The following is a 144,179-nucleotide window of genomic DNA, read 5'->3' on the forward strand; positions in this document are numbered from 1 at the left end:
TTCCTAGGAATGAGATTTGGAGACTTTGTGAGGTCCTGAGCATCGCTTGCAAGATGTGGAGCACTTGCAGCTCTTATTGAAGTATGGAGGAGTTGTGAATGCTTGGCCCCTCACTGGATCAGACCCTATGGATGAGCTCCCTGATTGAATCAAGAGGATTGAAAATGAATCTGAGGTCCTTGATATAAACCAAGGGGCTACTGTTAAAAGAGTATTTTTCCTTTGGATCCGGGTTTCCCAATTCCCCTTTGCAGGTACTATACACTGCAAAGTGTAGACACTTTTTTTACGAGTGCACTTGAATTTCTCACACAAGAATCTATAAAACATGTTTGGTGTGGAGATTTAATAGGTCAAGAGAAAGACTAACAGAATTATACCTACAATGTGCACACAGGTGGGATTAAAACAGCAGCAGACCTGGCCGGTTACCCCTCCTGTGCTCTCATACTTTGAAAATTGAAATCCAGCTCAGCAACACTATTGGATTTTTCTTATGTGCTAAGCCCGACTCGCCAAATTGTATTTGCTAATAATTTCAATAGTCAGCAGCTAATGATTTCCATCACAAATACTTTAGCAATCAGGCTGTGATGGAGTAGAGCTTGCATGGATCTTGTGTGTTACATCCTGATTTACCATTACTTACCCCTGACAAGGAGAAAGCCATGATGTTCCTGGAAGGGCTTAAGGGAAGTTAGAGGTTTGTTCAGGGCACGGTGATCCTGGGAGCACTGAGACAGCTTAGCTTTAGGGACAGATGGCTGTTGACTTCCGGCTTAAACAGGGGGATGTGAGGCACAGCTAACAGCATTGTTGTATGCAGAACATACCTGAGCTTATTCCAGGAGAAAAGAGATAAATGCTAGGTCTGGAAAGCAGCGTTGTCACCTTCTGGTTTGGCTTCTGTGTAGAGGTCACCTGTAATAACAGTCCGGGTAACAGCAATGTTTGCTCTGCAGCAAGAGAAAAATCATATAGGCGAGAAACCTTTTCCAACCACAGTGGAGATGAAAGAAAGCTCAGCTTCCCATAGAGTGTCATGTGCAATTGTTTTTCGAAACACTTCAATTTCCAAACCTTAACCATGGAGCCCAAGGAATCCCAGTTGGAGGGATTTATCTACAGAGGAACTGGTGAAGGCCACTATCCTTCTCTATAGTAGTCTTGAATATTTCTGCCGCAGCATGCTTCCCTTTAAATTTCACTCATGGTCTATAAATGACAGTGTGATTTTTAGGATCAAAAGACTCGAGTAACTTGGTTGCTAGTTATCAGATAAGTAGCTTTTTTGAGAATACATGGAAATTTATAGCACTGAAACAATCAGCTAAAATCTATTTGAGCCCCTGTCCAAGTTGAGACAAACTTCCAAATCACAGACCTCAATGTATCTTTAATTGGTCTGTCGGATTTATTGTATCAATATTTTAAGCAATGGCAAAATGAGAGGTCAGTTTTTAAAATGTGTTATTTGTGAACGTTTTAGAGCTCTCATTGGAGGGGAAAACCTACAGGTTTGCATATTCAAATATGTGGCAACAGATTTTGAGGTAGGCAAATGTTCTTTTAATGATCCAGACTGGAAATTTTAGAGGGAACTGAAGCTTATGACATGAAACCATTTTAAATAGAAGAGTCACTTAGCTATGGCCTCTGCTGGAGCAGACAGAACTATGTCCTGATATCAGTTTGAAACAAGCCCTGTACCATACATGACGGGAATCTTGATATTCCAAACCTTTCACAACATCAGCTATGAGACCAGCAAAACTACATAGTAGGGGAATCTATCAGGTTTGGAGACAACCAAAAGACTTGACCTCTTCCCTGATCTTCAACCTCTCCCTCCTGCTAACGTGTGGTCACAGGTACCTGCACCTTGTTCAATTTGTTTGATTCGGTGCTGTTTTTTAAACTCTGTCTCTGCTGAGCCTTGTTGAACAGATATCACTTAATGGCATATCATTAAAATGCGATCGTGTGAATTACTGAGTTACAGAAGGAAACATTGTTTCCTTCATACTCCTAAGAACTATATTAGTTCAATTATAATTGACACTTGGAATCTACTCTATAATACAAACTATGTGAATCAACTATTGTCTGAGGAGTGTCACGTAGAGCAAATGCGGATAATATCCCTTTGTGCCTGTGAAATAGCCTGTGAACTAATAACTAATTAACACTGTCTGAATTCCGCATTTCCTCACTCAAGCAAACCAAGAGTGTATTTCTGCCAATTTTCAGTTTACTTTGAGATAAACAGCAGCCCTTAGTATAGCAGCTCCATTAATAGGGCCCTGCCAAATTCATGGCTGTGAAAACTGTGACACGGACCATGAAATCTGGTCTTTTGTGTGCTTTTAGCCTACACTATACAGATTGCACAGGGAGACCAGCGTTTCTCAAATTGGGGGTCCAAACTCAAAAGGGAGTTGTGTGGGGTCACAGTATTGCCACCCTTACTTCTGTGCTTCCTTCAGAGCTTGGCGGCTGGAAAGTGGTGGCTATTGGCCAGATGCCTAGCCCTGAAGGTAGCGCCCTGCCAGCAGCAGCACAGAAGTAAGGGGGGCAATACCAGACCATGCCATCCTTACTTCTGTGCTTCTGCTGGCAGTGGTTCTGCCTTTAGAGCTGGGCTCCCTGCCAGCAGCCATCGCTCTCCAGCTACCCAGCTCTGAAGGCAGCGCCGCCACCTGCAGCAGTGCAGAAGTAAGGATAGAAGTACTGTGACCCTGCATAACTCCTTTTTGGGTCAGGATCCCTACAATTACAACACCATGAAATTTCAGGTTTAAATAACTGAACTCATGAAATTTACTATTTTTAACATCCTATGACTGTGATATTGACCAAAATGGACTGTGAATTTGGTAGGGCCCTATCCATTAACAAGTCTGAACTTCCAAATGCCTGTCCTAGTTTCAAAAACTATCAGTGTTGGTGTATCTTTTGGTTTAAACCTGCAATCCTTCCATCCCAAGCATTTCATCTGTACAGCCAAGGGGACCTCTGCAGAGCGTGCTGGGGAGTCATTGTGTCAATAGATGACCATAATGTCCCATTAGCCTAGCAAAAGGTAATCATATCCACCAGTTGTATAGTACTACTGGTAAGAAAATATCTGAAATGAAATTGGGAACAGACCAATCGGATGTGCCTGCTGCACCAGAAAAAGCTAGGGTGAAATTGTAACATTAAACTAAATGGGTTGATGGTCAACCCATGTCAAAGCTGCAGTCCTCAACTCCTTATCCCAATAACCAGTCCACAAACACAAGAGCCAAATACCGACCTAGGCCCCCAATCAATCATACAGTTCCTAAATCCAGCCCTGCTGCTAATGAGGATGGAAAGATTCTGGACCCTCCTTTGGCAAGTTCCTTCCTGACATTATGGACATGATGGTGATGCAGGGCCTTAAAGGAGGATAAAGAGGGGGAGGAAAGAACAACAGAAAAGTTTCCCAAAAGAATCCCATCTCCAAACAAGACAACACCCTATCCCCAGCCAACTATTAAATTTCCACCAGTACACACCACTATTTGTGGTGCTCCCACCCTTCCAACCACTGGCAGTTGATCCTCCCCAACACTGACATGGTTAAGCCTGACAGGAGACGTTGCAAGCCACCCTCATAGCTCCATGTGTCGCAGCTACCGGCAATTGATAACCACTAGGGGGAAATGTTTAGCCTGTCAACAGCTAGAGAGTGCAGTTACATGTACACCTAAGACCTTGTCTACATGAGCAGTGGCATATAGACTACGTGCAGCTACATGCTGCAGTGAAAAGCAGGCTGTGTCCACACTGGGGTGTATAGCTTCACATGGCAGTGAAAGGCTCTTGTGGGGAGGTGGTATTGGGGGGAAAGAGTCTGGCAGCGGGACACCACACTGCTAAAAATAGCAGAGTAGATGCAGGAAGCACTGTTTGGGCGCATAGGGTAGATAGCCTAAAGATTCTGGCATGTCTTTACTCTCCTAAGCAATGCCTCACCATCTCCACTGCTATTTATACCCAAGCTGCTGTAAGTTGAGACACAACCGAAGTCTGATCACAAATGAACATTCATTTGGGCATCGTGGTTGGCTGGGATCAGGTAAACAGCTAGGATGGCTCTAGTGCCTGGCACTGCAGCCATGGCCAGCACACAGAGGCCTTCCCACGCCACAGACTGAGATGACACACGAATCAATACAGGAAAGGAAGGTAAGGACAGTCCACCAACCATATCACATAAGGGTTGAAAACAAGCCATTTAATATAGTTGTGGCTTCTATTACTTTTACTAGAGCATCCTAGTGGTGCATCCCCACAGCAACAGGGCCTACATCTGCTTCTTTCAAACAACAGATTATTCTATCAGACTTTTAAAGAATAGCTGCACCTAATTTGATCAGTGCAGCTGTCAAACTTTACAGAGTGCAGTATTTCTTTGTCTGCACAAAAGAGGCAATGAAAAAACAACAACCCTGGCATTTGGGAAACAGACATTTCCAGCTTATTGGAGAACACATTCGTCTGATGTAAAATAAAAGGATTGGAATAATGAAAACACTGAGAAACAACTGGGAAAACAATTTCAATGTAATGTGATTTTCACGTGCCTGGGCTGCAATCAGCTTTTAAAAAGTGTCAGGTCACAGCAAACAGTTGTTAGCAAGGCTTCTTTCAAAATGTTTTATTAGCAAATGTACAGCGTACTCTTTGGCTTCAGCATTTAATCTTTTAAGACACAGATAATTTCAGCTGCTAACTCAAGCCCTTTAAGCAGTTTCTGAATTAATGCCACAAGTGATGCTACAATGTACGTTAAACTGAAAATGTGTAAATATAGACTTCTGTTCTCTGGGAGTGAAAGCCCATAGTGCAGAGATACCCACAGACTTATGACTAGGGCCCTACCAAATTCACAGTCCATTTTGGTCAATTTTACAGTCATAGGATTTAAAAAACCGTTAATGTCATGATTTCAGCTATTTAAATCTGAAGTTCAGGGTGGTGTAATTGTAGGGGTCCTGACCCAAGAAGGAGTTGTGGGGGGGGGGTCGCAAGGTTATTGTAGGGGGGCTTACTCCTCCGTTGCTGCTGGGGGCAGTGGTGCCTTCAGAGCTGGGCAGCTGGAGAGCAGCAGTAGTAAGGATGCAGAAGTAAGGATGGCATGGCATAGCATGGTATTGGCACCTTTACTTCTGCGCTGCTGCTGGCGGCAATTCTGCCTTCAAATCTGGGCTCCCGGCCAACAGCTGCCAGTCTCCAGCCACCCACCTCTGAAGGCAGCACAGAAGTAAGGGTGGCAATACTGCGACCCCCCTAAAATAACCTTGTGACCTCCCTGCAACTCCCTTTTGGGTCAGGACCCCTAATTTGAGAAACCCTGGTCTCCCCCGTGAAACCTGTATAGTATAGGGTAAAAGCACGCAAAAGACCAGATTTCACAGGGGTGGGGGTCCAGATTTCACGGTGTGTGACGCATTTTTCATAGCCATGAATTTGGTAGGGCCCTACTTATGATTGAGGACAGCCCATAATTTGTGGGGCAATCCTGAATTTAACATGGAATGAAGGTCTGCTGCTGGCTGAGAAACTGAGAATTTGTGGGAAGGAAATTTGAGGTTGAGGGAATTAGCAAAGTAACTATGGCTATGTCTACATTGGGCTGCATTGCAGACTAGGTGTGTGTGGACTGCAGTGTGCACCAAAGAATTGTCCTGTAACTGCCTCACGCGGATGCTGCTGGAGAGAACTAAAAGATACCTGTGTTTAGGTTACCTGTTTGAAGGAGACCCACGTTAATGTTAACTAGGTACCTTTTGGTTCACGCCCGCAGTGTCCACACGGGGCAGTTACAGCGCAGCATGCTAGAGCGCTCTGCAATTCCCAGCCCTGCAGTCTGAACTGCAGGGTGATGCAGACAAGCCCTATGGTACTAGTACTGCAAATACGAAGAAGCTTTTTTTAAATACCTCTGAGTCTTTAAAGATGATTTCCTATTTTAACAATAATCAACAGCGAAATCCCCACTGAGCAGTAACTCACTGAGGATATTAATTTCTTACAACTGGACTGGAAAACCTTCCAAGGACTGGAAAACACTTTACGAGAGACTAAAGAAGCTCAATCTACGTAGTTTAATCTAAGAGAAGGTTAAGAGATGCCTTGATCACAGTCCCTACATAGGGACAAGATTTCTGACAGGAGAGGGCTTTTCATTCTAGCAGAAAAAGGTATAACAAGAGCCAGTGGCTGGAAGCTGAAGCTAGATAAATTGAGAGATGAAACAAGGCACCCATTTCTAACAGAGGTTAATTAACCAATGGAATAATTTACCTAAGGATTTGAAACCTTTAAATCAAGATTATTGGGCAAATGATCATTCCTTATGACACAGGCTACCCCCTGCCCTGGCGCCCTTACAGAACATGAAAGGGGTTCAATCCATAGATCCCAGAGGATTAGCTGAGTCCAGTGCCATCTAGAAGGGATCCCTGTGCCTCCACTGCTGGTCTTTTGACTTCCATGGTTGCACAATTCCTGCAGGAGTTACACGCTAACAGGATCCGCCCATTGGCCTCTGCCTGGGTTCATCCCCATCTTCCTGGGCTCTGTGTGTGTGTGAAGAACTGCAGATTCTGACTGGGAGAACTGAATAGGACAGTGCAGTCTAGATCACAGATTGAAGGGGCAGAATGGTATCATGAAGCGCAACCAGTCTTGCCCTTTCCACACCTGCAGAGCTCAAGGTTGACAGGGGTTAGTGGAAGCATGCCACAGAGCCAATGCCTATGCTCCCATATCCAATGGTTTTAAGGTCTCCTTTAGAATCAGATGTGGTTGCAATTTAAGAGGACCAATCACCACACTCCAAAAGAAAACTGGGAGCTTATAATGGAAATTCTCACAGAGCCTTAACATTCCTGTCTCACTAACTCAACATCTTTCCATCACTGAGATACCTTAATGTTTGACATTTACAAGAAATGATATCCAATGGCTGGAAGACCATTGCTGAAAAGGCATGTGAAGTATAGACAGGGGAAAAAAAGCCACGCGCCTGGAAAACACTTCATTGCTTTTTTATTAGATGCACCCACAGTACAGAGCCTCTTGCATATGTGCAAAAGAGAAAGGATACACATTTATATCTGGGAGCACCATTGAGTTTGAGTTTGTTTCTTTAATACCATTTTTAAGAAAGTAAACGATGTCCAAAGAATGACATTTTGAATCCAAGTCTTTAAGACCTGCTTCACTTTACCCAGAGGTAAGAGGATTTACCAGAGGTGGAAGATTTTTCTTTTTATTATTACCTTGCTGTAGCATAGAAGACATTTTCATAGTCTGGTTAGACCAGTCTATATATTTCCATAAGCAACTTTTCATATATAAAAAATGTTTTATTTCCCCACCCACCCAATAGTTTAACTGCATCTAGATTTAAAAACAGTAATGGACCATGGCATTCTTGGGGGGGGGGGGGGGAAAGAGTGGGAAATGAACTTTTGCTGCCCTCTCCTGCTTAAACAATGAAATACTAAAATATCAAGAAATCTATTACTCTAATGCTAATTTTTAAACAAAAAGCATGAGCAGGTCATTCTTTATACTACAATCAAAAATAGGACAATGACAAGAAATGTATTGGTATTATTTATATTTGAAACCCCCTCATCAATACATGAGGTTATGATTATAACATATTTACAGTAAATGATCCCAAAAAAAATAAACCTGTATTCAGAGAGGTCATGATAGAATGTCTGTTTCTCTTAAACAAATGCTGCTGCTTCTGTGGATAGTAAGCAGCACTTGGATAAAACTTTCTTCTAAATCAAAGTTAGCTGAATTTTGCTTCAAGAATACACAATCCTTTTATACAGGCTCTGAAAGGAAAATATTGGGGAATATAAAAAACTCACTGCCAATACCTACTAGAAAAACTAGTTTGTGGCTCATTACACAGCTATTTTGGAAAGCCGATGAGCCAAGATACAAAAATAAAAATATTAATGTGCAAATAAAAACATTCTTTCATCATGCCTGTTTATCACCCTCATTTTGTCACAGGGCAACTCTCAGTATTGAAAAAAGGGCATCTCTGCCTCCTAAGCCAGTTGTGTGCTCCCAATTGAAAGGGAAATGAGGTGCACTGGGGGAGGAAAAATCTATCCAGTTCTCCAACTCTCCCACAAAACAATAAAAAAAGCTTTTAAAGCTCGTAATATATTTTCTTTTTCCATAGTGTAAGAGAGCCTGAGGCTATACTTACACATGTACAATATAAGTACAGCTGCTTCAATTCTAGTTCAAGCAGTTCTTGGCTCTGCATCCTGGATTGTTCCATATATAGAAGGAGATAGCATAAATAGAAGGATTTAATTTATTTTTAACAAAACCAAGATTAATTTACTGTAACCCTGCTTGCAAATACTCCAATGGCATTAGAGTACTTTTATTTAAAGCATTCAAAGGTTTGGAAGAGAGACAAAAAACACTCAATAGCAATGAAAAGAAAAAAATAAGGAAAGCTTGCAAGATGAAGAAAGCAATGCATGCTCAATTTAAAGTATGCAAGAAGAACTTTTACAGCTGTTACATCCCCATAACCTGATGCAAGGCTCTAGTTTTGAAAATGTAGTTCATTACTTTTACCTGACAACATTCAGTCCTTTCCCCTGTAACCAATATGGTACAAGACATGAGTGATCTCCCATCAACTGTAATGTTAGCAGTCTACAAAAAACTAACAAAAAAAAGTTTCTCAAAACCATGAAGCAAACAAAATCACAAATGAACAGATGCACTGATCACAATTGACTTAAGTCCATATGCTGCCTTTATCTCTGCATAAACCTCCCATGGACTCTAGTGGGACAGGAGCAGTATATTGCCTTTGGGTTGCAGCCAACAGTGGATTGCGTGGATTCTGTAGTACTATGGCAAGTGCTTCTTTAAGTACATCACAAAGTACAACCTCAGACTGACCTCACCTTTTTAGAGTTGCATGACTAACATCACATTACCTCATTCAATTTAAAGAAACATTCCATCTTGGAAGTGAAAATCACTTTAGATACTCCCCAGTATCCCCCATTAGAGGTAACAAAATATTGCAACCAGCTAGGTTCTCATCCGTTTTGTATAATCAATTCCAGTAGGTCATGCTGAAACCAAGAACATCCAAGAATGGTCAACACTCACCTAAATTTTTAAGTACAGGACAAGGTGTCTTTTTCTAATGTCACATTATTTCTTTTAATTCCACCAAGCAGAAAAAAAAAAAATGGAAACACCAAGATTTCTTCCCACCATAATAGTTCAATTGTTGACCATTTAACACAGTCTAGTCAGGCATGAGTTTAAATGCACCCTCTCATACAGCATATTAATTTCAGACATAGTCACACTACTAAATATAACCCCAACCTGTAGTAGAAACAAAAAGGCTGTCAAAAATCAAAGGGTTAAGGGATGATTTGTTATAAATTTATTTAATCTTCAGATCTGAGCTTGCACCTTTGTTCCAGCACTTTTAAAATAAAATGTTTCACTGACTGTATCTGCCAAGTTTACATTGAGTCCCAGTCAGTGTTCTTCTTATAAGAGGCTTATATTAATCCCATTAAACCATGTTGTGATGTTTTGTGTTGCATATGACTAGTTTACTTCTGTTCTTTTTTCAGAATTAACAGTGTCAAGTTTTTACAAAGTTGTTGCATTTCCAACATCCAATGTGCAGACCCATGTGTACAAACTGTGACCTGATAATCCTGAAACAGTCAGTAAGCTGGGATTGGATTCCTGCTCCCCTCCCGCCATTTTTTTTTTTTTTTGCACACCTGGAAACAAGAAAACCTCAAATTCTACTGTATATTTGAATAGTAGGAAGAAAAATATACAAGCTCGTACTTATACTGTATTTCTATCAATGGCAACAGGTCATAAGTTCATGTTTGCAACTAACACAAAGACTCATGAACACCAAGTCAGCTTTATACCATAAATACTGCTGGATTGATGGTTTAGGATTATCAACTCACTGTTGTCATATGTCTATAACAGTTCAAAAGCATCCTGGAGAAAAATCCTGAAACACATACCTTTCGATATAAAATAATGCAACTGCATTAGCTAACTATATACTGTACATAAGTCTTATCAGCATTTTACCGATCAAAGATGTAAGATTCCACTTTTAAATACAAAGCAGATAGCCAATAATGCATACTTATAATACAGCCCTCTTTTTTTTCTTTTAAACAATTTGGTCACAATGCACCTTTGATATAAAAGCATTTTAAACTTTATTATTAATACTCAGGACATTAGGATTTCCAGAATTTTTTTTCAGTAGCATTTGTAGAACCACTTTTGGTAACAAATACAGTAGTTAGGAATGAGCATCCACTTCAGAATGCAGAAGTATATTATCCAGAATCCTTTCCAGCTAAAACCATAGGGCTGGCGCTGTGATGAGTAATAGTACTACAGTCACAAAAACACTATAGTATGTTTTTTAGAGGCTACATCCTCTTTTGCTGGAATACTTTATAAATACATATTAAAAAGTAAGGCAACAACTCCAAACAGTCCAAACTGTTTGCTCAGCTCTGTTCCCAATTAGACCCATGACCACTGGAGATCAATTTCATACTTGTACTGTTTAGCGTTTGTCGTTATAATTTAAAAATGGTCCAATAAAACGTATATAGTAATCATTTAGCCATAAGTATTACCAAAACAGCTCTGGTATGTGTGTCCAATGACATGTAACTAATACTGGTTAGGTACTGAAGTTCATGGTGTTACTATTGCCCATTTTCAAAGGATTCAAGACAGTGTGGATTCACAATAAATTGATGCATTAATCTGAAATTTCCTTCCCTACTACGTTTATCATCTCTTTATTTTTACTCCTAATGTTTAAATTGAAGGAGTACCAGTGCTAGCCTGGTACCAGAAAGATACTCACACCAGTAAACAAAACCTTAGGGACCTATATTTTTCATGGCCCTGATCTGCATGGACATTCAAATTATGAAGATGTGCAAAAGGGAAAAAAATGTCAAATTACAGTAAAGTTATCCAGAGAAGGAGGATGTTACACAAACTCAAAAGGAAATGACAATCTTTTTTCTCTTTTACTATAAATACATTTAACAGTTTAGCAGAAAGGCAAGCTAAATTTAAGATTGTTCACATTTGAAAGTTGTATCATACTCTCTGCTAATGATAAATAAGGAACAGGTCCTGACAATGAAATTTTGACATAGCAATTTTCATCAACAGATCTTTGAAGACTGGTTTTAAAGAAGGGTCAAAACAATGATTATGTTGCAAAGTTCTGAGAAGTCCATCTGCTGTCCAAACTTTGGAGAAAAGTCCTTATTTTTTCCTTTACTTAGAGACAGTTATATACAGTGCTGTTGTAATAATGAAACAAATGTGAAATCTACTGTAAAGTTGCACAATACAGAAAACTGTTGCTCCATCTTCTACTACATAAATGTGTGACTCCACAGGTTAATAATGCTGCTTTGTTTCTTTTGTTAAGTTGGAATTATTCCATCACGTCTAAGACCTCTCTTTAACTCCAAATCCTCCAGTTTTTTCCACAGTTCTTCACGTTCCTTCTCTTTCTTCTTCTCACTAGCAGATAAAATAAAATGAAGTGTTAACAGCAAGGAAGCTTTAAAAGTACCTATCCAAAAATACTTATTTGATATAAGCTATAAGCAATAATTTTTCTAATGCACATGCATTTTTCCCTAATGTATATTTATTTTCAGTACACATTTTTTACTCCAAATTTTAGTTTATCTACATCAAAAACGCTGAACAAAACTAAAAGAAACAGAAGATGGGATATAATAAAAAAAAGTTTAAAAATCTTTACTTATGTTAATTTTACAATAGAGCAAAAATAGCTAGTTCACATTAGAATTATATTAAAATATTTTATGGAGCAAATATATTACATTTCAGATTAATATATACTTTTTGGCCAAGTTCTATTTCACAATTTCAAGTTTATTTATTTGTTTAAAGAAGGTTATTAGGATCTCTCTTGCTTTCATTAATGTTTGAGAGAATAGGCTAGGTTTAACAAGACCATATTAACTTCAGCAGTGCTCCATCCCAGTGTAGCTAGTGTGAATCCAGTTGCAGGATCTAACCCTCATTCAATGCATTTGTCTTTATTCCTACTGAATCCCTACAAAATAATCTGTGCAATGTTTGCTTTACCAACAGATTGTGCTGCCTAATTAGATAAAGGAATCAGAGTGACAAGATTGTAGTCCAACTGAGTTCTTGGGAAACTGAGTGGAAGAGGTTTCAGGGGAAACCCAATAAAAATTAAAAACTAAACTAGAACTTTCTTAATTTGTTTATTCTCTGAGTTCTCTCTCTTTGTCACTGGTTATTTGGAGTTAATATGGTCCTTATGCTATAATGTGGGGACAATGTTGTAATTGCCTTTAAATAAGTATAAAATTAAGTCAATGTGTTCTGATAACAACTACAACACATGGAGTACATATGGTCTTGATGCTACAAGTTGGAGAGAGCTTTCAATTGCAGGATCAGGTCCAATGGGAACATGAACATCATGGACATCTAGGGTACTGAAATCTAGATTCCCAATTTGTCACACTGCAGAGTTTCTCAAAATATTCCACTGATTTAGAAGCTTTATTCTGGTACAACTTGCTACCTGGGAAATTCACATCACTCAGGCTGCATACATTTAGTCAAAAAGCAGTCATTTGGCCATATCTATTAACACCATTCTTGGTTAGAAACAAACATCTGTTTTCATCCAGAGTTACTACTTTCATTACACATAGCTGCTGAAAAATATTCAAAATTAAATATAAGAAATGGTGAATACACTTACCAGAAATTTATCATTATATTATCTAATCACTATATCAGGTATCCTTTCTTTCTAAAATATTTCAGTAGGTTACCTCATTAGTTCATCTATGTTTGAACTATTATTATTAATTGACACTGAAAACTTTAGCCCTAACAAATTCTAAATAACTTGGCTATACATCACTCTTATTTTTGTAAACTTTGTTCTATTGGGGAACCCAACATAAGTCTATTATAACTTATTTCTATTCCTAGGCCCTGATCCTGTGATTAATCCCACTGAAGTCAACTGGACTGGACTACAATTCACCTTGCCCCTTTGAAATGTGTGTTCTTACACCTGAATTTCATTCTGAGGGTTCCCATTATCAAGTTCTTACTGAACTATTTACCACTTCTACCGACAACACTCCTTACAAATACTAATGAATTTTTCACCAGCACTTAGTAAATGAAAATCCAATCTCCTATGGAAAAATGTTCGAATACTTGCCCATGTTTGTCCACAGAACCCTAAGAAGTCTTTATCTCAGCAAACTGTGATTGTTTAATTGTTAGTATTAAACATGGTTTAATATTTGAAGTTATCCCATTTTTTACATTCTAGTATATATATTAAAATAATAATTGATGAATAAATATATTTAAAAGATCAGCACCAGCCCTAGATACAGTAGAGGTCATGTAAGCAAGTGCTAAGAAAGCTCTTCCACACAGTCATTACCTGCAACATACATGCTATGGCAGGGTCTGATCCTGTGAAACTCTGAATGCCTCATGAGATAAAAAGTCCCTCCAGCATCCATTGATTTCAGTAGCCGCTGAGGCTTCTCAGAACCTTCCTGGATCAGACACCTAGTCCTAGGATTCTGTGTCGCACACACTACAAATTGTACAGTGATGATGTCAGCTAATCTGACAGACTGAACCTTGTCTACCAGGGCCTTAACAAAAACCATCAAGTCACCTACAATTCAGCTCAGGTTTAAACCCAGGACTCCAGAAATAATGTTAGTGCAGTCATTAATCCAGTGTACCATCTAACTCATCAATTACAGATTTTTAAATGTATAAAACATTGCATTTTATTATATATAAAAGCAAAGCAAAGCAAATCAAAAGGAAGGTGAACTATGAACCTGGTCACATAATTCAACAGTATCATGGCCTCCAAAAGACTTCAGAGGCTATACTAACCTAACAAGGTTTGATGACATACAGTACCCTTCGCTTTGCTTGTGGGAACCCCGAGTCACACAAAAGGCACGACTTAAACGAAGTCGCAAACTGCCCGGAGTTCCCGAAGTTTCCTCATTTTTTTCACCTGCCGCTTTGGATAAGCTGAAATTTTAGACAAAAGATGATGCACTATAATTGGAGAATGAAGATTAAGGAAGATAGACAAAAAACATTTTACTAGGGTGCAACTAATGATTGTATGAATGGTGCATCTACTGGATCCTGCACTCTAAAGGACTCGGCTATATCAAGATCCGTGAAAAAGGAAAAAACTGAAAGGGCTGAAAGGTGCCACTTAGGCTTAAGACCACATGCAGGATAAGTAGGATGGGCCTTATGGTGAGTCATGTGTTGAGGAAATCCCTCATGTCCAACCTCCACCCTTTTTGAAGCCTTTAAGCAAAGTGATATCTTTAAACCCTTGTTCTTCTTTTATTACTGAAAATCTTGATACATTTAAGTCTTTTGGAATGTGGTGCCAAAAGGAGTTCTGTGAGGAATGCAGATCCACAAGCTATGCAACGGGTACTGTATTTCATAGGGGAGAAAACAACCACCTATTCATGATATTATCTGGCATCTTGCAAGGAGAAGGCTAATGAGCATGCAGAAAAAAAAATGAGGCATTGCAATCAATTATGTGTGAAATTATGCAATCACAGCAGAATGTGAGGAAAAAATTAAACAGCAGGCCTTATGCACAGCTGACAAAAAAGCTTTAAAAAGTTACCGCTGACGATCTGACTTGTAAGTGGCTGTCAGCTCGTCAAACATGGTGCTGTTCATTTCCATAAACGCCTTCAACACATTGTAGACTAAAGCCACAATAGCCCTGTGAAATACAAAAAAGATAAGGAATCTATTAGTTTCAGTTGAAATTGAATAAGAACAAAAAATAATTTACACACTTTCCTGAACTTTTCTTATTGGAATTGCTGAACCTGATTCTAATCTCCTACTACACCTCTACCCCGATATAACGCGACCCAATATAACACAAATTCGGATATAACGCGGTAAAGCAGTGCTCTGGGGGGCGGGGCTGCGCACACCGGTGGATCAAAGCAAGTTCAATATAACGCGGTTTCACCTATAACGCGGTAAGATTTTTTGGCTCCCGAGGACAGCGTTATATCGAGGTAGAGGTGTAGTTATAGTGATGTAACTTTTTTTACTTCGGTGAAGTTACTCCTAATTAACATATGTGAAGTGAGAATCAGGCTCTCATCACTTTTTATCATTTAAACGGAGAGAACAAATCCCCACCTATTACAGGTAACAACAGACAGTTAGCACATACAACTGCAGATACTTCACCAAGCAGTGCAGCAATTCTGAATGTAATCCAATGGTCCAAGTTGTTATTCTAGCAGACGTAATTAAAATCTAAACATCAAATGTGAATGATGCACAGGAAAAAGGTTCAATAGATGCCTTTGAATAGAGTATGAATATCTCAAAGTAAAGAACCCAAGTATGAGAAATGTGAAAGATTCCCTTGGATTTGTACGTTTCATGATCATTTCACTTTAGTACATGTAAAAAGAAAACAAGTCCACTGGAAAAAGAAAAAATCTTTGAGGAAGAGTTGATAATTCTAAGAAACAAAACTTTACTTTATCACAAAGTTTTTAAAGTACAGGCCTGAATAAGGAGTGCAGCGTGCATGCTAAAAATGATCCCAGCATTAAATTTTGTGATGTGATTACTAAATGCTATCCACCAATCCCCAGACATGTTCTGTGACCCAGGTAGTAAATGGATGACATCTAATTATAACTGTACATATAATTAAATGTTTCCCTAGACCAGTGGTTTTCAAATTCTTTTTCCAGCAACCCAGTTGAAGAAAACTGTTGATGCCCGATACCCAACAGAGCTGGGGATGAGGGGTTTCGGGTATGGGAGGGGGGCTCAGGGCTGGGGCATGGGATTGGGGTGTGGGAGGGGGTCAGGACTCTGGGCTGGGGGTGCGGGTTCTGGGTTGGGACTGGGATGAGGGGATTGGGGTGCAGGAGACTCCAGGTTTGGGGGGGGCTCAGGGCTGGGGCAGGGGATTGGGGCGTAGGCTTACGTCCAGCAGCTCCTGGTCAGCGGCGCAGCTGGGATGCAGAGGCAGGCTTCCAGCCTGTCCTGGCACCACCAACCACACTGTGCCCTGGAGGCGGCCAGCAGCAAGTCCGGCTCCTGGGTGGAGGCGCACAGGCAGCTCCACACAGCTCTTGCCTGCAAGCACCATCCCCCCAACTCCCATTGGCCGAACCTGCTGCTGGCCATTTCTGGGACACAGCCTGGTGTCAGAACAGGTAGGGTCTACTAGTTCTTACTGGCCAGCCACCAGGGTCCCTGGGTGCTGAGCAAGGCGACTCAGTGCCTTGCATTCTGCAACCCAGTACTGGGTCGTGACCTGAATTTTGAAAACCACTGCCCTAGACTACTGTAAAAAACAAACAAAAAACCCAACAACAACAACAACAAAAAACCCAGATAAATAGGACAGGTACATCATCCTGATCGTGTCAAGAAGAAAATGTCTTTTTTTAAGAGTGTACAGCAGCAGTAGAGTTTGAGAATGTAGGTTTTCTCTATTAGCAAATAACTTGGATCTCACTGTGAGCTAACTGTTGATTAATAACGACTTAATAGCTGCCATTGTCTTTGAATACATTTATAAAAATAATCTACTGAAATGTGTGTGCACCTGCTAATGTTTAGAAAAATGCTGCTGCCACTGATTATATGACATCACTCAAAATATTATTATGTATCTACAGAGATGTATTAAGATCAAGGGGTATGTCTGGGCCAATTTACAGTCAAACTTATCCTGTAAACCAGTTTATGGAAATGTACTGACAGAGCATTAGAAACGTTTGGTGCCTGGCATTTTTTCTTGGTAATTATACAAAAACAATAGAAATAAAATATTGTATTTATGATGAAAAAATAAATACAAAAGTTTAAAAAAATATTATATTAGCTGCCTTAACATATTTTGGAAATAAAACAATCTGCACTGCTGCTTTTAACCTACACAGTTCAGATTTTGCCAAATTCAGCTCTGGTTTAAATCCCATTGGCTTTCATAGAGTGGCAACTGTTTACATCAAGTCTGAATTTGGCGCTATTTCATGTTTTCTTTATCTGGAATTTCCAGGGTTGAATATATAGGTTTCAGCAAGTGGACAGATGAAAGATAATGCCAAAACTTACGGATTCCAGTGTTCTTTGGAAATCCTATAAAGACTGGAAAACATGATGGGAAGTATAACGTTGGAGTTCTCTTCTATCAAACTCATGATGTATTCATTATTCCAATAATACAGCGCCCTTTCTGCCACCTTTGATGGGGAGGGAGGAACAAAACCCATTAGGAGAAAATCAGTTATCTACAAATTTGTTATATTTTACAGAAAACATGCCACAAAACAAATAGCGTCAGAGTCAATCAATAGGTTATTAGTTTCTAAATGAAATTTTTATTTTATCCAGGGCATAACTTGCTTTAATGTAAGGTGGTCTTTTAAAGTAAATATAAAATAAATTTAAAACATGATTAATATTAAAATTAATGTGTAAGTATTCAGTGTCTGATTTCATTGTAATTTCTTATTTGGTGAAAGGTTACGTATGAACTAAAATCTATTTGGATCACTTTTATGGTCAGAGTCATACGCCCTGAACCCAGGGTAAGTGCAGAGTACCTGCTGCGGCTTGCTTCAAATCCTTGTCTTCCAGAGAAATCAAAGGGAGCCAAGAGTATGAAGTATCTCACAAGAGGTGCTTAACACTTGGCAGGATCAAAGCCCAGGGCAAGAGGGGGTTGGGCTAAGATGGCTTTACACTAGGATTGCATCCTCCTGATTCTAGGATACTCTAGGGGCTGGAGCAGTTGCTGGGATAATTCAGACTGCCCTGGGGGGCTGTCTGAGTTGCAGCAGCCTCCATGCCTACCCGGACAGGTAAGGAGAACTGCTCAGAATCACTGAAGCACTGCATCCTGTCTCCCTGCCTCTAACATGCCCTTTCCCCCAACCCACCTTAGCCCTCCTTTACTTGAGATGCAAGTTTTGTGGTGTTATGTGAATGGACTCTAAGATAGGGTTACCATATTCAAACATTTAAAAAAGAGGACACTCCACGGGGCCCCGGTCCCGCCCCCGGCCCTGCCCTCAGCCCCACCCCTTCTCCCCCCCATTCCAACCCCTTCCCCAAAGTCTCTGCCCCAACTCTGCCCCCTCCTCTGAGCACCCCGCATTCCCCCTCCTCCCTCCCACTCTTATCTTGGTTGGGGGTTGCTAAGTGCTTCCCTGCTCCCCACTCGCCCCGCAGCCCCTGCAGCCTCTATGCCCTTGCTTGCCTGCCCTGCTCCTCCTCGCCCTGCAGCCTCTGCACCCCCCCGCCCCTGCAGCCTCTGTGCCCCCTGCTCCCCACTCGCCCTGCAGCCTCTGCACCCCCCCGCTCCTGCAGCCTCTGTGCCCCCTGCTCCCCACTCGCCCTGCAGCCTCTGCACCCCCCCACACCTGCAGCCTCTGTGCCCCCTGCTCCCCACTCACCCTGCAGCCTCTACACCCTCCCCCCACTGCCGCCTGCCCTGCAGGCTCCATGTGGACTAAACACTTCCGGGCTGCTCTGTGGGGGAGGAAGGAGCGGGGGAGGGGGAGGGACTCTGGCTGCTAGAGGCCCTAGTGGCTGCGAGCGGCTTTCAGTCTGGCCAGGCGTCCAATCAGCCGCGCCGCACTCCGCAGGAGGGGAAATCCCGGACATTTCTACTTAATTAGAAATCCCCCCTGGACGGCCATTTAAGGCTGAAAAAGCTGGACATGTCCGGGGAAACCCAGACGGATGGTAACCCTACTCTAAGATCTCACCCTTGGAGTCTCATCTTTTTTCTATTTCAATCTTCCCTGAGTGTAGGTACTGCTACTGTAACAAACCCGTCCATGGATATACAAATAGTAAATATGTTCGAATCAGTACAATGCAAACTCAGCATTTAGGCATTCGTTTTGTATATTCACAAGATCTTAGAAACTATATTCCTGTTTTAAAAAAAAATGTACTTGTATTACTGACCTGAAAATGAGGACTAGAAACACACTTGGCAATTTGTTTAAATAAAGGTTCCTGAATTTTGACAAATTGTGAAGGTTCAATCACATCCAAGATCTCCTCCAGCTCCCCAAGGAACATGACCTAGACACAAGTAATTGTTAAATTCAGAACTCCTCAACTCTTGTATTTGCAATTTATCGGCTAAGTTTTCAAACAGGTCTCAACCCATCCTCTAATTCTACAGGCACAAACAACAGAATGTAGTCATCCTCTTTATTTACTGATGAAGTCAGATAGTTAAGGTATCTAAATTTCAGGATTTGCCCCCACAATTAACAGCAGGTGGGGATCAAGTTTTTAAAATGTTGCACTTTAAGACTAAACACAATTATTAGCTCAGTGGTTTGAACATTGGCCTGCTAAACCCAGGGTTGTGAGTTCAATCCTTGAGGAGGGAATTGGGGTTTAAAAAAAAAAATCTGTCTGGGGATTTGTCCTGCTTTGAGCAGGGGGTTGGACTAGATGATCTCCTGAGGTCCCCTCCAACCCTGATATTCTATGAAACAACGGGAACCAGTTTTTGTAGCTCCTTCGCAATGAACTTAGAGCTAACCATAGTTGTATTCATACAGAAATAGGTATGTTTCTGTAGGTTACAAGTGCTATAACCCCCCACAATTTAGGCCCTAATCCTGCACACACCTTTCATATCCATATGACATATTTGTTCCTCTGGGGACAGGGAGGTTCAAATGACTCTGAAGTGCTGAGGGATTTGTGAAACAGTAATGGGTGCAAAGTGGGAGAGTGAACATAAGTAAGAGGGAGAAGACAAGACTACATTCGAATCATGGTTAAAAAATCTTTGACCTGCAAGGTGTTGAACATCCTCAACTTCTATTAGCTTCCATTCTCAGCATCTCCTAGTATTAAATCCCAAACTGAGTGATTAATTCTATACTCAGTAGTTCCTGGATCTTGCCTCTGATCTATTATTATTTGCTGAACACCAACACATGCTTAGTGTTCTATTTACAGCTTATAATGCATGGTCTTTGCCCTAAGGAATTTACAGATGACACTGTGCACCTGGGGTGAATTCCTGGTCCCAGTGAACACAATGGCAAAACTCTCATTGACTTCAATGGGCCAGGATTTTACCCTGGTAATTAAAGGATCCATCTTTAATTGCTTGTCTTTGGGGACCAATTTTCAAACAAAGATGCTCTTGTTGTGCCCATAAATATCAGTGTGTAAACTCAGATTTGCAAAATCAGGTAATCATGCAACTAATTGCCAATCTATGTTAGAAGCTAAAAATACCTCTAGCCCACCTCTGAAAATGTAGGCTTGACACAAACTGCTGCAATTTCTAATATAATTTTCCACATAATTCCGCAACATTCACTTTTGCTCTCTTTACGTGAAGGGTCACTCCCTTGTGAAAGAACACTTATATTGGCATACTACAATATAATGCTTAACTTGCCAACAGAGATGATAACTATCATCAGCTTAACACCTCTCTTTATTGTCAAAATTATGTCCAACACAGGACAATCTGAACACAAAAATCCACAATAGCATTTAAGAGTTGTCTATAGTATTTACCTGAAACTCTCTGGATGTTCCTGGGAGAAAAGTATCTTTAACATTTATCTGTAGAACTATCAAACTCCTTTACTGAAGTCTTAACAGCAACATAGAACTTACCTCTTTCTGACTGCAGGTTTTTGGCCAGAATTTCATTAAACCTCTAATGACCTGAATTACAAATAAGAAAGCAAATTTTACATAAAATTTTACAATTTCACAGCTGGGAAATCTGGATGTTTAAGATATATTAAAAAAAAAACAAAAATATTTACTGGCTCTGTGAGTGAAGGATCTTTCTCCAGAAACTGTACTATACAATATGCCAGCTGTGAAGGGGAAAAAAATATATACACATGAAATTATGACATTTTTACTGAGAACTCAAAAGACATGTTCAGTATTAAAAAGAACAGAGAATCAGAACAGTTCATTATGCATCTTATTCTAAATTGTAAATCCTATTTTAAACCGTGAGTCAGGGGAATTTGCAACTGCATCCAAGCTGCAGTTAACAGCAAAGAACAAAGAAACAAACAAAAAGTGAAGAAAGAATACGTCCAAGTACATTTTGAAACCATTTGAACTTTATGGGTTCCAACTGTACTCATGTAAGCAACATTTTGAAAGGCTCATTGTTCTGCGAATGTATTTCTTTTACACTTTTGGCAGCATCAGCATCACGACGACTTACATGAGATGAGCCAACACGGCCAAAAATTGGCATAAAAGACTAAGAAAACGAGGCCAGAGTGCAGAAATTAGGATCGATTTAGAGCCAAAGTGCAGAGAGGGTGAGTGTGTAAAGAATTACCAAGATAAAAAGACTAGACAGATGAGTAAAGAATTACCAAGATAGAAAGACTAGACAGATGACAGTGCAAGAGACAAAAACAACTGAGACCTCTCTGGCTGCAGAATCAGGGCCTGGATGAGTGGGGAAGACAGCTCATTAGAGGGGAAGAAAGATTGGGAGCCTGAAGAAAGCCTACAGAGTTTCAGTGCTAGACAATATCTTACAGGTATATAAAGGTTATCTGAAACCCAGAGATCTATCTATATATATCTAAATCTAGCTATACATTCCACCAGATTTATTCTACAAAATGCATTAAGTCTACCAAATACTTATCGGTTTCATTTTTATTCCACATGACAAAAGTTTTCTGCGGTGGGTTTTTTTTTTTTTTTTTTTTTTTTTCCATTTAGAAGATTTTTTTGGCTAAGCAAAAGATTTCCAAAGCAATCAAGCATACTGTTTTGTTTTAACCAAGCAGAAAATGTTTTTTATAATTTCTACCTGTGCATGGAAGAGTGATAAACTCCTGACAGTATGTAAAGGAATCAGCACCTTCACCAGAAACTGTTTATGCTCTGCTTTAAGAGGTAAAGCAAAACCATTGATAATACTAGAAATAAGAAAAGAAACATTGATTAGCGACATCACAGAAAATTTACCTGTGGTCTGAACAAGTAGTTTTTATCAAAGTAAAGTAATTACACAAGACAGACTGACTGCAGGTATTATCCTAATATGTGCTGAACCTTTGCACTAGCCACTGTTCAAGGTACAGTTCATTCTAGTCATTGCTATATAGTAGTTACGCTCTGACATGAGAATAACTATGTGATCAGTCATATCGTTTTGTTGCCTAATATGAATGACCTTACCTATTTGGTTGGTAAATTAATGAGTTTAAGGTGCTCTTTGGTAACTGACAGTTGAACTAACTACAATTAGACTGATTAGCAACACACTGAAACCAACACACTAATAACTGTTTAGTGTGCTCAAACAAAATTTGCAATGTACAAGTCAGAATGAAGTGCACAAGGACCAATGTAAGAAAGGATTGTGCTTTGTAATGTGCACACAATAAAATCCTCTTTGCAAAGAGGTATGCTAAGACTTAATCTGTGCTTAAAGTTAAGCACGTGCACAAGTCTGTTTTCAGGATCAGAGCTTAGGGTTATATTTTTCATTGACCCCTGAAATTTTCAGCATAGCTGCCTGAGATGGCTTATTATATAAAGGTTCATTTACCTTCCTAATATTTCCAGCAGTTCAGCTACACCATTGAAGTGTTCAGTTTCATAAACAAACCTATCAAATAAAGTTAAAAATTTTTAATAAATAAATAAATATTTAGTTTCTCAAAACATTTATAACCCAACAACTGTTTCCCCCCCAAAACTTACCGTAGAAAAATATTGTTAATCTGTTTTCGGATAAATGCTCTAAGACCAAGAAATTTGCCGTAAATTCTGTGTAAGACCGTTTTTAGGTAGTCTCGTTCTCGAGGGTCTTCACTGTCAAACAGCTCCAAAAGCTATTGTAAAAGAAAACGTAATTTAAGAAACAGATGACTCATAAGAAATGTGAATTGGCTTTATTTTAAAAATCTTATACAGTTTACATACAATGAGCTAGATTGCATATGTGTGAGGGCACACAACTGTCACAAAAATTTGTTGCTTTCATTCTTAACAAAAATAAAATAAATACACAATAAAAACTCTGTATTAAAAGAATTAAAATCTAAATAAATTAAAATAAAACTTTTGACAAATACAGAAACTGAAAAGGAGCTAATTAAACTCAAAAGGAGTCAACATAAAGATGAGGTATTCAGTCAACTGTGTGAATACCAGCCAATGCACTCTGTAGAAAATGTATTGTGGAGTGTTTATAACTCAAGTTGCCACAGTCGAGCCTGTAAATATATGAAAGCATTTATCAATTATTCCAATGCTTTCTTGTTAAGCAGAGGACTTGGACTGGTGACATTCCAGAGATGGTAAAAAAAAAAAAAAAAAAAAAAGAGTTTAGTTGCAAAATATGAATACCAATTCATTAACACAGTCATGTCAATTTAATGCCCAAAATCTTTAAGGGCCTGAACTGAGACAGGCATACACTGTACATATATGTAATGCATGACTTTTGAGCCCACTTGTGTTTTATGAACACTACCAATTCTCTCAAGTTGTTTTTTCTATTTTTAATTAAATTTCAAACCTTTTAAAGAAACAGTTTGACTAGTGTCTGGTTGGGGCTTTAAATATTATCCTCTAAGGAAGAGCTTCCCTTTCCCTATTGCTTCCATCACCTCTCCTACATGCATCACTCCCACCACCCACAGCTGTTTACGGTTCTGTATGTATACTTTATCTTATGTTGATTTCACAGTGGTTGCACTTAAAAAGTTTCTTTGATTCTACAATCTATCGGTTTGAGAGATAATCTCAGTGCTTAATATGGGGAATACCAATAAAACTGGTGAGCTCTCACAAATCAGAGATTTTTTTTTTTTTTTCCAAGTGCACCTATGGTATGCTCCTTGTTGCTGTGACCTTGTTTTTCTTAATTGTGTCTAAAATGTCACACCACCACCTTTGATCTGAACAACAATAACTACAATAATAATAAATATGTGCAGATATAGCAGTGTTACAGACAATGTATAGTTAGTGGAGGGAAAAATCTAATAAAATGTAATATTTACATTATAGAAAATAGTAATCTAAAAATAGTTAAAGAAACTGTATAATTGGGCTCCTGACTTTAGTCAGCCACAAGAAATTGCAGACACTATCAAAAGTTCTCTAAAAAAGGAAAAGGCAAATCACAGTTTAAATAGATCCTTTTCAGCTGTTCAGTGAATATTAATTAACATATGGTTTTAGGGCAAGTTACTGTATATACTTAGAAGGAAAAAACAGCACAATCATATTATCATTGGCAAAAAAACATTAAACTCTGACCTCAGGAGTATAATATTCTTATTTTTAAGAAGACATATCTCAGCGGATAGTGGAAGCTAAAACACGACAACAGTGTGTTGTCAAAACAAAGTGGAGGGGGGGGACCTACCAAGGTAAGCTATAGAGTGAAAAGAAAAATAATTCAATATGACAATTCAAAACACACTTCAGAACATAGGAAAGGCTTCCAGAAGAAAGCAAGTGTTTAGAGCCTTGGCAATTGAAATCATCTGCTCTGACGGTACTAGACAGGGGATTTGGAGTGAAATAAAAAAAAAATAGATAAGGAAATCTAAAAGTGACAAAAATAAATAAAGCAGTGTATTGCTGACAACTAGGAGGAGTTGTCTGCCATTTGTACAAAATACAAAGACTGTTCTCCAAAGAGCTGTGTCTGTTAATCAAAAGCTACCAGTGGAAACAAAACATTAATTAGAATGGTAGAAAACAAATTCAAATTGCCTTAGATTTACTGAATAGTTACTTGTGTTTGAGAGTACTGTACTTATTAACTGTCCCTTCAATATAAAAACTTTAGTTACTTGGGCCCAGATTTTTAAAGGTATTTCAGAATTGCTTCACTCAGCACTGCAACGCCTAACTGATTTAGGAGCCTAAATCTCATTTTCTTAAATGAGTTAGGCACCTAGGAGTCCAAATCCCATCAACTATTAATGGAATTTTGGCTTTTAAGCGCCAAAATCACGTTTGAGAGTGATATTTAGGCTCCTAAATCAGTTTGGCTTTGCAACATGAGCTCAGGAATGCCTAAATACCTTTAAAAATCTGGACCCTGATCACATAATACTTGTAATTCAAGGCTCTAATCCTGTAAAGAGATGCATACGTGCAGGTCACTTTGCCTGGACAGAGACTAAACATTGATAGGGCTCTGCACAGGGATCACCCTGCAACTATCTTTGCAGGATTGGGGTCTTTTATGACAGATGCTTGTAATGAGATGACTCACCATTAATTTACATGTTCCTACGGAACTAAAATATTAAAGTCTGGTATACTCGATCATTATAAATAGCTGAATATAACCCCCATCCTACACACACACACAAAAATCACAACTTTAAACAATTTTTACAATCAAAGGTCAACAACAGATAAGCCAATCTTATCAGATTTCAATTAGGTGTCTTTTTAAGATAACATCTTGATTTTTAGTTTACATATTTGATATGGACTGCCTTTTATCCAGAACACCCTCCGCCCCCAAATTTGTAATTTGACACTTCTCTCATAGTGATGGAAGGTTCTAACAATTTTAAAATAATATTGCTCTCTTTTACAAGGCAAACACCGCATGTATCAAATCTCTTATCTGTAGAAATTAAGGTAATCTGAATCATCAATTCTAATGATCAGATTTCAGATGAGTGGAAACAAGTATGTCACAGGCCCCATTTCATAGTCACATACAGCTGGAAAGGTGGACTGATATAAGTAGTAAAATAATAATTTTTTCGATAATCTTAGTGATGTGTGTTCAATATTGCAGATTCCCCATGACCCCAGACTCTTGTACTTGCACTGATTTCATTCTATTCTATACTACGTAAGTTCTTGTACTGCCATCATCACTGTAATATCTGAGTGCCTTCCACTAGCGCGTTATAAAAAGTGACTAACAACTGTCACATGAGGTTCATTCTCTGTCTCAACCTTTCCTCAAGGGGAAAACTGTACGTGCAAAGTAGTAGTATGTTTTGGCAGAGTTTTTTGCTCTGTGTTTACATAAGAGAAGGAGTGCATATTGCAGTTAGAATGAAAGGTGGTGAGGTCTGTGACAGTCTTTAATTTGTGGGAGTTTGTTCCACAGTCTTAGACTGGCCACTGCAAAAATTCTGTCTCCTGCACAGGTGAGCTTTACCCTTGTCGCATAATTGCCATCATAGTCCTGAACACCTTTATGGGTGAAGGCTGTTTTACTGTAACTTCTCTTATCTCTATGGCACCTGTTTCACTATTTATTCTGCATCGACATATTGCACATTTTCTTTTCAACAACGATCCCGGCATTCTCCTTGTACAATTCAGGGTATAAAAGAGAGTGAAGATAGGTACATGTTCAAGACCTGTGGTTTAGAACATTCAAGTCTGTGACAGATGCATGAGAGCTTCCTAACTGTTTTACTGCTTTGGATAGTTCCATAGCTTGTGATGATTAATACAGTATTCCCTGCATTGAGGGATATGAAATGGCAATTTAATGAGGGAAATTATGAGTTTTGTCAGCTGCCCTAGAGAGGTTATACACAAAATCACTATGTTGAATTAGTTCTGCCCTAAAAGAAAAAAACAAAACCCCACCAAATTACACATACATAAATAACTGCCTTCCCTTCCAAAAAATTCTGAATATCAGCTAAGGTAGAAAATAGCTGGAAATGTTGCAGATACAACAGGATTTTAACTTTTTGATTGCAAATTGGTTGTACAGGCAAAATGTTTAGATTTTCAGTTTCATTGCACATATCCTCTTGGGAAACGTTGTTTAGGCTTGTCAGTATCAATTTCAATTACAGGGCTCAAAACATAGTAAAAAGACATATTCTGATATATGATGTCCAATTTGTCTTTAGGTTTTAACAAAATAAAGGGTTATTTTTACGGACAGGTTGAATGATTTCCATAATTTGCATGATTATTATGATACCTTTATACTAATTATAACTAGAAATGTGAAGTACAAATTGCTAAAGAGATACCTAGAGCAGAACATATGGGTATGGGATACTTAATTGTTATGTCTCTTAGCAACCTCTGCCTTACATTTCAGAATAGAGGTAAGCCATCTTTTGAAATGAAATGTTACTCTCTAAACATCCAATGACACAGCACTAGGTTTGTAAATACTGTACATATAAAAAGTGACTGGTATTTTTCTCATTCTGAAATTAAAGCCATTCCTCACTAGGACTAACTTAATTAAAGTTTCTCAAATTTTAAAAACAAATTCAACAATGAAAACGTAAGTAAAAGAATGTCATAGGTTAAAATTACCATGGAACAATATTTATTGAACAGGTTGAATTTTATAAAAGTTTCAGTTGCTGTCTAGTATAAATGTCTTACAGTAATCTAATAAATCCTTATAAAGTTATAATTCTAAAACCAAACTGACCTTAAATATACGATTGTAAGTGCAATATGGCTTTAATAGGCCAGTCAATTTTAAATGCGAAATTTACTTTTTACAAATTGAGGCCTACTTGTGATTTAGACAAAACATTCATTTGAATTAATACTCATTCTATCTAAAAAAGGTACACAGCTATTTTTAAGAAGTCTATCACCTAAACCACACGGCAAGAATAATCTGATTCTCAACAGGCATTGTGATATACTGTCTCATACATATTTAAATGTGTACTATATCTCGTTTTAAAGTCCCTCTCCTAATAGTTACCACTCTTTCATTCGGTATACCATTATGGATGACCAGACGCCGAAACCCTTCTTTTGATCCACATTCGTACCCTAGTGCAACATTATGAAAGGCTGACAAGGGTGAGTGTCCCGAGGAAGAAGCATGAAGGATAAGCATACCTAGAATGCTGGGTAAGGGTAGAAACATACAACAAGAGTACAGAAGCAATGTTTCTCTAAAATGAAGAGTAGGGCACCAGGATTCTCTCCACAATGATTTGGCTAGGTCTGAAGGGAAAAGAAGTGAACAGTCGTCTCATATCAAATATCCCCTAAAGAAAGCCTTGAAGCAGAGCCTCACCTCCTCTGAGAATTTCTGAAGAGATATTAAAGTTTTGTAGCAATATGTGATTTAAAATACCCCTACCCCACAGTCTTTCAGAGTGACCTTCTTAGAGTTTGCTAAGGAATGGAGATGGGACTTCATCACAGCAGCAATTATTCCCCATTCTCTCCAGGAGACTCCCCTACCTAAAAGGGGGGGGGGGGAGAAAGGGAATGAAAAATGATGCTTTTTTTGGCCCTGGGGTGGAAGAAACTATTGTGGGGGTTAGGGGAAGAAAGGGCTCTCTTGGGAAGCTTTTTCGGAGAATCCTTCCTAGGCTGTTGATCATGGATGAAAAGTCTCACTCATGAAGATGTGTGGGAAAGAGATCCTGGGAAAGGCAAAGTATCTCCTATCACTTCTAGCATGACCCCTATCTACCTCTTGGTCCTCCTAGAGGTTCTCTTTCTGGTTGTATTCAGAGATTCCACACAAGTCCATGGTGGGAGAGAGAAGCACGAAAGACAAATGGACCCACTGTTGAAAGTTGTAGGGAAGAGGCAAAGTAGAGTACTTTCAGGTCGTCTGCCTGGAGAAAGTTTTCTTTGCCTTGCCATATTATGCAAAGCTTTGCTGAGGTGTGGAAGAAAGCTAGTTCCTCAGAAAGCACAGGGAAGCCAACCTGCACAACAGGAAGACAAAGAACTAGGTGCAGAACTCCAGACTGGCTACCATTGGCGGGACTGATGGCCTCCCCAGTTGAGTCATGCTGGCGGCAACCACATCATGAAGATAAAACTTCCATTCTTTGACAATTTAGTTCTTTTCCTCCATTATTGATACTTCCCTTCCTGTGCTTCTAACAGACCTTGAACTTAACATGGTCTTTAGATTTATTTCCACCATAACCACCGCATCATCAGTGTTTTCAGTACAGCTCTAGGAAAGAGAGTTTTCTTAATGAACTTTTGCCCTTTCTGCCAGCTCTCAAACCGCTATTGAGCCAGAATGAGAAAATATTTCCATATTTTAAAAGTGATATTTTAACAATTTTAAAGCCAGTCAAATTTCAGGCATAAACAATCTCTATGTAATAGGTTTTTTTATACTCTATAAACACTATTTAGGTTTTTGCACTCTATGGCCAAACCTTTACTTTTTAACTGCCACAATTTCAATTGAGTTATACGACTTGTAAATCAAATTTCTTAAGTGAGTTAACAAAAAAAAAAATGGAGACAAAATTAAATGATGGCTAGACAGTCTCAGTCCAATGCCAGAAGGCACCACTGTGGATCACCTAGTCGGAACTTCTGTGATGGATCGATATTCCTCCCTTTGCTGGTCTGAATCTCTTTTACTGTTACCCACTTACCCGTTATTGTGGAAAGGTGAAAGAATTACACATTCTACTTTCGAATAAACTGGTTTTAGGAATAAAAAAATCATTAATATTAAGTATCAAAAGCATGCTGACAATTTTAAAGAAAATGAGCCTGCTTACCTGTAATACAAATTTCTGATCTATGTACTTTTTGGCAATGCTAGGTTGGAATTCTTGGCTTTCCAAAAATCGTATGAAAAACTCATAAACAAGCTGCAAGAAACAAAATCACAGTTTATTCTATGATTTTATTTTACTTTTATTTGTAAAAAGTTTCCCAGCTTTTTTCCCTAATGCACTAGAATAGAAAATGCTTATGTTTTGAAAGACCTTATGGATTTTTTTTTTTAATTTATCAAGGTGTAACTTTAGAGCTAGAATTAATTACATGATCATAACGTGTTTATCTTGCTCATTTGACCCTAAATCAGAGGAATTTCATCTTGATTCCCACTAAGAACAGGCATTATCATCTTGTAATGCTTGTTCATTGGGTTGTACAGCTTTCTGGAGTAATTGGCAAGCACATTCTCACTGTCCTCCGTACTCCTGAAATCATACAAAATAAAGCCATTATGATTTTGAGAGGGTGGTGAAACAGTATGGAAACATTTAATTGTAATTAGAAACTGTTCGCTGTAGCATTCTGCTACAGATTGAAACACTGCAGACTAATGCAGAATGGGATTTAATCAGGAGTCTCCAATTCTCTGAGGAGAATTAGCCCTGGACTAGAGATACTTGCTCTCTCAAAAGTCCATCTCTGCCTATATAATTCAGAAGGGACTGCAACTGACCAGACTCATTCAGATAGTATATAACAAGCATGTAACAAGGCAAAAGGAAGCAAAGTGCAACAGATATTATCTAGCTCTCTTAGGAAAGCAGCTATGATCTGCCGGTAGACAGATGAGTTGTAGACTGCTGTCAATTCTCCCTATCACACCTTTCCTAGGAGACCAACCATTTTAAAGTGTGCTCCCTTCCAGTTTTTGAAAGGATAAATATTGGCGTTGAGGGAAAAAGACAAGCTAAAAATGAATTTAAAAGGAATCTACAGCTTTTCCATGCAAACTCCCCTATAACATGATACTGTGGTTGCTTTGCCTTACTGAGAGTCAATGATTTCTTCTAAATGCTTCTTAAAGGAAACAACAGGGAGGTCGGAGGTAAGGAAAAGTGCAAGAATGCTATATAATTCAATAGTAGGTCAACAGGAAAGCACTTCTATCAACTCCCTGACAAGTAGTGAGGTTAGTTTTACTACGTAAACCATCTATTTTCTAAGAAAATCTATAGCCGCTCCCCTCCCTATCATGCTGACCAATATTGTCTCATTGTTTCCTTGTACTCTGCCATCTGTCTGTATCCATCTGTTGTCTTGACTTATACTTACATTGTAAACTCTTTGTGGCCAGAACTGTCTTTTTGTTCTGTGTCTGTACAGCGCCTAGCATCCCAAGGGATTAAATACACTATAGTATTTTTGTACTTTTAAGTACAAAAGGAGAAAGGAGACAGTTTCTAAATTATGGGATGAGACTATTGTGTGACTTATCAAATCTCTCATAGCCAGAGTTAGAGCCCTGCATAAAAGTTTCAAACCAGTTTCTTACTCTAGGTAGAGATCAATCATACCCTTGTACTCAGAGCAACTCCCAGATTCCTCTCTCTCTCTGGTGTTCAGGCTCTGACTTGTTCTAAACTGGAGAGAGGAGAACCCAATTTCCCTGTAGCATAAATGGACATAGCCCCTTTGATATCAATGGAAAGTAGACCTACTTCTGCCAGGGCTAAATTTGGCCCAGAAGCTTCTAAAGCTTCTGACCCTCTCTGTGAAATGAGTTTGTTTTCCTGTACGTTAAAGATATTTGGCACTGGTATTTGAAGGCATACTTATACATCCCACAAGGAGGATGTATAGCAGAGAGAGTATACTCTGCTCGGAATTCTTGAAGGCAAGGCTATATATTGTTAGGAAGGAAAAGGGAAGTAGACTAACATTTATATTCTCCCTCATCTTCCTGATTAGCAACAAGGGCTCATGCATGCTTCTTCTGCATAGTAGCAATTTTCTAATGGCCCAGCAGAGCAAAACTGACTAGGATGACATTAGTTTCATTCCACTGCTCCTGCTGAAGCTGCTAAGAAGTACTGTGTACAAGTGCAGCACAGGTGCAAGTCTCCACAATAATTTTTTTTTAATGCAGTGAAGGAGAACAAGAAAATGTGGGCCATTCTCAGTCCTGAGCTGAATTTAAGTCCCTGACTTGATCAGGAAGACCCTGAAAACATTATAAAGGCTCTTCTATCTTCATAGGTACTCCAGCTGTAGTAAAGAGCAGTGTTAGGAAGGTATAACAATGATTTCTATATCTCATGAACCAATTCAAATGTGATTCACAGATTTACAGACGGTGTAGGGAAACATCACACATCAAGCAGTGATACAGATTTGTTCTCAGATTATATTTAATCATTTTAATACCTGTAAATGTGGCCATGATGCCTCAAGGGTGGGTTCATCTTCTTCTGGATCAAATTCATTGCTGTCACTGGGAGGGAGAGTTCTAAATATATTGCAAGATACCTAAAAAGCAAAAGAAAAGAAAATTAAGAGCTGTTTCTGAAATAGTAGTCATTTCCAGACACCAGAACTCTGTATAAACTCTGTTTATGTATACTCTATATATCCACTATGGATGTCAGACTGGCAGCACTTTTGCCTAATTCACATTAGAAATTGTGCAGTACTAAGTAACCTAATGAACTTGTTGCCTGCCACTGTCTCCTCTTCCTTAAAAAACTTTGTCCCTTCTTCACAATGGTGTTCCAAGAGCACCTCACAGGCTGCCATTTCACTGATTGCCTCTGTTTCTCCCTTGAAGAGCCCTTCATCTCCTTACTCCCAGCCCAGCTGAGCAAAATTCAAACAAAGGGCAGTAATCTGAAAGGTCTAGGGCATGGGTATTTAGAATCAATAGGAATGAACTATAAGCAGATGTAAAAATATGAGAGTTTGCATATAACCTTGTTATTTTCCTTCATGCAGAGAGATTACTGGGATGTATCAGGGAGTCTCACCTGCCATAGTTTCTAGTGTCTCTGCACACTTAGTACTAAATTGTATATTTGGCATAAATTGGGGGCAATAAATAATATTTGCTTGTCACTTATCACATATTTTAGTTCATGGAGGTTTTGTTCTACTTAAACCTAATTAGAAGTGCTTTGCTGAGACTGCCTGGCTTACTGAGGCAGCTTTTCTGGGTTAATTACACTACTAAATGTGGTTTATAGCTTTGTACAACAGCTAGGATAAATTACAATCTTTTCCCCATTCTTTGGTGTTCATCCCAGACCTAACTGGGTTGTCAAATAGGTGAAAACAGCAGCATGTTATGTCCTGATCCAGTCTATACATGATTCCCACTGGTCCCCTTTATCCTCTCTGGATAAACTAAGCAGAGGTTTTATTGAAGGTTATGAGATACAAAATGACTCTTTCTTCAACATTCTTGTCTCTGTACCTAGCTTTTTACTCTTGTAATTCAGCAACCTGTGATAAATCAGAAGAAAGTTTCAAAAGTAGATCTGCAAGTTATATTTTCAGCATATTGGTAATTTAACATGCAGAATTACTTTAATGTCAAAAGCATAAAAACAATCAATACGTTAAAGGCAGCATGAAGTACACTTCAGTTCACAAATTATAAGAGGTACTAGTAAAAGATTTAACTACGAAAAAAGAAAAGAAAGTGGAACAAGGAAAAAAGCAGGAAGGTTGAAACAGTGCAAGACAGCGAGGGACACTCGTAAACAGAACAAAGAGAAGAAAAAAGGAGTGTCAGTAACAACTGAGGGAGAAGGATTAATAAAGCAATCAGTGAGTGAAAGTGTGGAACAGAGGAAACCGGTGGGCTTATGACTGGACTTTCTTCTTCTCACCACAAGAGGGTGTGTTTTGCTACAGTAATAGTGAAGCACAGTGACTTTTAATGAAGCTTTTATGGTATACACAAATCTTTGCTTCCAGTCACATGGCATTCAACATTGGTGATTAGTAGCGTGCACCCTGTTATGTGATAGTAGATATTGGATTCAATGTATACTTGCTAACTGGTTACTAGCATTTATCATGAGTCATTCTCCATGTGAGCTTTGGGGATTTTGGGGGGTTTATTTTGGGGGGGACAGAGAGGTTATTGTTTTTTACGTTCAATTTGGTACTGTTCACTTACAAGATCCTCCATGACACAGTTTCCAGTCTCATCTGGATCATAAATCAAATAGATACTCCAGGTAAGCAGAAAGACATGTAATGTAGTCCTGCCCTCTCTCTCTACTGTATCTAACATCAGACACAGTCACACAGCTAGAAAGGGAGCAGATCAGCAGTCAATGGAGGATATAACCAGCGTTGAGAGTTGTTTCTCTGTAACTGTGTACAAGGCAAAGGAAGAAGAAGATAAACCCCTGAGGATCAGTTCAGGATATTAAAAAAAAGGAGAAATTTATTTTACTGGTGCCTGGGTGCTGGCCATCTGGGATACTGCAATATTATACTCCAAAGAATTTTTAATTAATACTTAAAGTTGAAAAATCCCAGCCTTCCCATGACCTGGACCAGAATGGGGTGGTGGCATAACAAAAGAAAGAGTCAGCAGCTATAGTTAATTCTTCTGTAAGTTCATTTGTAAGAAATAAGCAAACTTCTTTGCCAATTTAATCTATATTTTAATTGATCAGATTTATCATCAGACCCAAGAAAGCAAGAGTTAAATAAGAATGATTATTTTAAAAACTTTACAACAACAATTACAAGTTAGGGCAAGACAAAGGCCTAACTGGAGGTTTTGATAAATGCCTCAAGTCAGCAAGCATTAGAGCTCCAATAAGGAACAGAAATCATCAGAAGTTGGTCAGTGTTGCTTCTTATAACTGCCACTTTGAAGCCAGAATTCCTGTGTGTTACCCTTTCCATTGATACACTGACAGGACTCAACAGTTTTATTTCTTTCCGGGCTGATAGCTCACTAGTCCTAATTGAAAGAACACCCCTCAAGTGCATTTTGTCATTTCTCAGTCAGTTCTTTTTAGGGAATGTTAATTCTCTGTATTCAGAGAAAGATTTGCAAACAGAAATAAACTGAGATAGGTTTTAGATTTAATTAGACTCAGGAGACCACATAAATAATCAGAGTAGCGGATCTATTTTCACCCTCTGCTTTGACTAAATGATAAATTACAAAATTTAAAAAAATCAATTAGAGTGGACCTTAATTCACGTCATATTTTAAACCAACTAATAACAAATATGTGATCTAAATACAGTGGTCCAACTAGTGTAACTCCACTGATTTCAATGAATGGGATGTAGTCATCCCATCATTTTAGTCAACATATTAAATTCAAGTTCTATTTTAAACTAAGCTTCAAAACTAAGGGTTCAAAAAAGAATTAGTTAAGTTCATGGAGGACAGGTTCATTAATGGCTATTAGCCAATATCAGGGATGCAATCCCATGCTTTGGGTGTCCCTAAACCTTTAACTCAGTGGTGGGCAATCTGCAGTCCATCAGGGTAAGCTGATTGTGGGTCGCGAGACATTTTGCAGATGAGCAGCCCGCCACTTCCTGCAGCTCCCATTGGCCAGGAACAGCGAACTGCAGCCCCTGGGAGCTGTGGGGGGCCGTGTCCGCGGACAGTCTACGTCCGCAAAATGTCTCGCGGCCCACAATCAGCTTATCCTGATGGGCCACAGGTTGCCTATCACTGCTCTAACTACTAGAAGCTGGGACTGAATGACAGGGGATGGGTCACTCGATAAATTGCCCTCGTCTGTTCACTCCCTCTGAAGCATCTGGCATCAGCAACAGCTGGAGGATAGGATACTGGGCAAGATGGATGATTTGTCTGACCCAGTATGGCCAGTCTTATGTTAAGCTAAAAAAATATACAACGTATTTAGACTTATCAGCTGCCCTTTCTTTGGATAACTATGTCTTTTTTAAAAAACGATTTCTGTACAGACATTGAATCAAACTTTCTCAATTCTGACAACAGCATTTCCTTATTAACATACTATTGTTAAAGGCAAAGCAAATTAAATTTCATGGATCATGGGATATTTAATGTCCAACTAATTTTACTTAAATTAAGATCTCATTTTAGTTATACCGAATGATGCTAGGTTTCCAAAGAGCGATCAAGAACTCAAGATACCTGCATTTTTCTTTATTATTCAAAACATGCTCGCACATGTCAAACCTTATATATCGAGTCAAAGCAATTCATTCATCAAAGTTGCATGTCAAGATGGAATCATTTAATTATTATTCATAAATTTATTATAGCAGTGTTATCTAGTATCACTATAGTTATGCCAGTATTTCCATTACAAACCCACATTTGTGGGCAACATACCACATCACTGGGAAAGTACTTATTGATCCACTGTTAACAAAGCATCTGCACAGTTCTAAATATTGTATGCAACACTTGTACTGAAAAATTACAACCTATTCCGAGTACATGGAAGCCATAAACAGGGTTACTGAAAAAAATGGGTGCTCACTGTTTTATTATTCTTTAGTACTTGATGAGATGAGGACACGCAATGGGCAGAGTTTGAGAGCATAAAACAACTATTTGGGTGCTGAAATCACATTTTTGAAAGAGAATACAAGTAACCTATCTTGCAACTCTAAAAGAGACTGGGCAAGACTGAGTGCACATATCTTCCCACTACCAGTAAATAGCAAGTGTTAACTAGTTAAAAATAATGGTAAGTTAAAAGAGAAAGCACTATATTTCAGAATCAAAAGCTAGATAAGAGGGTCTGATCTGTAGGAAATGAAGTAAGTGTAAGTCCTACACATACAGGGCCTGGACCTTTTAAAAAGGAAAACAAATATTGACGCACTTATCTGTGCTGACTGCTGGAGCAAGAAGTGGGAGAAAAAGGTTTTAGCCACAACTAGTTAAAGGCCAATACTGGCAACCTGAATACTGTAAGCTTATTACAAAAGCAAAATTATTTTTGAATAAGCATATACTGTAAAGTCCAACTAAAGGCTGAGTGCCACATGCATAAAATGCATCCAAATCCACTTGTGCATGCAAGAAAGAGAGTAGGTAAGAGTAAGTTAAAGTAAAGGTACAACCACAACTGAAAAAGATGTGTAGTTTCCTTTAATTTTTCTTGTCCACATTAGGAATGAAGAAGTTGATGTTATAAACAGAGGCAAAATGTAGATGTCTTGGTCAAGAGAACAGACAGACAAGTTATCCTGATGGTGAAGAGTTCCAATTGTCATTAAACTGATGTCCAAAAGTAATCATAAGTTTAAAAAGATAACATGAACTGTTACAGTAGGCACCTCCTTTTTAACATCAATGCCGGGGGGGCACTGAAGTGCGCCAATCCTTGGAACATACTGTACTTCTTCTAGGTATCACACAAAGGATTGAAATGCAGGCAACTGAAAGAATGAAGACTACTACTGCATGAATCACAACACAGTGTAAGAGTTCATTTACAGGTAGCATCAATTCACAGCCTGCTTATTAGTCTGGAGCTGTTGAGATATAGATCTTTGACAATACAGTAGAATGGCTTCAAAGTAGAGCTGCATGGAGAAAAAAAGGGAAAATCTGTTTCAAAACTTTTTCCAAGATACTTCACCACAATCATTTTCTTTTCTTTTTTTTTTTTTTTTTTTTTTTTTTTAAAATTTCAGCCCACTCTAATTTTAAAAAAAAAAGGTGGGGGGAGTAAATTTCAAATAAAAAATTTCCTGATTTTTTTCTAATTTAGAAATTGACAAAATATTGACCAGCTCTACCGATCAACCACTGCAATGTAACTCTGAATATATATTAATAGGCAATATGTTGCAAGATTTTACCAAGATACTTGTACCTGAAATTACTTTTTAAATACCAAACAGAACCTGTCTGAAGTTAGGGCTGAATGCCCACAAAAAAAAACAAACACAAAAAAACCAAAACCTTTTCAAGTTAAGTCTCCCCTACCCCACCAAACTAGAGCATGGCATACATTGTCCCAAGTTCCCACAAAACTTATTGCTTGTACCTGGCTGTAACTAAAAATGTCAGACTGAGCTCAATTTCAATTTATTTTAATAGTTTGTACTTCATTTTTTCTGAATTGGGTGCATGCCAAACTTTATCCTGAAATGAAATGGGAGTTCGGACTAAGTAAACCAAACAGATCCTTAAATATATTGTCACTGCAGTAGAAACATATAGGAGTCTAAATTCTCCCATTAGTGATAGGGGAATTTACATCTTCTCTCATCATCCCCTGTTGTAAATGGGAGATAGACCCCCTCAAAATATATAAATATAGCATGTACACAGTAACTTGTGCATACATATTATAAATATCTGAAGCCATTCTGACTGGATAAGCCCATAACTTGATGGGAAAGAGACACCGTACTTAACAGATTGTGAACCTTTTCATGTTTGCACCAGTCCACACAAATAACTACACTTTTCAAACTTTACTATTTTATTTTTTCACTATTACGACTGAGTGATGGAACACCTTGCTATCTGCTATGCAACTGGCACATGGTAAAGTGACTAAATTTGGAGTTGCATGATCTTGAGAAATTAGGCGATATCACAAGACATATTTCAAACTGCAAATAGCTGAAGGAAAAAAATACTTCAATTCAACCCAGTACACTTGAAAAAATGAAATAAAAATACTGAAAAAAGGAAGATTCTCGTTACACTTGCATACATATACAAACGATAAGTATTTAAACATTGAAAGAGCTACCATGGACTTCAAAATCATATTTCATTTTTTTAGCTATGATTGTAAGTAGGGCTGTCAATTAATCGCAGTTAACTCAAAAAAATTAATCGTGATTAATTGCACTTATAACAACAGAATACCAACTGAAATGTATTTCATATTTTTGGATGTTTTTCTACAATTTTCAATATTGATTTAAATTACAACACAGAATACAAAGTGCATAGTGCTCACTTTATATTATTTTTTATTACAAATATATGCACTGTAAAAATGATAACCAAAAAAACAGTATTTTTCAATTCACCTCATACAAGTACTGAAGTGCAATCTCTTTATCGTGAAAGTGTAACTTACAAATGCAGATTTTTTTTGGTTACATAACTGAACTCAAAACCAAAACAGTGTAAAACTTTAGAGTCTACAAGTCCACTCAGTCCTACTTCTTATTCTGCCAATCGCGAAGACAAACAAGTTAGTTTACAGTGACAGGAGATACTGCTGACTGCTTCTTATTTACAATGTCATCTGAAAATGAGAAGAGGCGTTCACATAGCACCTGTAGCCGTCACTGCAAGGTATTTACATGCCAGATATGCTAAACATTTGTATGCCCCTTCATGCTTCAGCCACCATTCCAGAGGACATGCTTCCATGCTGATGATGCTCATTAAAAAAATAATGTGTCAATTAAATTAGTGACTGAACTCCTTGGGGGGAGAATTGTTTGCCTCCTGACCTGCTTTACCCGCATTCTGCATATATTTCATGTTATAGCAGTCTTGGATGATGACCCAGCACATGTTAGTTTTAAGAACACTTTCCCAGCAGATTTGACAAAACGCAAAGAAGGTACCAATGCGAGATTTCTAAAAATAGCTACAGCGCTCGACCCAAGGTTTAAGAATCTGAAGTGCCGTCCAAAATCTGAAAGGGACGAGGTGTGGAGCATGCTTTTAGAAGTCTTAAAAGAGCAACACACTGATGCGAAAATTACAGAACCCAAACCACCAAAAAAGAAAATCAACCTTCTACTGGTGGCCTCTGACTCAGATGATGAAAATTAACATACATCAGTACGCACTGCTTTGGAATGTTATCAAGCAGAACCCATCATCAGCATGGAAGCATGTCCTCTGCAATGGTGATTGAAGCATGAAGGAATATATGAATCTTTAGCGCATATGGCATGTAAATATCTTGGAACACCAGCTACAACAGTGCTATGCGAACGCCTGTTCTCACTTTCAGGTGACATTGTAAACAAGAAACAGGCAGCATTATCCCCTGCAACTTGTAACCAACCTTGTTTGTCTGAGTGATTGGCTGACCAAGAAGTAGGATTGAGTGGACTTGTAGGCTCTAAAGTTTTACATTGTTTTATTTTTGAATGCAGTTTTTTTGTACATAATTCTAAATTTGTAAGTTCAACTTTCATGATAAAGAGATTGCACTACAATACTTGTATGAGATGAATTGAAAAATAATTTTTTTTTACAGTGCAAATATTTGTAATAAAAAATAAATCTGAGCACTGTACACTTTGTATTCTGCATTTAATTGAAACTAATATATTTGAAAATGTAGTAAACATCCAAAAATATTTAAAATAAATGGTATTTATTGTTATTTAACGGCGCCATTAATTTTAATTGCGCTACTAATCATGATTAATTGTTTTAATCGCTTGACAGCCCTAATTGTAACAATTGAAGTTACAGTAACTGTAAGAGCTGGTTACTTACCTGTAACAGGAGTTTCTTCAAGATGTGTGGTCCTATCTGTATTCCACTGTGGGTTAAGCATGTGCACCATGTGCCTTGAGCTGGAGAATTTGAAAGTAATGCCTGCTATGTGATCAAGAAAGCTATGTGACTGAGTAGGGACAGATGTGTTTTGAGCGGTACTTGAGGGCTACTTGTGACATGAACTATGATATTGTTCATGGTCTGAAACCTGTCCATGGGCAGGTATGCCTTTGCAATGATAAAATTTAGAATTGTCATGATGAAGTCCAGAGATTATGTGGGGGGTGAGAACAGATTTTTCTATATTTATGCAGACTCCCAAAGAAGAGAGAAGATGTTGCATCATGGAGTTGCACTTCGCAGCAGGAAGAGCACTCCTTGCTGAATCAAGCAGATATATGGGGGGATTCCCCAGCCTGGGTCTGATGGGGGCCTCCTGGCCTTCTCTATGAAGTATTTGTGGAGACAAAGTTCCCACCCATCTTGGGTACAGCTAAAGAACTATCAGCATATACTGTACCTTGCCACAATGTGAGCTTCCCCAAGGCAGTACATGCAGCACTGGTGGTCATCAGTGACTGAGAAGGATCACGGGCAGGATTTTGCAACAAGGAGCCAGTTGTTGAGGTACAGGAAGAAAATGATGCCATGACATCTGACATGGGCCACAACAACTGAGAATACCTTGGTAAAGACTTTGGGGGCGGTTACTATTCCAAAAGGGAGTACTCTACTGAAAATAATCAGATAAATCTGAGAAAGCATCTGTGGGCGGGTTGAACATCTATGTGAAAGTAGGTGTCCTTCATATCCACAGTTATGAACCACATGCCCTTTTTTAAAGATGGAATTATTGCTGCCAATATGACCATGCAAAATCTGAGTTTGAGAATGAAGCAGTTCAGATAGTGGAGGTCAAGGATTGGTCTCCAAAGACCCTTCTTTTTGGGTATTAGGATGTAGATTAAGTAAAACCTTTCCCCTTGGTATTGTGGAGGAACCTGTTCTATTGCTCCTTGCTGCAGTAGGAAGTTCAGCTAGTGTGAGAATACTCTTGTAAGAGTGGTCCCTGAAGAGGGATGAGGAGGAGGGGTTTCACGAGAGGTAGGAATGCAAACTCTATCATACAGCCAGAGTGGATTACATTCAGCACCCACTTGTCTGTTATTGCACTCCAGCTGTTGAAAGAGCATGCTGGAAGTCCCCAGAATGGTGTGCTGGGGTTGGAAGGTGTTGGGCGTAATATTTCGCAGCTATCAAGCTCCCATAAAAAAAATATCGTCAAACCAGAGGTGGAGATTGAGATGCTGAGTCTTTTGTGGAGGTGGGGGGTGTGCCAAACTGTCCTACCTGACTCCAGCATAGCTTCATTAACAGGGAAAACTATTCTGTTAGTTCCAGAGGTGTGCAGGATGGCTAAGAGTTTGTGCTAGGAGTCCTGGACCACCTCAAGGAGAATCTGAAGCTCTCCAGCAACTCTGTGGAGAAGGTCCTGGAACCTCCTGAAATCATGGGGATGAGGGGGTGCAAAAGTCACTGTTTCATCTGGGAATGATGATGGCAATCTTGCTGGTTCCGGCAGAACCAGAGCGTAATATTCTTCCTCCTCTGTCGGATTTGGAAGTAGACCTGAGCATCCTCTTAGAGGGGAGGCAATGGGTGACTCCCTAGCAGATCAGATCAACTAGATACCAAGGCTCCCAACATGGCCAGTAAGAGGGGTCAATAGGCATGGGGTACCAGCAGCTGTGAGTTAGATGAGGCAGAGGTTGGTCCTGAACCTGTGCAGGTCTTTTGGGTGGTGGAGGATAAATATGGTAAGGGAAGAGGAATTCAGCTAATGGCTCTGAATCTCCAGAGCAGAAGGCTGATTCCAGCTCCGTTGGAGGGGAGGTGTATTCTGCATACGGGAGCTTAACAGGCTCCATTGCACAGTTGGTTCTCTCTGACAAGATATTATATCCCGGGAAACAGAGGGTCCCAATGGAGGAGAGGATTCTGCATCTGGGAGGGTGAAGACATCTTGTGGGGTGGCAACACATTCAGACCTCCCCAGTGTGAGGGGGACTCTGCTTGTCCAGGTCATCAGAGCTGGTGAGAAGGGTGGTATCCAGAGTTGGCAGTGATCGGGCTTCATTGGTGCAGATGGATCCTGGGGTTTGGAGTCAGGGATGACAGTACTGACAGGACACAGTCTGGAACTGATGTAGTCCAATGCTTGTGGGCGTTCTTGTTGTGCCTCTGAGACTTAGGATGTTTTAAGTCCTCATGGACTGAGCTGGTAGGCTTGCTTACAGTCGAGTCCGACTCCTTTGAAGTGAACTTTCAGGAACACTTAGTCTCATGCTTATGAGAGTGCTTCCTAGCTTCCCAACAAGGCCCTGCCATAGGTCTGTGAGGATGGATTCTACCGCATCAGAGTTGCACTTTGCAGCAGGAAATGCACGCCTTGCTGAATCAAGTGAATGTATGGGGGCGGGGTTTCATCAGCCTGGGTCCGATTGGGCCTCATCGCCTTCTCCATGAGGTGTTTGTGGAGACAAAGCTCCCGCCCTTCTCGAATATAGCTAAGGAACGAGATCAGCATACACTTGCCGCAATGTGAGCTTCCCCAAGGCAGTACAGGCATCATTGGTGATCATCACTGACCAAGAAGGACCATGGTCAAGAAGCTCGGAGTTTGAAGCCCAGCGTACTGGGCATAGTCTGGTACCCAAACTGGATGAAGTTAAAGCTGTGGACACTCTAGATTCCAACCTAAACCAAGTGGTGGTGAGAAGAAACTGAAGAGACGATTAGTCTGTACCACCTTTTATCCCCTCGGTCAGAAATACAAGGTGAACCAGGGTGCACGTGCGGACCAATGGACACTACTTTCAAATTCTCTGGCTCAGGCACACGGTACGCATGTGTAACTCACAGTAAAATACAATAGAGACCATTACTCAAAGAAGCACAAAGTTTTTCTCTAATTTGTTTTTCCAGTTTATTTACTTTGCTCATTTAAAAGCTGTACATAGTCAGTTTCATCATTTCTCCTGTATAATTAGGTAGTCAGTTTCCTGGGCTGAGCAAATGACCCACACAAACAGGAGTCAGGGGGGAAAAAAGCATTCTAAAAATAAGCAAATCTTATTCTAAAACCACAAAAATTGGTAGGAAAACTCAGGGGCAGGTGTAGTAGCTGAAACTACTTATAACCCATTGTCTGAAAACAACTTGATTTCAAGCTGAGGGTGCTTCTTTAACAAGTACTGAGTGATTGGCATCCAACTAATCAGTTTGCTGTCAATTATATTTAAAACAAATAAAATGTGTGAAAGCGTTAGGTTCTGCGTGAACACGATTGTTTTCTTTTCTTGCTTCTACTGCCAATATCACCTGACAATCCTCAAGCAGAAATTTAAAATTACTTCTTCAAATTCATATTTTATAGCTACATCTTCTGTAAATTTCAATATCTCATAAATGCCTTGGGTAACTTTGCAGTTAGTTAAAGCTATCTGGGGACTTCCATTACAAATCCATTATTAGGTTCAGAGGATCCTAACTCTGCAGTACCATTTTATTCCTGGAAAAAAAAAAAAAAAAAACTTTTAAAAAATGGAGTTCAAGAATACAGGAGTTCTTAGGTGGTTTCAAAACACTCTTTGTGTACTTTTGTAAATTTAGCACTGCAATCTTTCAGGCAATGACTCTGGCACATTGATATTTCTTAACTTGTTGTCACAAACCTTCTAAAATGATGTTAAAATGAATACTTTAGCCAAAATCTGTCACTATCCATTATTGGGAAATTGTAATGTTTTATTTATTTTATTTAAACTTGATATTGTGTAAATCTAATCTGATTTTTTTCCCCAAAAAACTACAGAGAAAATACACAAAGCAAGTTATTTTAAAAAAATGTTAATACTAAAGAGGTACAGATTTGCAGTACATCTGCTGATTCAACCAGCCTTTAAACTTGGGAACATTTGAAATTGGATCTGGATTTTGAGGCCAGGGTCCACTACTAATCATAAGCAAAGCTAATGAAAATGAAGAAATTCACAATTACGGTAAGTCTGACTACTAGCACCGTCACCTAAAAAGGATTCCTCAACAACTGCTTTGTTTGCCTTGTACACCAAGGGTTTGGAGATTAGCTTTAACCAGGATTAGCTTTATCTACTAGCTCTCTCACTTCTGTTACATTCGCTGAACCAGATTCTGATCTCTTTCCGCAAGTATAAACCCATTATGAAGTCAATGGAATCATTCCAGATTTATACCACGGGAACAGAGATCAGCATCTGTCTCTCTGGATGTATTGTTTGGTAAACGATGTTTGGCTTAGTTATTTACAACAGATTTCTGCCTGTCCCTGTGCTGTTCACAAGCCTTTTGGCCAGGACTGTCAGAATAGTCCTGATTTGAGTTTAATTTTGCCTATGCAGGTTAATTTTTTCATTGCACTTAATTTGTAATGATAGAAAAGTTCAGGAAGACACCTAGTGCGCTATGGTCAAATTTTGCATTTAAGAGTCAGGTAGTAAAGGAACATTTTGCTCTAAAAGTTGTGTATCACAATTGAGTTTCATTATCCAGTCAATAAAAGGTAGTGTGTTAGTTATCCTGGGTTAAAGCATAAACACTACAGCAAATCTTTTGTGGGGGGTTTATAATTTGCAAAGGGAAGAATGGGCACCTACCACAGAAATTCATTCAAGGTTTTAAATTTAACCAAAAGTCATTTTTCCCATCCATTTGCCTTTTTAAATAGAAACAGTCAGTTTCTCAATCTACATGTTAACCTTTTGAAAGCATAAAAAAGCCCTAACAAGCACACTGTAGGATAATGCACGGATAATACAAACATTCATTTTATTCAACTAACAGTGCTTAATCTAATAGCAAAATCACCATCATTACTTTATTCTAAGCTTGCAAATTTTGCTCAGACAGTGGTAAATTATTTCAAATGAAGTAGCATATTATTTTGTCCATAAAACTGTATCACTGACATTTTCTTTTGCATACACTGTGTTTTACGTGGTAAGGGTCTTTTTCTTCAGACCAGCTGAATTCTAAAGGATGTAAAATGCTCACTAAATGACACAACAAAAACTGCAGGGGAAATGGGCTTTGTGCAATACACTCCTGAATAAATCCTCCGATTTCCATTAGCACAAGTGCCAGTTATTCTTCTACTGCAAGTGATATTGATAATTCCTATAAGGCCGGTGATAGCCTCATATGTCAGGTGACCACTAATAAGACTTTTTCCCCGCCAATACAAATTCCAAAAGTTAGCACAGCTTCAAAAATTAAAACAAGCAAAGCAGGTTGGTTAAAAAACAGACTGATAAACGTAATCAGGGGGGAATGGTGTACACAAACGCAAACATGAGAACAAGAACATAGAGAATACCAGAATACTGGACCACAGCATTAAGTTTTAAATACCATGAACTGCATGAGCTGCAGGCCACAGATCCATGAGTAAGCTATGCTGAGCATCCCAATGAGTGCCTATAAAACCTTTATACCATACCACTAACAACATGTATTCTACCAAAAAAAATTAGAAACATTTTCGAGAGTTTTAAAATATTATTAGTAATGGATTTTATATCGCTTTATCTATAAAGCCAGGCTGCCTTAGTATCATAAATCAACTTTTTAGGTTTTATAGGCAGAGAAAAATTACAATTAATGCATTTTAGAAAACTGTATAAATGACCTAAAAAGCTTTTCCATATGGAATATATTTTTAAAGTCAGATGCCTCCAGATAATCAAGACAAGGAACAAGTGACCAGCACTTTAGCCACTAGTCCTCTAGCTAGCGTGACTGCTAGCGTGTCAAACCTTCAGCTCAAAGAGGTGTTTTTTTATCCCCTCCCTGCTCCTCCTTTTTTTAAAAAATCAGTCTTAAAATTGATTCCCTTTCCCCCCTCCAGATATGGAATTCCACCCCTCCCCCACAAGATTACACTGGCCCAAAGGCCAGGATGGCCAATATTCTTTCCTGGATGGGTATGTCGCAACCCAAAAGTGCTAGACATCCCAATCAAAAGAATACTCCACCAAGTTTTCCAAATAGCATTTATATTTAGTTTTGGTAGGTCTTAAGATATCATACCTTAACATCAAAATATTATTGTGATGAATGTGCTGCGCAGTCAACACAGAGCAGTGTGATGAATTTACTAAGGGTGAATCTGCTGCTGTTCTCCTGGCTCCTGACTGGATCATGACAGGTCAGCCAGAAAGGGAAGATCAATGGCAGTTGGGAGGATAGCTGGAGACCTGGAGGAACATGCACAAAAGCAGCTGTTCCTTGTGGCTGTTCATGGTCACTGAATGGGTGTACAAAGCGGCCTTCACACAGTTAGGTCTATCTCAGTTTAAGAATAACAGGACTCATGTAGATATTGTAAATAAACAAGTTATACTATACCTGACTTCACAACATCAATTTCTCTCCAGCAACTGAAAGCGACCTGCTGCAAGGTTCCAAAATTGACTACTGCTTAGCCAAGGGGAAACACTGTGTACTAAACATCTATTTTAGGTAATGTTGAGGGATTCTCTCTTCCTCTAAGGCTTGTACAGCTGGACTCATGGTACTATGTGAGTTTAGTTTTTGCTGGCAAAGTGATGAAAAAACAGTACATGTCTAAGACCGTTTTCCTGTAAAATATGTAGCATATACAAAATACATGCTGGTGTGGTATAGCAAAAAATATTTATTAGCACTCATTTAGGATGACCTGCATAATTCACTCATGGATTCAACACTCATGAGCAACATGACCCCAGCATGTTTTAAAAACCTTTATACTCTATGCCACATCATCATGCATAACACTTATATAGAATACATCTGCAAAGTGTGTGTGCACGTGTGTACTTTATAGCTGGCATAGGTAACAATACCTGACACTTTCCATTGTAAGATCTTGTTTTCTTTTGCTTATAACTTTGCCAAACTTTAACCATTTGGGCAGAAATTTTCCAAGCCATGCGTCTTCCTTAGGCTGAGGTTTCTTTGAAAATTTCAACAAAAACAATTCTGACACTTCTCAGGAGTATGGGAAAAAATGTTGATTTGCCCATGTTAAAACATTTTTACAACCATTTTATTGAGAAGCTATAGCACCTCCATGCTTTCGAGAAGGGACTTGAAATTTGGCAAAAGGGTTGTCCTGTTGTCAAGGGTGTGAATTTTTGCTGTTCCTGTGAAAATCTGCCCAAATTTGGCCAAATTATGAGTCAGTTTGGCAGCCAGATACCTCAAAGATTGTTTGCACTGAGCATGCAGGGACTAAGCAGGACTTTCACCGCATTTCCTCCTCCTGGCAGCCAAGGACTGCTGTACCACCAGGCACAGGAACCAAAACTGTTACTCCTGTGGTCACAATGTTCCCCTGTTGGCATCCAAGCAGTGAGGAGGAAGAGGAACTAGCTTGACTAGAATGCAGAGAAGTGAGCAGTTAGACCTGGGACAGGGAGCTGAGGGTAAGGAAGAAGACTGGGACTCAGACAAGGACATGCCAGTCGACAGCAGAAAACGAAAACCTAGTACTGCTATCAGTTAGTCCCTGATGTCAAGAGGCAGAAGCCTGTGCTGTGCATATAAAGTTCCCAACACTCGACTTCCACGTGGTTCAACGTGATGAAATTTGTTTTTTCGGGTTTTTCCTTTAAAAATATCACATACAAAAAGCTACATTTAAAAGAATGTTAAAATCAAGTACTCAAAAGATAGGAAATGATAGAATTGTGATTGCCTGTAAAACCTTAATTTGCTCCCCTTGTGTGTATACATTATGATAGCCTTTAATTACATGATGAGAACTGTTTTTTTTATAGGTACCCCACCCTCCCTTCAGTGCACAGGATGAACCAAGCTCAGGGACTGAATCTGCACAGAAAAGGAAGCTGTGGTCGACAGCAGAGGTTCTCAACCAGGGGTACGCATACCCCTGGGGGGTATGCAGAGGTCTACCAGGCGGTACATCAACTAATCTAGATAATTTGCCTAGTTTTACACCAGGCTACATAAAAAGCACTAGCGCAGTCAGTACAAATAAAAATTTCATACAATGACTTTTATACTGCTTTATATACTACACACTGAAATGTAAGTACAATATTTATATTCCAATCGATTTATTTTATAATTCTATGGTAAAAATGAGAAAGTACGCACTTTTTCAGTAATAGTGTGCCGTGACACTTTTGTATTTTTATGTCTAATTTTGTAAGCAAGTAGTTTTTCAATGAAGTGAAACTTGGGTTATGTGAGGCAAAACAGACTCCTGAAAGGGGTACAATGATCTGGAAAGGTTGAGAACCACTGGTCTGTAGGACCCCCTTCTTCATTTGTTGTAGAAATTGGAAGGTGTGCAGTAAGTGATGAAGGGAACTGCAAGAAAAGAAAGAATCATTTCATGGTTAAGGCAGTTGAATGCTGCCCCGAAGAACTGGATTCTATTCCTGCCTTTGCCAAAGAATTCCTATGTGATGCTGGGGACGTCACTTAAACCAAACTTTTCACAAGTGATCACTGACTTTCTGAATGCCCAACTTGCACTTATCTGATTTGCAGAAGTGCTGAGCACTCTTAGCTGCAACTGAAGTCAATGAAAACTTTGCTCTGAGCAAGTAAAAATGATAAAAAAAATGTTAAGTTCTCTGAAAAAAATCAAGCCTTGGGCATCCAAAATTACTGGATACTTTTGACCTTTCTCTCTCTGTCTCAGTTCATCATTTCTGAAAAGGGAATACCACCCCCTGGCCTCACAGCAATTTTATGAAGATTAATTAATTAATGTTTGTGAAGCACTCTGATACTATAGGGATGAGCACCACAGAAACCCCCAGGAGAAAATTAATAATTCTATATTCAGAGCGGGGTTTGAATAGTATACAGTAAATAAGGAATGGGGCCACACATGGAACAATGAGGATAAAACATGATATTGAATAGCTTCTGTTCACTGAGTAAGCACCATCCTTCCTGTGTACTGAATAAGGCAGGGGTCCTGTGAAAGAAACAGTATGTGATCATATAATTCTAGACTGTAACATAATGCACATGCATAAGGCCAAATTAACATTGCCCATGCAATATATTTTAATAATTACATAAAAAGGTGCATTAACAAAGTGAAGGTAGCAAAAACAAGCACTCAGATGTTAGGAAATGCCAGGATTAAGTTTCCATATGAAACCTTAACATTCTTTTAATGCAGTTTTTTTGTATTTTTCACATATAGGAAATATGCATAACACAAATTACACACACACAAATACATATTCCAATGGTATAAAACATACACTTCTACATAATTCAGACAATCACTAGCGTAGGTATGTATTTGTGTATAATTTGTGTGTAACAAAAAAAATAAGGTGGATGCATACCGCAATGTAAAATTTATTCATAGTTCTCTATAAGTGTGTGGCTGTTACCAGATTCAATGATCACATAATACCAGTATAGAACCAACACCACAAAGTCCATTTCTGAATATCTGTCTTTTGCTTCAGGAGGCAATTTAGTAAGAGTTTATAATATCGATCTTAAAGCTTGCAATTAATGTTCTTCACTTCATGCTATCTGGTAGTCGTTCAGTGCTGATGTTGAAGGCACTTGTGTTAGCTGATAATTTATTAATAAGATTACCACTACCATTGAGAACTCCTGGTGACCTCTTAATTGTAGTTGCTATGAATCTACAAAGCAAAGCACTGCAATTTTAATGTTGATCCTATGCATCACTTTTCAATGCTCAGTTACATGGCAAAAGTGACAAAGTTCCTTAGTGATGAGATTTTATTAGATTTAAAGATGGCTTTTATCTTACAAAAAATAAAGACAAACAAACATTCTAAAATTATTCCATTCTGTTTCACTAGGAAAAAAAGCACAATGAGTTTGTGTCTACTTCATATTCTGAATGCTGAAATTTGAACTGCTCTGGGTATACTTTTCTACATATTTGACACTCATGTTTTGATGTCCTAATTTGATTTCACTTAACTGCAAGTGAAAATTTGAGTTTTATTGGTCTTAGAAGTAGTATCCTCTGGTGACGTTTACTAGAAAATACAAACCCAAAGGCCACATTTAGTCCGCTTATTCCAGGGTTCATTTTGGCCCCCAATATGTAACTGGCATTGTATGTGGATCTAAAATGTCCACCGTAAAGAAGAAACTCACCATTCTAACTACTTCGGGGTAAGTCTGCTCTGTCAAACAGCCTCTGCTTATTGTAATGTAGTCCACCAGTTCATTAAGAGTGGAGCGCTTGTATTCTTTCATTTTAAGGTCTGATAGTGTGTCCATGAAGTCAAAAATTACACAGCACTGCTGAAGTTTCTTTAGGAACAGTTCAGGCTGCTCTGAAGATGGAACGTCTATGAAACAAGAAAGGAAATCTTTGTGAGTCTGGCATCTTTTTATATGAAATAGGAATTCTTTTTGAAGAGCAATTTCAAAAGAAAGCAGTGTTCCATACAGTTTTCATAAAACAGTGCTCAACCTAATAATTAAACCCTTTATAGAAATTTCATGCGTATTCAGTAGTTTTGAGATCTTGGATACCGCATGTACCACTATATTTAATTTTTTTGCTTTTAAAAGTAACATTTACCAGATCTCCAAGACTTAGAGGAGAGTACAAACATACCTACATATCAGACCTAACCCTGCAAGCTGCTCAGAAATCAAGTACCACCGACTTCACTGGAATCTGAGATGCTAAGCATCTCACAGGATCAGAGCCACAGTTAGCTCACACTATAAAGAAGGAAGAAAGTTCTAAAACTTGATATTTCTATCTGCTCGATCTGAATTAATCTTTATATTTCAAAAAGTGCTGTACCATACAGCAACACCATCCGAATAAATCTGACTTTCCAAACAAATTTTCACAGTCCCATTAATTTTTATTCCCATGTTGACACTTTCTGTAATAAAATCAATTGTAATTTTGCAGTAGTCAATGAAGCTTTTCTGTTATAGAATCCTGCCAAAGCAACAGAATATGCTATCCTTTACATATAGTTTATATTTGAACACCCTTCTTCCAAAGTAGAAAAATATTCTTGGATGATAAAGTAAGTGCGTATATATTTGCTGCTTTTCTCTGTTTTGCCAGTCTTACTGGATCAATCGCTTAGCAAAACTACATGAAATAAAAATGGACTCAACAGCACTACCATAAATGTGCTCAAACACTTGACAGTTTCTATTTTATTCACAGTGGCAGGTTAGTTACCTTATTAAACATTATTTCAAAAGAATATGTAGTACATTTAGTTTATCTGATTTTCATGTAGACATGGGGCTAATGATAATAGAAAAATTTTAGAACAGAACCTCCTTACCTCCCACCCCAATTTTTTTTTTTTTTTTTAAGAAACTGCAGCTTAGCTCAAGAGGTTTACACAGCACGATGGACTTAGTGATCTTCAAAGAAATGCTACAAATAAAGCATACAAGCTTATTCTATTCAGCTTTCAACTAGAAACAGTTAACACTTCATACATTTGTAATGTATACTGTTTTAATAATCTGCAAAAGATCAACTATATCACACTTTCTTCTCTTAATACAAGTCATATCTTTTACGTAGTCACATTTCTTAAAAAGGGATGCACAAATATAAAGGAGGGCCAACATTTGGCCCACTGGTATGTTTTTTGTTTTGTTTTTTAATCTTCAGGGTATAGTGTTGATCAGGTTAAGGAATACTTGAAAAACATGGGAAATTGATAAGTGTGGTTTATTTTGGAATAAAGCACATTAATTAAAGATTTAAATTAAAATTATATATACCTATGCCTAATTTCATGTTTAAAAAAATTTATGAATTTTACCAAAAGTAAATCCTTGCAGAACAAATTATTAAAGGCTCAAATTCATATTAATAGACTAAAGGATTGCACAACTGTATTTTATTTTAAAGTGCTGAATAAGAATGCTTCCTAATCCACTACACATTAATTATTTTTTGTTGGTATAAAAAAAGCAGTGAAGATATTGGATTGCTGTAGAAACAATGAATACGTAATCAGCCATATGGCTGACATTATGCACTAAAATATATAAATCTGACACGGCAAAGCTCAATACCCTCTGCAATTTCTTCCTGTATGTGTAGCACTTACGGAGCAATTATCGATTCCATCAGATCCTCAACCTCCTTGCTACATAGAATAACCCCTGTCGTGGACAAGCTGAGTTGCAGATAGTTGGTTTTATTCCAGATCTCAGATTTGCTAGGCATTTAGTGAGCTCTGCAACACCCATGTCTGAGTCAAAGGAGAAGATGCCAGATAGATGTCAGCAATGTACTAATGATACTGCAATTTATATCATGTTCTAATGCCACACAACGCATTCCCAGAGGCTCTGTATAGATGTTGAACAGAAGATGTGACAGATTGGAGTCTTGCAAATCTCCACAAATAAGAACCTTTGAGATGGAGCAGCCAACCATCACCACCTTCTAAAAACTATCAGAAGCAATGAGCAAAACACCATTTTAAAGCTATTCCAGCCTGTGACGTTATTGATATAGTCTGGGACCATATAGATCATTGTTGCAACCAAGGTCCTGTAGTGGCACCCAAATCTTGTATATAGGGGGTCAAATGGGGTGTCTGAGAAAAGTTATGGTTTACTGGTTATGATTATGCTGTCTATATGTGTGTATCAGTTTTATAGTTGAAGTTATGAATACCGGCTCTATACTGTCTGTATTGCAAATTTATGCTATGCTTCTGGGTGACATCCCAGACAAGCTAGTGTTAGTTCTTCCTAGCCTGCTTGATGGCCCATTAAGAACCATCAGCTATACAATGGACTCATTGAGAAAAAAGAAGAACAGGAGTACTTGTGGCACCTTAGAGACTAGTCTCTAAGGTGCCACAAGTACTCCTGTTCTTCTTTTTGCGGATACAGACTAACACGGCTGCTACTCTGAAACCTGTCATTGAGAAAAGGCAAATATGCCTTGAGACTCAGCAAAGTATGCAGGGACTGGCCCATGTGACTCCAGACTCCATTTTGCTGTAATTTTCCACAGTAAGAACAAGGAGGTGTTCTTACACCTGGAAAAGACTATATAAGGCTGAGGCCTCATCTCCATTTTGTCTTCAATCCCGCTTCTTACCTCTGGAGGGACTTTTGCTACAAACTGAAGCTCTGAACAAAGGACTGAGGACCCATCCCAGCTGGGGATGTATTCCAGAGACTTGATTTGAACCTGCAGTTTATTCTATCGCTGCTGCAAGCCTGAATCAAGAACTTTGCCATTACTGTATGCAATTGATTCAATTTAACCAATTCTAACTCTCATCTCTATCTTTTTCCTTTTATGAATAAACCTTTAGATTTTAGATTCTAAGGGATTGGCCACAGCGTGATTTGTGGGAAAGATCTGAGTTGTATATTGACCTGGGTCTGGGGCTTGGTCCTTTGGGATCGAGAGGACCTTTTTTGTGTATATTGGGATATTGGTTTTCATATCCATTTGTCCCCATAACGAGTGGCACTGGCGGTGATACTGGGAAACTGGAGTGTCTAAGGAAATTGTTTGTGTGACTTGTGGTTAGCCAGTGGGGTGAAACCAAAGTCCTCTTTGTCTGTCTGGTTTGGTTTGCCTTAGAGGTGGAGAAACCCCAGCCTTGGGCTGTAACTGCCCTGTTTTAGCAATTTGTCCTGAATTGGCACTCTCAGTTGGATCCCGCCAGAACCGCATTGTCACACAGCCATCTTGATAAAGTTACACAGCTGTGTCAGCAAGTGCTGAAATCTGATAACAAGTCAAGGGATATCAATAAAGGTATCTGGCCTCTGCCCATTGCACAAGAAGAGCAACAACTTCCATTAGTACCACTTCCAGTCTGAAATGTCACCAAATTAGGCCAGGGGCTTCAGGGAGCTAGATATCTGTCATGTTTTCATGTTGCCATTTTCTTGATGATCTTTCACAAAAAAAGGAACTTCAAGAGTCAGACTGGGAGGTGGCTGATTGGAGTTCAGAATTTTCTTTTTTAGTAGTGGCCTAACTACAGTGTGTTTGAGGGATCCTAGAACCTAGTCTTCTCTGAGATGGGCACTAACAATCTCTTCCAAAACATAAGCTATGTTCAAATGGGGTAGTTGGTATCTATTGTATTTAGGTGTATTTCAGTGTTTATTTCCACAACATTTATAATGCTTAGTTCTAGCCTGTAATCTGTTTCAAAACTTTTTATAATTCATTACATTTCTTTGCAACTTACATATTGCATCAATAAAACCCATGATGTTAGATACACACATTTATGTATATATTTTTATATAAATTGTGTATCTGTTTTGTAGTAGATGGGAAGGTAGGGGTATGGGTCTATATTAGCATAGGTGCTGACTCCACAGATGCTCCAGCCCTGGAGCACCCACAGAAAAAAAATTAGCAGGTGCTTAGCACCCAGCGGCAGTAGGGATATAAATAGGGTTTAAAAATAGTAACCATGTAACCTATTAAAATTCTATTGGTTAAATGGTTAACCATCAAGGAGCTGACATAGGCGAGGAACTAGGAGTGCAGGGGGTGCTGCAGCACCCTTAAGTTTTATATGGGGTCCCGGCTGCCAGCCCCACATCCCGGCTGGCAGCCGGGACTCTGGGCAAGGGGCCAGCAGCCAGGACACCAGGCATGGACGGCAGAAGATGCTGGGGGTGGAGCGGGATCAGGAAGAGGTGGGGCATGGGTGGGGGCTTGGAGGAAGTGGTGTAGTGAGGGTGGGCCTGCAGCGGAGGGGGGTCATGCACCCCCCTTGTAGAGAGGAAGTTGGCGCCTATGTATATTGACACTCACTATGTCTGTCTAAAGGAAAATTAACTCAAAAAATGGTTCCTAGGCTTAAGCCTAATGGCATATAGCACAGCTCACCCCAGAACATGTTACATAGCTTATCTAAACTTACTACAAATTACAATGCTGGGGAACCTTAAACTAAAATCAGGGGTTAAAAAGGCACCACAATAATTGTTAATCTCTTTCAAAGTTCTCTCAATTAAAATCTTGGGGAGAAAATAAATTGTATTTTCCAAAGCAGAAACTACAAAGATGATGCTATGCAAGACGCACTGCACCAGAAAACACACTAAAACTAAGTCATTATAGACTTTTTGTAATCAGTACACAAATTGTGAAAATTCTTCTTAATCTAGTCCTTCTTTAAGAAGCAAATCATCAGTTAAGCAATCAATTAGAACAGGGATCAATTCCTGGGGAAAAACTGAATGCAACACAGTTTTGAAATTGCTCTTGGCAGTTCTGTTGGGAAGGGAACGATGAACTCTCTAAGGATAAAGGTAACAAAGGACTTTGGGAAGCAGGATGCACTCAGCACAAGAGGAAATGGGTCAGCAGAAATCAACAAATCAATCTTCCATGTTAAAGTTATTTTGTGTTGCCAGTTCCCACTACTTCAGTTCAGTTTTCCATCATGAAAGGTCAGTTCTTTAAAAGACTGCCGTCTGTGAACAGAGGTCCAAAGACGCTACTGTATAATCTTTTAATCTTTCTAAGGGATGGACTGGAGAGGAGATGATGAAAGACTTTCAGTGCAAAATAGAATGGGGCAAGGGAACTGTCAGCTTCTTTCTGCTGGTAATCTTACAGGAGCCTCTCTCTACCAATGGACCTCCAAATCCAGTTTACTATTACTGTCAGTCTACCATACTGAAATGGTGATCACATATTAATTATCTGCACTAAAAATAAGGTAAAACTACGTATAGATTTCTAGTTATGAATTAGAAATTGATGTTTACTTGGGGTATGTTGGCATTCATAACTACATACCTTAGAAAAATCACTATTGCACATCAAAGCAGTAGCAGATTTCTCAAGATACACAGCAATAATCATCTCATAATAAAATCAAAAGGGATAGATTCGACCCAATAGATTCTAACTTGTGTTAATAATACCTACATTGTACCAAGGAAATAAGGAAGGTCTGAAAAAGAGCAGGTAAAGGTGAGGAAGTCAAAGAATAAAACATAACAATTAAGAACAGAAATCACTTCATCTATAGTCAAGCTGCAATTTCCAGAAAGATAAAGAATTAACTTGCATAATTAATTGATAAGACACAGATTGACGTAAATTAACACAAATTTAAGTTGTGCCCAACAGGTGAAAGTCCCATTGTTTTCAGTGAATTTTGCAATGTTTTTATTTTTTCCTAAAGAAACACTATCAAGCTTTTAGAGCTCAAAAATTAGTTACACTGAATATTACAAGTTTTATTTATTTGCAGTTATAAAGATCAGGGTACTCACAAAGGACAGATGTTTGCTCTAACAAACTACTGTAAAACAACCTCCCCCCGACAACACACTATAAATACAAATCAAGTGGGGGGAATGCATGCCATTACTAGTATGTTTAAGACACACCAGAAGGTATGGTTTTCTTTCTAGTAAACAAAAAAATAATAATAATAATTAAGTGAGTGGTTGAGGGAATCCTCATTTTGAAACCTTTAAAGAAAATGGCCTTTGAGGGGTGAAAAGCTTGACAGTTTCCCCTTTAGCTATTTAAAACACATAACAAAAAATATTTTCATATCAGATTTCTAGATGAATTAAGTTCACTGAAGTTTATGAATAATTAGTAACCTGTAACAAAAATTAGTATGAATCACACAGTTATAACCAAATCAAAATAGAGCATTATAATAGAAACACTTGGGCAACCTTATCTGTGGTCCTCATTAGCACTCCTAGAACAGTAACTCTAAAATATTTTAAATATTTTAAATATTTCAGTCATGTTAGCTTTTAATTGCTTTTCTCAAACTAAATAATCCCAATACCAACCCTTTTTCCTTTGTTATTTTTGTTACCCTACACTATATTCTTGTAAATTTAACTATGTTTTTGTTCAAAGATGGTGATCAAAATTTGACATTACAGTATTATTGTGGACAATAATAAATAAAAATATACTGTAGTACAACACTTTTGTATTTACATAATATGACACTCTTGATACAGAACATACATTTTATGAACAAATTAAAAGTATCTTCTTGAGGATTGGGTAGAATGAGTTTGTGCACTAGCTGTTCACTTTCAGAGAGCTGGCTTCAAATCCTTCTTAAGGTCACAAATGAAAGTGAGTTAGGGTGACACTAGTCATCATTTTACAAATTACAAAACCATCATACAATTTGGGACAGATTGGCAGTCTCTACTCAATAGGGGCCTGCGAATAGAACAAACAAAAGGGTTGCAGATTGCAAATGAAATGTTTGGAACATGTGCAGTAAAAACTGGAAAACGCTCACCTATATTAGGATTGCCCCAAACCAATGCTACCAGACTACTTGTTTTCATTAGTACTAACTTCATCCTCCAAATGTTTTGAAGACAGCTATTACTTTCACTACATTCATTACGTGGATTAATTAATTTATGCATAAACAAATATTGCCTTCTTACACCTTAGAAATTGTGTGTGATATATTATTAAGCTTGAAAAAATCCAAAACACAAACTGAATGCAAAACAAATCCCATAGCCAAGAGGAAAACAGAACTAGTAATTAAGAATAAATGTTTTAACCTGCAATAGCTGTCGGATCTTATTTATGCCTTCCAATCACAAGAGAACTCTGTATTCACGTACTTTCCCCAAAAGGTGAAATCATTTCAGCATCAGATTATTAACAGTAAAAGACAAAATTTATTCCATATAGACATTCCAGATCTAGTGCAAGCCATTTATTGCTCTATCTACTTAAAATCCTACGTCCTGCAGGAATTTTGTATTTTTGGGATTAAGATATTTCTCACTAAATGCATATTTTCCTTGGGTCAAATGAATCAGACTACTTTATAATGCTGATTCTTGTCAGCCATGCTATGCTTTTCACATTGGTGCTGTTGTTATGCAAGTATTTGGTCATAGGATTACACATTTCCAGAGAGATTTAATATTATTATATTTAAATAAATTTAGACTACTATAAGTCTATGAAAATAATAAAGCACTACACAGAAGTATTAAAATTATTTATAGCTGAATAATCAAGTGCAGTCCTATTCTGAAGTGACTCTAAAAATGTCATTGCACATACGGTAGCATCTCAATGATATCCAGATTAAACATGCTCAATTTACATGTGAAAAGGTATTTTGCCAACTATCAGCCCTGCAAACTACAGGGGATCTGAAAGCCAAGATGGGTTCTTCCTTTCTTTCTTGTGCATCACCACCAGTTATAAGTATTATGAAAGCCAAATTTCCCCATCATTTATATATCTCTACATCACTATTTTTGCCAATGGATTTGCCCTGACAATCAATTGGCCCAGTAACTGGAATTTACAAAACAATTCTATTATTGACATGCAAGAAAGAATAGAATCTAGCGTACCTTCTTTTAGCTTTATTCCAAATAAAGAAAGCAGACCTGTTATGTAAAAAGGTACATATTTATACAGACATTTTTCAAAATAGAATTTCACTCAAAAAGTACAACCAAGTATATATTTTTTTCTCTCTCTCTTACACACACTCCTGAGAAGTAATTTGCCTGATTACTTTCATTTAATTTTCATAGCTAACTGACAATATTATGAATGCTTTATGGAGTCAGTAATCGCTCACCTAGAATAGGCTGCTTTTTCAAAGCTGTTCCCCCAACTCTGCTCTCTACGTATATTGAACCATTATACAAGCAGGGCAGAGTATTGTGAGCCAAAAATGCAGGGTTAACTGGCACCAACATTACTCATGTAGATATAAACATCTCAAAGTACCATCATTACTGCACAAAGTGAGTAACTTCCTCTTCTTCTTCAAGTAGTGTCCCTACGGGTGCTCCACTCTAAGTGACTCCCGAGCAGTGCCTCTCCCCACCGGAGGCTGGGCTTCGGAGTCGAGTCACCGAATGTGGCGTCTGCAGCAGAGTTCCCCAGAATGGCATATTGTTCTGCGAAGGTATGTGCAGATGCCTCAGTAGCTGCTCTGCAGATTTCTGATATACAGATACCCTTGGAGTAGGCGACGGACAAGGAGACAGATCTCGTAGAAATCGCTGTACCTTTTGATCTATCTGCAATGGAGAGGAAGAGTCTCAGAGATTTTCTAAAAAAAATCTTGTCCTGTCCAAATAGAAGACCAAGGTTCTCCTCATGTCGCGCATATGGAGGATGGCTTCCCTGTTATCCTGATGAGGTTTGGGATAAAAGGTTGGAAGGTGAATAAGCTGTTTCACGTGAAATGCATAAGTAACCTTGGGAGTGAACTTCGGATGTGTCTAAGCATGACTTTGTCAGGAAAGAACACTGTGAAGGGGGTATGTGCCATTGGACCCGCTATCTTCCCTATCCTTCTTGCCGAAGTTATAGCGATCAGGAACGCCATCTTCATGGAAAGGTGAGTTAAAAAGTAAGTGGCCATGGGTTCAAATGGCAGCCTATTCAGTCCTTTTAACACTAGATTGAGATCCCATTGTGGAGAGAAGCCTGGGTTGAGGAAAGAGGTTCACATTGCCTTTGAGAACCCTCTTCGTAGTCAGGTGGGAGAAAATTGAGTACCCTTCTACCTGCTGGTGGAAGGTCGCAATTGCTGTTAAGTGGATTTTTAGTGAGCTAATAGAAAGTCCTTATTTCTTGAGAGTGAACAGATAGTCTAGGATTACAGGTAGAGTGACTGCATCCAGGGTGATGCTTTTGGGCTGGCACCATATTCGAAATCTAGTCCACTTTTGTAGGTAGGTACGACAGTTAGCTACTCTTCTACTGTGTAATAACACTTCCTGTATCTCCTCAGAGCAAGATGTCTTTATGTGCTTGAACCACAAAGGAGCCAGGCTTTGAGCTGCAGTATCCACAGGTTGGGATGGAGAGTGTGTGCCTCTTGTTCTGCAACAGAAGGTAAGGAGTCATTGGAAGAGTCATGGTGGACAGTACACCAGTTGTGACAGGTAAGGATACCATGTGTGTCTGGACCAGGTGGGAGCAATCAACATATTTGCTTTTTCTCTTTTTATTTCCAAGAGGATTTTCAGTAATAGAGGGAATGGGGGAAAAGGTGTAAAGGCGGTCCTTGCCCCATTAGAGGAGGAGAGCGTCCCGCAGGGAGTGTAATCCAATCCCCCCTCTGGAGCAGTACTGTGGATGTTTCTTGTTCTGGTAAGTGGTAAACAGGTCTATTGTGGGTGTCCCCCATTGTCAGACGATTCAGTGACACTCCACGACATATATCACTCATTCATGATCATGTGGGAATTTGCGGCTGAGACTCTCCACTGTTGTGTTGTGCACACCCGGTAGGTAGGCTTCGGATATTGTGACATTGTGGGAAATGCAGCAGTGCAGTTCCATAGCTTTAGTGCTTTCATGCACAAGGAGGGTGATCTCGCACCTCCTTGTGGGTTTATGTAATATATGCAGGCTATGTTGTTCATAATGACTTTTGTGTGCATGCCTCTGATCAGCAGGAGCAAGTGAGCACACACATTTTTTACCGCTCTGAATTCAAGCAGGTTGATGTGACGACATGTCTTGGATGGAGACCATTTGCCCTGCACTGTGAGATCGTTGAGATGTGCGCGCCCCATCCTATGAGGGATGCATCAGTGGTAGCGATAGAGAAGGCTGAACAAATGTAATTCCTCTACATATGTTTATTGGGTCTTTCCACCAATTCAAGGATGGTCTGATCTTGGTGGGCACCGATAGTAGTTTATGTTGTCTCTGTTCAGTCTGTAAACCAAACCACGCTTGGAGGCATCTCATGTGCAGTGTGGCTCATGTTAACAGAAGCTGGAGGCAGTGTCTGGCCGAAATTTGGGGGCTGTCTCTAGAAGCGTGAAGAGGCTGAGGAATCTGTGATGTGGGAGGAGCCCCGTCACATGGACGGAGTTGAGGCCAGGTCCGATGAATTTTAACCTCTGTACCAGAGTTAATGTCAATTTTTGTGCATTAATTTGAAAGCCCAGATTCTGATATAGATGGCTGATTCGTAGGGCTTCGGTGAAGGGAACGTGCCCAGAGGAGACAATCATCCAGGTAAGGATAATCATAATGACCTGGGAGTGTAAGTGGGCCGCCACTATGGAGAAGACCTTGGAGAATACTCTGGGGGCCAATGAGAGGCCAAAAGGGAGTATTCTGTACCGGCAGTGGTCTTGGCCTAGTGTAAACCTGAGGTCTCGTCTGTGACTTGGTATGATACAAATGTGGAAAGGTCAAGGGGCTGAGAACCAGTCTCCTTTTTCTAATCCTGGAATAATTGTTGCTAATGTGACCATCTTGAATTTCTGAGCCTTGACAAATTTGTTGAGCACTCTGAGGTCTAGAATGGGTCTCCATACTCCCTTTTTCTTCAGTATCAGGAATTAGCAAGAGTAGAAGCCTTTGCCTCTTAGATGTTTGGGCACTGCCTCTATGGCTCCTATGTTGAAGAGATAGCTTATCTCCTTTCGTAGCAGGATCTCATGAGAAGGGTCCCTGAAGAGGGTCGGGGATGTTTTTTAGGAGGGAGGGAGGCAAAATGTATGGAGTACCCATCTCAAATAATCTCCAGCACCTATTTGTTGGAGGTTATCCATTCCCAGAGGCTGCAGAATGGGGTGAGATGGCATCCAAAGAGATGGGTGAGGTTTTCCAGCATCAGTCGGTGTTGAGGAGAGTGGTCTATGGGCACCTCAACCAACCTATCAAAACTGTCGCTTTGAGGAGGAAGGTTGAGAGGAAGTAGATTGAGATCCCAAGGGTTTCTGTCTGGGGAACCTGGACTTCTTCCTCTGAGATTCATATGACCTTTGAGATGGATATCGCGACAAATGGGGTTTGAATGACAGCTAATGGCTGTACTTTCTCTTATACCCAGGTGTGTAGATCCCGAGGGATCAAAGAGTAGCCCTGGAGTCTTTTAAGGTGTGGAGGGACGATTCAGTCCTTTCAGCAAATAGTTTTGTCCCTTGAAAAGGCAGGTCCCTCCACAGTTGTTTGAACCTCTTTTGGGAAGCTTAATAGGTGCAGCCAAGGGGCTCATCTCATCATGATGGCATCAGAGATGGAACGTGCCGCTCGGTCAGAGCATTGAGTGCAGAATGGAGAGATGTATTTGCCACCAGTAGGTCTTCATTGACCATGGCCTTGAATTGTTCCTTGTGCAAATCTGGGAGCTGCTCAATAAAGGAATTGAGTTTTGAATAGCTCTGGTAATCATATTTCGCCATTAAGGCTTGATAGTTCGCAATACTGAACTGAAGAGTGGCTGAAGAGTATGTTTTCCTGCCAAAAAGGTCCAGGTGCTTCCAGTCCTGGTCATAGGGAGTGGATTTGAAACGGTGCTGGCAGCCTTTTGAGTTAACTATGTGCACTGTGATCAAATTGGGAGGTGGGTGGGAGAAGAGAAACTCCATGTCTTTCACCAGCACATAATACTTTTTGTTGGCCCGCTTACATGTTGGTGGGACTGACACGGGGATCTGCCATATGAGTTTGGCAGGGTCCAAGAGTGCCTCATTAACAGGGAGGGCTACTCTGGACGAGGTAGAAGAATGTAAAATGTCCACTAGTTTGTGGTGTGACTTGGTCACCTCTGGTAGTGGTATCTGCAGTGCCTCTGCCACCCACTGGGACAACTCCTGTTGAGAAGGAACTGTGTAGGGTTCCCCCCCCACCCCCCGCACTCGTTTGCCTCGTGCAGGCTGAACGGACACCACTACCAAAGTTCTCCGATCAGCAGCACAGGGACGCAGACACCCCTACAGTGGAGCACCCATAGAGACACTACTCGAAGAAGATAGTGAGCTTAAGCCGAGAGCAGATTTTAATTTTTAGGCTCAGGCCTGTTGATACATCTGTATTTTAAATACAGATCAACAGTTTGTCTGGAAGGCAATAATCAAATACTATTTCTCCAGACCAGGCTTTGGGTCTTCCTGAGCTGTAGAACAATACGATTTTCCTAGACTAGTGATCATAAAGGAAAATTACTGACCTGCAATTTTACTTCTCTGAAGATCTCACAAGTCTCTCCTATCCAGTATATTGCACCTTGAATGCAAGATGGGCCATGAATAATCTCTGCACCTTTGGGTTTTTTGGAGCTCTGAAGCACCAGTAACTGAGCACATATCACAATATAATCATGCCAGTTTCAATTATTTTGGTAATTTATTTCAAAATATCTGTCAGCAAGTATGTCTGTAACAACACAGACCCAAAAAAAGAAGATTCTGGTAATTTTTTTTTTTGACAAATAGATTCCTTACTAGGCATATTAATACAGTAACTCCTCGCTTAACGTTGTAGTTATGTTCCTGAAAAATGTGACTTTAAGTGAAACGATGTTAAGCGAATCCAATTTCCCCATAAGAATTAATGTAAATAGTGGGGGTTAGGTTCCAGGGAAATTTTTTTCACCAGACAAAAGACATATATACACACACGCACAGTATAAGTTTTAAGCAAACAATTTAATACTGGTACACAGTAATATTGATTGTGAAGCTTGGTTGAGGTAGTGAAGTCAGAGGGTGAGATATTTCACAGGGAATGCCTTACTGCTAAATGATGAACTAGCAATTGGCTGAGTCCTCAAGGGTTTACTCACTGTTGTTAATGTAGCCTCACACTCTACAAGGCAGCACGAATGGAGGGAGAGGAGACAGCATGGCAGACAGAGACACACAGTGTGTGAGAGAGAGAGATGCGCATTGCTCCTTTAAGTACTCTGACCCCACTCTAAGTACACTGCCTTTTAAAAATCGATCAGCAAGCTGAGACGGCAGCTGCTGCCAGGAAGCTCCCTCTGTCCTGAGCCCTGTCCTGTGTCCCCCCTGCTCTATGGAAGATGGGGTAAGCGGAGTGCAGGAGCAGGGGGATACCCTGACTTTAGTGCCCCCTGCCCCCCCTCCCCGCACAGCAAGCAGGAGGCTCCAGGGAGCAGCTCCAAGACAGAGGGCAGGCGCAGCACATGGCAATGGGGGGAGGGACAGCTGAACTGCTGGCAATTGATAGCCTGCTGGGCAGCTGCCGCACAGGGAACTTAGGGGAATGGGGAGCTGATAGGGGGGCTGCCGGTCCACCCTGGTTCCAGGCCCCCACCAGCTAGCTGCAACGGGCTGCTCTTCCTGCAAGAAGTAGACAAAGCAGGTGGCTTCCAAACGACGTTATAAGGGAGCATTGCACAACTTTAAATGAGAATGTTCTCTAATTGATCGGCAATGTAACAACGAAACCACGTTAACTGGGACGACTTTAAGTCCAAAGAGAGACTGCTGAACTTGAATTAATATGCAAATTAGATACAATTAACTTAGGTTTGAACAGAGACTGGGAATGGTTGGGTCATTACACTAATTGAATCTATTTCACACTTTCTATGGGTCATCTCGATTATCACTTCAAAGGTTTTTTTCCTCTCTCCTGCTGATGATAGCTCATCTCAATTGATTGGCCTCTTACAGTTGGTATGGCTACTCCCACCTTTTCATGTTCTCTGTATATATAAATATATTTTCTTTCTGTGTGTTCCATTCTATGCATACGATGAAGTGCACTGTAGCCCACAAAAGTACTCCTGTTCTTTTTAAGTGAGGAGTTACTGTACAGAACTTTGAGTAATTAATTTAAATTACAATACAGAACTGTATTTCCTGCACCAGTCAGAAGCAGTGCAAAGGCTTAGGGAAGTCAGGGGTAAGGGAGGAGCTGAGGGAAGGAGCCTGGAGTGAACCTGGAGGATTGTTGGGTGTGGGTGGAAGAAGTATGGAACAGGTTTTTTGGGGGATGAGCGGCAGAATTGTTAGGGAGTTGGGGAGCCTTCCCCATGCAGACCCTGGCTGACCCCAAGCCTCTCCCATTCAGTCAGGCACATCTGCCCCGTCCCCACACCTCCCATGGGTCTCTGCAGCCTCCTCCCTCATCCCCATGTGTCCCTGCAGCCCCTCTCCCCATCCCCTAGCTCAACACTGTCACCCTACTAGCTCCTGAGCCTGCACCCCAGTCTGTCCCCCCGACTAGCCATTCTGAACCCCAGTCTGTGGACCCCCCCGCCCCCAGAAGCCCTATGTGCCCCACTCTGTCCTAACTTGGCTCCGTGGGCAGGGTGCTGTGATGAACTTCTACTTCTGCGGGAATTCTGTGCCACAGGGCACGCACCGAATTCCCTCCACACACACACCCAGAAAATACGTTGTGCCACAGAAGTGCTGCAGTTCTCCCTTTTACCCACCAGAGACCGCTATGGCACTAGAACAGTCAGTTGCGTTCATGCTGCTGGCTGTTCTGGTGCCACAGTGGCCTCTGGTGGGCGAAAGGCGGAACTGAAGCACTTCTTGGGCAGAAATTTATTTTCTGTGGGGAAAAAATCTGAGACATGAATTCTGCGTATCAGTAGTGGCGCAGAATTCCCCTAAGAGTATACTGTTTCAACTCTTGTTAGATACATACTCGTACCACCTTTTTCATGTAGGGGGGGCTAATCCTGCAATAGATGATGGATCAGACTCCAACTTTGCCTGAGAACAAAACATGCACAAAGTGCAAATAGCCCTTGTGTTGTAATTTGATAGTAAATATCTCAATTAAGATGTTTCAGAGGGACTGGCAGCTGGAATGGAACATGTGTAACAGGGAGGAAGGGTGCTCATGTTCAAACCAGTACCCTAGATGGCCAAAAATATAACAGCTGGAGAGAAGGAATGTCAAGCAAGTTTGACACCTAGAAACCACAACAGCAAAAAGTACAACTGCCTGTTGACTAAGATATGACAGTGATGTCAGAGCACAAATGCCTATCAAGACAAAGCTCCAGTAGGTTTCACTATGTCTGTCACTTCACAATGACTGTCTTTATACATTAAATGAATTGACTGAGTGCACATGTTATTTGACAGTCATTTCAGATCACCACAACACATCACAGTAATTTTGTAGTTGCATTCCACTCAGACTGGAGCCAAAAAGCAAACTGTAAGTCACATTCTAATTTACATATATGATATATTAATTAGTCCTTGAAGCCATGATCAAGTTATGTAGATATGCATACCTCTTTTAAGAGTGCAAAAATTGTATTGGGCTTTGACCCTTGCCAGGGTTTTTTTTTAAATTGCATTAAAAATGCAGCATTTATTTTATCCATACTACAGACTTATGAAATTCCTGTATCAAGTTTATACAAATAAGAACCAATCAACCATCTGTATGCTTGTGAAAACTGAACTGAAAGCACTGAAAATCCAGATCGTCTCTCCTCAAAATGGTTTCAGTACTGGGAGCTGCAGTGCCCTTTTCCTTGATACAAGGCTACTACGGTCTACATTTTGGAGGGGCAAAGCAGTAATTTAGTACTCAGTGGAATAGGGTAATTTAATGGTACCTGTAAAGCTTTCTATAACGTGAACATCTATTTCCACTAAGAATTGGAGAAAGATCAACTCATTTCCTATAGGGCACTTACCTAGCTATTTGAGTTGGTTTATCAGAACTTGCCATCAAAAGACTGCATTCCATTAACACTTGCCCTCCCTTTTTTATTCTAGAAGAGGATTTTTTCCTTCAACTCCCTTCCTCAAAATAAAAACCCAGTAAGAGTTAAAAATATGATACTACACTATGCTCTGTAAAAAATTAATCACTCTTTCCTATTCTACATTTTTAGTTTTAAACTTCATTTATAGTTTGATAACAAGTGAAAGACGATATTTTATAGAAAAACAAATCCAATACAAAATGAATCAGAGGCAGAATAGTAAAACATCATTCAATACTATAAACATTTGAAGACAAATCTTAATTCCTATGTTTGTTTATTCTGGTAATTTTAGAGAGACTATTACCACCTCTACTTTATATCTTGGTAACCCAACCTGTGTAAGATTACCTAAGCATCAATGGTGATTTTTTTAGGTTCCACTAAAAATTCTGAATCACTGTCACCCACCTGTACAAACCAAAATGGGAGTAATTCCTCCTATATTTAAAACTACTGACTCCTTCAAACCAACATGATCCCCTCTTTTGTCACAAATTTTCTATGGTACCCATTCCTATTCTTGTCCTTCCGCTTCCTAGATCATTCACTTTCAGTTGAGAATTAAGCATGTTACTCTATAGCAAGACACAAGAAAATAACAACATGAAATGGATAACAAAGGTCTCTTGGTTCTGAAACAATCATCTCAGCAATGTATCTGGACTATATAACCTCAATCAATTCAATTTTTTTTTTTATTCCAAGCTCAGTTGATGGCAAGTGCTACTATCTATGCAAACTTTTTATTTTGGTAAATTTGAGAAAGACATTTATCCTCTGTCCAATAGTGTAGGTAAACATTTAAAGTAGTTTATACATTTAGAATGTAAGGCTTTCTGATTTTTTTTTCAAGAGGTGGGGGGTAGGAACATAACTGGAACAAGTTATCATTTGATTCTATTCTATTCACTCCTAAGCGATGGACTGAATTGCTCAGTTGTGGGTGTAGAAGTTCAACCAAAGAAAACTGCGCCGTGCAAACTCTTCAAAATGCTTTTATCTGCCCACCAGCACAAACTCCATCTTCCTCAGGTTCAGCTTCAATCAGCTGTTCTTTGTCCATGATCATCTTTAAGGCCCATACTATACTATTTAAGGTCTCACTGCAAGAAAAAGCCTCTTGGGTAAAGTCACCTGTTAGTAAAGAAAATATCCTTTTCCATGATGGCAAACCTAATATCAGTATAGGTGACCAAAAAAAAAAAAAAAAAACCAACCATAATATTTCCTCCTTGCATTCATTGCTGATTTCTCCCAGATTCAGTGGCATTGAGAGATATAGTATTTCTTAGGCAGCTTTTTAATTACTTTTTGTACACTGAATACAATGAAACCTATACAGTATCCCTTACCCTTATTTTGTTTATTCCCCAATACAAAAGATACAGTATTAGACATTAAAGTATGTATTAGTAATTATATTCACACAATACTTTCCAATAACTTGTCAAGCCAATCTGTGCTGTACTCCCTATTTACCTGCCGTTTGTGTGTATGCGCACACAAGCCTGCCTACCTTTGTATATTTGGCTGTAAAAGTTACACACATTACTGTGAAAATAAGCATATGCCATAATCATTGCATCTTGGCAGGCAGGGGTAGTAAAGTTCATTATAGCATGTTTCTGTTCCAAATCAGTAACTGTATTACTGGGTCATGATGCAATTTGACATCAGTATTCTATAATATTTTAATACACAAATTCTAATGTTGCGTTTACAATTTCCCCTGCATGTTTTAATTATTTAAAAATTCTACCGAATTTAATTAATTGAAAAGCTATTTTATTACGGATAACTGGAAACTACACAGATGTAGATGCAGCAAATGCCAACCTACTATTATTATATAGTTATAGACATCACTCTTAGCCACACAGTAGGGGTTTTGCATTGCAAACCTAATACAACCTAGATTAGTATTATTAATGTCCACTGTGTGCTAGGCAACAGAACCAGAACCATTAGCTGGCACTGCTAAACAGTAAATGGGGATAAATTTACATATTATCAAATTAATATTATAGGACCATTACACTACTTTAATAAAGGCCAACTCATTGTAAAAAGAGATGCAACTTCTATTTCTGAGGGAATTCTGTGCCAAAAAATTAAAAATTCTGCAAAATTTTGCTTATTTTATTTGTCAAAATAACACTATATAATCACACCAGTTTCAATTATTTTGGTAATATTTATTTCAAAATATCTGTCAGCAACTATGTGTGTAACAATACAGATAACAATACAAAAAATATTTCCCCAGGAGTTAAAGAAACCCCTACAACAACCCAGTTCAGGTTTCTTTGCCCTCTCCCCCACAGAGCCAAGCCGGGGGGCCAGACACCAACACCCCCTGCCCCCAGCCATAGGGCACCCCCCAGCCCAGACAACCGCACCCCTCCCTGCCAGAGCCCAGCTGTGCCCCTCCAGCCCAGACACTTGCACCTCCTCCCCCCACCCCCAGAATCCAGCCATGGGGCACCCGCCAACTCAGACACCCACACCCCCTACACTCCCAGAGCCCAGGGATCCAGAGGGAGAAACAGCCTGATGCTGGGTCCCCGGCTTGTGTGGAGTTTCCTACACACCGTCTCCTTCCTTCAGGGCATGCCGGGAACTAGGGTGACCAGACAGCAAATGTGAAAAATCAGGATGGGGGTTGGGAGGGTAATAGGAGCCTATATAAGAAAAAGACCCAAAAATCAGGACTGTCCCTATAAAATCAGGACATCTGGTCACCCTACCGGGAACTGCAGCTGCCCAGAACCCTCCAGCTCCTTCCTTCCCTCTCCCCAGTGGTATCTTCTATTTGCGAGCTGAGCTCTGCCAGGTCCAGTAGCCCCCAGTGGCAGCCAGTAGCTCTGAAGCCCATTTCTCTGGGAGGGGGAAAAGGAAATTCTGTGCAGAACATTAATTTCTGCACAGATTCTGCATTGCTCAGTGGCACAGAATTCCCTCAGGAATAAACTTCAAAAACTTAAACCAACAGTAATCCAGTAAAAAGAGTCCTTGTCATAATTACTGATAAAATTTCCAGATGTTAGGAGCCTGAGCCCAGAAGACTGTCTGAATAAATACGATCCAGACTTAACTGCTGTTTTCAAACATTACATTACACAAAGACAAAATAAAAAAATCTTTATCTAGCTATCAAATGCTACACTAAAACTGCCACCCTCTCCAGTTCAGCTCAAATTAACCATTAGCAGAGTCACTTTCATACAAAGATGGTGAACCTGATGTTAGGCAGACATCACTGACAACGCTCAGAGAATTCACCATTATTCATATTTTGGTTGCAGCGAAAGTCTTAGGGTATGTCTATACTGCAAAAACAAGAGGTATGTTTTTAACTCAAGTTAGCTAACCTGGGTTAAAATAACAGCAAACACAAGGCAACTCAGGTTTTAACTTGGGTTAGCAGCTCGAGTTCAACCCCAGGGTCCCCTATAGGCTTCAACTCCTTCAAATCTAAACTGTTTCACTATTTTAACAAGAGTTCGCTAACTTAAATTCAGAACACACACACACATTTATTTTGCGATGTAGACACACCTTTGGGTTGAAACTCTGTCCCTACTGGAGTGAATGGGAGTACTGTCATTGCAATCAATGGAAACAGGACTTTACCATTAGAGTCTAACTGGCAGTAAGCCAGCTGTTCACTAATCATGGAAAGGAACCATCTGATCAGTGGTGCACTCTCCCAGAGAAACAGGTGGAGAAGAAACCCATCTGGCAGGAAAATCTACATTTCATTATATGTTTATACATGTTAAAGGGGTAAGTCTAAATGTGCTGCTCAGTAAATGAGGTTATCCAAATACACCGATGATGAACTAATATAAATAATGTTACAAGAGCCATTTTAACAAAAGTGTCTTTGCACCTACAGTGCACAGGTCAAAGAAGCATTTATACCACAGCACATTCTTGTTATCTACAGTAAATCCAGAACTAAGTTCAATGTGGGAATACGGGTAACATGCATTCTTCAGCCCACCATGAAGTCCAGAAAACACCAGGTCCAAATAATCCAGTACCAACAACACTTATCTACACACCTTATTTGCACATTTCAAAAAATGGCACTCCCAACTATGGCAGCAGAGATTCAAAAAAGAATGTTCTGGAGGTCTCATTTGTAGGCTTCATTGTTTTTATAAAATACATAACATTAACTAATACTAATAATAGTATGAACAGAGTACTTTTTAAATTATATATTTTGTTATTTTCATTGGATTGAAGTTCAGCCTGGCATAGAGATCGCACACAAGGAACTCTACCTCACCAAAATCCTACAGTCAGGCTACAGCAGTGGACCCACATGCTGGTGGCCTCAACACCACTCACCCTCGGCAGAGGTAGTGATCTCATCAGACAATGTGCGGACAGGGTGGGTCAGCAAGGAAGCAATGGGTTCTAAACTTACACTAATCCACTGCCTTAATATCCCACATAAATAGCACAGAAGGATTGTGGACACTATTCCAGTCATAGAATGAAGCAAAAACTACAGAGAATAGGCTGCTGCAGTGCTATTCCATGCCATGGAGCCTGGTTTAGGGATGAGTGGATTTCATCTCCCCAGTTCCCATGCACGTCACCTGACTATTTGGGTTTTCTGTAAGTGAGGTAACTTTCACCTTTACTGGCTCACTTGCAAAATTCAGTAAATCCCAATGGGTTTCCTCAAAATTAATACAAACTAGATGGGTTCTACTGTATAATATTCTACAACAACTTTTCTTACCAATATTTTTATTTTTCTTCAAGTAATGACATTCCAAGACAAACATTTTATATATTTAAGGTTGTAAAGGAATATATCAGTTAATTTAAAATATTAGATCATTTTAGCTACAAAATCAACCACAATTTTTCACCCATCCACCAACAATTCCTTTACCAGGGACTATCTAGACAAAAACGTCCAGGACTATTATACAAAAACGTGAACTTACAAGGAGCCATCCTAGAAGAGGTATAAACAAACCTGTAAAAACTAAGATTTCTGAAAACTGAAGAGTGCACTCCTGGAAACACACACAGGCAATCAAACAATTCTGTAAGAGGCGCCTTGGTACAAAGATATTTTTCTTACATACTTGATATGAGCAAGCTGTCTTCATAATATCAGCAAAGTCCATAAAATTTACAAAGCAATGTTTTAGACGGCTCAGGAACCCTCCGTGGTTCTCAACCACTTGTTATTGGAGACACAAGCTGAAGTGTCAGAGTATTTCCTCCTAACTATTAAAGAGATAACTCTGCGTCCCTCTGGAGTATCTGGAAACACAGGTTCACTCCACAAGGGTGAGTAGGCATCAACTGAAAAACAGATCACAACCGAGAAAGACTAGTTGGGTGAGTATTACTGGAGGAGAATAGCTACTGAGAAAAGCGAATAACTCAAATAAGAATTGTATAACTGAACAATCCAAATAAGAAATTTGAAAATCACTGTAATGCTTTCTTGTACTATTAGGAGGACAAATTCAAAAATTAATTTGGATAAATTTAAAAAACAAACAATATTTATCCTTAAATATTAAGAAATATAAAAACCAGAAAAATGTGCATCTTAGGAGAATATGACTCAGTTTTACTAACCAAAGAGCAAGATAACTTAATACACATATGGACCTCGTCTAGAAATTTTGAATATGCTAGAGATCAATAGCTCATTAAAAAATAAATGAACGTTTCTTAAATAATAATAGCTTTTAGAGCATTATTTTCTATACATTTACCACCATAGGTGCTGTTCCGGGGCATTTTTTTTTTTATCTGACTATTGCTAAAAGAGGTTCTAAATATTTATTAAAATTACCCTTTGACAGAGTATTTACCCTGAATCCAGTTAAATAGTGGAGGGATTAAAATTCTTCACTGGAGAGAAAGAAGAGATCATGTTCCACCCCATAAAGAGACTGCATGAGCTGCCAAACCTGGAGGGAAGGGACTTCAGCTGTGGATCATTAAGAGGCAGCCATAATAAGAATGGGATTTACGTTGGAGAACACAGCATTTGGTAAGAAGGAGCTGCACTTTCTCATGTGGACCAGAAAGAACTTGGAACTAATTACCCTGAAGCTAAGGAGCCAGGCATTTTTGTATTGTTTGTTTTGCTACACTGCTGAAAAGGGAATTCCTTTGTTTTTCTCTTGGTCCAAAAGGAGAAATGCTGCTCTAATGTGACTGCTAAATATGAAAAAGCAGCAAAGAGTCCTGTGGCACCTTATAGACTAACTGATGTATAGGAGCATGAGCTTTCATGGGTGAATACCCACTTCTTTGGATTCACCCACGAAAGCTCATGCTCCTATACGTCTGTTAGTCTATAGGGTGCCACAGGACTCTTTGCTGCTTTTACAGATCCAGACTAACACGGCTACTCCTTTGATGCTAAATATGAGGCACTTTTATTTTCCCCACCCAAGACTGGGTGGCACAACTCCACCCCATTCAGTCCCCTACCCCTAATCCATACCATCCCAGCCCTTCATGTACCCCCTCCTCACAAAACACACACACACTTCAAGTTAGCAAGATATTTATTTTCTTAATATTAATAAATATAAATAACTTTAGACATAGCTCTTTATATAGTTCTGTACAGCTGTGGTCACAAGAAACAGGAATGAAAGACACCAACTAAAATACTGCATCCTGCTACTTCACAGTACATACAACTGTGGACAAATTTTTTGTTTTTCTTTTTATTTTGTTGTTGTTTTGGGGGCAATGTGCGTGTGTTGTTTTACCTTGCCTAATGTACAGGGACTCAAGACGAGTGCTTTTTCCAACCTGGTGCAAAAATTATGTAACACCAAGCAATGAATAGTTTAAAACTTGTTTTAAACACGGGAATAAAAACAAACTGTCCTTACCTTACTAAGTCTCTTAAGTAGCAGAGCTTTCCAGTTTCCCTGTTCTGGCTCACATCCTGAGCTCATGGCTGGGCAAGCACTTTCTCTTAATTTTTCTCATCAGTGGCTCTCCCCCATCTTCTTTATCATTACTCTAATGAGCTCCTAGTTAACCCCTTCCCCCCTTAATGCAGTGTGGGGCAGGGGTATACCTGATCAAAAGCGGTTTTGTTTTTTTGAGGGGTACCAAAATATAAAACAAAACTCCACCCCCCTCTAAACATTTGGGGGTCTGTAAGAGAAGCCATTTTTGAGTTATAACAAGCCAAACAATCAATGACAGGAACATTTACTTTTTAAAGGCATCATAGAAAACTTGTTTTCTAATGTTTTCCAAACCTCCCACAAATATTCTATGCTGGGCTGAGATGTGGCATATGAAATTTCAATTCAATTGGTTTCTTTTCAAGTTAAGCATCAGTCTTTTTTTATTATTGTTGTAATACATGGATGCAATATATGCTATTAGCCTGGATGGACAGGGATGTTGTCCCTAGCCTCTGTTTGCCAGAAGCTGGGAAGCGATGGGATAGATCACTTGGTGATTACCTGTTCTGTTCATTCCCTCTGGGGCACCTGACATTGGTCATTGTCGGAAGACAGGATACTGGGCTAGATAGACCTTTGGTCTGACCCAGTATGGCCCTCTTTGTTCTTTAACTGCAGAAGTGTATTTTTATCTAAACAGTAAACATTTCCATAGAGAGAATGTATATTTAAAGCAGACGAATACTAGGAAAGCTTCTGGATTTAGAATTTTGGAATCAAAGGTTTGGAAAACTAGAATTTTACACTGCCTTTAAAAGCCAATTCTCTCCTGTTTTACCAATGAAAATTATCATTTGCTGGAATCCTCTAGAGATTACTCCATTTCTGATTTTTGGAGGAGGTGAGAGACTCCCTGGCATGATAACACAAAAAATCTGACCCAAAATTTCAACAAAAAGTTTATTGAAAGAAAATTAGTATTAATAACATTTATTTTTCCTTCTGAGAGCAAAGAGAAATAAATGTAATACCAACACTGCACATTTTAGGTTCAAATTTTGCCCATGGTAACATGCAGCTCCTTCTGAAAACCCTAAAGCAGAATACAGCTCTTGCCATTTAATGTTACTACGTACAAAAAAAAAAATAAATAAATAAAATCTGTAGCCAGAATTAACAGGGGGGGAAAAAAAAAAAAAAAAAAAAAAGAGGTCAACGTGCAATTAATAATTATTTATATTAATACCAATCTTAAAAATGCTGGGTCCAATCCATCAATCACGAAAAACTCACATCTGAATAAAATGTGCATAAGCAAGGACCACAGAACTGGGACTTCATTTCCAAGCTCAACAAAAACAGTTACATTTGGGGCTGATCCTACATTTCTTAAGAACCTACAACTCCCAAAGTAGCAGGAATTTCGAGTGCACAATAAATGTAGGATCAGGCCCTTAATTTAAGTCAACTTTCCCACCTCTTGCTTGAATTCATCAGACAATATAAAAAGAAATAATAGTAACTGAACATATTAAATGATCAGTTTGATTCACAAAACACAACTGGAAAATTCTACATTATGAAAACAAGGCTGCAAGAGGAAAGTAGAATGCACCATTGTTAACAATGTGGGGGGGAGGAAGTAATTCCAAACATAAATACTAATCCAGACTGTAGGAAGTACTGTCTTATTTTCAATAACATACAACACTATGTATTAGCACAGCAGATTTAGTGGACCACCGAATTTGAAAAACAAAGGGTTTTACAGCTCAGAAACAATATTTGTTTGGATGGGGGTAGATGTGTTTTTGTGCAGAAGCAGAAGTCCACATAGGCAAAATATTTCAGGATCAGGCCCACCCACTAAAAAATTCAAATTACACTGACAGCAACACAAACCAATAAAAATTCTCTCTCACACACAAACACACATTGCTACACAAATCACATCTCACACAGAAAGAAGGCCTCTATTCTCAAGCACACACACCTTACCACTACCACAATTACCGAATATCACAGACATGCATCCCAACCTTAACTCTTCTCTCCCTTTGTCATGCCACTACAACCATTTACCAGATTATTTTTCACCCCAATGCTAGGAGTTGTAGATATCTGATGTAGAAGTTGGTTGTGCTGCAAGAGGGTAGTTTGGTAAAAGAGTTGTATATAAAAGGGAGGTTAAAGCCAGCAATAGGAGGCTGGCTTCTGTGGGTGAGATGTCATTGTGTGTCAGCAGCTGCACATGAACCCTCCTCTGCTGAAAGATAAAATCGGACAGAAAGGGGAGACTCCTGAGAGAAGGTTTTATGGACATCTGCCCATCCTCCATCAATCAGGTATGTGTGCACCTAGCTCCCTCCACATTCCACGTGCCCTACTCTACCCCCCAGTCAGGCTTCATGAGCCTAGCTCCTTATGTCAGGCTTCTGTGTACAGCAAAAAAACCTTTCAGTTATAATGTAAACAATTAAATTACTCAAAATCCAACAATTATTTAAAAAAACAAAGCCACCCTATCCATTGCACCAAATCTTCTCAGGATTTACTTCTTTACCACATTTTTTAGGTAACATTAGTCAACAATGGAAACATAGAATCATAGGGTTAGAAGGAACTGCCAAAAAAACCCAGCTACCCACCATGTCGATTCTATTCTGGGTGCGCGCGTGCCCACGTGTGTGGTCACAGATTTTTGCCTTAGCGGTATCTGTAGGATTGGCTGTTGTGCCCCCTTGAGTGCTGCGCTCATGGGTCAGTATATCAGGCGCCGCCGGCCCTATGCCCTCTCAGTTCCTTCTTGCCAGCAACTCCGACAGAGGGGCAGGAGAGCAGGTAATGGAATGGACATGAGCAACACATCTCGAAGAACAGTTACAAAAAGATGGGTAACCGTTTTTTCTTCTTCAAGTGCTTGCTCACGTCGATTCCATTCTAGGTGACTCACAAGTAGTGTCCATAAAGGTGGGCTCGGAGTTCACAGTCGCGCAGCTTGCAGCACTGCTCTGCCAAAACCAGCGTCGTCTCAAGCTTGCTAAGTGCATAATGAGACGCGAACATGTGGACAGACGGCCAGGTAGCAGCTCTACAGATCTCTTGGATTGGAACCTGTGACAGGAAGGCCACTGATGACGCCTGTGCCCTGGTCAAGTGCGCTGTCAGGATTGCTGGTGGAGGCACATTTGCCAGCTCATAGCAATAGCAGATGCAGGCAGTGATCCAGGACAAAATTCTTTGAGCAGACACTAGGCGACCCTTCATTCTGTCTTCCACTGTAACGAACAGCTGCGTCGACTTATGGAACTGCTTTGTCCTGTCTATGTAAAAGGCCAGCACCCTCCTGACGTCCAGAACATGCAGCCTACATTCTTCATCTGACGTATGAGGCTTTGGAAAGAAGACAGGTAAGTATATGTCCTGGCCAGTATGAAACTGGGAAATGACCTTGGGCAGAAATGCCGGGTGCATTCCCTGCTGGACCTTATCCTCGAAGAATACCATACAAGGTGGTTCTGAAGTAAACACCCTGATCTTGGACACCCTCCGGGTCGACATTATCACAACCAGGAACGAAACCTTCCAGGAAAGAAGCAGGAGAGAGCAGGAAGCCGGGGGGACCCCATGAGTCTCGACAGCACGAGATTCAGGTCCCAGGGAGGGATTGGATCCCAGATGTGCGAGTAGAGATGTTCCAGACCTTTCAACCAGGTCGTGATATCGTAAGCTGACTGAACACTGAACACATGGCATTTCCCATTCTGCTTGGACGTGAACAGGTCCACCCGGGATGTCCCCCACCTCTGAAAGATTATACTGACCACCTCTGGGTGGAGTGACCACTTGTGGTGAGACGAGAAGATCCCGCTGAGGTGATCTGATAATATGTTCCTGGTCCCAGGTAGGTGCACGGCTACCAGATGAATGGAATGCCGCACACAAAAGTCCCAAAGGTGGAGAGCTTCTTGGCAAAGGGCCGACGATCTGGCTCTGCCCTTTTTGTTGATATAATACATCGCTGTGGTATTGTCCGTCAGGACCTGTACTACCTTACTATTCAGGTGGAGCAAGAAAGTCTGGCAAGCCAGGCGAACCGCTCTGAGCTCCCTGATGTTGATATGGAGGGCCAGATCATCCCGCAACCAGAGGCCCTTGGTGCTGAGCTTGCCCAGGTGGGCTCCCCAGCCCAGGTCCAAAGCATCAGAGACCAGGATCAGCAATGGGACCATGGCCGCAAAGGAAATTCCCTCCAACACCGACCCGGGATCCAACCACCAATCCAGGGATGACCGAATGTGATCCGCCATCCTCACTATCCGGTTTAGGCCTGTTGGGAATGTAGACCGACGCAAGCCATGCTTGCAGAGGCCAGAGATGGAGCCAGGCATGACTGACCACGTATGTACATACAGCCATGTAGCCCAACAACCATAGGCAGGTGTGAGCCATAATGAGCAGATGGTTTTTCACATGGGAGATCAGGTCTGACATGGCCTGAAAACGCGCTTACGGAAGGAAGGCTCTGGCTCGTGTGGAGTCGAGAACCGCCCCAATGAACTCTATTCACTGGACTGGTCTTAAGGTGGATTTTTTCTTGTATTAACAGGCCCAGGTCGCGGCAGATGGAACGCACCAGATCGAAGCTCCTCTGCACTTGTTCCCGAGACCTGCCCTTGGTGAACCAGTCATCAAGATATGGGAAGACCTGGACTCCTCGATGTCTCAGATAAGCAGCCACTGACACCATACATTTCATGAACCTTAGGACCGAGGGGCCAAAGGGCAGCACCGTGAATTGAAAATGGTGTCTGCCCATTATGAAACGGAGGAAATGTCTGTGACCTTGGAATATGGAAATATGGAAATAAGCGTCCTTCAAGTCAAGGGCGGCGTATCAGTCTCCTGGATCCAGAAAGGGGATGATGGAGGCCAGGGAGACCATGCAAAACTTCAACTTCCTGAGAGACTTGTTGAGGAGATGCAGGTCCAGAATGTGTCTGAGGCCCCCTTTTGCTTTCAGGATTAGGAAGTCGCAGGAATAGAACCCCTTTCCTTTCATGTCCCAAGGGACCTCCTCCACCGCCCCCAGGTGCAGGAGGATCTTGATCTCTTGAATGAGGAGTTGCTCGTGAGAAGGGACCCTGAAGGAGGATGGGGAAGAGGGGAGTCGGAGTGAGGGTCAGCCAAGAATTGCAGGGTATAGCCCCGAGATACTATCTCTAGCACCCAGTGGTCCAAGGTGACCTGCGACCAGGCCAAACAGTAGTGATGAAAATGGTCAAAAAAAGAACAAGGTGGATCCGGGAAGTTGACTTGGGCGTCGCTCTCAAGCACACCTTCAAAACGAGCGCTTCTGGCCCCCAGGATGCTTTGCTGGGCCAGGCTGCTCAGGTGAGCGGGAGGAGAAGGAGGGGCAGCGATGACTAAAGCTCATGTCTCTATCCCTTCTCTGTGCAGACCCGTCGAGGCTGCCAAGGCCTTGGCGGCTGGAACTGCTTCTGTGCAGACTGTGGTGTATGCATACCAGCAAGTGAAGGGTGGCCCGAGTGTCGTTCAACCCCTGCAGCCTCGCATGGATCTGCTCTGCAAAGAGTCCATTCCCATTGAATGGGAGGTCCTGGATTGAGGTCTACATTTCTTGGGATAGGCCAGTGGTCTGAAGCCAGGAGATGAGGCCTCATGACCACCGCCAACACGATCACCCTAGCCACTGAGTCCGCCACATCCCACGCTATTTGGAGAGTGCACCTTGCTGCCGTGGTATCCTCCTGCACCAGGGTGTCAAATTCCTGGGCCAAATCTTGAGGAAGGGACTCCTGGGACTCCCTCCGTAACTTCAAGAAGTTAAGGGTGGTTCGCCACCCGGAATTGCAGGCTGGCTGTCGAATAAGTTTTCCTCCCAAAAAGGTCCAGGCTTTTGGCCTCTATTTTGGGGAGTTGAGCTGGTGTGCCCCTGCTTGTCCTTCTCGTTGGTCACAGAGACGACCAGCGAGCCCGGAAGTGGGTGTGTATATAGGTACTCAAAGCCTTTGGCTGGGATGAAATATTTCTTTTCAGCCCTTTTGGAGGTGGGAGGGATGGATGACAAGGTTTGCCAGAGGGAGGGCCTTGGCAATTTTCATGACCCCATCATGCACTGGTAGTGCAACACAGGCAGTTGTGGAGGTTGAGAGCACATTGAACAAAGTATCCGCCTGCTCTGCTGCCTGCTCTGCCATCTCCTCCACCTCCAGGCCCAAGTTCTCGGCCACCCATCAAAGCAGGGCCTGGTGCTCTTTAAAATCATCCGGCAGACTAGCCCTTGAGGGTCCCGCAACCACCTCGCCCAGGGATGAGGATGACAATTTTACCACCGGGGAGGCCCCAGGGCATCATCCCCTGTGGAGGAAGGCAGTTTTGGGGTGGGCACTGTCTCCTCTACCCCAACCTCCGAGCGTGTTTCATACACCGAGCCTGGTGCCGTCAACTTGCGTCAAGTGGCGGCAGATGAGTGGTGCGAAGGGGGCATCAGCATCACCAGCATGCCCCATGCACTCCAATAAGGCCACTGTGCTGGCCACTGGCTGTGCTGCCAAGGCTGCGCTGTAGAAGTCTGGGCACCAGAGGCTGCATCATCACGCCAGTGGAGTCTCGGCGAGAGGCTAAACTGCCCTTCTGTGCCAGAGGAATTCCCTTCTGGTGACCATGGTGGGGCTGACGACGCTTGTGTTTTTCTGCTGACCGTTGCTGCCGGAGACCAGTGCTTGAAGTGGGAAGACTGGTGTGGATATCTGCGGGGCTGGTGCTGGGGCAACTGGTGCCAGGAGGACCAGTATCGCAATGGAGAGCGCTCCTATGGGGCAGGTGATGGAGATCTGCGCCAAGAGGATGACTGGTGGGAGGGGGAAGGGTGCCAGTAATACGGTGACCAGAGCCTCTCCCTATGTGATCTGCATCGAGATGGCGGGGACTGCAAATACTGTGCCGGTGATTGAGAGCAAGCCCCAGAGGATCTGGGCTGCGATGCTGGAGATCTGCGGCGCAGAGATGGAGAGCACTGCCTTGGCTCAGGGAATTGGTGGTGCTCAACTGTCCTCTGGGGGGTCTTGGTGGCTGGCTTGCCCTCATAGGGAGCCTTTGCCGCTTCCTGTGGCACACACGGTACAAGTGGTGCGGGTGGAGGCCTCTGCTCTCTGGGTGCCAGGGGAGCTTGGGAAGGCATCAATGTCACCACAAGTTTGGGTCCCCTACCACTCCCGGGAGTCAGTGGTGGATCTTTTAAGGGGCTATGGGCCCCAACTGGGGAGGCACGCCCACATGGCTCTGGAGTGGCTTGGTGGTTCAAACTGGGTTCTTTGCTCGATGCCCCATAGCCTCTCTTACCCACTGCCAGGGAGCTGTGCTTCTTAGTTTTCTTTCTGGGCACAAGAGACAGGGAGCAGTGCTGGGCGGAGCCCAGTGCTGGGGATGTGCTGTGCACAAAGGCCAACGTACTAGGGGTCGAGTTCAGCCGGGATGGCTCGAAAGCCAGTTGTAAGGCAGCCTCCATGAGGAGAGCCCTCAAATGAATATCACGCTCTTTCTGGGTCCTGGGTTGAAAATTTTTACAGATACGACACTTATCCTTAACATGCGATTCCCCCAAGCACTTTAGGCAGCTGCTGTGGGGGGCATTTACAGGCATAGATGGCATATAAAGAGAGTTTTATTTTTCAGTTTATATAGTACCTAGCAGACTCCAGAGGCACAAAATTAAAAAAAATACAAGTTTAGAAAATATCAAGAGCCAGAGCTATAATACTGACAGGCAACATTCCATTAATAGAATCCACATTAAAACTATTCTTGCCCATGTCCTACGTACTCACAAAGGTCAATTGCATGATCATTTCATTATGGTTGACCGCCAGTGAAGCTAAGAACTTTAATCCCGTATAGATATTTTAGCATAATGAAGCAAAAAATTTTCTAATGCAAGCATAGAAGAGTCCAGTGGCGGGCAACAAAAATGTTTAGGGGGCTGGGGCACATGACTTATGAGGAGAGGCTGAGGGAACTGGGATTATTTAGTCTGCAGAAGAGAGAATGAGGGGGGGGATCTGATAGCTGCTTTCAACTACCTGAAAGGGGGTTCCAAAGAGGCTGGATCTAGACTGTTCTCAGTGGTACCAGATGACAGAACAAGGAATAATGGTCTCAAGTCGCAGTGGGGGAGGTTTAGATTGGATACTAGGAAAAAAAAATTTCACTAGGAGGGTGGTGAAGCACTGGAATGGGTTACCTAGGGAGGTGGTGGAATCTTCTTCCTTAGAGGTTTTTAAGGTCAGGCTTGACAAAGCCCTGGCTGGGATGATTTGGTTGGGGATTAGTCCTGCTTTGAGCAGGGAGTTGGACTAGATGACTTCCTGAGGTCCCTTCGAACCCTGATAGTCTATGATTCTATGATATGCCTGTTACAGTCCACGCAGGGCTTAAACCCCAGGGACCGGGGCATGCCCCGCCTGGGGCAAAGTCCCCGATGGAACTCTAACTTCTAACTACACTTAACAACTACAACTACTATAAACAATTATTTACAAGGCCCTAAGGCTTGAAGTCAGAAGAGAAGAAACTCTCCGACTAACCACCATGGGCGGTAAGAAGGAAATGAGAGAGCGTAGGGCCGGCGGCACCTGATATACCAATGTGTGAGCACAGCACTCAAGGGGGCACAACAGCCAACCGTACGGATTCCCCTAAGGCAAAAATCTCGGATGACCTCACACGTGGGCGTGTGCACACCTAGAATGGAATCGACGTGAGCAAGCACTCGAAGAAGAAGAATCTCAGACAGAGGCAATATTCAAAGTATTCCTATTAAAAATGTAAGAGACACCAAAAACAGAAACTATACAGAAAATTAAATGGAATAAAAACTAATGTGGTGTGAATTTCACACCAAATGACTACCTACTTTTTGAAAAATTAAAAAAAATCTGAAGCAATGCTTCAGAATTTTTAAAGTTGAAGGAAGCTACAGTTAAATATGTAAGAAGTGTTCATATACTGTTTCCTGCCTCCCCTCTTTAAGGAAATTCACATTCCTTGTATCAGCAGCATAGATACTGTCCCAGTCTCAGTTTACTAAGGTACCGTATTAAGTGATATACCAATGTTTGTGTGAACTGCACCGTCTGTGAATGTGTTCATTAGGTGGAGGTGTATGTAATAGTAAGACATACATATTGATTTACATTCGTAATTCAATGGTGACTAAAGCAAAAACAATTCCCAGCTCACACAAACAGGATAGCAAATAATTCCTTTCAATTAAGCAATCATTAAAGTAAAAATTGTTCATGCTTTTAGTCTTATTCAGCCTCAACTTCCTCCCCACCCATTTTATTTACATTATTATTTGTTATGCATATAGTGACAGGAATATGGTATCAACTTTAGAAATGAAGACATAGTTCATATCTGAAAGGGTCTATGCTCTAGAGAGATGGCATCGTATGTACACAAGGAAATGGAAAGACTTATTCAGTAAATCTAATCTATTTCCTTTTTCCATTCTTCCAGATTTTTCCCCCCCTCTCCATTTTATTGACACTCATGCTTTCTCCAATATTTTACCACGTGGATGCCCAAAAACAAAAACAAACAAACAATCAATCAATCTATCACACTAGAAAGAAGAAAGCTTTAGTGCCTAAGTCACAAATAATTTACACAAGTAGTGCCCTAGCATTTGAGAAAACATTCTCAAACTTCACGGATTTATAACAAATTCTCATTCATAATTTTTTTTTTTTTTTAATAGTAAGGGCAAAGACTTAAGGGGAAAATCCAAAAATGGTGCTGTTTTCTTTCCTTTTTAGTTCATATTGTATCTTGACTTTCCAACTTACTTGGATTTCTGAAAAATCAAACTACTATAAATAAGATATTTTACAATAAAACATTTGCATTCTATTTGAAATACCACATTTAAACAATAATGACAGTATTATTATAAGAAAATAATTCTAATAAATATATTTACATAGAGACAGATTTTGTACTTTGAAGTTAAAAAATGGCATTGCTGATCTTTATTCAGATGCTCATGCATAGACTCAAACACAGATTTATATTTCTGCCTACCTCCTCCAGTTCCTTACACTTCAAGCAAAAGAAGAAACACAACCATGGTCCTAAGTAGAAGGCTGCGCTCTGGCATGTTGAACTACCACCTCCAAACTTCACTCAAGTGTTTAGGATGTAACATACACAGTATGTTACTGCACAGTAACTCTCGTGAACAATGTAAAATTTCATTCCTAAATTACATTTACATCGATTTATGCACGGGCAGTGCTCAGTAAGCTGATTAAGCAACAAAACATGATAGGACATGAATTGCGATGTTACTAATTAATGCCTATGTATTGTTAGCCACAAGGCTGACGGCCTCATGCAACCAATAGCAACTAAGCATGAGTAAGAATCTTTATCCTCTGACAACCTTTTAAAATAGAGTATTGTTTACATAAAAGGCATTTACTTGTTGAGCAATTCTGTTTTTCCTTTGCTTTGACTGACTATTTTACATACTACTTTTTAAAAACTTTTTTAAAACAGAATTTCTCCAAAGTTTTCTTTTAGAAAGACAGAACTGAGTTACAATTCTACATTTTCAGAAAATGAGACCCATCAGTCAGAAGATATGCCAACAAGCTTCCTCTCAGCAATTCATTACTCATATTAAAGTGTATTTGAAGTCCCTAAGAGGTCGAGATTTGCTAGCACATTACTGATCACATCTCCCAATTAGTACAACTGTATGTCAAAATTAGAAAGCAACACTTAAGGTATTGTACCTAGCAGAATTATATGACACTGACTTTTCAACATCTCATCAGTGTCTCTAAGATTGTGTTTTCACTTTTGTGAGGGTGGCTTGTTTGCTTACCTTTTGGTGATCATTTGTTTGGTTTGTTACAGTTTTAAGACAATTTGTCAGAAAAAAATAAAATCACAGAAACTGATTGGGCGGCAATTAATGAAAAGATGTGTCAAACATTACACAGTCAGTGACTACATATTGTAACACAGGGTCAGTGTTACACTGTAGCAAAGCACAGATAGTTTGGCACATATCTACATGTCCTGGCTGTGTGAAGTGGCACTTAATATTTTTGGGAAGCTGAATACCTCGACCGCCCTCCACATTTGTAACTGGATGTATACTTTTTGAGCCACCTTCAGTCTGCAATGAAAACCATTTCTCCATCAGGTTTGGTGCCTTATCTGCATGGAAAGCCATGTTTACATTATGTACTACCTTGGTATAATCTGCTTTCCTGGGCAGTATTAATTTAGTATATTTTTCATAACTTACTTTTTGTGACTGTAATCCAATTTAAAGCTTTTTCATTATTCTTTTCCACCTTTCTACAGACTGCACTACCTTTCCTACTGTGGTAATTTGGTGTTTCATCAATGTTCTGTTGTACTACAGTAGAAGGTTTTTGGCTAAACCTCGGCTTTTTAGGCTAAACGTATAGTTAATTGCAATAATTTTCTTTGCTCTGCAGCAGACAAACCATTGGAACACATTGCCCTATACACAGAAGGCCAGAAACCTGAGTTTCACTAAGTGCTCTCAACATATTAACCAAGGGCTTCAAAAAATATCTAGTTATTGTTCCTTTAGACTGTTTTGTGATTCTGAGAAAATGCAAATTCCATTATTTCAACATTACTCTATTCAATGAGTGGTCCCATGTCATATTCATTGCCCTCCACTCAAACATTACTGTGAAGACAGACTTCTAAATTTTCTGAGTTCTTGTGTGGCACTTATCACTATAGTACAAGAGTGCTTCACAAACATTAATTAACAGTCTTTATAAAAATCGCTGTGAGGTGAGGCAGTAGTATTATTCCCATTTTACAGGTAGGGAATGGAGACAGAAAGAGATTAAAGTCAAAAGTATCCACTAAGTTTGGATTTATTTGTCCCATATGAGATGCCTAGGACTAATTTTTCAGAGAACTCAGCATTATATAGCAATGTACATGTTTAAGCAAAGTTCCCACTGACTTCAATTGCAGTTGAGAGTGCTCAGCTCTCCTACAAATCAGGCTCCAGTGCCTCAAGCTGGATACGAAATAAATGAAGATTTTTTTTAACATGGGCAAAATAATGTATTTTTCCCTAGTCTTGGAAACTACTAAACCATTTTGGCTGAAATTTTCAAAAAAACAGCTTGAGGCAGACAAACTGCTACATGGAGAATTTCAGCCCAAACAGTTGAGGTTTGGCAAAGTTATAAGCAACTGAAAACAGGGTCTTATAATGGGAAGTGTCAAGAAATCTTAATAGGAAGTGCTGCCAACCCTGCCTATAGTCACATCTGGATTCTAGGATATAGCATAATATGCTTCATAGACTCATTTGCTATTTCTGTGCTTGCATTAGAAAATTTTTTTGCTTCATTATGCTAAAATATCTGTATGGGAGTAAAGTTCTTAGCTTCACTGGCAGTCAACCATAATGAAATGATCATGAAATTGACCTTTGTGAGTAGGTGGGACACAGGCAAGAATAGTTTTAATGTGGATTGTATTAATGGACTCTTGCCTATCAGTATTATAGCTCTGGCTATGAGTGAAGAATAGATAGCACATAAAGAAAGTTTTATTTTTCAGTTTATATAGTACCTTGCAGACTCCAGATGCACAAAATAAAAAAAAAATACAAGTTTAGAAAATATCAAGAGAGAGACCCTAAGAAAAACTCCAACCAACCTGAAAACAAGCTAGTTCAAATGTCAAGGGCCCTCCACTGAAAATGCTCTGCCCCAGAGATGTACAAATCTAGGGACTGTCCGCTCAAGCATCACATTAGATCTCAATGATCAGGATAATGCCCTGACACAGAGACAGTCTCTAAGATACATATAAAACTGCCATAAAGTGAACTGCACCCAGAAATAAACACAGGTCCATGGTCTCTGCTTGAACTACTATTATGGACTGCTATAGTGCCTCCTGCACTTGCCCTCTGTGAGGAAAGGGGCTTCTTAATTCCTTTCCTCTATTTCCAGCTATGCCAGAGCAAATGGACTGTAAAATGGCCCTAATGCACCTTGAAAGAAAAAGAAACAGTTGAGGTGTAGCTCATTCTATGCATCCCTCCTTCAGCCCACAGTGCATGAGGAATTCTGGGAACTGGAATGATGGGGCTAGAGAATGTCTACAAACATGATGGTTTTGCAAAAAGGGAATAAATTAGAGCATCTCCCAGTGCCACTCTAATCTTCACCAGCGACTAAACTAATCTCAGGATAGTGAAGGTGGGATGCATGTCTCCTCTCTCAGTCTTTGCATCAATGTAAGCATAAATTTGGGGTCCAGTCCTTAGCAAACAATTCCAATGCACAACTTCACTACTATAGTGCTCTCACATATAGTATTGTGAAATGGATCAAATTCTTGTCAGTCTGACTGCTACCCACAACGCTCCCAATAGCAGAACTGTAAATTGACAAGACTGCAGATCAATTTTCATTCTTTTGTATCTTGGGAAAGATATGAGTAGCCCAGATGCACGGGAGCTATCTTCCCGCAGATATCAGAAGACAGAATTGCATTGGTTTAAATTTTGTTTGTGTTTAGAATTTTATTTTGACAACCCTAAGGAATAGAAACTTTAATGGCAGCTTAAATTCTGCAGAAGCTGATAGTGCTTATCCAATACAATGCAACAAAGGTGAGTGATTTTTCTTCAGCTCGAAGAGGGAAAAAATTATATATTTTACATATACATTTCTAACACAATATGAAAATGAAATCCCACCAGCAACATTTTTGTAAGTACATATTTAAAAATCAAAATAACTCTTGTTTTGTTACTTTTTTTCTCCATTTCTTCTAGTTACTAAAAGGTCTTAGGAACACAGCTGCTTAATATTTCCAATCCATTTTGGTCCAGATAGCATCTGCCAACCTCTAAGCTACATTTAGTATCCACCTACAAATGTAGACTAGCAGACTTTTCCACAGATACTTTATAATGACAGTTGAGTATCATTACCTCCGTGCAATTACTGCTTCAAAGCACATGGCTTAGGAATACAGAAAGCACAGTGTGAATTTAAGCAGTGAAGCTAAAACCTTGGAAGACTACTTTTGGATGTCCTTTAAGGAATGGTACAAACTCTCAAATACAAAGCCTTAGTTATTTCCTCATCTAGAAATTATATTAAAAAAAAGTTTTATAAGGAAATGTATCCTGCAGAATGTGTAGAATTTTGTTTTTTTTAATTACATAATTGTGTAAATAAGCTTTATTTCAACTTACAACTCTTTGCAGAATTTTGAAAAGTATACTGTTACACAAATGTGTGATACCTATTGAAATCTGTGCAGAATTATTTTCTCTCCTGAATTTTATAATATAGAACTAGCATTTAAAAAAATCTCTCTTTATTTGTATTTAAGATTCCACTAGTTGTATGAATAGCAAACATTTTTAGGACAGCATGTGCCAGCTTCCCTTAGAATTTCTGATCTTTAACTTCTGCTGTAAGATGAACTAGAAAACACCTGTGGATAGCACATAAACTATGCCCCCCAAAATAAGTTTTTATAAGCCATGTCTCCGTAACAATTATGATATGCTACTAGTGGTCTTCAATCAGAAATCTGTATGCTGTACATCAGTTTGTAGTTTCAATTAAGCCTATGAAAATCCTAAGAAATGTAATATCTGTCAGTTTGCTACTTGGCAAAGTGTATTAACAGATCACTAATCAATTTCCAGTACCAAACAGTATTGGCTATCTTGTGATATCAGATGAACAATGAAACTTGCCTAAAGTTTAGCAACATATTTTATAAATTTTCTTCATTTCACAACAGTCTAGGATTTCTGTCACTTACCAAAACATGTGAAAACAAGTGCTACATCTTTTTAAAGAATCTATGAAGTATTAATACTTTAATTACTTCTTGAAAAGTCAATCAGCTAGTAATAAAGGTATAAAGTAATATTCCTGAAACTGTCCTATAGAAATCTTTGTTTCCTTTTAAACTAATACATTTTTAAAAAATCTTATTCTGATATTTTTAGTGTTGATTCTCTATGACTGGTGCTCTCAATTTTCTCTCATCAACAAAGTTAATAATGTACTAAATTCAAAGGAATGCATCATCCTGGTGGCAATATCACTTTTGGTCAACTTTTATAGATAAGCGACCCTATATGGCAGCGGTGGGCAACCTGCGGCCCATCAGGGTAATCTGATTGCGGGCCATGAGACATTTTGTTGACATTGACCATCCGCGGGCACGGCCCCACGCAGCTCCCAGTGGCCATGGTTTGCCGTTCACGACCAAAGGGAGCTGCGGAAAACGGGGACAACTAATCATGGCCACTGGGAGCTGCGGGTGGCCGTGCCTGTGGCTGGTCAACGTCAGCAAAATGTCTCGCAGCCTGCAATCAGATTACCCTGATGGGCCACAGGTTGCCCACCCCTGCTATATAGACTACAGACAATTTTTATTTAAATAAAAATAAAAATTTTCCTCTCCATTCTTACAGTAAATCAAAAAAGCAAACAGGCAAAACCAGACAATCTCTGGTATGGACAGACTCCACATTAGAGAGGCCAGAAATTCAAATTTGCTGAATGACAGGTTTCAGAGTAACAGCCGTGTTAGTCTGTATCCGCAAAAAGAAGAACAGGAGTACTTGTGGCACCTTAGAGACTAACAAATTTATTAGAGCATAAGCTTTCGTGGACTACAGCCCACTTCTTCGGATGCATATAGAATGGAACATATAATGAGGAGATATATATACACACANTTAACCTTTTACTCAACCTGCTAATTTTACACATTTAACGATTGTTATTTAAATTAGTGAGTTACACATATCATATTCTGTGGGAGAATAGAATTAAGGAAAGGTGGCTGAATTGCTTTTAGTTAAAGTGTATAAAGTGGAACTAGAGCTGTGATGGTTTACCTAAAAAGGGCAAAAATGTACTATTCTCTGGCAGAGAACTCTTATTCAACAGTATGACCTATGGTAGGTATCACCATAAGAATGAAATAAGAATTTAACAGTGAGCACTTACAATTAAATTAAATTTGTGTACTAGCTTGGAACTAATGTTTAGAGAAGCAACTTCAGCAAATTTACTTGTGGCACCTTAGAGACTAACAAATTTATTAGAGCATAAGCTTTCGTGGACTACAGCCCACTTCGTGGATGCATCCGAAGAAGTGGGCTGTAGTCCACGAAAGCTTATGCTCTAATAAATTTGTTAGTCTCTAAGGTGCCACAAGTAAATTTGCTGAAGTTGCTTCTCTAAACATTAGTTCCAAGCTAGTACACAAATTTAATTTAATTGTAAGTGCTCACTGTTAAATTCTTATTTCATTCTTATGGTGATACCTACCATAGGTCATACTGTTGAATAAGAGTTCTCTGCCAGAGAATAGTACATTTTTGCCCTTTTTAGGTAAACCATCACAGCTCTAGTTCCACTTTATACACTTTAACTAAAAGCAATTCAGCCACCTTTCCTTAATTCTATTCTCCCACAGAATATGATATGTGTAACTCACTAATTTAAATAACAATCGTTAAATGTGTAAAATTAGCAGGTTGAGTAAAAGGTTAATTCAATTTATCAGATGTGAAATGCTGAAAAAAAACCTGATTTGTATTTAAATCTCTTCCACCGTAACTAAAACATCACCAGTGTTTTAAGTGCTTTACCTAACCCGGGGCTTTATTTCTTCTGTTTGAAATTAATGAAGTTCTATTGATGCTGACTAATTCCATTTCTAATCCTCAGAACCTTTATTCCCTTAAATTATACCTACCATAATATAGTCTCCCCTATCCCCAAGATGTAGATCAGTAAAGATGAAGTAGATTAAAACATATTGAGGATTATAGATTATAGAGTTAAAAACACAGGACTGTGATTCAAATAGCTGAACCTACAAAAAGACATCACATTCTGTTCTCATGATGATATATAAAGATAAAACTGGAGTCTACTAGTACATATTTTACTTTGGACAACTGTATTGTTTAAATATAAAACTAAGAATCAAAGTGCAAAAGCAGTACATCAAAACCAAAACAAATTTTACAGCCAATGAATATGACACAGTTTCAATTGATATTCTCATTGAGTCAAGACAACTTCTTCCATACCAGCATTAGAAATAAAATCCCACTGAATCTTCCATCAAAATCGTACATTTAAAATTAATTTGAATTGTTTTGGTCATGTAGAGGCCCTGAAACTGAATATTGGCTGAAAGACTACAACAAACAGTGTAAAAATAAATGGCAATGTATCAGACTGGAAAGAGGTGATTAGTGAGGTACTTCAGGGACCAACATTAGACCCATTCATTAATATCTTCATTAATGATTTAAATATAGTAAAACAGCATATTAATGATGTCTCTAGATGATGTTTAATTGGGAGGAATTTTGAGCAGCAGAGAGGCCAGAAAACACACATGATAATCTAAGCAAACTCCTTACATGGGCAGAAAATAAAGTGAGAATCAGTTTGGAAACCCACCAACTAATACATCTAAGAAAAATAATTCCAAGCATAGGTATTCAATAGGAGAGAAAAACCTGAAAAGCAATAATGCAGAAAAAAATTGTGAATACCAAATGAGACATGAGCTGGCAATGCAATATGGCAGCGAAAAAGCCCAACGCAATTTGGGACTACTTACAAAGAAGTATCACATCACAAGAAGGGAGGTGAATAGAGTTCTTTTCTGTAAGGATGTAGTATGACCACACCTTAAACCGTGTTCATTCAAGGGAGTTTTGTCAGAAAGATACAGACAAACTGAAGCAAGTTAAGAAAACAATAAAAATGAAAAGGGGAATATACAGATACAGGCACATTACAGACACTTGACAAGGAGACAACTGGGTTGTGAGGGGGAGTACTGCCAAAGCAGTACAAATATTTCAGGAGCATAAACACCAAGGAAAGAGAAAAATTACTCTAGTACAATGAGCTATAAATAACAGCAATGGATTAAAATTACGAAAAACTATTTAGACTGAATATCAGAAAGACATTCCCACATCAAGCTTTCATAGATTCCAAGGCTAGAAGGGACCATTATGTTCATCTAGTCTGACCTGTATAATATAGGCCATAGAATTTACCCGAAATAATTCAAATAGAGCATCTCTTTAAAAAAAAAATAAAAAAAAAAAAAATTTCCAATCTTGACTTTAAAATTACCAGTGATGGAGAGTCCAGCATAACCTTCTGTAATTTGTTAATTACCCTCAATTAAAAATGTATGCATTATTTCTGGTTTGAATTGGCTAGCTTCAACCTCCAACCATTGGATCATGTTATACCTTTCTCCGCTACAATGAAGAGCCCATTATCAAATATTTATTTCCCCCATGTAAAAAACGTATAGACTGTGATCAAGTCACCCCTTAATCGTCTCTTTGTTAAGCTAAATAGTTTGAGCTCCTTTTGTCTACCACTATAAGGCATGTTTTCCAATCGTTTAATTATTCTCATGGTTCTTCTCTGAACCCTCTCCAATTTACCAATATCCTTCTTGAATTGTGGACACCACAACTGAACATAGTATTCCAGTAGCAAATCACACTAGTGCCAAATAGATATAAAAAACTCTCTACTCCTAATTGAGATTCCTCTTTGTATGCATCCAAGCACCACATTTGCTCTTTTGGCCACAGAGTTGCACTGGGATCACATGTTCAGCTGACAGGGCCGGCTCCAGGCACCAGCCCAGCAAGCAGGTGCTTGGGGCGACCAAGGGGAAGGGGCGGCACATCGGGCTCTTCGGCGGTGGGTCCCTCGGTCCTTCTCCGAGGGAAGGCCCTGCCACCGAATTGTCACCAAAGAAGAAAGCGGCACAGTGGAGCTGCTGCCGATCACGGCTTTTTTTTTTTTTTTTTTTTTCCTCCGCTGCTTGGGGCGGCAAAAACCCTGGAGCCGGCCCTGTCAGCTGTTATCCATCATGACCTGCAAGTCTTTTTCAGGGTCCTGCTTCCTCAGACAGAATCACAGAATCATGGAAATGTACGGCTGGAAGGAACCTCAAGAGGTCAGGTACTCCAGGCCCTTGCTCTGAGGCAGGACCAATATACCTAGACCATCCTAAAAGGTGTTTGTCTAACCTCTTCTTAAAAATCTCCAATGACAGGGATTTCACAACCTCACGTGAGAGCCTATTCCAGTGCTTAACTACCCTTATAGTTAAAAAGTTTTTCCTAATATTTAACTTAAGTCTCTCTTGCTGCAGATTAAGCCAATTACTTTTTGTCTTGTTCTGCTGTCATAACTGAGCTTTAACATATTTTATAACAAATTTACCCTAATTGTGAGCTCAACTGTGGGAATGTGGACAAAAGCTTAGGAAATGTTCCAATCACATATGACATGTGAATATAGATGGGAAAAGTGGTAAAGGAGAAACAGAAAAACTGAATCAGTCAAAACAAAAAGGCCCACTGTTATAACTCAAGGACTGCATTAAGATCATGTCTCAAACAATAGTGTAGGAAAATGAACCAACCAAATTTGGGGTGTTAGAAATTAGGCCTAATTCGTAGACAAAATAGAGATAAGATGGATTATTCCACCCAGCACTCCCATTTGAAGTCCTTAAAAGACTAGACTTTTGAGGTAAAAATCACTGGCTAACAGAGACAAAAGACTGTGCACAGGGGGCCGAACCTGATGACTTCTCAAGGTCCATTCCAGCCCTACATTTTTATGAGAACAGGAAAGAGCAAGCTTCACCATCATGGCTGCTACCCCCCATCTCCTAGGAACCCAGGATCCAACAAGACACCATTCTGCCTCCTTCACCCTAATCCTGGGAGATGTCCTGAGCAGAATGGGCTAAAGAGAAGGACCTAGATGACATCACCACTTCCACTGGCTCCAGCTAAATCCTGAATACCAACCTGGGATGTGAGACTTTGTTTCCCCTCACCCCAACGTGTCCTTTTCCATCCCCAATTTATTTCTTGTCTTTCCTATCGCTCTCCTTTTTCCCTCTCTCAATAAGAGTCTGGCTTAGCCTGACAAGACACTATATTTGGCAACACTGCTATAAGCCTGTTACCAGAAAGGCAGCTAAAAGCAATGCCTAACACAGCCTGATGCTGGTAAAATTTGTCAGGTCTTGGAGTGGCTGATCAGATTGTGTGCTATGCCTGTGTTTTTCCAGCAGTGAGAGTCAGAGAGAGAGTCTTGTTTTGTTTTCTAGGAAACAGGCTTGGACTTTAACAGCAGCAACAATGACAGCTCCAGCCCATCTCAACTAACTTCTCACTTCCCCAAGCTCAGACAAGATCTAGTATAGAATACCCCCATGTTGTATGCAACACTTTTTGAGTTAGGAAATTGTCATATATAACCTTTAGAAATTCTGAGGATGTTTCAGTATGACACCATGAGACCTAAAGCATATGTTTACTCTGATTGTTCCCCATAATCAAGCAGTTTTTCTTCTTACACATTATAGATAAGTGCTTAAGGAGACTGTCATAGTTCACTAGTGTGATTTGGTGGTCTATAGCAGACACGAACTAGTATCCCATCTTGTGCTTTATCTGTTAAGATAACAGATAAAGAGCTTTATTAGGCTATGGAATAATTTAACAAGGGATATGAGATAAGCTTGGGATATTTAAAACTAGGCTTGACAAAACACTAATATTTACACTTTATGAAATGTAGCGAAATGCTTCACTGAGTTGGAGCCTAAAAAAACTCCCCAATGTCAAACTGCAACTTCTAAAAAGAAAAACAATCTTTGAGGGGGAAGGGGAAATCACATCAATATTATTATTCTATATTACAAATGTGACACTGCACCCCATATTCTTCACAGTGATCGTATGATATAATTATGGCATAATTATGATGCATTTTGTACAAGACCAGTCATGTGAAGTGTCATTGCAAAATATATGATTTGCTGAATATGATTATCCTATTTGTATGCATGTATCGTTTTTGTATCTAAAATTAAGAACACTGACTATGTCTCTGTATTTCAATCGTACTTACTCTGGGTGACACCCACAACTAGCCTTTCTGGTACAACAATGAAGAAGCCAAAGAGTAATGATGGCCCATCAGCAAAGACAATGGACCCTGGAAGAACTTAAACTTCCTGTGAACATTCCAGACAGCTTGTAAGTAATGGCTGCTATGACTCAACACGGTATGCAAGAGCATGTAACCAGGCCAGGTGATTCTGGACTCCATTTTGGGATGTCAGTGTTTTCCCACAAACTGAGTTTGGGACAAAAGGGTTCCCGCCATATGCTAAAGCTGTATAAGGCAGGGAGTGACATCATCTGTTGTTCTTCACTCTCCACACAAGAGGATTCCTGAAAGCACCTGAGTAACAAAGACTGAACTGCAGGAAGTGCTGGACCCAGGCTAAAGACATATCTAGCCTGTGTATGAAAACCTGGGGATTCCAAGCTGCAAAGCAAGTGTAGCTTGTGCCTTAAGAATCTGCAGCCTGCTTGTACCATCAGTCAGGTGTTAATTCAAATCCTATCTGTCTAGTATGTTAAGTTTAGTTTGTGTTTTTATTTATTTATTAGGTAATCTGCTTTGACCTGTTTGCTATCACTTAAAATCTACCTTTTGTAGATAATAAACTTATTTTATGTTTTAATCTAAATCAGTAAGTTTGGAGTGAAGTGCTTGGGAATCTTAGCTCAGGGGGCTGTTGCATTTCCTCTCCACACTGAGTGAGGGGCAAACTCTATGAGCTTATGCTGTACAGTTCCCTGTGCAGTGCAAGATATAATTGGGGGTTTATACTCCAGTGGGGGGGTCCTAAACTGGGAAGCTGGTGGTTATTTTGGCTATAGCCTCTCTATCGTTGGTTCATACAATGGCTGGTCAGAGAACCTGCATGTAACTGCAGCAGGGTGTGTCCCTACCTGTGTCAATGTTGGAGGAAGTGTAGGACTGGGAGCGAGTCTGCAGCTTGTCACAGCAGCACATTGTGAGAGGGAGCCAAGGCTGGTGGGTCAAAGGGCTCAGTGGTACCCCAATTCCAGGTGGCACCCCAGGGGAAACCTGTCACAATGTACTCATGGGGTTTTTCTATAAATCAGGTTTAAACTAATTTTTAAAATCCTCAAACGTAATATTTATTTGAAAACCAAGAAAACGCATTCACCTCTGCTTGTTATACCAAGAAGGTTCAGCACATTTCACCATTACTGAAATAAATCTAAACAATGTGAAGGATGATAAAGCACAGAGGAGTTAGATTTACAGAAGAGTTTGTGCACTCGTGTACATCCTGAGAGCTCTATGTAAATCCAGAATGTGACATAGCTTCACCTTTGAACAACACAATGGTTTGGATTGGAAATATAGTAACAATCTCCTGCTTCTGGGAAAGATGGTGTGGACCTCATGAAAAATAGAATCAGCTTTGAGGACTAAGTTGTACACATGGAAGTATGACTGGCAGTACAGATGCCATGACAGAGATCTTCATCACCTTTCCCTTTGAACCCCCACCAAGGTTTCTCTACCAAAATGAGGAGACAGCTGTCTGGAAAGAGGAAGCTTATATACAGAAGAATCCTCTCATGAGCTTGACGGATGAGGGCAAGGCAGCTGCAGCTAATTTACTGAAAATTATATAAAACAGGCCAGTTGGATTGAAGGACTGAGGGTTGGCAGAGGAAAAACTGCTCTCCATTCCTTCAAGAGGAAACTTCAAACCATATGTACTTTTTGTTGGTTTATTTTATGTTATACATTTTGTTTCTTAAGCAGCTCAAGGAAATGAGGGCTTTATAGAGGAGGCTTTAATCCTGCAGTGGCTCTTAAAATGAATTAAGAAGCTTCTGCTCAAAATGAGGTTTTTTTCCCCCTTTTTTGTATCAAACTAGAGATTTCTGCAACTTGACTGAGAGTCTCAGAATTGCCACAAGAAGGGACGGCATTGAATCTCTACAGATTCAGCTCCAACACACTTACTATTATCAATGTTTACTACAGTAGCACCTTGGGACCTCAATCATAGATAAGAGTCCCACCATGCTAGACACTGTACAAACACATAAGCAGCAAACTGCTCCTGCCCCAAAGAGCTTTCCATCCAAGTACACCTCTACCCCGATATAACGCGACCCAATATAACACGAATTCTGATATAACGCAGTAAAGCAGTGCTCTAGGGGGACGGGGCTGCGCACTCTGGCGGATCAAAGCAAGTTCAATATAACGCAGTTTCACCTATAACGCGGTAAGATTTTTTGGCTCCCGAGGACAGCGTTATATCGAGATAGAGGTGTATATGGTCTTCTCTACACTACGGTTTATGTTAGTATAACTTATGTCACTCAGGGGTGTGAATATGCCACACCCCAAGTGCCAGGGTGGACAGCACTATGTTGGCAGGAGAGCTACCACCTCTCAGGGATGTGGTTTTATTATGCCGACAGGAGAGTTCTCTCCTGTCAGCAGAGAGCATCTTCACTAGACGCACTACAGTGCTGCAGCTGCGTTGCCGTAGCGCTTCTAGTGTAGACTAGCCCTAAAACAAGAGGCTGCAGGAAGACACAAACAGGGGAGCATAAGGACATAATGAAACAATCCTCGTTAGCATGGTAAAAAGCAGTCACAGCACACAAGCTGCTTAAGTAGTGTTAAGTTTTTTGCAGGCACCACAGCAAAGGAGAGTTTTAAGGAGGGAATTGAAAAGACAATGAGGTGACTTTACATATGTTTACAGAGATCTCTTCCCATGCAGAGGAGGTGGCATGACAGAAAGCAAAAGGTGTTTGTTTGAAATTTTAACATATGAGTGATGAAGGCTAGCATCATTGGCATAGCAGAAGTGGGAGTTGAAACCTTGACAGAATATAAAAGATAGGCAGTAGGATGAGAATATGTCATGAAAGGCCTTAAATGCAAAAATGAATAGTTTGTGTTTGATGTTAGCGAGGTGACACTTCTAATGAATCAAGTATCAGGGGGTAGCCGTGTTAGTCTGTATCTACAAAAACAACAAGGAGTCTGGTGGCACCTTAAAGACTAACAGATTTATTTGGGCATAAGCTTTAGTGGGTAAAAACCTCACTTCTTCGGATGCCACTAATGAATGTGACTGCCACAAAGGCTGCCCTGATGGACATGAAGTATAAAAAAGCACCTCTCTCCGAGGTTTAAATGGATGTTACGAGTGGAGGAGTTGTGTGCTTGGGGAAAGTGGGTCAGAAATCCTCTTAACCTGCCCCAGTAGAGTGGAAACCCTGATAGACATGTTAAGGAACACCAACTTTCCCCACCAAGTGGGAGTGCAGGGAAACAGTGAGAGAGGGTCATATCCCTGTGCTGCCCTGTGGAACCAGTCTCTAAGGGCTGGTCTACACTGGGATCTAATTACCTGGGGTCCACACGGCGCGGGATCGACGGCCGCGGCTCCCCCGTCAACTGCGCTACCGCCGCTCGCTCTGGTGGAGTTCCGGAGTCGACGGTGAGCGCGTTTGGGGATCGACATATCGCGTCTTAACGAGACGCGATATATTGATCCCGGATAAATCGATTGCTACCCGCCAATACAGTGGGTAGTGAAGACGTACCCTAAGAGGAAGAGGTCTCTCACTGGGTAAATCCAGGTTCCTGCAACAGGCTCCTGGATTGGCCAACTGGGGCACAGAGCAGTTGATGAAATGGCCATGCCAGATGGAAGAGGGTGCCTTCCAGCCCCGCTCTCCACCATACAATGTTGCAAGATGCTACGCTATCAAAACATTTTGTGGTAAGCTTCTCAGAGCCTTTCTGTGGCTTTTTAGACATTAGGAACCGCTCTCTTTTCATCCCCCTGCTTTTTCCTCAGCTGGGGCTCTTTTCTCAACCCTCCCCGCTTTCCTTTACAGTTGTTTTCCTCCTGAGCTTACACCAGCCACCAACCCAATAACTACCCTGCTAAAAAAAAAGGTTTCTGACACTGCTGATAGGACCTACCACTACATAGGCTGCTAGCCTAGAGCTTAGCTGTCATACCCCACAATCACTTTTCAATTCAAAGACAACCTAATTGATTACATCAGCTCCCCAACATCTGAAAGTCACATGCACCTGGACAAAGAAGCTAGGTGGAGCTGCATGAAACGTCCCTTACATTTCAGCATCTGGCCTCCTGGAACTAGCTCTTTTAGTCTGCGTGAGGAGAGAAAAAAAAAAAAGTGGGAGGGAATAGGAAAGCCAGGTAATGAATTGCTCTGCCAGCTAATGAAAGGGAAGTCAAATCCATTTGGACCTATGTCCTAAAGGAGATGGAGTGTCACCTACCAAATCCCTAACCTCAGAAAATCCAGCCATACAACAAACTTTGCGGATCTGATTCCAAAGGAGTTAGTCAAAGACTATTTGATCCTGCCCTACAAAACTGAGTTCCTCCTTCTACACAGCTGAAAACTGATATTGAGTGAGAGGGAAAGTAAGCCATGCAAGAACAGAAGATCAATATTCAAAAGTTACCAATGGAAATAGGATGACAAAGTGGCAACTTGGCAGACCAAACTATAGGCCACCTCATGGAGACCATTGATTCAGTGCAAAACTAACCTGTTTCAGAGAAATGGAGGTGAAGGTCAAAATCCTTCATACTATCCATGAGAAGGGCTATAGGATGGGGTATACCTCAGACTCCACAGCTAATAAGGCCATGGAAAGGACAGTATCCAAGAAAAGGGACTCCTGTGTAGGCACAGAATGAAAACCCTACATGGATCATGGTACTTGCACCCAGGGGTCTGCATGAAATAGCTGTTATATATGAGGCTACTGCGGAGTGAGCAAGGCTTTGCTCAGCAGCCTCCAGAAGGAACATTCTAAAGGAATGAGGCACAGAGAATCCAGCACTCTCCCTGAAAGACAAAGAACTGGGTAAGCCCACCATGGAAGCACCACAGGTGCTTGGGGCCAAAGATTAATCCACCAGTGCCAAACTTCTCAGATACCTCTTATCCAGAGATGTGGTGGCATCACTCTAGGTCTCTACTCTGCATTATGGGCAAAGAGCCAAAAAGCTCTTTCACTGAAAACAAGCGATTCTGTTAATGATACCTGCCACATGCCCAGCCCTGAAGTATATACTGCATTCCTGGCATCAAAGAACAAAGGTCCTCACCAGTTTCATAGCCTGGGCAGCGTACCTGGACATATATAAAAATACTCCATAAATTAAAATAATGTAGGAAATAAAGCGTCAGTGGGATCCCAAAATGCCAACCAATCAATATAGGGTGGTGGTTTTGCTTTTGTTTTGTTTGGGCATAATTTAATAGGTTTTTTCTCTCTTTTTTTTTTAAATGGTAATTGATTGCTATACCCCAAATTTGATTTGCAGGAAGATTCCTTCTCAAAAGTGTTCTTGCAACCTCTTCAGCCACAACATATGGTTACCCATGTGGATTTAATTGCCATCACAGGCAACCTAAATGTCTTGCACCAGACAGTGAACAGCATTTACAGGCTTGCAACTCCTGATCCCACACATACTCCTGAACCAGCCACAGCTTCCCTCAACCATATCTGATGTGGAGGATCAGATGCCTAGCCTGGCAGTTCTTATTCTTCTCACACCTAGACCAGTTCTCAATCTCCAAATACTCTGAGCAGGCAACGGTAGCAGGACTACCCTCCCTTTTCACTAGCCAAATGTCCCCACAGGGGCACTATGACTGTTACTGCATCCAAGATCTTCAAAGCCCTCACCAAGCAGTACTTTCCCTAACAACAATGGAAAGAGTGGGGCCTGCAACCATTCTTGGTGAGTTATGAAAACACAGGAGCTTCTCCTCTCCTCCACCTCCAAACTCTTCCTTGGAAAGCTGCTGGATTTGTGCTAGAAAATCCACTCCTCCCTCTGCATGCTGGACTTTGCTTGAATTGCAGGACAGAGAAGGAAGTGTTAAAAAGATGATAAAAGAATAAATGTGTGTGTTTGCATTGGTACTCCGTGGAGGGCATTTTCTTCATATATTTACTGTGTGGCATACAGCATTTTTCTAAACTTTCAATGTGATCTATATTTTGCCTTATTCTTGTTTGGGTAACTAAATGCCCATGTGGCTTGGACTCTCTGCTGTGTATATAAATGTGATACCATCATTCTTAAGACAAACAAGAGACTGTACTGAGATCTCTCCGTCATTGATTTACCATATGAGCCCTCTTGCCTCTTCCCTAAAATGTAGAATGCCTAACTCTACTCCGAAATAAAAAAAAATCAACTGGCATAAGTCATCTGGCTCTTCTCTAAATTTAGAATGAAGAGTTATCAGCCAGGATCTAAGCTGCATGCTGATTGTCTGTAACGCTTTGTCTCTGGCCTGAATTCAGTTTAGCAATTCATCCAGGGAAGGTATACATGGGCTTCTTCTTGTCTGAAGACCACAAGCACCTTTATGAACGCTCTGGGAACTGTGACCATTCCAAAGGGCAAGATTTTTATTGGAAATAATGCCATACAAAGGCAAAATAGATGAACTTGCTAAGGGTTTGGAGAATAGGATATACAGGTAAACAAGCCTCTTCAAATCCATCAACATAGAAAAGTTAGCTCTGCACATGACTGCCTTCAAAGCCTGTCTTGAATTTCAGTGTTTTTCAAATTTGTTTGGAGAATCAGGTCAGTTTCCTGTTTCATCACAAACTTTGTGAGAGACCTTTGGCAAGTCACTTAGTCTCTCGGTGCCTTAGTGCCTCGTCTGAAAATATATATATAATGACAGCACAACCCTACTTCACAGGTATGTTGTGAGGATAAATATAGGGTGTAAGTTATGAGACACTCAAATACTACAGTGATGGGGGCCATGTAAGTACCTAAATTAGAAAGCATGCCTGTTCATACTAGGATCGACTGGGCAACAGAACAGTGATGCTCTGAGGTCAACTGAGGTCACCTTGTAATTTCTTCTGAGGGGTCACAGCAGCCCTCCTATCTGTAGAAGCCTTGATTAGGAAAGTTCCTACAAAGGAAATGTCTTTATCCTTTCTGAGAGAGGAAAGAGCACTGTAGATAGGTAGACTGATAGATATTACAAAACCTCTTTGTTAATCTGCTTAGCCTTGTTTCCCTATGTATTCCCAGCATTCATTATGGTTGTATTTACAGGGACGTACGGTTTGAAATATGAAGAGAAATACTTTCATATTGTTTCATTCCACTCTCTCTTGAATTTCCTATTGGGGCTCATCTAGAGAGAAAGATTGGAGGGGGCTAACAGCCTTTTAAAAAAAAAAAAAAAAAGTTTTAAAAGATATTGTCTGGAATAGTTTGCCCTGAGATTTTAATCTCTTAAGGCTCTTCTCCTAGATCAAGGAGTGAGCTGCACCATGTCTCTGTTTCTTGGGCATGTCTGTATTCTTGATGACCTGATATGCTTGTGATAATCAGACTCCAAGACTTACAGAGAACAAGGGAACACATCTGTGTATGTATGCTTCCAATTTTCCAGCACTTTCTCTGAAAGTAGGGAAAACCTGAGAGTTTGGATGTGTGTTCAGAGGCTATTTTCTTGGGGCATTTTTAGTTTCTTCCAAGTCTGAAGGGTACAGAGAAAATTCCCTCTGCAATCCAAGTGATGATCAGTGGTTTCACTTCTCTTTTCTTCTGAGAGGCCTTTTCTTGCCAGGACTTCCTTTGGCTATTCCTGAGATAGAACCAAGCGTCCAAATCTTCTCCTGACAGCAGAAGGGCCCCAGGTTAGGCCGGACCCAGAGGAAAGATCCCACGTACTCATTAATCTAAGATTAAGGGGTTCAGTCTGTTTTCCCTGCTAAGACCTATATCAAACCCAGCAGGTTTAGTGGGTATCCTGGAGCAGGCTGCAAGGGAAACCCCCCATCTGGTTTAGGGCAAACAAAAATAGGGGCTAAACAAAGCCCTGGTACAGTGGAAGGAAGTGAGGGTATAAGGAAGCAGACATGTCTATTTATAAGGCCCCTTACCACAATCTCCCTGGTTCATGCACGGTCTTCCATCCACAGTTTCAGGCAATTGTTCAGCTGTTCCATGTTCCACAATTATGGCTCTGCCACAAACCCGCAAACTTCCCCAACGCATTAGGGACACTCTTCTGGCACTGCTCCCCTCAGTGGGAACCAGCGATCACTTCCTCAGCTGCACCTTCTCCTCTGCAGCCAAGTGGGCCTTTCCTTGCCCTGGGGAAGTAACTGGAGTGATCCCTGCCCAGAATGAATTGCCTGTGAAGGGGCTGGTTTCTGTCAACAGTGGACACAGGGACTCTATTAGGGAAGTAATAGAGAGGCACACGTTTTTGCATTTCCCTCTTCCAGGCTTTGTTCACCATGCTGCACTTCATGTGGATAAGCAGGGGCTTCAGCCACCTCAGTGTCTCAGCACCAGGGAAAGAATGCATCTATTCCCTCTGCCAATAAACAATCTCAAGAAATGAGTGGGGAAATTATTCTATTAAAGAGGAAAGTGGGAAGAAGCTCTGCCGTGGAGAACTCTGGAACTGTCTAACTGAAGCTATGAAGGCAGAATGAAACTAGCGTGCTCTTCAGAGGGATAGACAAACCCCTTCCTGAAAGGGTCTGATAAATCTGGTCCAGCCTCCAAAGCAGCTGCAAGCAGACTGAAAGACTCAGGACCCTCTGTTGCTTGTAACAGATCTGTGGACCTCAGTAAGATGAAGAACAGACTATTTGTCTTACTCAAGCAGCTAATTTTATTGACTGTGATTGGAAGGATCACTCTAACCCAGCGGTTCCCAAACTGTGGATCACGTGGGGTCACCAGGGCTGTTGTTTGACACCCTGCCACCAGGGGCAGAAGCTGAAGCCTGAGCCTGAAGGCAACACATGAGCAACTTAGCCTCACTTGGCCCCCTCTGGAATGGGACCATGAGCAACTGCCCTGCTTATCGCCCCCTAACGCCGGCCCTGATTCTAGACTCTAGAATCTAGAGTAATACAGGACACTGGGGTCGTGTAGTAATTTTTGTTGTTGGAAGTGGGTAGCAATGCAATGAAGTTTTGAGAACCCCTGCCAACCCATCCCAAGCATTCATAGTATGGAATGCTATTGTTCACATGCGAGAGAACATTGAACCCTCTAGTGGCTGCAAAAACACTGCAACCCACAGAGGACAGAAAAAGAGGAGGGGAAAGAAAAGTGGAGGAAGGTGAGGAGAAAAGTGATAAAAAGAAGGGGGGGGGGGCCTGACAAGGAAAATTGAGGAGGGGAAAGATAACTGTCTTAATCCTCCAATTTAGGAGTGTTTTCCACATAGACGAGCTAGTCTAATTCAAAACGTAAGTCTGCTCCCCAAAGAATAGCCTAACCCTAAAATACTATTTGAAAATATCTCTGATAATAAGCCTCCCATCTATAGCATGTAGCCCTCAAAACATCCAGCAATTAAATTAAATTTGCTGCATTGGCTAAATTTTGTCTGGTTGTAACAGGTTTTTCAAACTTTGCAACTGGAAACAAATGGAACTGAACAAATGGAAAATATAAGCTACCATGTTAACAACAGGAGTTAACGGTTCAAAATTAAAACTGTACAATACTTCTTGGAGAGATCAGTCTCTTTACAAAAAGATTATTCACAACATATCTAAGCCATATTGCTGAAATTTTAAAAAAACATCCTGAGTGAAGAGAATCTAGACAATTTCTAGAGAAAACTAAATAGAAGTTTATGTATTCTCGTTCGATGCTTAGAGCTTCTACATGAAAGGAAAGTAGAAATATTACATCTCCCTGACCCGGAATCATTTCTGACCCAATTTCCAAACTATTCCAAATACCAGTTGATTTTACAGTAATGTATATCCAACCCACAGTACCCTAATACAATATAACCTGCAAAACAAGACTTAAAGAACCAGATTGCAACCAGTATTTTAAAACCTGAAAATACAACAGTTCTGATTATCAGCATATACAGTAAGAAACAGAAATCAAACCAGGGTTAAACTTGACCTATGACAGTGCAAATGAGGCAGCGGTCCCTAGTGACAGAAAAAGGGCCAGGATGGAGTGACACAAAGCAGTGAGATCACTCTTTTGGGCGGCGGTGGATGGTGTATTGTCAGACCTCACAATACATACCTCCAAGACATCCACAAGATTTGCCGGCAAAACCTAGACAAAATTTCAAACACATACTCCCGCCAAAAAAAAAAAAAAATGTTTTAAAGAAAACCATCGTATCTTTCAGGTGTTTTTAATGCAGTGGTTCTCAAACTTTTGTACTGGTGACCCCTTTCACATAGCAAGCCTCTGAATGTGACCCCCTTTATACATTAAAAATACTTTTTTATATATTTAACACCATTATAAATGCTGGATGCAAAGCAGGGTTTGGGGTGCAGGCTGACAGCTCGCAATTCCCGATATAATAACCTCACGACCCCCTGAGGGGTCCTACCCCCCAGTTTGAGAACCCCTGCCTTAGAACATAAGAATGGTCTGACTCAGTAGGGCCTGACCAATCAATGGTCCATCTAGCCCGACATCTTCCGACAGTGGCCAATGTCAGGTGCCTCAGAGGGAATAAACAGACCAGACAATCATTGGGTAATCCATCCCCTCTTGTCCAGTCCCAGCTTCTGGCAGTCAGAGGTTTAGAGACATGCAGAGCATGGAATTGTGTCCCTAACCATCTTGGCTAATAGCCATAGATGGACCCATTCTCCATGAACTTACTGATTCTTTTTTGAACCCAGTTATATGTTAGGCCTTTACAACATCCCATGATAATGAGTTCCACAGGTTGACTATGCTTTGTGTAAAGAAATACTTCCTTATGTTTGTTTTAAACCTACTAGCTATTAATTTAATTGGGTGACCCCCTCCCACCAATTATTGTGTTATGTGAAGGTGTAGATAACACTTCCCTATTCACTTTCTCCATACAATTCGTGACTTTATAGATTTCTATCGCATCCCCCCTTCGTTGTCTCTTTTCCAAGCTGAAAAGTCCCAGTCTTTTTAATCTCTCTTCATATGGAAACTGTTCCACACTCCTAATCACTTTTGTTGCCCTTCTCTGTATCTTTTCCAATTCTAGTATATCTTTTTTAAGAGGTGGCAACCATTACTGCATGCAATATTCAAGGTGTGTGCGTACCATGGATTTATATAGGGGTATTATTAAATTTTCTGTTTTATTATCTATACCTTTCCTAACGGTTCCTAACAATCTGTTAGCTTGTTTAACTGCCACCGCACACTGAACACATGTTTTGCAAGAACTATCCGGTGGCTCCAAGATCTCATTCTTGAGTGGTAACAGTTAATTTAGAACCTATCATTTTGTATGTATAGCTGGGATTATTTTTTCCAATATGCATTACTTTGAATTTATCAAAATTGAATTTCATCTGCCATCTCATCTCCCAGTCACCCTCTTTAGGGTGAACCCTTTGTAAATCTTCACAATCAGTTTGAACTTAACTACCGGTATCTTGAGGAATTTTTTATCGCCTGCAAAAGGTGGTTCTAGCCACCTCACTGTTTATCCCCTTTTCCAGATCATTTATGAATGTGTTGAACAGCTCTGGTCCCAGTACAGATCTTTGAGAAACCCCACTATTTACATCTCTCCACTGTGAGAACTGATACAGTGTACTTTATCACCCTTGCCCACAAGTTTTATGACACCTTTAAAGTTGTTCCCCTCCCCCAGGGCAAAATGGGCTTTGGTAGCATAGAAGAATGTGCCTTACACTTTCCTGCACTGGTTTAAATCTAGTTTTAAATACATTGCAAGGCAAGAGATACGATTTCTCCTGTGAGCTGTTCCTGAGCATATGGAAAAAGAGTAATATAAGAACTATGTTTCCCTGCCACAGCTTAAACTATAACATTTATCTCTAACTACTGTTTACAACAAACAGCATAAAATAGATAAGGGATTAAGAATGCAAATGTTATGTACATTTCACTGTTTTAATCAAAATCTGAAAACAAACCAGTTATCTAACTAATATACAACTTCAAATTACCTTTCTGATCATACACTGTCAGCACCAGACATTTTCTGAATACAATTTTGTATTAGAATGCTTAATTATATTCCCTAATTGGGAGATCAGTCCTGAAAGTGAATATTTTAACACTAGGAATATACTGATCTTACACTTTTATATCATCCCTCAATCCCCGCCCCCCCTTACAAAACATTAGTCATCTAGTGACGACAGGTAGGTCAGGAGCCAAAATATTTTTTTTAAAACTACAGTAACTCAATACTTTTAAAGACTTAGAACCCGTGACTTCCAGAGACCTCCATGACATTCTCTGCTTTAGCCTAAGGGACTACGGGACTCCGGAGCTAGTGGGCAGCGGGCCCCTGGCAGGGTTCCAGCGACAGGTGACACACTCCTCAGGGGGTCCTCCTCAGGGTTCCAGCGACAGGTGACAGCCTTGCATGGAGTGTGGGGAGAGAACGCCTTGGGCTAGAGGCTCTCGGTGTCCCGTTTTCTCTTTGGGGAAATATGCACTCTGCAGCTCCCAGCCGCCTTAGGTGGAGGGGGAGCCCCCTGCAGCTTCCAGCTGCCAGGGGCAGAGGGGAAACCCCATAGCTCCCAGCCACCAACCTATGGTGGGGGAAACCACGGAGCCGCAGCAGCAAAAGTCACAGACAGGTCACAGCTTCCATGAATTTTTGTTTATTGCCCGTGACATGTCCGTGACCTTTACTAAAAATAATCATGACCTCCAGGACATAAATGTAACCTTATTTATGTTAAATTACACTGCAAGCTCCTCATGGCATGGACCATCTCTTCCTATGTGTTTACTGAATAACTAGCACAAAGAAACCAGCAATACAAACAATAATGCTGTACAGCCACACCTGTTATTTCTACTTTTTGTTTTAAAATTGCTGGAAAATATTTGGAAAGCATCTCTCCTCTCCAGTTGTCTAGGAAGATCCCAACACAAGTAGGTTATACTCCTTATATGCACAAAACTGACATTAGTACAAGTGCTCCATATGTACACACTTGATATTCTAAAAAGAAAATCACAGTTAAGACCCACCTCATGGATTGGAGAGGAGAATTTTTCCCAATATTTTCAAGAAATAGTGACTTAAAAATAGTAAGACATACCAATACAATTAAGAACACAGCACAAAAAAGTCAAGAGGCTTTTTAAAAACAGGACTATTGAATCATAATTACTTTTCAAGCAATGCAAACATAACAGAAAGCTCAATGATAGTACAAAGAATACCGCAGAATGACAGAGATTCATACATTCTATGTAAGGCTGAAAAACCTGCTGCTTCATTAAATAACCAAATATGATAACATGCACATTTTCAAATTTGTATACACACTAGAAAAAGCCACTGATCTAAAACCTATCAGGAGCGGATATTTATAAAAGTACAGGGGGGACGGGACGACACTACACACCTTTACTATCCCACCTACTTAATACTTAGTTATAGGCAATTTACCAAGGGGCAAATGCTGCCCCTTTTTCTATATTTGGAATCACCAATAATTCCCCTACAGACTAGAGACAGCCAACAAGGGTAGAGGTTATTCCCTCTGACCAATCATTGAGTTCCCTTGTATCTTTGCTCTAAGATAAGGACAGGGCTTACCCAAAAATAAAGATGAAGTAATAAGTGGGGCCATTTGCTTATATTTAGGTTATCAATATTAACCTGTCACTCACCAAGACCCTAATCCTTTAAACACTCCTATTAACATCCCATTGGAGTCAACTGAACTACTCACATGTGAAGTTACACACAACTAAGTCTTTGAAGGAATGGGCCCAAGAAAGAACAAAGATTTGTTGGAAGAGACTGGGTGAATATGAGTTACCTTTCATCTAAAAAAACAACAACAACGACTTTGAAAAAGGAAAGGTGCATCTTCTCAAAAGGAATACAGTGCCTAATGAAGAAAACAGAATGGGTAGTCTCCTCACTACACAGCAACTTAAACCAGTGAATATATGGAGTATCCCATTATACTATACCTATTTACCTGTGAATACATAATGGAAAATGAAATAAAGGGAAAAAATTACACACACATTTAACATTACCAGAGATATGAAAGAAAATTACATCATTTCTGTGGATGTTCATTTCTTCATATCACTCACAATTAACTTCCATTTTTAGCCTTTCTTCTAAGATATCATGACAGCAAAAAGAAAATAAATTAAAATAGAAGCCTCAAAGCTTTATTTTTTAGGCTGATATGAACTATAGTGCCTTTGAGAGCAAGAAGCACACCAGGTCAACAGACAAATATTAAATGTTTCAAAAAAAGGGAATTTAGTTCACTTATGGAATGTTCCAAAAGCACACAAATTTTGGAGACAGCTAAAGACATTTTTAAAAGACACTCCATAACCATCAGATATTCAAACGCAAAAATTCAATTTAAACAATCCACATGCAGTAACAAGACAGCAGGAAAATGGAAGAAAATGGATGGAGTTTCACGACAGATTTGGAGAAAACCATGAAGTAATGTTTACAAGTATTTAAAATAAAACTGTAAAAGTTTAAGACATGGGATAATACCCGCCTCCCTCACAGGGGTAAAACAAGGATTATGGCCCCAATCCTGAACTCTATGCATGTAGATCGGGGTGGGCAAACTTTTTGGCCCCAGGGTCACATCTAGTTTCAAAAATTGTATGGAAGGCCGGTTAGGGGAGGCTGTGCCTCCCCAAACAGACAGGCAGGCATGGCCCGGCCCCCGCCCTCTCCTTCTTGCCCCCTGATGCCCCTCCCCCCCTGACCCATCCACCCCCAACTCCTGACCGCCCCCGGAACCCCCAACTCCTGACTGCCCCCTGCCGCCCCATCCAACCCCTCCTCTCTTCCTGACTGCCCCCCCAGGACCCCTGCCCCATCTACCCACCCCTTTTCCCTGACCGCCCCCAGAACCCCTGCCCCTGACTGCCCCTCGCCGCCCCTTCCAACACCCCCCCTCCTTCCGGACTGCCCCCAAGGACTCTTGAACCCATTCAACGCCCCCGTTCCCAAACCTCTGACAGCCCCGACCCCATCCACACCCCCTGACCACCACCTCGAACTCCCCTGCCCTCTATCCAACCCCCCCATTCCCTGCCCCCTTACCGCGCTGCCTGGAGCACTACAGCTCGGGCTCTGCAGCTGCGCTGCATGGCAAAAGCTTGCAGCCCGCCACTCAGAGCATTGCACTGACAGCGCAGCGCGCTGAGGCTGCAGGGAAAGGGGGAACAGCAGGGGAGGGGCCAGCGATTAGCCTCCTGGGGCAGGAGCTCAGGGGCCAGGCAGGAGGGTCCTGCAGGCCAGATGTGGCCTGCGGGCCGTAGTTTGCCCACCTCTGATGTAGATGGACCCTTCTGCCCACAAGGAGGCCACTAAAGTCAATGAGTCTCTGAAAGGGTCCCAAGGTTCTACATATGCAGATCCAATTGCAGTACCGATATATTAGTTAGCATTTGAAGATGAAAAACACAACTAATCCCAAATATTTATGATTCTACAAGAAGATTGTCTAATGGAGAGATCACAGGACTGTAAGTCAGGAGTTCTGGCTCTATTCCCAATTGTGCCAATACTGCACTGTGTGATCTCGGGGAAAGTAAATGAATCACCGTGTCCCCAATTTCTCCACCCGTACATTAGAAATAAGGATCTAGCTTAGGCACTTATTAATGGTATTGACATGTGTAAAGCATTCCAAGTAACTAAAGTGAAAAGTACCATATAAATGCAAAGTAATCCATTCCCAATGAAATCAACAGAACTACTAATGTAAGAGATAAGTTTTTCACTTTTCACGATAGAATAATAATAATAATACATGTGATTGTTGCAGGATTGGGGATTATGACATAATAATGGGGGAAGATAAATAATATTATGATAAGACAAAGAAGAGATCAAATGTAATTGTACTTGGAAAAACCAAAACCACATCCCACAGTCTACTCAGGCAAAACTTCCATTGAACTTGATGGGATTTTTGCCTCAGTAAGATCTTCAGCACTTAGCCTAAAGATAGGCTTTTATAAGATCATAATAAAACTTGACCTATAAAGAAAATAATACAATAAATCATATATATAACAGAACGTGCAACAAAATGTTCTGTTTTCAGTATACAGTGCTTCCTTTTTGCTGTTACAGAAATAGTTTCCATGGTATTAAACAATCGGATACATGTATTAGAACCTTAATAAATTTCATACTATTGCAGTAGCAAAGCTATTGCGATTGGTGATGGAGGCCTTTCCCTCTGTTTTGGGCAAAGTAAAACTTTTCCAAAATGAAAATTAACCTTTGAGCTGAAATTTCTTGTTGTCGTCCTAAATGTGAAATAGTTTTAGGCCAAGTCTACACTATAAACTTACATCGGTATAACTACATCACTCAGGGGTGTGAAAAATCCACACCCCTGGGTGATGCAGTTATACTGACCTAATCCATGGTGTAGACAGCGCTATGTCAATAGAAGGGCTTCTCTCATTGACACAGCTACCGCCTCTCGCAGAGGTGGATTATCTAAGTCAATAGGAGAAGCTCTCCTGTTAGTGTAGTAGCATCTTCCCCAAAGTGCTACAGCAGTGCTGCTACAGCATTTTAAGTGTACATCTGCCCTTGGAAAAACAAAGAACAGGCAAACAGAATTATACTAAGGTATCAAAGAATATGGAATGAGGTGGGGGGGAAGGGTTTATTCCTGACCCATACTTTACATGTGTCCTGGTAACACAAAATAGTTTGAATTTAAAACTTCACACTCGTCACATACCTCATCTTCCCTGAGAAATCAATTGCTTTACTCGATGAAACCAGACACATTTTTAATGACAGAAAAAACAGTGTGCAGTACATTCTTTTCCTATCCAATTACAGTGTACACCACTCGGCACATCCTTAACGCACATACAAGTATAAGGCAGCACTGGAAAGAGTGTGGAAAGTCTAGCAGCATTTTGGTTAGGTTTCAGTGCTTGATATTTAAAATATATATACAGTATATTTTTTTACCTCCTTCCCACCAACTTCTCCTTTGTAGCTTGCATCTGTATTGATCTACTTCTAGATATGTTTACAACAAGACCAACGCAATGTGTGAGGCAAACCAATGTTAATTAAAATAAAATAACCTCCAAACAAAAACCACACAAACAAACAAACAATCACACATCACACAAGCAAAACCAATTCTTTCATGATTGACAGACAAGACTTGAAGATCAACAAAGTAAAGCTGTGTTGTTGGACTACTAGATTGAGATGGGAATATAAATTCCTGAGATGAGGCCTCTCCATTGAGACTGCTCTCCCACAAACTCCCAAACCTAGGGGACCGTCAGTTCTGACAATCTCAACAGCCCCTTTTAAAAGGCAAGAAGGCAGCCTCTAAGGTCAGAACCCACACTATACTATCGGGGTGGTCAAACTGTGGCTCATGAGCCGAATGTAGCTCTTTTACAGTTAAAGTGCGGCTCACGGAGCCCCCAGCGCCCCCCAATTCTCCACCTATCAGACTGGGCGGGGGAGAGGGAGCTCGGGCTTCTGCCCTACAGCGGGCTGGTGGGGCTAGGGGCGTCTACCACAGATGACTGGTGCCTGCTGAGAATGGGGGGCACAATTTAAAGGTCGTTTCCCCCCCCAGAAGAGCTTGAATCACGCCCCCTCAGGAGGCGCTGGGGCGAGGGAGAGGAGCTGATCCACGGGGCTGACGGTGGGTGCTGAGCTCCCACCATTTTTTTCCCCGTGGCTGCTCCAGCCCTGCATGGACAGGCAGCAGAAAAAGCAGCAGCTCCCCCGACAACTCCCAGCAGGTGTGCCCCGGCTCTCGAACTTCTGAAGATTGTCATATATGGCTCGGAGGGTAAGTAAGTTTGGCTACCCCTGCCATATAGAAATCCATAAAATCTACCAATATCTCAAATCACATGCTTTTATTAGTGTTCTTATTCCTATCTGAGAGAACCATACAAACAATAGGGGGAATTATTAAGTCAATGGGAAATTTACTGAAGTCCCTGGAATTATCCTTCACGTTAAAGACAAGTCAAAGAGTTTGCAGAAATGGGACCTAACAGCCTATCCAAGGGAAACAGTGAAACTGACTATACACAAAGGATTGGCAATGCATATTTTTCACTCCTTTCAGCTTTAGTAATTTTGGGTATTACTGGTAACAATAATAGGTAAAGTATATTCTAGGAAAAGTGTGAATTTTAGTTGATGGTGTCCCTTCAATAGGGATATAACCTATCTGAAGCAGCAGTATTAGGCCCAAATCCCACAAATGAATCATCACAAGTGGACCCGTGTCAGCATGAAGGCCCCCCCCATGAAATCAATGAGAAATAACTTACAAGATCAAATCTTCAGTTTGTAAGACAGGGAACTGTAACCACTGCTTATTACACTAATCGTAATTCTCTCACCAATACTTAGTGCTCCATGTTTGTCGTATTCACACATTGTCTCTTGCAGTTACAGTTAGGCCCCAATCCTGCAAACACTTGCTGGTCAAGTTAAGAATGTGTGTAAGTGTTTGCAGGATTGGAGACTTAGATAGTAGGGACCAAATTTTTGTTATATAGGCATAAAGTACCTAGTGTATTCCTTGAATGAATCACTAGGAACCACTGCAATACAAATAAGAAATAACAGTTGTAGCAACAGTTTGCTCATTTTTATATAAAATGTAAATCTATTTAATTTCCAAAATTTAATCATTTGAACCAAAGGGTAAATTGTCCCTCTTTATGAACCAGAGCCATAGGTATTTCAAAAGGAAAGTGTCAAGGATGACAGGCCGAAAATTTAACTTACCATTCAAATACTATTTTAAAAAAAAGTTATTTGGCTCCTGATGTTAAAAACCCTAGTAGCTCCACAAAAAAAGTTCTCAGACATGTTACAAAAATGACAACTCCATTGAGTAATCCACTAAGAAGAATTCAGGCAACCTGTTTTTCTCTCAATTGACAGATGCATATATACGTGTGTATTTTTCATGTGTCTACTCCATTCTTGTGAGCAAACAGGGTGGCAGGATTCTGATCAGAGCAGGTCCTTTACATATTTAAATACTTTGACTAAATACAAAAGTATCAGACAGGCAGAGAGAAGGGATGTGGGAAATGTACATATCTGCAAAACAAAACAAAGATGATAGGCCAAAACCTACTAACCCTTGACAATATCCAGAATTAAGAACTCCAATATCAACTACCACAATGACCAACTCGAATATTAACTTTAGTTAACTGTACATATTTTCTTCACTTGTAAAACAAAACGGAGAATGATAAAATGTAGAAATCTGCATTTGATCACATAAACCTCTTCAATAACAGTTTTGGAAGGCTGAATGAATGAGAAAATGAAAAATATATAGGTCCTTATCCCTACAAGGACCTGATTCTAAGAACTGCTCTGCCCCCCCAGACTTGTACTAAAAATCAGTGGGAGTTGAGAGCACTTAGCTCCCTGCAGAAAGTGCTTGGCAGATCACAGAATTCAATGCTAAATTAATATTGTTCACACCTGCTAATGAATCATCTCATTTAAAAACTATTGCCACATTGGATTAAATGTTAAGCGGTGATAACCTAAAATATTTGCAAAAAGCTTGTGTGCCTTCAGACAGCCAGCAATGGTTCTGTTAGTATTAGCATTCAGAACTTCCACAAGTATTGCAAACAGTAAACACATATCCATTCATAGATGCAAGTTTTCATTTTAAATATATTAACTGATGCCAATTTTTTTTAGCTTAATAAATACTTGTATGGCATGAACTGTTTCTCACTCAGAGGCCAAATTCCCCCTCAAATTTCTGTTACAACAATAGTTTTTAGCACAATTTAGATGTCTGCTGTAAAATAAAAATGTTTTAATCATACAACTGATCTTGAACCTTACCTTTTAGAAGAGGCAGAGGAGTTAATTCAATAGGCTTGCCCTGAGACCTAAACTGGGAGGAGCTTTGTGATCTCTTCTGTCTGGCTTTTCTGACGGACTTCCGAGAAAATCCGTCTACTTTATCCACTGACGGAGGAGTGGTTGGTGCTGAGGACATATCCCTACTGAAGGGAAACACACATTATAAATACATTCCCAGTGGATGAAAATAGGTAAAGATTAAATGTGTTTGTCAAGAGCCACCTCCTTCTTCTCATTCACATCCCTCCTAAAAACCCACTTCTGACATCAAAGAGAGATGGTCCATCAATTTACATATAGGTCTTACGAAGTAGCTTCATGGTACTATTGTAATTATTGTTCATCCTCTCCCCTATTTTGTCTATGGTCCTCACTTGTTACATCATGTCTGAATTTAGCCACTGATTCTGCAATCAGATCCACATGTAGACACCTGTGTATCCATCGAGATCAGTTGATGTCCATGGAACTCGACAGAGGTCCAGGAGTATGCCTGTGTAGACCTGTTTGCGGGATCAAAACCTTAGATCATAAGCTTTTTGGGTCACAAAATCTCTTTTACTTGTTTTCACAAAGCACTATGCACACTTCTAGGAGCTCAAAAATAATAATGAATTTTAATGTTAAAGTCACAACTATTTTCTAGGATAATTCAAAACAGAAATAAAATTCAGTTTACTATCCATAAAGAAAGGTGTGTGGTTTGTGGAAACAAAAAGTTCACTAAAATATACTGCTATGCTTTAAAACCAAAGAAAGTTCACTAGACTTGATAGACTTAGGTTTGGTTTACACTAGCAAGTTATGTTGGTGTAACTACGTCCCTCGGGGGAAAATCCACCTCCATGAGGATACAGTTATACTGACCTAATTCCCGAGTAGACAGCGCTATGTCAAGGGGGGGGGGGCGGCGGCTCGGCTCACCTGTTAACATAGCTACCATCTCTCGGGAAGGTGGAGTACCTACTCAGACGGGAGACGCCCTCCCATCAGTGTAGGTATCACCTTCACTGAAGCACTACAGTGCATGCTGTAATGATGCAGCTGCACCACTGCTACCTTTTAAGTGTAGATAAGCCTGTAGCCTGTCACTTATTTATTCTCCACTCTAGAGAATCCAGCTTTCATATTGCAAATCTCTTTGCACATTCCTCTTTCACTTTCTAATATTTCTGGAGGATATTCCAGGCTAATTCTAGGAAATTAAAAGAATATACTAAAATGGTTAATTCAACAACCAAATTCTTGATTTTTACCAGGCTTACTTTCTCTGTCAAAAAAGTTATACATTTTCTCAGTGAAGTGGAAAGAACAGATTTAAGAAAAAAAGATTTAGCCCCAGATCCAGCAAACACTTACACGTGTTCAACTTTAATCAGTGGGGCTACTCACATTAATCAAGTTAAATGTGTGTAAATGTTTGCAGGATCAGGGCCTTAGAGCATGTTTTTGGAAGGCCCTGAGAGCACTCAATGTCCATTGATTCCAAATATCTAAAGGACTACTATTACTAATGGGAGGTGATTTTGCAACCTGCAGTTCACCTTGAAGTACTCATTTTGTTAAAGTATTTGGGGACTGATCTGATTCATAAATAATTTAAATCAATATTATTTGGATTTTTCTTATTATGCAAAATACTTTATAAGTATGATTTTTTTTAAATTATGTATGTTTAGAAAGATGAGGGTTGTTAATTTTCCACATCTTTAAGTTGAGAGGGTTTCATTTATCGCATGTGTGTATATATTACACACACACAAAGTCTACTGAAAATATAAAATACATAACTTCTCAAGGAACCAAGAGGAATCCCTTGATATTGGACAGTGAAGCTGGCATCACCTAAAAACAATTCTTATTGTATCAATTTAATTTTTCCCTCAGGTGTGGCTTCATTATCATCCCAAATAATACATCCTACATTTAATAGACTATGAGAAACACACTTTTATACTTGAAACAGATGTTATTTACCAATTGTAACAGATGCCAACATCACCATGGCATCAAGGCCCCATGCAAGATTCATGGGAAAGTCAGACAAACTATATGGAGAAATGGATATATACTTTCACCTCAACAAACCAATTTGTGATTCTTAAGTAAGGGGAGAGAAGAGTCCCTCAAAATATACAAATGCAAAAGTTACCTGTTATGTCAGCAGGACTCTGGAAATATCAACAAAAAATGACACTTAGATTCTAGATTTGTTAGTCCTATTTTTTTTAAATGAGGCAAAATGTTTTCATCTCCTTGTCATGTGTAACTATTAAAAAAAACTAACCATTTATCTAGAAATATCTGTACAGTCTCAAAATGAAATTGCTAATAACATTAATGGACAAAGACTAGAGCAGATCACTCAAATTGCAGGATCATTCTGTCAGCAAGACACTTTACCCACACTTCTCTGCTGTAAATTTATGAACAGTTTCTCTCACCTGATTTATAAATTATTAAATTCTAATTCTAATTCAACAAGACTACATCCAGCCTTAACAACATTACAGTAAACACTGATCACTTTTTCACATTCCTAAATGATCATTTAAATGCACTGAAAAACACTATTTCGGGGGCGGGGGGATAAGGTTATGTATTGAGCGCAGCACAAGTGGTGGATAACTGCATTTATAACTATAGCTTTCTCAATACGAAAGTGTTTATTTATAACCCGGGAAATTGTTAAGTATTTTGGTAAATGCACAGCGACATACACTAGACACTGTCACCGCTGGGGACAACAATACGAGGAAGCGCGAGTGAATGTAAAAATACCGATGGATGTCACTGCAAGCGGCTAGGTAGGAGCAAGCGCCTCCACTAAGCACTCAGTGAAAGCCGGGGTGTAATTAGCTGCATTCTGACGGGTGTTGTTGGATGTCATTTCCATCCACCAGGGGATAAGTAACACAGCTGGACTCTGTCCTTTACCACCCCCGCCCCGTGATCCCCATCTTCTCTAGCGCTCCCCGACCCTCCCGCTTTCCCCCAGCCCTTCCCCCACGCCGCGGCCAGGTCGCTGCCCACTCGGGGCTGGGGTGAAGTTACCTTGACCCTCCTGGCAGAGAATTCGGAGCCGAGGAGGAGAAGGCGGAGTGAGCTGGGCTTGGCGGCAGCGGCCGGAGCGTTGTGCGCGCCGGGCTCTGTCCCTGCAGCTGCAGGAGCCTGTAGGCCTCGGCGGCGGCGGCCTCCTCAGCGCAGGGCGGCGTTGGCGGCGGGTTCAGGGGCAGGCAGCTGCTCGGGCTCCGCTCAGTCCCGTGCGCTCGGCGCGGCCCCCTGCCTGCGATGGCTGCTGCCTCACTCACATTCCCGGCGGAGCCCTGCGGAGGGGCCTGCGGAGGGGCGGCCGAGCGCGGGCCGAGCTGAGCGGAGCCGCGGTAGGGCGGGCGGCCGGGCGCGGCGAGGGGCGCTGCGGCTGGCGCGGATGGCCTCCTCTGCCGGTGGCTGGCTGGGAAGCGAGGGGTCCCGGCTGTGTCGGGGTCGCGCTCAGGCTCGCTCGCTCCTATTGTCAGCCACTCTCACTGGGCTCCGGCCATGGCACACGCACACACAACCAAACCTGCTGCCGCCGCCCACAGCCCGCCCCCCGCACACGCCCACTCAGCCTGCCGCCGCCGGGACGCGCCGCCTCATTGGCGCCCGCCGCCGGGAAGTGGGAGCGCCGCCGCCAGCGCAGAGCAGAGGTACGGGGCTGGGCAGGTCGGGGCAGCGGCACACACCGGTGGCCGGGCAGCCCGCGGGCGCTACTGCTGAGCCTGGCGGCGCATAGGCAGGAGGAGCTGAGCTCTCCCTTCCCGCCCAGGGGCTGGTACTGCAGGGAGTCCGGCCCGGCTCTGGCGGTGCTCCACTGGGCTCCTCGCCCACTGTCCCTGCACGGAGCAGGCCGCCAGCAAGGCCTCGGAACGGGTCGCGCTGCCCGCCTGGCCCTGCAGCTCGGGGAGACCCATGCCCTGCTGCGGAGCTGGCACCCGGGCCTCTGTGCTGGAAGGCGGCCCCCTCCCCTGTCGGAAAGGGCAAGGCCCGCTGCCCCCCGCACCCAGCCGAGCGAGGAGGGGATGCCTGCCAAGGTAAAGCCGAGCCCTCCCCGACCCCGGGGCTCTCCACAGGCCTTCTGCGGGGAGGCGCTGCTCGCCGAGCCCCGCTCTAAAGGGGAGGGCCATGAACCGTGTTGTCCGGCCGGTTCCCAGCCGGGATAAATGTGTTCTGCCTCCCTCCTTCCACTCCCCCTGTAGCGTCGGTGCCTCACACGTGTGTGGCGGTGGAGTGAGCAGAGCTGCCCAGCTGTTCTCCCTGTGGTCTGTGTAGTGCCACACCATACCCGTGTACGTGACAAGGACTGGGGGGGAAAGGTGCTGAATAAACGTGAATTTATATCCTATAACTGAAGAAATAAAACTGCTTTTAAAAAGTATTGTTTAACAACCTTTCCCTTTTCCCCCCCCCCCTCGCATTGTGAAAATAAATATGGGGAAGACACTTGCTGAATTCTCCCAATTATAAGATTTATGCCAACCCTCCACATCTTAGGGTACAGGGTACCTGGGCTTCCCAGCACGGCCAGCTTGGTGTTTTCTAAGGATTTTTTTTAAATTGGTACAAGTATATGCGTGCAACAAAGTGAATATTTTAATAATAGCTCATAACTTTCATATTATAGTTAAATATAAATATGGCTCGTGTTATAAATATAATGCAATATTTCCCCCATGATTCTGACACAGTTATTCCTTGTTCTGACAGAACAAGGAGTAACAGTCTCAAGTTGCAGTGTGGGAGGTTTAGTTTGGATATTAGGAAAGACTTTTTCACCAGGAGGGTGGTGAAACACTGGAATGGGTTACCTAGGGAGGTGGTGGAATCTCCTTCCTTAGAGGTTTTTAAGGTCAGGCTTGACAAAGCCCTGGCTGAGATGATTTAGTTGGGGATTGGCCCTGCTTTGAGCAGGGGGTTGGACTAGATAACCTCCTGAGGTCCCTTCCAACCCTGATATTCTCTGGCCAGGTCTACACTACCCCCCTAATTCGAACTAAGGTACGCAACTTCAGCTACGTGAATAACGTAGCTGAAGTTCGAAGTACCTTAGTTCGAATTAGTTCGAACTTACCTTGGTCCACACGCGGCAGGCAGGCTCCCCCGTCGACTCCGCGGTACTCCTCTCGGCGAGCTGGAGTACCGCAGTCGACGGCGAGCACTTCCGGGTTCGACTTATCGCGTCCAGACTAGACGCGATAAGTCGAACCCAGAAGTTCGATTTCCAGCTGTCGAACTAGCGGGTAAGTGTAGCCAAGGCCTCTGATAAAGTAAGGCCAAACCTTACTGATTTCACAAGAAAGTAGCTGGGAGTATAATGCTATAACAACTGTTAATGTAGGTATTCGTCCCCCATCCCACCTTCACTTGCTCCTCTAACAGGTTTTTTTTTTTTTAAGATGCTCTTTGAACTATTTAAGAGGAGTGAATTAATTTTTTTTATGTGAGTTACTAAAAAGTACACATTGGTAGTTCATAAGCATGGGTAACGTACTGAAAATCATGGTAGCTACTAGTATTAAGACCACATAGATGGTCTTTGCTTCATTTTCCTTTTATGTCTTCCCTCATCTCATTTGTCCTTTATAATTGTTTCCCCAGCAGTCAAGGAGTATACAGTAGTGCCACACTAAATACAGGAAGAGTTGAGGAGCTGATTGCCAGCTTCCTTGCTAGGAAACTGACTTAGTGTGAGAGCCATGAAAGATTTAAAGCTTCACTCTTCTCATTGCTATATAGCTGGACAACCAAGCAATTGTCATTTCCTGTAATGGGACAAAAAGGTAGTAAACTACCTAGCTTGTCATATCCCCAGAAAACTTGTATTTAAAAAAAAAAAAAAAAAAACCCTACAATAGAGACTTAGATCTTAACTACATTAGAAAACTTGTATTGATGGAACTATTGCCTAGGGAGGTTGTGGAATCTCCATCTCTGGAGATATTTAAGAGTAGGTTAGATAAATGTCTATCAGGGATGTTCTAGACAATATTTGGTCCTGCCATGAGGGGAGGGGACTGAACTCGATGACCTCTTGAGGTCCCTTCCAGTCCTAGAGTCTATGAATCTATAAAACATTTAGTTACAGAGGAGCAAATCCCTAATATAGATACACTTAAATCACTTTAAATCCACTTCAACCAATTTACCTTACTGTAGTAATGTATGGTATTAAGCTAAATTGGTTTAAGTGAATCTGTTCTAGGGGTTTGCACCAGTGTAACTAGATCAGTTTTTGTTACACCAGTGCAAGTGTCTACCAGAGGGAAGGACTTCACCATTTCAGTTAAAAGAGAGTTTCACATAGTTATGTCCCTCCATGTCTATTAATTAAAATTCTCTACATTATCCAAATTCAGTGTCCTCCATGCCATTTGGATCATGTATAGAGCACTGGAGTGAGGCTCAGGAGACCTTGGCCGCTAGCCTGATGGGGACCACAGACAAGTTATTGAACCTGTCTATGCTTTAATTTTCTCATCTGTACAATGGGGATAATATTTACCTCCTTTGTGTAAAGCCCTTTGATATCTACAGATGAAAGGCAGTATATAAGAGGTTATTATTCTTAAAATAAGTTCCTAGTGATAGAAGGGCTAGTAGTCTGTCTACTGCAATCCACATCTCTGCAGATAGTCTCATGACCTCCCTCTCTTGCTATTTTATAAGTTGTTAAGTTTATGTAAGCTAATAATATTTATATTAGAAAATGAATAAATCATATTTAAATTATGTATTCCATATAACTAAAACATTGCTGTACAAGGACTTGCTATTTCCATTTTGACTGCTACAGGCATGTTTATACTGTTTATTATAATATTTATCAGTCTGATGTGGTGATGGGCATCTCAAAACCAGGAGACCTAACAATGTATAAATGAGACTTACTTTTTCTTTATCTTCTGGCCAGCAAATTTTCCACAACTCTTCTTTCCTTTTCTTGCAGATTGTTTTTTCTTTTCTTTCCTGGTCATGTCCCATGAGTTCTTGTATTCCTTTAAGAGAAATACAAATCTTGTCCTCAAATGTGCAGGGAAATTTGTCTGCACCCTCATGAAAAGCTGTTGTCATGTTAAAGGGACACAGCAACTCTTTTTCATTGAATGTTTGATTTACATTTTGTGAAATTTGTATTTCCAAGAAATTACATATTCTGGCGTCTAGGCAGCAATATAGAAAATCCAAAAAATTCACAAATGTATAATTAGCAAGAATAAAAGCTACCAAACAAGCAGCACCAAGTAAAGCTCAGAACCCCCAACGTCTTCAAGGAAAAGCCCGTATTCATATCTAAACCTTTCAAGGTGCCCTAAAGGTTTAGGGGCGGAAAAAGCACTCCTCCACTGATATATCCCTATCCTAAATAAACAAGGTGCAGACTGCCATCTCAAACATCCGAGCTTATCATGATAGAGAGAGGTGTTCTCTACAACTGCACTGCACAATGTGAGCCCAATTAATTTTTAATTTTTTATTCAGGAAAGTTTAACTATGAGCCTTTAAAACAGATTTTAAAAGAAATTTTCAAAGGTAGCTTGTTTTATTTTTAAGAATAGGCATTAAAAGGCACTAATGCTCTGTGGAGAATGGTCTGTCCAGCTCAACATCTATAGTGCCAAAACAATACTGGTGGGCAAAGCCTACTCTGCAACAAAAATTACTCCCAGATTTGGTCTGCCTAGGAGTTCCAAAGCATGACTAAATATCCACTATCTAGAGTTCATGGACCTGTCTGTGATACAGAATATGAAGTAAATATGTGAAAAGGGAGGCCACGCTGCCCAGTGCTGCCTTCCTGGATTGGCACAAGGGAAGAACCCTCTGTAAACTTTCCCTAAAAACTTTTACCAAAGACAAGGTCACTGAATGGATAACATTGTGGAAGTCTTGCTCTGTTTGGTAGTAAACAGTTTTATTTAGCTACTTCATCTGGTCTGTGTGTCCATAGTGAGAGTTATATAATGCTCTATAAAGCAGTGGTTCTCAACCAGGAGTACGTTACCCCTGGGGATACACAGAGGTATTCAAGGGAGTACATCAACTCATCTAGAGATTTGCCTAGTTTTACAATAGACTACTTAAAAAGCACAAGCTTGTCAGTACAAACTAAAATTTCATACAGACAAAATGAGAAAGTAAGCTATTTTTCAGTAATAATGTGCTGTGACCAATGTTCCCTCTAATTTTTTATGTGCATGTGCCGAATGAATTTTGTTATGTGCACCAATATGGAGGTGATGTGTGACACATCACCTCCATATTGGTGCACATAGCCCCACCCCCACCACATGAATTTTGTTGAGGGGTTTGGAGTGTGGGAGGGGGCAGAGGGTTGGGGTGTGGGGGGATGAGGGCTCTAGCTGGGGGGGCGGGCTCTGGGGTGGGGCTTGGGAGGAGAGGTTCAGGGTGTGGGAGGTGGCTTGGCTGGGGCAGAGGGTTGGGGTGTGGGCTCTGGGATGGGAATGAGGGGTTTGGAATGCAGGAGGAGGTACAGGGCTGGGGCAGAGATGGGGGGGGCCTTTGGGCTGGGGATGAGGGGTTTGCGGTGGAGGCTGCCCCGGGGCTGCAGTGGGGAGAGAGGACTCCCCCCACCTCTCTCTCATCACAGCAGCTTGGGGCCAGGGGAGAGGCACCTCTCCCTGGCTGACCACAGCAGCTCCAGTGGGGCTGGGCTGGGCCGAGGGAAGGACTCCTCTCTCCAGCTGGACGCGGCAAGTCTGGGGCAGGTTGGCGCCGTGGCAGGTCGACGCTGGGACTTAATGAGCAATTGCGCGGCCACACAGCTTAGAGGGTACTTAGGCTGTGACACGTTTGTATTTTTGTCTGATTTTATAAGCAAGTAAATTTTATGTGAGATGAAACTTGGGGTGCACAACATAAATCCAATGCCTTGAAGGGGTACAGTAATCTGGAAAGGTTGAGAACCACTGCTATAAAGCATCTATACATTGAGGGGAAGATTCTCATTGGTGCCATGGGAATTGTTCAGACATTTTCCTGCTTATTAATATTGGAACTGGAAAGACCTTATGTCCCCAGACATCTAATTATTCAGCCCAACAGGAAAAAGACCAGAACATGTTTTGCAGGAACAAGTAATGCCAGCTGAACAGACGAATCGGCATGAAAACCAGGCTCTTCTACCAGGCCACAGAAATTGTCAAAAGTGAACAATCAGTGAAATAGCGCTTCAAAATAACTAAACTACTCTAAAATAAATTAAGTGCACCGGAGTCTAGGAGTGTTATTTTAGCATAAGTCCTTTTGAACCAAATTCAGTCCTGGCGCAAGATCATTGTATTTAATCTGCTTACAGCCAGGATGACTTTTGCTTCTGACTTTGTTGTTAGTTTTGTTTTGGTGAATGGCACATCCAACTTATGCTTTAATATTTATAATTGCAGCACCCAGTTTGCATGTTGACACTCTTTAAAGGTGAGTCTTATGCTTGTTTGGGTTCTGAATAGAGCTCCCATACCTGAGCCAACCGTGAGAGAATGGAGAACCAGGTGGTAACTTCAGCAATGCTCTCAAAAAATGTGATCCCAGCTCTGAAGATGGTATGGGAATTTGAAAGTTAGAACCACGGCTAAGAGAATGGGACCCAATCCCTAATTTCTCTGTCTATAGATCCCTCTGTCTATGGGTCCTTAGAAGTCTATTCCTACAGTCAGTGCAGTGCAATAGGCAGACACTAGCTCACTTTTTTGGGTGGATGTCTGTCTTTCACTAACACTTTCTCGCCTCTCACTTTCCCTCTGGTTCAGTTGGTTTTTTCTTTTGCCTAATCCCTTTTTTATTTCTAATTTGCTTTCCTGCCCCTGACACGCTTCTCTCACAAGTTACCACTTCCTGTTACGTCCCCTGCCTGCCTGTCCTCTTAGGGATATGCTGCTCTTTCATCTGGCCCTCTCTTCTCCAACTGTCACTCCCGAACTGCCCCTGAACCTCCAGTTCAAACATTCCATCCCTTCTCCTGTGTAAAGGACACCACCCAAATGGTTCTGCTTGGTGGGTGAAAAGCAGTATGGGAAAAGATTGCTGCCCCATGTGTCACATGTTACATTCTCCCTTACTTTATCACTGTGATTGTGTGTCTGTTGCAAATGAAACAATGTGAGATCTCATCTCGTTTATTTCTTTCATATAAAGTCTCTCTCTTTCAGCTCTGAAATTAATGCATCGTGTACCAAGGGAGTACGCAGTCTTTGGTTGTTACCATCCTCAGACAAAACCATTCTCTTGAGATTAGTGGCCTCGTTTCCTGTCTGAAGCTTCTCAAAGGGCCTAGCTGCCTTTATCCTCATCTTAAAAACCAACAACCAGCAGCCTTTACACCAACAAGCATATTTTCATATTTTTACCATGTCTGAAAGACATGTTCCCTTAGACTAGTAATGAATTACTCACCATTTTATCTGGCTCTCCCAAGCTTGCAACATCCTGCTTTCTTTGTTCCCAACTTTTCTTGCAAATTCAGAGCATGCTTCCCACATGTTCCTGTTCCTCCTTACAGGTGAAGAAGCCAGCCCTCAAGACTATCCTTAGGATGGTATCCTGATGTAATATAGTGTGTGTCTGTGACAGGGTAGACTTAGTCCCCGGCAGATCCAAGAACGCTCACAAAGCATCACCTTACATGTTGCAGACACCTGTCACACACACATGATTTTTCATGGTGATATATATTACATATGTAATGCACAACTGGGTCATTAGCCACCTAATTGCTAGTAACCTGTCTTTCAGGCACATAGGGAAATAAAAATATAGTAATGTCAACTTTAAAAAGCCACACAAGGGGAAATCCAACAACCACATTCAGAGTAAAATCCTGATTACTGTAATAACCAAAGAAGAGAGTTTATCCCAGGTTTTATACTATATCTGGTTCATGTTGGAACAAAATTTTGGGGATTGTAGTCAATAGTAGGGGGAATGCTCTTAGTGCATAACTGTCAACTTTATCAAGTCACCATGCTTTGATTTAAAGAGTTACCTGTATCTGACACATAGCAAGGGTGGTTATAAGGAAATCCAGCTGCCTTGGTGAAAGTTTGCATTGACAGCTGTATTGGTAGCTGATACTAGACTAAGACAGAGGATCAAAAGGAACATCTTGAGAGAGAAATAATGCAAGAATTAATTAAAAATAGGATTTGCAAATAAGAATCAGCTAAATTAAGGGGAGGAGCAAAAGATCTCTAGGAAATTCACTGTAAACCAAAAACTCCGAGACAATATTGTGGATGACATTTTATTAGAAGTGAGATAAAGTAGAGGCTACAGCCTCCTGAGCCTTGGCAGCAACTCACCAGGTCTTCTAGCAAGAGAGAAACAATGTTATTGTCCAACCTCAAACCCATTTTGTTTTTTTCTGGCCAGAGTGGTTGTTTGCTTTGCCCATTCATCCCCTAAAATTGGGGCTCCATCAAAGTAGATTGGTCTGTCTGCAGAAACAATGCTCAATGCATTTCATGAAGTTGTCCTTCTCTCAGTTAAATACATGTGGTTACTGAATAAACCAGATCCATGAATGTTCCATTGTCCTGATTAAATAACTGTTTGTTGTAGTCAAGTTTCTGAGTCTTGTCTGATCCTGGTCTCTCTTGTCCCCAAGCCATTCTTACCTGTGAGTGGTTGGTGATATTATATGCCTCTTTATCCTGTCAGCACATCATCTTAATTCTACTATGTGTGCTTTTACATTTCATGTGTCTGAGCTAGATTTTCAAAATGTAGACATACACATAATTGTGCACACTTACGAGCATGAAAATCTGATGTACGTGCACCAAATGAGCATGCATATACAAGGTCAGCTAAGTATCTAAATAGTCATGTATGTATGCAAATACCTGTATGTGATCATAAATTAGACACATGCAATTATATGTATGTGTGCCTGTCTGAAAATCTGGCTTATTTGTTTTAACTTCTTCCCTCCATTCCTCACAGAAAGGGTCCTAGATGCCTGCAAACATTGACATACCAAAGAATTCAGTTCCCCATGGGAACATCATGTTGGAATAAACCTCAGCCTTCTTTGTACTCAAACGTTTCCCTTTTCAGTCTTGGAATAATTTCCTATGCTGCTATGTCATAATGTTAGCAGACCAGTGTCCAATATTCTGATGGTTGTGAATGGCACCCCCAAATCCTCACACCAACTGACATAAATAACTCAGGTTTCAGAGTAGCAGCTGTGTTAGTCTGTATCCGCAAAAAGAACAGGAGTACTTATGGTATCTTAGAGACTAACAAATTTATTTGAGCATAAGCTTTCATGGGCTACATCCCACTTCTTCGGATGCATAGAATGGAACATATATTGAGGAGATATATATACAGAGAGAGAGAGAGAGCATGAACAGGTGGGAGTTGTCTTACCAACTCTGAGAGGCCAATTAAATAAGACAACTCCCACCTGTTCATGCTCTCTCTGTGTGTGTGTGTGTGTGTGTGTGTGTATATATATATATATATATATATATATATCCTCAATATATGTTCCATTCTATGCATCCGAAGAAGTGGGATGTAGCCCACGAAAGCTTATGCTCAAATAAATTTGTTAGTCTCTAAGATGCCACAAGTACTCCTGTTCTTTTTATAAATAACTCAGTACTAGTAATATCACATCTCTGATCCTCCACCCCTAACCAGAACTAATTACTAACTGGAGGGAAATAATGTATTGAGTGGAGGAAGATATGTTCAAACAAAAATCACACTATGAAACAAACCATTCAATACTACAGTGCACTGAGAGAGAACCACAAGCTCACTTATCTTAGCAGCTGAATTTCGCAGTCTCTTTGTCTTTGATTCTGTGGGTTGTTTGTTTTGTTAGTTCCCTTTTCCTTTCTTTAACTCATTTTCAGTCCCCTAATGCTCTTCTCACACACTTTACCCCACTTTTTATTAACTTTTAGCCCTGAATAATTCTGCTCACACTTCCTTCAATTTCCTCCTCGTCGTCCTCTCCATCTGCTATTCACACTGCCAGTAACCCTTCTGATGTCCAGATCCAGGCTCTGTTCCTGTTTGAGGTGATATCAGCCAAATTGTTCTGTCATCACTTGAAATAGCAGTGGTGAGAAAAAGACCACCTCCCCTCTCCCTGCTCTGACAAGATTTTTGTTAGATCTGCTTGTTTTTCCAGAGGCCAGTATCTAGTCAGTTTAAGAACCAAGATGAGTTTGTGTCCCATTCATCTGATTTCTGAGAGGAGGAAAGAAGACCCGGCTTGAGGAGCTCTACCTTTCTTTGTTTGTTCTTTATCTCAGGACTTTAGGAAGTTTATTCCCAGATGTGGGAGCGTGCAAGACAGTTGCAGTTATGTTTGCCTGCTCTGTAAACTGAAAGGAAAGGGGGGTGACTGAGCCAAAAGAGGCTGGGTTAGCAAAAATCTGTACCATCAAGGTACCTGTGTAAAGTTGGTGAAAATGGCTTGCTCCATTCTGAAATGCAAAGCTAGCGTGGAGGGACTTTGCTCAGCAAGAGTCACATGGAGGCTAGTACATGAGCATTGCAGTAGGACAGACTTTGAGGAATTTTCCTGTGGCTGTGTCATAGGAGTGACACACCTTTTTCAGAGGAGCGTTTTTCCTGTGCACATTTATTTCAGCATTTGCCTATGTACCTTTTGCACCTCTTTTCATAGGCAACTCCTTGTGATATTCTCCATATTTCCCCAACAGCAGTTCAGGGATTACAATTCTTGAGTTACAGTTGACAAGAAATGTTAGAAACAAAAAGAGGTTCTACAAATATGGTCAGACAAAAAAGAAAGATCAGGGATGGTCCATTGAGCAGTGAATCCACATAAGGTGAGCTGGTAACAGAAGATGATAGGAAGGCAGAGCTCCTCAGTGCGTACTTTGCTTCAGTCTTCTCACAAAAAATAAGGTGGCTGGACGACTAGTGAAGTCACCATAGATAATAAAGGGGAAGGGATGCCAATCAAGATAAGTAAATTGTCAGAGATCTTCTGACAAATTTGAATGAATTCAAGTCAGGAGGGCCTGATGCTGTTCACCCCAGGGTGCTGAAGAAATTAACTGAAGAAATCTCAGCCACTAGCAATCACATTTTCAAAATCATGGATGACAGGAGAGTTCCCAGAAGAGTGGAGAAGGGCTAACGTATAGTGCCCATCTTTAAAAGGGGAATAGAGGAGGAGCCGGGGAACTGGGAGAATCTACATGATGTTATCTTTCTCTAGTGTTCTCTTACACTGTCCCAGAATAATGGGAATTGATTAGCTCATGTATCTCCCGAAAATTGATGGAAATATGTAACCGCACCGGTAGAGGCTTGCCACACCTCAAGCAAAAGAGTAAAAAAGTTAATGCGACTGAAAATTGAGACTTTCTATAAAGATAAAGCCGGGGAACTATAGAGCAGTCAGCCGAACCTCGATACCTAGTAAACTACTAGAACAAGGTATAAAACATTCAATTTGTGCATACCTGGAGGATGAAGGGGTAATCACTAGCATGGATTTACTAAGAACAAATCATGCCAAACCAGCTGATTTCCTACTCTGACAAGGTAACTGGTTTGGTAGATGGGGGAATGCAGTGGACATAATATACCTGGACTTTAGCAAGGCTTTTGACACAGTCCCACATGACATTCTGATAAGTAAGCTGAAGAAATGCGGGTTCAGCAGAATTACCATTAAGTGGATATATAATCGGTTAAACAATTGCAAACAAAGAGTAGCTATTAATGGAATTATATCAGATTGGAAGAAGGTCTCAAATGGAGTTCCACAGGGATCTGTTTGGGTCCAGTGTTGTTTAACATCTTTATTAATGACCTGGATGTAGGACTAGAGAGCATACTGATCAAATTTGCAGATGACACAAAGAGGGAGGAGGTTGCAAACACTTTTGGAGGATAGATCTAAAATTCAAAGGGATCTTGATAAATTGGAGAACTGAGTTTTTGACAACAAAATGAAATTCAACAGACAAACATGTAAGGTGCTACACCTAGGGAAGAAAAAACAAGTGCACAGATACAGAATTGGGGATAACCGGCTTGGCAGCAGCACTGCCGAGAAGGATGTGGGAGTTGTGGTGGATCACAACCTCTACATGAGTCAGCAATGTGACGCTCTTGCAAAAAAAGCAAATGTGGTTTTAGGTTGTATTAACAGAGGCATAGCAGGTAAGTCATGGGAGGTGATAGTACCACTCTACTCAGTGCTGGTTAGGCCTCAGCTGGAGTACTGTATCCAGTTTTTGTATAGAAAGGATGTAGAGAAACTGGAAAGGATCCAGAGGTGAGTGACAAAGATGATCAAAGGGATGGAATGCGAGCAAAGGCTGAAGGAACTGGGTATGTTTAGATTGGGAAAGAGAAGATTAAGGGGAGACCTGTTCTCTCTTGCCACAGAGGACAGGACAAGAGGCTACAGCATAGCAGATTAGATTAAATCTCAGGAAAAACTTCCTAACTGTAAGAACAGTAGGACAATGGAATAGACTGCCTCGGGAGGTCGTGGAAGTTCCTTCACTGGAGATTTTCAAAAAGAGGCTGGATAGCCATCTGTCTTGGATGGTTTAGACACAACAAATCCTGCATCTTGGGTTTAGACTAGATGACCCTTGCGGTGCCTTCTAACCCTATGGTTCTATGATTCTATACCTCTGCAACCTGCTGCTGTAGAGACAACTAAATAACAGGTAATGGGTGTGTGTCTGCAAGTCCTCGGTATTCCTTTGGCTCCTTGTCTTACTGTTTACAGTTCTGCATTTCTGTTGTAAAAACTACTAGAGCATCAAGATGGTATCACTTGTTATACCATTTTCACCAATAGAACTGCAGCTGCAGCACTGACAAGTCACCTGAATCAAGCCCATTGTCTCTTAAAATTTAGATCTAATTTGAATGCCAGCATTTCTAAGGGTCAAAACAATACATTAATTAAAAAAGTAGATGGTTTTAATAATAGTTTCACATTAATAATGCTTGGATTAAAGTCCTCCCTAAATTAAAGGAAGCCTAGGATTTGGGGTACTGGAGAGGATGAGGGTCCTATTATAGAATTATTAAACTAAATGTCTGATTATGGGAATTTCAGTGTTTTGTGGAAAATCTCAGTAAAGGGTTAAAATCACAACTCCTAGATTTGCATGGTGAGAGCATGATGTAGCAAGGTAAGTTCGTGAAGAGAAATTGAAACCAGCTGTGGTTATATTGGAAGTGTTTAAATGTGATGCTGTGGTAGTTGCTGAGAAGTTGTCAACCATTGGGCCATTTGGGGGTTGTGTACACTTGTTACTCTAATTGTCCTACATTTGCACATGACTTGTCATAGCAAACTGATTACAACCCTTCTTCAGTCAATCTAGGCTTTTATACTGTGCTCATCACTGTTGTATCTGATTGCCCTAAAGATTCCTGTTTCAGGCAGATGTTATATTTTTAAAATGTGGTCAGCCTTTTAGGCTGCTGTTTTTAGGGTGGGGATGCAGAGAGATGTGCAAATATCCCAGTGGAATCTCTCTCTACAAAGTGTCTGCTGAGGATCAGCCACACTACCAACAATGTTGTTTATGGCCAGAACATTCCTTTTAATTTATTTAATCTCCTCCTGAAGAATAAAAATGGAACTATGCATAATAAATGGTGGCTTAAAAGCCCGTATGGAGTGCTTACTGCTCAGACATAAATTGTTGGGCAAAAGTCAACATGGTTTCTGTAAAGGGAAATCATGTCTTACTAATCTATTAGAGTTCTTTGAAGGGGTCAACAAACATGTGGACAAGGGGGAATCCAGTGGACATAGTGTACTTAGATTTCCAGAAAGCCTTTGACAAGGTCCCTCACCAAAGGCTCTTATGTAAATTAAGTTGTCATGGGATAAGATGGAAGATCCTTTCCTGGATTGAGAACTGGTTAAAAGATAGGGAACAAAGGATAGGAATAAATGGTAAATTTTCAGAATGGAGACGGGTAACTAGTGGTGTTCCCCAAGGGTCAGTCCTAGGACCAATCCTATTCAACTTATTCATAAATGATCTGGAGAAAGGGGTAAACAGTGAGGTGGCAAAGTTTGCAGATGATACGTTTGCGCCACAGCTCAGAGCTCAAGATAGTTAAGACCAAAGCAGACTGTGAAGAACTTCAAAAGATCTCACAAAACTAAGTGATTGGGCAACAAAATGGCAAATGAAATTTAATGTGGATAAATGTAAAGTAATGCACGTTGTAAAAATAACCCCAACTATACATACAATATGATGGGGGCTAATTTAGCTACAACTAATCAGGAAAGAGATCTTGGAGACATCCTGGATAGTTCTCTGAAGACATCCACGCAGTGTGCAGCAGCAGTCAAAAAAGCAGACAGGATGTTAGGAATCATTAAAAAGGGGATAGAGCATAAGATGGAGAATATCTTATTGCCCTTATATAAATCCATGGTACGCCCACATCTTGAATACTGCGTACAGATGTGGTCTCCTCATCTCAAAAAAGATATACTGGCATTAGAAAAGGGCAACTAAAATGATTAGGGGTTTGGAGAGGGTCCCATATGAGGAGAGATTAAAGAGGCTAGGACTTTTCAGCTTGGAAAAGAGGAGACTAAGGGGGGATATGATAGAGGTATATAAAACCATGAGTGGTGTGGAGAAAGTGAATAAGGAAAAGTTATTTACTTGTTCCCATAATATGAGAACTAGGGACTACCAAATGAAATTAATGGGCAGCAGGTTTAAAACAAATGAAGTTCTTCACACAGTGCACAGTCAACCTGTAGAACTCCTTGCCTGAGGAGGTTGTGAAGACTAGGACTATAACAGGGTTTAAAAGAGAGCTAGATAAATTCATGGAGGTTAAGTCCATTAATGGCTATTAGCCAGGATGGGTAAGGAATGGTGTCCCTAGCCTCTGTTTGTCAGAGGGTGGAGATGGATGGCAGGAGAGAGATCACTTGATCATTACCTGTTAGGTTCACTCCCTCTGGGATACCTGGCATTGGTCACTTTTGGTAGACAGGACACTGGACTGGATGGACCTTTGGTCAGACCCAGTATGGCCATTCTTATGTTGATTTATAGTTAACTCCTACTAGGTAGTTTAGAAAGACTACAGTAAGCCATTCAGTACCTATTAACTCACTGTAACCTGCGCTAAAGACAATCTCCAGTGAACAGCCCAGCCTTCTAACATTTCCCCAAAGTTTGCAGTGCCATAGTGCTTAATCTTTAATTGAAGACCACCTCAGCTGGGTACTTGATCTATGTTGTTCCTTTGGGTGGTTGCTTACAATAAATTCCACTGTATTTCAGTTTGATAATTATGCTTCAAACATAGGATTACAGGAATGCTTCTGTAATGGTCATAGTAGAATTCTAGCACATTCCAAAATAACTTGAGTGTTGAACATCTTTATAGAAAGTCTCAATTTTCAGTCGCATTAACTTTTTTACTCTTTTGCTTGAGGTGTGGCAAGCCTCTACCGGTGCGGTTACATATTTCCATCAATTTTCGGGAGATACATGAGCTAATCAATTCCCATTATTCTGGGACAGTGTAAGAGAACACTAGAGAAAGATAACATCATGTAGATTCTCCCAGTTTTAGGCCAGGTCAGATGCCTCCTGCAAGTTGAAAAGAAAAATAAACTGGTGACTAAAGCATAGGCCAAGGACACAGGGGAGCTGGTATCTGTTCCTGGCTCTGCCACAGAGTTTCTGTGCCACTTCAGGGACATTGCTTAAGCAATCTATAAAACAAGGCTAATATTTCCCTCCAAACAAAGATGTTGTGTGAGCTAATTAGTTAGGCCCAGATCCTCAGAGGTAGTTAGATGCCTAATGTCCATTGAAATCGATGGAAGTTAGGAGCCTAAATACCTTAGAGAACCTGGGCCTTAGTGTTTGAAATGCACTTTGAGAGTCTCAGATGCACAGTTTTATAGAGTTGCAAAGTAGAAGTAAGAAATTGAGTTTATAAATGATTATTATTCACTTAGACCTGGTTTACAGTGATGTGTATATATAGCTGAAATGGACATGAATGTTCTTTCCCCTTCATAAATTCTGTTCTCCTCATTTATTACGTTTGAATGCATTTGTTTTTAAATGGGGAGGGGGGGAGGTTTGCACTGATTTTGTTAAATAATAAAATTTTATTCTGTGAAATATAATTAATCTTTGTCATTTCACACCATATGCTGGCTGGTGCTCAACAGTTCTGAAAGTGACCATTTACCTGTTACTGCACAGTGTGTCACAACACAAAATCATTCACAAACAAAATCAATAGGTGCAATGACAATGTTGTATCCCAGCATGTAAAGCAATCACCACATGATTTATACCAGGCTGCAAAAGAGCAAGGCCAGGTAGAGCACACTACAACATCACACACTTTGACTCTATTAAAATGATCTTTCAAAGTCTCCCTGAGCCATATAGCTCCGCACTGAGATCTTCTAATAGCCCTTGCATCTGGCTGTTCAAATTCAGCAGACAGCCACTCCACCCCAGCGGAAACTTTCCCCCCTTTGCTTCACAGATATTATGCAGGACACAGCAGGCAGCTATAATCATTGGGAATTTTTTATCATTGAGGTCCAATCTTGTGAGTAAAAAATGCCAGTGTCCCTTCAAATGACCAAAGGCACATTCAACTGTCATTCTGCACCTGCTGAGCCAGTAGTTGAAGCGCTTCCTTGGTGCTGTTGAAGTAGCCAGTGTACGTCATGAGCAAGGGGTAGAACTGGTCCCCTGGTGTCAGTACTGGCATTTCAACATTGCCAATGGTAATATGCCAGTCGGGAAAGAAAGTCCCCGCTCGCAGTTTTCTGAACAGTCCTGTGTTCTTAAAGATGTGAATGCCATGCACCTTCCCTGACCTGCCTACACTGATGTCGATGAAGCATCCCTGGTGATCCACCAGCGCTTGCATAACCACAGGAGCGTAGCCTTTTCTGTTGATGTGGTCTGTGGCAAGTGGTCTGATGCCAAAATATGGACACGCATGCCATCTATTACTCTCCCCGCAGTTCAGGAACACCCATGGCTGAAAATCCATCCACTATGTCCTGCCCATTGCTAAGAGTCACAATCCTGCATAACAGGAGGCGATTAATGGCCCAGTACACTTGCATGATAATGGCCCCTGCGATGGATTTCCCGACTCCAAATGGATTCTTTGGCATTGCAGATTTCCACAGTGCTATTACCCCCCACTTATTTGTCAGTGCACCTTTAATTTTGGTGTCCCTGAGCTGGAGGTCTGTGGTGAGGTTGGCACACAGATCCAGGAACCTTGTGCATCCAAAAGTTCTACAGCCACTGCACTTCATCTCAAACCTGCATGACTATTTGATTCCACCAGTCAGTGCTTGATTCTCGGGCCCAGAAATGGCACCCGACCATCTGCAGCTGCTTAGTGAATTCCACCAACAACTTTGAATTGGTTTTCACTATATCCCTCAGCAAGCTGTCCTCCAAGGAATCATCATGGTCCCCATTCCTCTGCACGTACTCCAGGATCATGCACCTTGTGCTTGCAACACTCATTCCAATAGTGCAGAGCTGTGCAGGCTCCCTGCTTCTGTCAGAGATGATGGACAGTAAGGAGGGCCATGCAGGTCTGGGATTTAGAAAAAAAGGTATAACAATTATGGGATATAGATGACATTATGGGAAGGAGACAGTTGCAAACTGGGAAGCTGACTCCATGCTCCCAGTCAACTCTGCACAACTCATTTCAGCCTCATCACGCATTGCCAAATTTTCCCAAAAGACAGAGCGCTGGATGATGACAGGTTGCATACCTAATAATTGTGCACTTCACTCTGCATCAATACAAGCACTCCTGGTGAGTACATGTCCCACTGACACAAGGAGCCAAATATGCATGCGCACAAGTGATGGACAGACTGCAGCAGCTATATGCAATGTAGACATGGCCTTACGTTAGACGTTACTATTTTTCATTGCTCTGGGAAGATCTGAAACTTTCTGGAATACTAATGGCCTTGAAGTGCTCTCTTAGAAGAGGCAAGTAAAACAAATCCATGGAGCTGGACTAGCAACAGGCAAGTGAAGAAAACTAACATCCACTTAAGAAACTGTTCTCCCTTCTTTCTCACTTTTAAAGAAAAATCCCTTCTTTATGTTAGTATTTTCATATGATGGTGGATTGCTGCCACTTTGAATTAGATGCATCCTGTGGTTCCACACTGGGCAATGTTGCCAAACTGAGTAATCATGTTACACTTTTAAAAGTTGCATGTATTTTGTATAATATTTTAATTTAGGAATAGCAACGTGGCTGGAGAAATGAGGAGAGAGTTTAGAGTTAAGAAGGCTTTCGGTAAAACCTGGGTCCCAGTAGCAAAAGTCCTACTGACTTCAGGGGGGCCAGATTTCACTCTTAATTTCTAATCCTCATTCACCACCAATCTATTGTGTGACTTGAGAAAATCTCTTCATCTCTCTGCTTAGTTTCCCCTCTAACACAGGGTAAGTAACAGTACGAGTTTACCTCATAGGACTGTTGTTAGAATTCAGTAGCTGATGTTTGTAGTGCTTTGAACATGCCAGTTGCTGAGTATTATTGGTTTTGCCAACCCATGGGAGAAGCAGTAAATGGACGCTGTCCAAATCACTCCCATTTGTGCAGCAAACACTCCACATTTCTTGATGTTTTCAGTTAGCTGTATTTGGAGTAGAATTTCTAAAGCTTATAGTGAATAGGAAAAGTTGATCAAACACTTTGAAGTTTAGTGACTCATAGAAGTATTCTGGACTTTGAATTTTGTATGATTGTTTTATAACTGAAGAACAGTGTTCTGCTCTCTGAAATGGTGGCATTCACTGCTGTGGTACTTGGAATATTGGCAACTGGCTGTGCACGCAGCCCTGTCACAATCTGAAGGAAGGCTCAAGCTGTTGATTTTTTTATTCAGAAATTACACATTTAGGACTCAACTTTCAAATGTGCCTAACCTAAATTCAGCCCTTCTGAAAGGTAGGGGGCAAAGGGGGTGTTATGACCCTTCTCCATCTCCTTTAATCCTGGAGCTGACCAGGGGACACTGTGAGCCCTGGCCTAAATTAGAGCAGCCTCTGGCTATTGAAATATGTGTAATAGAAATAAAAATCCGAATAAAACAGTTCTACAAATATTTCATTCCATAGTAGATGGGCACGTGTAAACACAAAATGCTTCTATGCTCTAATACGTAATGAAGCCTATTTTTTACAACATTTGTGACCTGTTTAAGGAAAAAAGGACAATAATGAGACCTTGCTCATAGGAGTAGTTCTTCTATCACTGAACACAGTAGGACTATTTGTCTGAGTAAGGGTGGCAGGATCAGGTGCCTAAATCCTTGAACTATTACCATTTTACCAAGAGTATTGGCATCTAGTGGTGTTCCACAGAAACCCCTGTTAAATATGAGATTACTGAAATCTGTGTCTACACATCCAATACAGTGAAATGTAGGAATTCAGAATGATATAAACTTAATCTTTATATGGGACATACTATTAAAGCACATTAAAATATGTAGCAAAATGACACTAAGTTAGCTGTAAGGTTGGGTTTGTTGTGCACAGTTCTAGGTTACTAATACAGACTATGTTGCTATGTGCAGAGCTCACGGTAAGTAGGAATTTACAGGTTGCAGCGGGTTAGTGTTATCAGCTGTTACTGTTTGTTTCCTTCCCTAGAAGATGACAAACTCAAACACTTAAAGAAAGAGGAATGAAATAACAATTGTAAAATAAAGATGAAAGGAAGAAGTGAAAGGAAGAATTCTTAGGGTGTGTCTTCATAACCATTTGGCAGTGTTAATATACTCATAGATTCCATCCTCTGGTACTGTGATCTAGTCTACAGCACAAACCTAGAGAAACCTAATGTAAACGAAGAAAAAAATAAGTTGTGTAATTGTCAATTATGGGTAAACCCCAAATCTAGTTATAGTTGGTTTGGGGAAGTTTTTTTTTTTTCTTTTCACAATCACCAGTATAAAGAAAAGGTCCACTGATTAGATATGTCACTTAGGTTCAATAAAAGTATTTACTAAATTAGAATATTATAATGTTCCAAATTTGCTGTACAAGAACTTGTAATTGTTTCAGTATCTCAGGTGAATAAAGGGTGCTTGTGTGTCATTTTGGGGTCTTCAGTCTTTAAGCCAATCTTCCCCAACCCCTTTTACATCTAAGTAGCCCCCTTTGCTACTATAGGATAAGACTGGAAAAATCTACTTCACCAGGCATTGAACATAAGCAAGGTTCAAAGTTGGTGTGTGGTAGTGGAAGAGAGGAATTCTACAGAGTGCTGAGGACCACCACCAACCGCCCCTATAGATGAATCCCCCTTTGGCACAGCTGTCTGGGTGGGGTGTAAGGGTGGTGTGCTGGTGGGTGAAGCTCACAGATTTTACCCATGACAACCTTTCAAAGGCTGGTACGCCCACCACAAAAATATCACCAGAAATATTTTATTTCAGAACAAAATTCAGGGACAGTTTTACACAGCAGCAAGCTTACAGGAAATTGTAAGAGCAATAGTTCTCCGAACTATGTCAGAGTCCTACGCATTGAGGTCTCTGATTATCTACAGATATTCTCCCACAACTGTGTCCCAAAATAAGTATTTTCTCTGCTGCTATCGCCCTTGTAACTTTGCAGGACTGAGGCATTTGTTTATCAAAGTTTTTGGAAGTAGCAGAAGTACTCAATGTTTTGCTTGTTTCAGGAGTTAAGTTTTAAAAAAATAGAGAACCCACATATGTTTTCATATATAGGAAATTTAGATTTTCCTCACTGCCATTAATATCTACTGCAGAATCTCTCTCCAGGCTGCCTTGAATGGGTGTCATACGCCATCACAGCCTTTCAGAACCAGTCCATTGTTTCTAAGAGGAATATTTTTCAAGGGTTGTCATTGGCTTTAACGCATGAAATAAAACATAGTTAAACTCCTATTGACCCAAACTGACCTGGGGCGGAGGGTTTCCATGGTTTTGTCAAGCTTCAATAAAATGAAACATGAACCTGTCTTCTTACCTCTGCTTCTTTGTACATAGCTTACAATAGCAACAAGCGCAGTCTTACTGCTTCTGTGTACCTTCATCTGCATTTTCTCACTCACTCCAAGTTTGACTTATATTAACATATTTAGAAATTTAAAAATATTTCATGAATCTATACAGAGAGTTATTAGGTTTGTAGCAGCCACGCTACAGAGAATGTGTCTGCCATAAGGGCCAGGAGAAACTTCTTTCCTCTATAAAATCAAAACACTCAATGAATAAAAGGATATGTCAATTTACTGTGGAGACATTTTTTTACTGAAGAAAATGCTTAACGTCACGCTAAAGTGACTGGTAGACCACTAAATAAGTACAAGTGCATACACAGAGAATTTTTAAAACTTTCTAAAAAAGCCAATCATTTTAATTTCTACACAGAATCATAGAGCTGTAGGAGCTGCAAGGGACCTCAAGAGATCATCTAACACACAAGCGTGCATCCACCCTGAAGCAGGATTAACTAACTGTGAATGGTCCTAGTCTCTCTCAAGGAACACTCATTTTACTGCCACTTCCCAATGGAAATCCTTGTTTACTGAGATAGGACCTAATCCTGAAAGATGCTGAACATAGTAGAAGTTGCAGGTGCAAAAAAAAAAAAAAAAAAAAAGGCGAGGGGGGAGGGGCATGCTTTTTCCATACCTTCCTTTCCCAAACACATGGTTCCAGCTCTCCAGAGGTCATCTATCCAAACCTGTTTCCTATGCTATGCTGCTGAGTCTGGACAGGCCAAAAATTCATGTGACGTATTTTCTACATGGGTTGGATAAACTGAACTTCAGAAGCTACCTATGGCAGTACTGGAGAGAGATTCGGAACAGGCGTGTATATGTGTGTGCGTCTATCCATCCAGAAAGCTGTGGGATGGAAGAATAATCTTCCTAACTGCCTTCACATCAGCCAGAAGGGTAAGTGAACCTGGGTCTCTAATGGCTGATCCACCTTACACAATATTCCATAAGGACAAGAGCTCACTATAACTGCACCTGAAATTCACTCCTAAGATAGTTGCAGAATTTCACATAAACCAATCAGTACATGAACCTGTGTTTTTCCCTAGGCCCAATTCCTCTAGCCAAGACAGGAGACTTCATCCCCTCGACATGCGATAAGCATTGACTTTTTATCTGCAGAGGAGTAATCTGATCAGAAAGTCACCTCAGCTGTTTGTTGTCATAGAAGAATGAGTATGAAGTCAAGTTTTATCTTTTCAGAGGATCTCTGGCTGTATCATACACCTTTATCAGTAGGCACAGCTTCCTCTCTCACATTGGGCAAAGGCACACTCTACAAGGGCACAAGCAGCCTCAATAGCATCACTGTAAGAAGAGCCACTGCTTGACATTTGTAGGGAAGTTACATGGAGTTCCATCCACACACTCACAAGACAGTATACCTTGATCCAAGATTCCTCCACTGATGAATCCTTTGGAACAGCGGTTCTACAAGCAGCTATACCATCTGCATCCTCGCACCCTCTGTCTCCTCCTCTGGGTACTGCCTGTCAGTCACGCATAGTAGAATACGCATACACAGCACTCAAAGAAGAAAGGGAGGTTACTTATTCTATTGTAACGGGTTCTTCATGGTATGTGGTCCCTAGCTGTATTCTGCTACCCACTCTCCTTCGCTACTTTGCATCTTGGCAAGATTTATGGTAGAGGAGGAACTGGAGAGGTGCGCAGTCTGCCCCATCCCTCATAACCTCAGGGTATGTCTACACTACGGGATTAATCCGAATTTATATAATTCGAATTTTGGAAACATTGTTTAAAGGCGAATGTATGCGGCCACACTAAGCACATTAATTCGGTGGTGTGCGTCCATGTACCGGGGCTAGCGTCGATTTCTGGAGCATTGCACTGTGGGTAGCTATCCCATAGTTCCCGCAGTCTCCTCCGCCCATTGGAATTCTGGGTTGAGATCGCAATGCCTGATGGGGCCAAAAACATTGTCGCAGGTGGTTCTGGGTATATCCTCCCCCCTCTCCAGGGAAGCAACGGCAGACAACCGTTTCGCGCCTTTTTCCTGGGTGAACAGTGCAGACGCCATACCACGGCAAGCATGGAGCCCGCTCAGCTCAAGACAGCAGTCATGAACATTGTAAACACCTCGCGCGTTATCGTGCAGTTTATGCTGAACCAGAACCTGCAAAACCAGGCGGCAAGGAGTAGGCTACGGCAGCGCGGCGGCGAGAGTGATGAGGATGTGGACATGGAATTCTATCAAACCGCGGGACCCGGTGCTTTGGAGATCATGCTGTTAATGGGGCAGGTTATAGCCGTGGAATGCCGATTCTGGGACTGGGAAACAAGCACAGACTGGTGGGACCGCATAGTGTTGCAGGTGTGGGACGATTCCCAGTGGCTGCAAAACTTTCGCATGCGTAAGGGCACTTTCTTGGAACTTTGTGACTTGCTTTCCCCTGCCCTGAAGCGCCAGAATATCAAGATGAGAGCAGCCCTCACAGTTGAGAAGCGAGTGGTGATAGCCCTGTGGAAGCTTGCAACGCCAGACAGCTACCGGTCAGTCGGGAATCAATTTGGAGTGGACAAATCTACTGTGGGGGCTGCTGTGATGCAAGTAGCCAAAGCAATCACTGAGCTGCTGCTACGAAAGGTAGTGACTCTGGGAAATGTGCAGGTCATAGTGGATGGCTTTGCTGCAATGGGATTCCCTAACTGTGGTGGGGCGGTAGATGGAACCTATATCCCTATCTTGGCACCGGAGCACCAGGGTACCCAGTACACAAACCACAAGGGGTACTTTTCAATGGCGCTGCAAGCACTTGTGGATCATAAGGGATGTTTCACCAACATCAACGTGGGCTGGCCGGGAAGGGTTCATGACACTCGCGTCTTCAGGAACACTAATCTGTTTAAACGGCTGCAGCAAAGGACTTACTTCCTGGATCAGAAAATAACCGTTGGGGATGTTGAAATGCTAATAGTTATTCTTGGGGACCCAGCCTACCCCTTAATGCCATGGCTCATGAAGCCATACACAGGCAGCCTGGACAGGAGTCAGAAGCTGTTCAACTACAGGCTGAGCAAGTGCAGAATGGTGGTAGAATGTGCATTTGGCCGTTTAAAAGGTCGCTGGCAATCGTTACTGACTCGCTCAGACCTCAGCCAAACCAATATCCCCATTGTTATTTCTACTTGCTGTGTGCTCCACAATCTCTGTGAAAGTAAGGGGGAGACCTTTATGGCAGGGTGGGAGGCTGAGGCAAATCGCCTGGCTGCTGATTATGCGCAGCCAGACACCAGGGCGATTAGAAGAGCACACCAAGAAGCGCTGTGCATCAGAGAAGCTTTGAAAACCATTTTCATGACTGGCCAGGATACAGTGTGAAATTTCTGTTTGTTTCTCCTTCATGAAAACCCGCCCCCTTTATTGACTCATTCTCTGTAAGGAACCCCCACCTTCCCCCTTCCCCCAGCTTGCTTTCAAAGGAAATAAATTCACTATCGTTTAAAAATCATGTATTCTTTATTAATTGATTATAAACATAGAGAGAGAACCAACAAGGTAATCTGGGTGAGGTTTGGGAGGAGGATAGGAGGGAAGTAAAAGGCCACTGAAAAAATTCAATATAATGACAGCCTTTTGGTTGGGCTGTCCACTGGGGTGGAGTGGGAGGGTGCACGGAGCCTCCCCCCCACGTTCTTACACATCTGGGTGAGGAGGATATGGAACATGGTGAGGGGAGGAGGGAGGTTATATAGCGGCTGCAGCGGCAGTCTGTTATCCTGCTGCCGTTCCTGAAGCTCCACCAGACGCCGGAGCATGTCCCCAGCGTTGCAGCCTGCCACCTCTCATCTCGAGCGTCCGTCATGACCTCACGTTCACTGGCATCTTTCCTAAATTTAGATACCGTGTCCTTCCACTCATTCAAATGAGCTCTTTCATTGCGGGTGCCTTCCATTATTTCCGTGAACATCTCGTCTCATGTCCTCTTTCTCCGCCGCCTTATCTGAGATAGCCTTCGGGACGGAGGAGGGAGGCTTGAAAAATTTGCAGCTGCTGGAGGGAGGGTTGAAAAAAAGGAGAGAAGTTTTTAAAATGATACATTTTACAGAACAATGCTTATACTCTTTCATGGTGAACAACACTATTCACATTACAGAGCACGTGTTATTTCAGTACAAGGTCCCATTTTCCGTCTTAATATTGAGTGCCTTTGGCTTTGGTATTAGAGATCACAGATGCAGGTCCGGGCAACAGAATTCAGCTTGCATGCGGCCATGGTAAGCCATTGTCTTTCAGCTTCTGCGCCCTCCTTTCCCACTGCTGCGATTTTCCTGTTAACCTTCAGCAGCAAAAAACAAACTAAACCCCCCCCCCCCATCCAATTCTCTGGGATAATCGCTTTATCCCTTCCCCCACCACGTGGCTAGTATCAGGGAAGATCCCTGCAGAAACCAAACTAACCCCCCCGCCCCTCCCCCTCCTGCCATGAATTATCTGGGATGATCGCTGTACCCCTCCCCCCACCACGTGGCTGGTAACAGGGAAGATCCCTGCTAGCCAAACGCAAAAAGCTCAGGGCCAATTCCCCCTCCACACACATGCTTGGCTAACTGCAGGGAAGGATTTCTTTTCAGCCACAGGCAAACAGCCCAGTAGGAACGGCCACGTCTGTCCCCTTAATTAAATTCCGGTATTTCAACCAGGTTACCATGAGCGATATCACTCTCCTGAGTATTACACAGCGAGATAAAGAACGGATGTTGCTTGAATGCCAGCAAACACCGGGACCATACGCTGCCAGGTTTTGTCATGCAATGATACCAGATTACTTGCTGCAAGCATGGCGTGGTCAAGTGTCTTACCATTGAGGACGGAATAAGGCTGCACTGCCCAGAAACCTTGTGGCAAGGCTTTTGGAGTACCTCCAGGAGAGCTTCATGGAGATGTCCCTGGAGGATTTCCGCTCCATCCCCAGACACGTTAACAGACTTTTCCAGTAGCTGTACTGGCCGTGGATGCATCCCAAGTCCTCAGGGCAAAGTAATCATTAAAAAATGCTTGCTTTCAAAACAAGTTTTATATTTTAAAAGGTAAACTCACCTGAGGTCCCTTCCATGGGGTCATGGTCTTGGATACTGGCTTGGGAGGGTACTTCAGTCAGGCTGAGAAAAAGATCCTGTCTGTTGGGGAGAACGGAGTGCTGGGTGCTCTCCGCAAGCTCGTCCTCGTCCTCCTCCTCCTCCTCCTCCTCTTCCCCATCCGCAGAATCCTCAGGTGTAGCTGATGAGATTATCCCCGTCTTGGAATCCACGGTCAGAGGTGGGGTAGTGGTGGAGGCCCCCCCTAGAACTGCATGCAGCTCGGCGTAGAAGCGGCATGTCCGCAGCTCTGACCCGGAGCGACCGTTTGCCTCCTTTGTTTTTTGATA

General features: G+C 40.9%; 1 protein-coding gene across 6 annotated transcripts; it reads right to left on the reverse strand.

Moving 5' to 3' along the window:
* Window positions 1-9,824: 9,824 nt before the first annotated feature.
* Window positions 9,825-118,230, reverse strand: PPP2R5E (protein phosphatase 2 regulatory subunit B'epsilon). Of its 6 annotated transcripts, none has more exons than XM_034767828.1 (15): window positions 117,706-118,229; window positions 114,631-114,791; window positions 50,384-50,580; window positions 32,116-32,217; window positions 29,748-29,840; window positions 22,972-23,102; window positions 22,817-22,876; window positions 22,073-22,181; window positions 21,048-21,101; window positions 20,893-20,943; window positions 19,201-19,320; window positions 17,338-17,465; window positions 14,855-14,956; window positions 14,083-14,226; window positions 9,825-11,655 (listed from the first exon to the last, which is right to left on the reverse strand). In XM_034767828.1, exons 2-15 carry the CDS (start codon window positions 114,785-114,787, stop codon window positions 11,556-11,558), a joined length of 1,548 nt encoding a protein of 515 aa, XP_034623719.1. In that variant the 5' UTR covers window positions 114,788-114,791; window positions 117,706-118,229; the 3' UTR covers window positions 9,825-11,555. The 6 variants fall into 6 exon arrangements, with proteins under 6 accessions (XP_034623719.1, XP_034623718.1, XP_034623720.1 ...); XM_034767827.1 differs by having other exon boundaries at window positions 114,631-114,794; window positions 117,706-118,228; XM_034767829.1 differs by lacking the exon at window positions 29,748-29,840 and having other exon boundaries at window positions 114,631-114,794; window positions 117,706-118,230.
* Window positions 118,231-144,179: the final 25,949 nt, after the last annotated feature.

This window comes from Trachemys scripta, chromosome 4, assembly GCF_013100865.1.
Source record: "Trachemys scripta elegans isolate TJP31775 chromosome 4, CAS_Tse_1.0, whole genome shotgun sequence".
NCBI classification, from domain to species: domain Eukaryota; kingdom Metazoa; phylum Chordata; order Testudines; family Emydidae; genus Trachemys; species Trachemys scripta.

What these genes read in the sequence shown, in the direction of transcription:
- PPP2R5E (XM_034767828.1), bottom strand. Translation starts at nt 114,787, where the DNA reads ATGTCCTCAGCACCAACCACTCCTCCGTCAGTGGATAAAGTAGACGGA. An exon ending in ATTAACAATATTTTTCTACG is followed by an intron (nt 22,877 to 22,971) that starts GTAAGTTTTGGG and finishes TTTATTTGATAG; the next exon opens with GTTTGTTTATGAAACTGAAC. An exon ending in TATCACTCTTCCATGCACAG is followed by an intron (nt 21,102 to 22,072) that starts GTAGAAATTATA and finishes TCCCCTTCACAG; the next exon opens with CTGGCATATTGTATAGTACA.